This window comes from Phaenicophaeus curvirostris, chromosome 3 (genome assembly GCF_032191515.1).
Source record: "Phaenicophaeus curvirostris isolate KB17595 chromosome 3, BPBGC_Pcur_1.0, whole genome shotgun sequence".
NCBI lineage: Eukaryota > Metazoa > Chordata > Aves > Cuculiformes > Cuculidae > Phaenicophaeus > Phaenicophaeus curvirostris.
Window position 1 is genome coordinate 2,858,430 of NC_091394.1, and position 144,179 is coordinate 3,002,608.

The 144,179-nt window shown below is 36.7% G+C and overlaps 2 protein-coding genes across 5 annotated transcripts; one reads left to right on the top strand and one right to left on the bottom strand.

The window, feature by feature from the left end:
- Window positions 1-307: 307 nt before the first annotated feature.
- RTTN (rotatin) lies at window positions 308-74,776 on the bottom strand. 3 transcript variants are annotated; one of them, XM_069853265.1, is made up of 49 exons: window positions 74,660-74,776; window positions 73,222-73,409; window positions 72,456-72,654; window positions 70,595-70,684; window positions 69,371-69,449; window positions 68,266-68,380; window positions 67,104-67,254; window positions 66,014-66,179; window positions 63,104-63,285; window positions 59,572-59,687; window positions 57,584-57,754; window positions 56,118-56,330; window positions 54,898-55,010; window positions 53,987-54,113; window positions 52,249-52,374; window positions 50,102-50,218; window positions 48,777-48,916; window positions 48,362-48,533; window positions 47,390-47,489; window positions 46,524-46,612; window positions 45,037-45,154; window positions 44,655-44,751; window positions 43,932-44,000; window positions 43,419-43,607; window positions 42,162-42,401; window positions 39,114-39,258; window positions 37,738-37,892; window positions 36,352-36,571; window positions 35,670-35,798; window positions 35,425-35,532; window positions 34,643-34,801; window positions 33,373-33,444; window positions 29,902-30,085; window positions 27,715-27,797; window positions 21,309-21,420; window positions 20,379-20,577; window positions 19,230-19,320; window positions 18,082-18,235; window positions 17,780-17,917; window positions 16,629-16,840; window positions 13,971-14,076; window positions 12,080-12,174; window positions 9,488-9,565; window positions 8,022-8,148; window positions 6,435-6,634; window positions 4,842-5,109; window positions 3,479-3,582; window positions 3,055-3,124; window positions 308-1,631 (listed from the first exon to the last, which is right to left on the bottom strand). In XM_069853265.1, exons 1-49 carry the CDS (start codon window positions 74,688-74,690, stop codon window positions 1,549-1,551), a joined length of 6,690 nt encoding a protein of 2,229 aa, XP_069709366.1. In that variant the 5' UTR covers window positions 74,691-74,776; the 3' UTR covers window positions 308-1,548. The 3 variants fall into 3 exon arrangements, with proteins under 3 accessions (XP_069709366.1, XP_069709365.1, XP_069709364.1); XM_069853264.1 differs by lacking the exons at window positions 68,266-68,380; window positions 69,371-69,449; window positions 70,595-70,684; ... (1 more) ...; window positions 73,222-73,409; window positions 74,660-74,776 and having other exon boundaries at window positions 63,104-63,276; window positions 67,104-67,287; XM_069853263.1 differs by lacking the exons at window positions 68,266-68,380; window positions 69,371-69,449; window positions 70,595-70,684; ... (1 more) ...; window positions 73,222-73,409; window positions 74,660-74,776 and having other exon boundaries at window positions 29,905-30,085; window positions 67,104-67,287.
- A 33,107-nt stretch (window positions 74,777-107,883) lies between these two features.
- On the top strand, window positions 107,884-130,475 carry SOCS6 (suppressor of cytokine signaling 6). Of its 2 annotated transcripts, none has more exons than XM_069853266.1 (2): window positions 107,884-107,991; window positions 128,214-130,475. In XM_069853266.1, exon 2 carries the CDS (start codon window positions 128,339-128,341, stop codon window positions 129,941-129,943), a length of 1,605 nt encoding a protein of 534 aa, XP_069709367.1. In that variant the 5' UTR covers window positions 107,884-107,991; window positions 128,214-128,338; the 3' UTR covers window positions 129,944-130,475. The 2 variants fall into 2 exon arrangements, with proteins under 2 accessions (XP_069709367.1, XP_069709369.1); XM_069853268.1 differs by lacking the exon at window positions 107,884-107,991 and adding an exon at window positions 108,663-108,727.
- Window positions 130,476-144,179: the final 13,704 nt, after the last annotated feature.

Genomic DNA, 144,179 nt, shown 5'->3' on the forward strand with positions numbered 1-144,179 from the left:
TTTTTTGTGTCTCTGAAAAAGAAAGCAAACAAAAACAATCTGCGTTTTGACTCACAACCTGATTTATGAGAGAAATCATTAGGGTCCAGTATGCTGAAATATCTCTGAAGAGAATCAGTATTCACTAGCCTGAGGGTAAGAGACCCCCTTCACCAAGCCCAGACAGGTATGACTGACTTGCAGAGCTCTCTGCTGTTGAGTGTTCTGCTGCCCTGCAACTTACTCTTCTGCAACACTACAGGACGAGCATCACAGCATTTAACAACCATTTTGCAAGTTACAATAATTACACAGTATATCAAGTCTGAGGCTCCATCCTTACTTTTTGTTTGGTGGAGGAGCAGGTTAGCTGATAATTACATTTCTAGTAATGATTTAATTCAGCCTTTACAGGCATCATACTCATCTCAACTGAGAAATATCAAGTAACACATTATTTACAAGCATCGCTGAAGAAACAAAAAAAATGCCTGGTGTCACTGGAAAATGCTTTCAGCACCTCCTTATGAAGAAAAGGCTAATTACAGGTAAACATGACCTTGCTACAATTCTTTTAGAGGTGTTACCAAAGTTTTTGCATTTGCTTAATTTTATCTGTCCCTGCCATAACACAAACCCGTACATTTTCAGGGAAATTTAAATACACTTCTAGATATTTCAGAAGCACATTCAGCAGAATTGTCATGTGTTCAGGCATCAATGTTTAAACATTTTTCTCTCAAACTCATATTAGCACAGAATACTGAAAAACTTATGACAATAGTTACATGGTAGCAGTTCAAAGAAAACACAAGCGTGGATAACAGACCTTTTTCCATGAGAAAAAATTTGAAGTGTTTATAAATTGGAAACGAACAGATTGTGTCTCAAAAATTTTCTACGATGATGTAACTAAAACTGATTCATGTATCTCATATCCTGATTAAAATGCTAGGTTAACATAACTGTCACCTGTAATATAAGTGATTGAGAGATCCTTTTCAATTGTTAGCATTTAAAAAAAAGATGCAGCAGTTTGAACTGAAAACTCCCTCAAAATTAACACACATGCTGCTGTTATATACCTAAGAGGTATAACATACCCTGACTGCCAACATTTTCAGTTCTTCATGCTAAGTATGCACTGTGCAAATCTGCAACTTTACACATTGCAATACACTCAAAACAAACACTGATCTCAATTTAAACAAACCCTTTATTAAAACCAAAACAGCAATCCTAAGACTTTACAGTAGCAAATGCAACGCATAATTTAAGAAAATTTCTGATTTGTTACATCCTTTTCCTCTATACATTCATTCTGTGTACATACTTTACATAGTAGCATCATTATAGTTTCCCATTGGGATTATAGTACAAATAGTATAAATCACATTTAGAGTGATTTCTTTGGTTCAAAGTGATGAACTTCATCCTCAAACACTTCACAAATTTCTTCTCTAGCATGTAAGCAGCTTCTAATCCATGGACTATAAGTGTTTTCTTTAAATTTCAGGCTCCCATTGAATAAGTTCTCCAATTTCAACATGTGAAGTCATCTGATGATCGTTAACAATCAAGAAGCTGCACTATATTCTCTAAGCATTTTAAGTAGTAGGCATGTAGCTCATTTTCTTCTGGCTGTGGAGTAGCTAAAAGAGAACAAACAAGATTTGAAATTCTAGTTGATTCTTCATACAAAATTATTTTTTTCTAAGATTTGCTAGAATTCATGCTATTTTATGATCTTAACCTCCACACTACTAGTAGCAAATAAAGTACTAATACCTTCTATTGCAAAGTCTGGATTTTTTGTTTTGATTTTTGAAATGGCTAAAAGGCTAGATTTCAATAGCTTTCCAAACCTGTGCTTAGTTGCAACAAATAAAGTGAAAACTGCCTTTTGATCACACCGCGTTACAGTGAGGTCATGACCTGATCTTGCCAAAATTTCTGCTTGGGTAAGACAAAGGGGGAAATTAAAAATAGCAACAGGCATGTTGAAAAAATCCCCCACTTGTACTAAGAAGAACAATCTACCATTTTAGCCCAATTATCACTGTAAAGTGATCAGAGCTTTAAGTGGGCTACTCGAGAACCTTACTGTAGGAAAACAGAGATGACAACTCCACATAACTGTAAACTGTTACCAATTAGACTTGCATAAAATCTTGATATTTTTACATTTAAGTGTTTATTGAATTAAAAATCAGTATTTCAATCTAGAACATCTACGGTAGTACATAAATAAATGGATATCAATGCTACAAGGTGCTAGTCTGCAAAAGCTGCATACTTCTACCTTGTTCCTTCAGTTTATTTTGAGAAGTCTCTTATCAGTGGCAGCTATGCTATAAAGAACAGTGCAAACTATTTATTAACACACCATCAGTATATGTAATGTTGCATTATGTTACGTTTAATGGTTGACTTGGTAAAGGACGAGTTTGAAACAACCATATGTTGACAAAATCAATGGACAGAACAGGAAGAATTATCATGAGATGTTCTAGCAAAACCACATCTCTATTAGGATACTGACACACAGTATTCAACATAGGTAGAAACTTTATGCCTATTCTGTTGTGCAAAGTACTCTGCATTATAAGGCCCCCAGATGATAAACTACATCTACAAAAAATTTGACTACATCTACAGAGTAACTAAAATTGGTAGGAAAACTCATTGGCTTAAAATGGAACATTTGCATGTTTTTTGCAAGCTCAGTCTTGATGTGTCTAACAACCAGTAAATCCATCATTAGCTACTGAAGCTCCAGACTGGTGTGTTTGAACATCTTTCAGAATTGATGCTCTTGAGTGGAAGATAGAAACCTAAGATATAAAAGCTATTCAATTAACAATTATATTCAGTTACTTGAGAGAAAAACTCAAGCTTTCAGAAAGTATGATGCTTAAGCAGGAAGCATGTTACTACTCAAGATTTTAGAGACAAAAGTATTCTTCAAAAATTCATAGCATAACAAAAACTTATTGTAATGATATAAATTGAAATGTGTTAATGATCTATCTGATGGAAAAAACAGAGTGGGCATTAGTTGGAACTAAGACTTACTTTGCTTCGCTGATGAATAAGCCTCATCTATTCTTCTCCTTATTGATGGATTCTTCAAAGTCACTTTTGCCTATAGCACACACAAACACACAAAATACAATGACTCCACTTTCTTCCCTACTCATTCACACGAACAGAAAAGTTTAGAAAATGACAATAATTCAGGAGAACATGAGATGCAGGAATTGTAGAATTAGCATATGACTGTATGATCATACAGATTGCATTTACAGTCACAAATCACAGGTGTCAAGCTGCTTTCTTATGACATATGTTAAGCCTCCTAGCCTGAGCAACTATATGATTAAAACAACAAAACAGAACTGCTGCTGTAAGCTTTATTTTTGTTTACTTAAAGATTACTGTATTTTTTACAGCATAAAATTAACATTACAATTTTTTCAAGTATTTCTCAAATACTAACCTTCTGATAGTTGTGAAGTAAAGCCCAAAGTGAAGCTGCTCCTATTCTCTGAACAGCACAACTATCACTTTCCAAACAGGCAGACAGTACTGCAATGGCTTTATCTAATGAGAAAAATGTAAAAAAAACCTCATCTAGAAAATATAATCAAAAGCACACAAATGTATTTACACTTGATGCTTGAAGTACACTTATTCCTATGACAGGTATTGATATGACAGGGGGATTACAGAAACTTTATTATCAGATTAATTAAATATAAATATGCTCATAAAATTCAAAGACTACACTGAAGTAAGTGTTAAGAAGAATACAGCAAAACAAAACCAAACAATGCTAAAAAATTAAGCCATCGGCAATAAAATATGCATGTTATGTACAACCATCAGCTACGCATAGGAACTAAGTCATGAAACTGTTTTATAACTCCCAGTAGTCACAATTACAGCCACATCAGAACAGAAATTAAGATGTTTCTGCATTTCTTAGCACTTGCTACATAGGTGATTTGTAACCAGGGAGAAATATTTGCCATCCTATTGTAAGTGCCTTAATTTCCTAGTCTTGCTCTGAAGCTAGGCTCTTCAAATCTGCTTGTTCATTTCATAATAAAAAAAAATCAGAGATTATGTAACTGAATAATGTAAGCTTATTTTAGGCAGCAAATCAGCATCTAGGGAAAAAATGAAAAGCATGGAAAACCTGCTGAGAACTTATACTAAAGACAGGAGGCATTCTTTCTGCAAGGAAATGGGGGAAATTCTCTGCATGTTGATACATTAAATTTATATTGCATGATCAAAATTTTATGATTAGGATAAATGTCTTCTGCAAATGACAGAACACAAAGTAGTTTGTCTCAACATCCATGGCTTGCAGGAGCTAATAAGGTTTTGCCCAACTGAAAGACAGGAACTTCCATCATAGACATATTTTTTGATAATTAAACATATTACCAGGATTTTTTTTAAAACTGTTTCTGAAGTTAGGGAGTTCAACCTGACTGACATAAGGAATCCTACAGCTTTCCCTGGAAAAACTAGCTGTTTGGAAAAACTGCAAAAATCTTTTCATTGAGAAAAGATCTTTTCATTCCATTTCATTTCATCCTATATTCAAATGATCAGTCTCACACTAAAACTCAATTTTATAAAAAACTGTTTGCTTTTCCTTTTACTGTATGGTCTTATTTTGCTTTTCTGTTTTCTATAATTACTTCTATGAAAATATTTTTTTGAAAATGCTTTTCTAAATAACAATATAGAGCTGCCGGTCAGTAAAGCAAATTGTAATGAAAATGTGGTACTCTGGAAGACACAATATTCTCAAAGTAAAATAGCTTGTAAAACCTTTATATACTTACCATTAGCTAATATTTTGGGTTTATTAGTTGGACTAAAACATAAGTTATGTAGAATGAGAAGTGCTAGATGCTGGCTGCTCTTATGCTTGTATTTACAAATTTCCACAACCTGGTCTAAAAACCCATTAATCTTCATGATCGTCTGCTGTCCATCTTCTCCAAAAGATAAGTTCAGTAGCAGCTTTAGCCAAGGAGTAGACACATTGCCAGGACTTTTATGACTTCCTTTTGGTAACGAGAGACACAAAAAGTTCTGCAGGAAGTTACTCTGTCAGAAGGAAGAAAAAGGATGTTAGAATTTACAGTAAGCCATGGTTTGTTCACGGCTGTTTGACCTACCAGTCTGCATACTTCACCAAAAACTAGTGTACTAATGCAGCGTTAACATAATTCAGGGTCCTATTATTAATCGAGAATGAAAGGATTACATACAAAAAAGAATGCACATCTTGGTTAAAAGTTAATATGGTAAAAGACATTTTCTTCAGTAATAATTTATGCAGCGTAGATACATAAAAGTTGACCCAAAACACTATATTTCTTTAAAGGCAAATTCCTGCTATGACATGAACCTTTTGCTTTATACTTAGCATTTCTGCCTAAAAACAAGTTAGAAACAATTTAACTGAATCAGTGCACTACTTACCTAATATATTCTTGATTCCTTATTTATTATTTCTTGCATTATTAGCAAATGTTAATGGTATGGTAGAATCATCGACATTCTTGAGCTGGAAGGGACCCATAAGGATCTATAGTATCTCCTCTTTCACTAACAGCCATAGCGTTGTTTACTATTATTATGAGCTTTTAAGAAAAATATTTGTGTGCTTACATGGCATACACTACCACTTCCCAATCTCAGGGCTTGCCTCTACTTCAAGGAGATTCTGAGCAGGTGAAAATCTATTCCTTCAAGATCGGAGGCAGCTTGGGCTGCAGAGATCATGCATTGGTGGAGTTCAAGGTCCTGAGGGATATGGGGCAGGCAAGGACTACAGTCAGGACCCTAAATTTCAGGAGAGCAAACTTCCAGCTCTTCAAATAGTCAGTAAGACTCCCTGCAATATGGTCCTCAGGGACAAGGGAGAAGAACGGACCTGGGAAATATTTAAGGATGCTTTCCATAATGCACAAGAGTGCTCAGTCCCCAGATGTAGGAAATCAGGCAGGGAAGGGAAGAGGAACAGATCCTCCTAGAAGCACATGGAGGACAGGGAGGTGATTAGAGGTAGACACCACAGCTTCACTGGGTCAAGGCCTGCCTGACTAACCTGGTGGCTTTCTACGATGGGGTAACCAGATCAGTTGCCACTGGAAAACCAGCGGATGTGATCTATCTGGACTTCTGTAAAGCCTTTGACATGGTCCCCCACAACATCCTTGGATGGGGCCTTGGACAGCCTGATCTAGTGGGAGGGGTCCCTGCCTATGGCAGGAGGGGCTGGAACTATATGATCTTTAAGGTCCCTTCCAACCCAAACCATTCTATGATTCTTTGACCACAGGACAATTCGTATTGAAATATGAGGGTTTATTTAAAAGGAAAATGAATCAATCATATTGCAAATATCAAGAATATTATTTACTTACCTTCTGAATAAGGCCTTTACAGTCATGAGACAGAGCAAGGTTAGAAAGAAGACAAAAGACCACCTGCTGAATTGGGCTTCTATCATTCGACACTTGGGAAGCCAATTTCAAGATGTTGTGCATTAATGAATTGCCAGCTGCACTTCGTGCAGAGGGAAGTGACGATTGTCCACCACTGGCCCAACAAAGTGAAGAACAACCTTAGGAAACAAAATGTTTATCATGAGAAATGCACATATACATTACAGAAGAAGCAACCAAAGACAGAGCAGTCTTACAGCTCAAAGACTGAGATGGCATTTTTGCAAGGATTATTTTTAACTTTGACTCAAAGTGAAGTGAATGGGACATGCTTTGAATGGAAAGACCCCTGAATGTGGCAGTTTCCTGAAACAGGCATTTACTGTTCTGTTGTTCTAGAATCTAAGAGGCAATTCTGCCGTTAAAGAGAAGACATTGCTTCATCTTAGAAAGTCTCCTTAAAAACCAGGCATTGTATCTAAGGCATTAAACAATTATTTGGGACCAGAATCTGAAGGGATCCTCTGAAGCTGGTTCAGAAAAAGAAGTGTCTATACATCTGAAAGGTTTAACAACTTCCTTAATTTTTGTTTTATGAGAAATAAAAGTGCTGTCTGTATCTATCAGTACCTTGTACCATAGTAATATGCAACCATCATAATTTTAGCTTGATTTCTAATACCTCATGAGACTTTACACTTTAATTTTATATCTTGTGTTTCACTAATACATACCTGACCTTTCTTTAGTCCATATTAAAAAAATGCTTTCATGAAAAAAAACCCAAACCAAAAACATAAGCATCACAAGCTCTTTTATGGAGACATGAACTTAAGAAGAGGGTAAAAAAGCTTGGAGACTGTTCCATTAATACCTTTAACCATACCAACTCTTATGGTATCAACAGGGAGAAAACAACAGATACTTGTATAAAATAACTCGCATAAATCATTACGCGAGTCTAACCAGGAATGAGATAAATTCATAACAGAAAAAGGAACAGACTTCTAGTACTGGACACGATTACTCATCAGTGGAAATAAAGGGTTTCTTAAAACAGAGGGGAGAGTCCTTATGACAAATATATTTCAGTCAAATACAAGCTAAACAGCCCAATGTATAAATAAATGGAAGATATTGCATACAGAATTAAATTATATTATTGAATAATTTAAAAAATTGAATGTTCTCAATAATGGCTGAAACACAAACTGTATGAAGTATTGGTATACAATTCTCTGAGAGAATTCCTAGAGCAGGATTTCTACAATATATTATTCCATTTGGCAGGACTTTTAGAGTAACTCCAAGCACAATGGTTTGAATTAAATGCTATTTAATCCTTTAATACCATTGTACTCTTCCTAAATCCAACAGAGCATAACAGGATCTAAATGAAAGTCTTGAATGTATTAAAATCAAAAGTGATAGACTTTGATGGACCAGTGCTTTTATATTTTCCTCTTATGGTAGTAATAAACATTCTTTCCCCTTTATTATGCTGTTCTGTCTTAATTATTCTGGTTTAACATCTTGATGTATTACATCATAAAATGACTCTCATACCTGCCAGATAGTTTGCAGTGTAGACACAAAGCAAATGCAGAGCTATTTGCATTGAGTCATCATCTATTAAAAACCACGGCCATAGTGAATGCAGAACATGAACAAGATGAGCTTTGAGTGCTGCCATCTAAAAGAACAGGAGCAAGATTAACTACTGTATTATTAAACACTTTCTAAATGAAGTATAAATTAACTGAGAAAAGCATTTTCTTATCTTATTGTGTCCCCTTAGTTTTCTTTAAAAGGCTATATGGAGAAATCTGACATCAACATTAATGAAATTAACTTTACCTCAGTCAAAACCAGCACATTTTAATTACAGAGACATGGAAGCAAAAGCAAAGATTTGTCATTCCAACTGTGATTATTCAAGAACACATTATTCCGAAGTTTTAAGGTTACTCCAACTAAATATTGGAACTCAAAAAGCATGGAAATACAAGAGAGCAGCAAATCAAGAAAAATGTTTCACAACAATTTTATCTGATTATTGGCACAGCCAAGTTATGGCGACATTGGGGATAACCAGATGGCTTATTCAGGTCTATAATTTACATGTTGTTCTCTATACAGAAAGGACGCTATTATATGTCCTTAACAGTGGCACTTCTAGAAGGTCTGGAAATTTTGTGGTTCTGCTAATGCATTTGATAAAAGTAGCACAAGTTGCATTAGAAGGCCAACACAAATTAAACTGTGAAAGAGAAAATGGAAATAAATGTGTGAAAGGTATCAGCAATAACAAAGAGTAGTGATCAGAAAGAATACTGGAAAGAATGAAAAAAAGGAAAGCAGTATTTTCCCCATAGAAGAAACAGGTAGGCAGAAGAACTGAAGTAGGTAGGCAGAAGAACTGAAGTAAAAAAGAAGCTGAAAAGCACAAAGAAAGAATTTGAAATGCAAAGAAATTCAAGATAAGCTACTGCAGAAGAAAAATGATGAAATAAAAAAATCAATATGAAAACAAAATTATGCTTGCACAATTAGTGTAACTTAACTCAGAAAAAAAATGCTAAATTATTATTTAGTGTTTGGGCTTTTATTTTCTTTCAGAAAGGGAAAGGAAAAAAAGGAGAGGAGAATAAAGAGAGAAAAGTACTTTCCCAGATGTGGAGTGTATCTTATGCACTTTTCTTCTGGCCCCACACTTTCCTCCACACCCATTTATCAAGTTATATTCTTTCAAATTGGAATTACTGATTTAAGCAAAGCAGAAATGGGTATAAAGGATGATAGCGATCTGAAACCTTTGGCAGACGATGTTTCAATATGAACATTTAGCTGCTAATGCACGTATGAAATACTCTTAGTGGGTGAGAATAATATTGTACTTCTAACTATTTCTTGTTGTTAATATCAGGGTTAAATTTAGCCGGCCTGATAATAATTTCAAAACAGAAAGAAAAAATTATAACCATCATTCACAAACTGAATGTGCTCATGAATTTCAGTATACGAATACTTACTTTGCATTCTTCATTTTGAAAGAGGCAGTTTCTGAGGAGCTGCATAGAACACCTTAACTGCTTGATAAGGTTTTCCTCCTATCCAGAAAAAAATATTGGAAGATCATCAACATAAGACCAGAATGAATTTTGTACAAAGAAGAAAGAGATTTCAAAGTAGAGGTGTAAATCTAAGGCATCAATGTTTTGGTCACATCTCTTCAGCAGTTTCCTTCTGATCTCAGCTAGGATTCACCCTCAAGATGCCATTTCTATAAGGGCCCTGATATGGCTAAATGCAGAGAGCTCCATTTCTCTTAAAATATTACATCATATTCATTTATTAAAACGTACAGCTCCATTTCTCTTAAAATTAATGAAGAGCAGGTAGGAGCACTTTCTGGGTATTTGTACCATCCTAAAGCAGACATCTAAAGCAAGTCAAATGATTCACTCACTAGAAACTCCTATTTTTCTTCCTTGGGTAAAACCAAGGATAAACTAGCTCTATCTTGCCATTGTCTACAATAGGTCAGATCAATCCATCTTTATATTCTTAGTGTCTTAATCTCTATCCTGTTTTATCAAGTATAAAGGAAAAAAATATATGTAAAATACAATTAATGCTTAATTTCAAACAAGGTGATGTAACAATGCTTGCTTATAAATCATATCATGTACAATTGATGACATATAGAGATGAGGCAAAAATCTGTAACAAAAAAGCTAATGAAAGTCAGGTGTAGCAGATGAAAATGAAACATTTAAGTTGTCGTTACAAATGCGTTTTATAAGTGGTTTGTCTCATTTTTAGCTAAATAAAATGCTAACTCTAAGATGTTGCTTCAAGAACTTCCGTATGTCTTAAATTAATGTATACAAATAGCGCTAAATCCTATAAAATGCCACAAGCTACGAGTTGTACTTGTCAGGTAAACTTTTAGGAGGTTTAAGAAGTTATAGATTGTGTTGATGGCACAGTCTATATTTATTTATTCATATTTGGGTATCTTTATTTTGGCAAGACCCTGTTTTGAGAGGGTTTTTTGAAAGCATGGTTGTTTGTTAATACTTTTTGTGCCCTTCGTTAGCAAAATCATTGTTGTGAAAGAAGAGGAATATCAGGTAAAATACTTCAGTTGCCCTGAGAATGAAGGCTAAATCAAAACACATTGTGCCTAACAGTTAGAAGAAAAGAAAGACAAAAAGGAAATAACTCTGATAACTTCACCTTGAGAGCTGTGCCTCCAGTTGGGCTAAGGGGTAGTTTTTAGATGAGCTAAATCTGACTATGAAAGCACTGTTTTACCACATATGATGAAAAGCATGGTTACATATAACATAACAACGTAAAGCTCCAGCTCAGCAGGGAAATCTGACATGAAGTCTTTTGCAAATATTTTTCAACAAATTCAGAATTAAACAGAAAGAGTCTGTCTGATCTTTCTTAGAGGATGCTTTCCTTCAATTTCAAGATTTAAATTCCTTTTGTATTTAGCATAGGAGCAAACGTCCACAGCTTCTCCCTTCTCAACCCAAGAAATATAAAGAATCAGTTGACTTAAACCTTACTGGACAAACCTGGGGCAGGATACCTTTCAGCCTCCACCTCTCGTAAAAGAGACAAGTGTATTTAAGAGATCTCAAGAAAAAAAATATTGTATCCTTAAAATGTCAGGGTCAAACTCAAATTCTTTTAAGAGCTCGTTGTTATAAAACACAGTTCCACACTCTCACAACTAAAGGCTAAGGTCTGCTTGTGCCAGTGACTCAGAGAAAAGTACTACTGAGCTCAAACAATGCAGAAATATCCTGCAGAAAGATGTCTTCTGCAATTTCTGCTTTATGTGGGAGTGGACAAGATATGAAACTTGACAGCAGAAGTTATTGTCTGTATTTTAATAATTCTCTTAGATGAAAGTGGTAGAAAACAAGCAGATTGAAATAAAAACATTATGAAACTGCTGTACAATGTAAAGAAATTACGTATAGATGAGATGAGGAAGACCTGGGTTATGTGAGAGTCTGGAACAATTGGAATGGAGGTTAAAAAAAGGCTTACAAAAATGCTGAATGGAGGGAAGAAACTGGGAAGATAGACAGTGGAAGGAGCACAGGTATGAGGCAAAAAAACCTCTAAGAAGTAATTTCAGACAGGGACAACTAAGTCTGATGACAAAAGACAAATATTCAGACCAAATATGCAGGACAGGAAAATAATTAGAATTGGAAGCCAGATATAAAAAGAGAAAGTACAGAATAAAAAAAAAAAAAAAAAAAAAAGACTCGCATGTACAAGCCAACTGGGACTGGTTTTGGGGTGGGAGGGAGATTGACTTGTACAGGAACAGAAAAAAACAAAATGGCAAGCACTGGTTGAAAGGCACTGAGAAAGAAAATGTGAGAAACAGAAAAATTATTGTGGAAACAAGATGAGGAAAAAACAGTTTGTAAAAGCTCTAAAATAATTGAGTTTTAAAGAATTCCCAGTATCCAGATCCACTACAAGTTGTCACTTACTCTGTCTCACGTGCAGCACATACTAATAGCGTCTGCCTCAAAAAAGAGCTAGGAAAAGCCTTATCATATCAGCCTGTCAGTTTTTGTAGTTACCTTTTTTTTCTGTGCTTTCCCAGGCTTTAGGGAATCCAAATTCAGCTGCGTGTGAATGTGTTTCATGTCTTCTATACAGCTGTCTATCAGGCCAACTGGAAGTCAAAAAATATTAACTTTTAGAAGTTCATTCAAAATCAAAAATATTTTATGAAACACAAGATACCTTTCTTGCAATGTTCTTGATTACCATTACCCTCCTGAACTGATAGTTAAGGATATAGATGTCCAAATCCTTTGAGTTCATAACATATTGTTGTCTTCTTGATACCAGGAAGTAGCTTATTGTCCCCAAGATCGAGTACATCTAGTTGAATGATCTCAAGAAGCAAGAATACATTTGAGTCCTCTTGCAACAGTCTTGCAAGAGGAAGGGCTGACAAGATGGAAAGGGGAAGATTATTTGGAATAAAGAGAACAGCAATGCATAACTCTTTAGGGTATCTTCAATGATACCGTCTAGAAGACTGAAGCTTTCAGAAGATAGGGCACATAATTATCTTACCCATCTCTTCCCTAATAGCAGTAGATTTCCTGCATCTGAGATGAGGTAAAGGAAAGAAAACGTTCAGGTGACTCAAAGTGCAAAATGTTGAGTTAGGTGCTTTCTTAGGATCTAGAGCGTTTAAATTTATTACAAGATCATGGAGCAAGTACATCACTGGATAGAGAAAGACGTAGAGATGTCATCTATCTGGACTTCTTCAAGGCCTCTGACGCAGTCCCCCAACAACAACATTCTCTCTAAATTGGAGAGAGATGGATTTGATGGATGAACTGACTGGAAATCAGCGACAAGTAGCATCTCTCAAGAGTCTGTGGATGAAGAATTGGCTCGATGGTTACATCCATCTGATCTAGTGGAAGGTGTCCCTGCCCATGGCAGGGGGGCTAGAACTAGAGCATCTTTTAAGGCCCCTTCTGAACCAAATTATTCTATGATCCAGAGGATAGTGGTCAACAGTTCAATGTTCAGATGCTTGACTGCCTTGAAATAGGAAATGTTACTTTACGGCCAGTCTGACTCTCATGTTTCAATTTATGCCCTTTCTCTCACATCCTCCTACACAACGCACTGCTGTGAAAAAAAAGGCTTTTTCTTCACGATCTCATAGGTATGAGAAGGCTGCTATTAGATCCTCACAAAACCTCTCCAGGCTGAACATGGCCCGTTCCCTCTAAGGACAGGTGGACACAACCACCATGGTGGCCCTCTGCTGAAGTTGCTTCAGTTCGTTGGTGTCCGTCTTGTACTAGGCCAAAAATAGATGCATTATTCTAGATTTGGTCTAAAAATTTCTAAGTATAGGAAAGAGTCCCTTCCTCTCCATCTACTAGCTATGTTCCTGTTAATACAGCCCAGGATGCTTTTAGCCTTCTCACATGCAGCTTGCTGCCTACCAAGGCCTCAAGGTTCTTTTCAGCTCCCCAGTCATCCTGTCCTGCACTATGGTGTTGTTCCTTTCCAAGCATTTGACTTCACATTTGTACCTTAAAAAGTAGTCCTTAACTGAATAGGTGATGTAGAGCTACAGATACCTTCAGATATCTGAACCCCAGAAGTCCCCTTCCTCTTGTCTAAGACAAACGTTGCATCACAGCAAGGATGACTTGAAGCACTCTAGCACAGAATGTGATGCACTTCATGAACCGGTAGTGCCTTCAGAGGAAGTCAAGTCTTAGATGATCTAGTAGGTCATCAACAGAAGAACCAGCCTGACTGAAGCAAGGGCTAAGTGGACCAACAATACACCGGGAAAGAGCAGAAAGTAGGTATATAGCATGGGATTTGAAGTTCGGAGATATCTGCCACTATATTTCTTCCACTGGCACAGGTTGCCCAGGGAAGTTGTGGATCCCTCACATTTAACAAACATTTTGGAACACTCACCTTCCAAAGCACATTTCTGGGCACTTTCACTGACAGCTAATAGAGACAGCAATGCATTTGTAGCAACTTCTTTCAGCACATCCTTTGAAGATTTTCTTTCACAGACCTATAAATAATGCAATTTCATTACCAAAGTGAAAAACTGAACATATTAGAAGTAGTATTCATATCCATAAATAAGTTGTTATAGTCTATATCCAGCTATGGTAGTCTGCACACATTGTAAGCTAATTGAAGCGGAGATCACAGCTTTTCTAAAACACTATAAATTTTATATTTGGAAGAACAGGTAGGGTCTAAATTTGAGACTGTATGTATGGATTCTTGTTTCCTTATTTCTTTTACTTCTGATCTTGAAAACACATATTTAAGGGTTCAAATTTACATGAGCAAAAGCACCAAACCCCTTCAAAGTCAGCACGTGCATTTACTAAATTGGTTGTATGCAATACTGCATACTAATATAGGACCTAGTCTGTTAACATTCACACTTGCAGACTGGGACCTAAGTAACCATATGCCGTTGCATATCATCTATCTGTAGATTTTATGTAATTAGAATGATTAATGGAGATGACTGACTGTTTGAAAACTCTCTCGCACGGCCTTTTCTATGTTAGTCAATTATTTGCTTGAGTGCTTCTCCTGAAGAAAGATCATACTTAAATATTTTTGGTTGGTTTTGTTTTGTTTGTTTGTCTTTTTTTTTTTTTAATAGCTTACTTTATATCCTATGGCCTTCTGTTTCAATTGCCTCTCCATAACCACTGGCAGAGCAGGAAGTAAAAATAATACGTACTTTGCTCTAAAACATTGAAGCTGTTTCTTTCCCAACTCTGTTCTGTTCTTGGGTTCATAGCACCTATATTCTTTTCATGTATTATAAAACCCCAGAGAGCACAGGTTATATTTTGAACTCTTTTATGAACAAAATGCAATGTCCATCTATGGCTCTGAACAGTCAAAGAGAAAGTTAAAAGGAAGTTATCTCTTATGATACTCAAACTATGTCAGTGTCTGATGTTCTTTCACTGGCCTGGCTTCAATTAATTCTTCATTTTATAGACTTTTTCTGATGTCAGTATAAAAATCCTCACTCCTTCCTGGTGAAGACTGGTAATTAGCTATGTATACTTGTACAAAAATAGAGATTATTAACTTACAACACAACACATGTATGTCTCATACTTTCATGTAACTGTATTTTTGTGCCAGAGCTGAGGAGTTAAGTTTTGGGCACATGCGTTAGGACTAAAGACAAAAACCTAACAGGATATTTAGCAAATTATGGGATTTCAATTAAGTGGCCAAAGTCAGCTGCCAAAGTCATGGGGAATTCTAGTTTTAGCGTCCTCTACAGTGATGCCAAGAAAGATTATTTTAGGAAAATTCTCCTCCCTAAAACATACCAGGTTCTCAGTGGACAGAACACTACTGCCCCACAAAAATGCAACACAGTCCCAGTGGTACAGCACAGGTTGAGTGACAGATGTTTGCCAGACCAGGACGAGTCTTGGTAGGAATGAGGTTATTCTACAAGAATTCAGCAACCGTAGAAAGAGAGGAGATGAAGTGATACTAAAACAACATTATTTTGGTCACATCAACCAATATACACTAATACATGCTGAAAAAATAATGTTTTACATAGTAAAACAGTACTACATGATTCTGAAAAAAAATAATTACAAGACCCCGGCTCCAGCTACATTATGTTGTACGAAACATGTGTCTTTCAGACAAACCTAAAATCTTAATTATGAAGCACTATCACTGTTACAGTGATAAACTGCACATAATTCAAAGAAGGACAATGAGTATATAGATAGAAGTACTGGTTTATGAGGGAAAATAAAATTGGACAAAAAATTCATGTGTAAATTTTCTTATTACTAAACAACAGAAGATATTTTAACAGCTTGTAAATAAGTGAAGGATATAAATATAAAGGAAGTAAAAGAATTATTATTAGGTACAGTATACAAAAGGGTATATAAGAATAATGAGATTACATTAAGAAAGACAGAACATTCAGAAAGACAGAACATTCAGAATAAATATCTAGAAAAAAAAGGTCTTGTCATCAATATACGTTATATTGGGCAACAATTTCCTAAAAGAATTCATGAAAACATGCTATCCAGCCAATTAAAACTAGCTTGGAAAATACATTAATATATGCTCCTTAAGCACAACAACATCAACCTCAGACTATCAGTGAATGAACTGGAAGGCTTAATGATTCATTTCGCCTCACAATTTTTATGAGGACAACTGTTAAGAACAACAATGCTGTCCTTTACAAGGGGGATAACTACATATCAAACCTTAAAAATCTAACTACACATTTGGAAAAGCAGGGAAAAAAAGCATATCAGCATTTGGCAAACATTCTCCATTTATGTTTCATCTTCTGTCTGCAAGACTTCAAATCATGCTGTTGCAGCATAATTGCCTTGCAAGGCACTCCTAGAAGTTGCTTCTTTTCAGTTGTTCAGCTTGTTACATGAATTTCAACAATAAGTGTAATGGAGGTCTCAAATTAAAGATGTCCTGGTTCATAACTGGAAATGATTTTTTATGAGACTATAATGCTTTTTAACAAAATAGAAAAATGCAAATATATACTCTGAAATCACATCATCAGATTTTAAATACCTGAATGATTAATGTAGTAAGTTGAATTACTGATGCCTGGCATCCTTCAACCTGATCCAGAAGAAAGCTAATAGTTGGATTTTGACATACACTTTGTCTATCTTGGAGCTTCCGTCTTCCTTCCTCATTCAGAAGTACAGACAGGAACTGTAAACTAGCCGTATATAAAGCAGGATATGTAGCTGACAGATGAATACAATCACAAATGGTATCTAAAAGGTTAAACAGAACAAAATGTTTATATTTCATTGTAAATAAAGCTTAAGCTCTCTGGAACTCAGAAAGACTCATCAAAAATTATATGAGCCAAGAAGCAATTATACCTGTGCACTGCACAAAGAATTCTATATTTGATAAGTATTTTAAAATCTAAGAAAGAAATGTTTACATTTTACAGGTTTGTATGAATTAATCGCTCTGCATTAATTTTAGTATAAAGTTAAAAAAGCAATTTCCATTTTTTAAATCACTAATTAGTTCGACAATTTTCTGAACTCTCCTCACTTTATTCAACAGCTTAAATTATAACACCAACAGTACCCATTAGCTGCTTTATGTCCAACGGGATTTGGATTCACCAGATCACCTAACATGCATCTGGCTGAAATCACAAGCTTGGATGGACTATGCTTATACTTCAGTATCAAAACACATCACAGAATGTGGGTGACTGAGAGCCTTGCCTAGGCAATTAAATAACGAAGGGAAAAAAACACATAAACAAACAAAATCCTGCATAATAATCTTTAAATCCTGTATCTGTTGTTATCTCCCCTCAAAAGTTTCCTTTCTTTTTATGTAAGATTAAAAAAACCCAAACAATTAGGAAAAAAATGAAGTAGTAATGGATCATTTCAGGCTCTACTCAAAGGTGCCATATTTCGTTAAGGCTTATAACAAGAATCACTAACCCACGTACGCAAACAAAACTTGTGAATTTTTCTGGCAGCTCAAAAGTTAGTCAAGATATATGAAAGAGTTATAAAAATCCTATTAAAAGAAAAGGTCAGTCAAACTCTGGACACATTTAGTTTTCACTCTGGATATGCAATTGGTAATTACTTAACAGTATCTAAACAGGCCTGCCCCTCTTTTCTATTTGTCTTTTTTATTTACTAGTTGCTAGGTTAAAACCAATCAGAAATAATTACCAATTATTGCTGTACAATGATTTGCAAGGGCTGCTGTCACAGATGGAAAAGATACTTGGCCGCTCTTCCACAGTAATGTAGTTAGAAGGGTGAAGAAGTCTACCCATGTTTCATGAAGTACAGATGTTAACTCTGTATCTGCAAAGATAATATAGAAAAACCAAAAATAAAACAACAAACCACTTCCACACGTGCATGAACATGGATAGCTAAGCCTGAACACCTGTCAGTTTAAATCAAGGTGGTATGTAAATGAAGACCTGCCTCTGTCTGGGTATATTGGAAACAAAGCGACTCATTACCTAACCCATCTCTGGGGTGAATGCTGAGAATCGTGAAGGTATTTCTCAAGAGAGTTTTCAACAGTTCATCCTGGATTACAAGCTGAGAGTCCATCAATAAACATGATTTCAGAAGCCTGGACACAGATGACCAGTATTGAAGAAGTAATAATACCTGTTAAATATTTTTAGAAAGATATGAAACAAAGCCATCTATTTGCACCTTTCACATATTTATTTTAATTTAAATACTCGTATTACCTCAATTGATTCATAACATTTTGAATTCATATACATCACTTAAAAGAAATAATAGGATATAAATTAAAGATTATTCTCATTTTTACTATAGAGCATAAAACAGAATTCCTAGTCTGGAAATGCATGAAATTAATTTTCTAGTGACAAAGAATAAAGCTCCTTGTGAGAAAGCCATGACTGTTGTTATATGCATGGCAACATACTCCCTGGAAGCTCACGCAGAAAACCAAAAATGGTCATTAGCATAATGAATATATGTTTATTTCCTGAAAACAGAAGCTCCATTTGAAGCTTTAAGGAGAAAGAAAAAAAAATTATTTATTTATTCTCACAAGATTTCTACAGAAACACACTTCCTTAATAACCTGGGCATACTTCTCCAAAGCAAATCTGAATGCAGAGCAGCAGAGGCTTTAAAATGGTGCTTTGCCATGAACATAGTATGTCCTTTATGTTATAAATACGAAGTCAAATTTGATACAAAAATAGTTTCACTAGCAGTAACCCTACATACTTTGCATACATTAAAATTAGCTGAGAACTATATAAGCATCTGAATGACTGGAGACAAAGCAACGCAGGCAGGTTAGTTGGGGAAATTAAATATGAAATGTGTCAGTAAACGTATCTGGCTCATACCGTACAAGTAAATACTACTGCATGATTGCTGTAACTGCTAAACCGAATTTGTATTTTAAAAACACAATTAGTTTTCAGACTGATGGTTCTGGCTACAGGTCTAACACAGACATTATTATGTTAGACTATAACATGGTTTATTTTCTCTTAAACCTTATAAAAGGATAGAAATTCACATGAACATAGCCTATAGCAGTGTGTCTGGATGATGATAATAATATAGATTATATATTAAAACAAATTAGAAAGTAACAAAATGCTTCTCTAACCTGAGCTTTTACATGTTCCGTATGACATGGAAGACCCAGAGGAGCTTTCAGTTCCAAGATGCATCTCTCAACCAGATTAGCACTTACAAGACTAAAATAAAACCAAGTAAGTTGGTTAGAAACACACTTAAATAATTAAACGTTCTCTAACTTAATATTCCATGGAAGAGAACACTTTAAATAAACAGAGGAAAAATAAATTATGAAGAACTTAATGCTAAACCCCACTAATTTAAGAAAGTCTAGTGCAATGGCAACTATAATGGCAGTTAAGTTGTTTCAAAATAGTTAGAATAATACAAATTCCAATGGTGTTTCTGCATTGGTAAAAATTGTTTGTTTATATTTCCTTGATTATTTTCTTTCCTGTGGAAGAATTAAAAGCTCTGTAATAATATAAACTGTATTCAAGCAAGTTTGGTTGGGTTCTTTTTTTCACTAATTACAGTATGAAGAGCAACTACAAAAGCTCTTCAAAACACAAAAAAAAACCCCAACTGAATTAATTTTCAAGGTTCACTTCAGGACTTCCAAATACTTTCTACAGATGAAAGAATTTTTTATGATAGCAGAGGAAACATGGAATACAATCTGAAGACTATTTTGAAGTGGTTCCTTCTTTAGAAAAAAACCAAAATGCTAAGGTCTATCATCCAATACTTCCCTAAATCTGGCAAGCACTATTTACTCTCTTTTACTGTGACAACCCTTGGCGCATCCTAAAAATTCTGCATACAATTCAAAGCAGAAAATCATAAAATGAATGGAAATTATCTGCAATTCTGAATACCTGACTATAGCACATACTGTTCTACTAAAGAAAAAAAAATAGCTCCTCAGAAAGGATGACTAAATGGCCATCTAGTCAAAAACCTGAAACGTTAACAGATGAACATAGTAGTTCTGTAGAAGACAGACAACCATTGGAATAACAAATATGACTGTGGTTTCAGTGAAAAAAAGAAATGAATAAAATTATTTTCTTTTGTTGATTGCATTTTATAAAAAAGGTGGTTTTGAGCACTTCAGAAGCAAGAAGTGATCAATATATTTAACAGTTTCTGTAAGAAACGCTAGCAGATCTCCTTTCAAACTTTTCACCTCTATTGCTACACCCTGTTTGTAGTTCCGCAGTTATTGATCCCATACCTGCTGAGAGATGTTAGCAAATGTGCTTGTTGAAGAGCAATTCCAGTATCTTTTGGTGTGACAATCAGTAGATTGTGCAGCAGGTTGCAAATAGCCGACAAAAGGGCAGGAGTGACTACAGCATGTTGTTTACACATACTAGTAGACATGGGAAAATCATGCTGATATGGAGATTCTGTTGTGGTTGTATCACTTTGACCTAGAATAAATAAATGCAATATAAAAAAGAGGAAAAGAAAGCCACCAAAGACCGCTTAGAGCAGGTATATAAAACAGATAGCCTTTTCTTTTTCATAAAATATCCCAGTTCCACATTTAAAACTGTATATTCTGAAATGAGGGGAAAAAAAAAAGACTAACTAAAAAACTAGATGCAGGAAAAGGTTATTTAAAATATTTTTGAAATAAAATATTCCTTTTTCAAGGCAGTAATAATAGTTACAGACAGATAGTAAATTTGGAAAGATATAAATTTTCACTATACCTTGACAAAAAAGATTCTTTATATTTCTAGATATCTCTCTCCATAGATAATTTTTTCTTCATTTCACACACATTTTTATCTTTCTAGATATAAAGAGAATGATATATACATCACTCTGTGTGTGTGTGCGCACATGTGCATGTATGTATATGACTGCTTTACCAAAACTGAATGTTCTGAAATGGTGACTGGATGAGAGGAATAAACCTAAATCTTGAGTTACATTTCAAGCAGTACCAACCATTTTTGATTATTTCTCTCAAAAGCATTTCACCAAGTTCATTTTAAAGGAAGTATTTCATGTTTGTCTTCCAAAACAACCACCAGAAGCATCGATGGTATTTGTTTCATCAATACACAAGCTTTATTTCATGTAGAAATACTAGAGTATGAGTGGGCTAACATTTTCTTCATCATTATGTACGCAAACTCAAAGTTTTACTTACCTTGTGCCATAAGCCGATCAACTACAGTTTCAGGAATAAAACTGGTTGAATTCATTTGGACTGTTGCCTGAAGCTCAGTAACACTCCCCAGTGATGGTGATACAGATCGAATCTAGAAAGACACAAAAAGGAAACTAGTCGATTCCAGCTTCTAAGGAACAGACTACTACTTATATTTTGCCTGGACGAGGGAGGAACATTCCATCAAACCCAACAGACTCAGAACACCAAAACTACAAAAAAATTACTGTTCATGGGAAATCAGGTTAAATTTTACTTACTACATATATAAATACAAAATTTACAAATATCCAATAATTGAAACTATTGAAAGACATGCAGTCTGAACAGAACTGATCAATGCACACATTACTACAACAAATTCCTCCTCTTCATCCTTTTTCATCCGTATAATTGACTCCAGCTATGTTTGGACTAAGAGAGAAAGGCATTACTGGAGCATTCAAACTCAAATTTTTCATGGACTATTTGCTCTACTGAGAGCATCAGCACTTGTCCATTTGTACCAGGACATGCTCAGATAAAAATATCACAAGTGCATTAGTCATCAAGCCAAAGTTGAAGTTCCAGAGTCTTTCCAACACTGAGTAATTATCTTAAACCTAATCCTGTGACTTGTACATGTATTCATTTCATGGTGAAGACATGGGATATTACATGACAGTAGATAATCTTACTGTCACACTACCAGGCTGCTTCTACCAATTCTACCTTATCTACCATATTATTAATTTTGCATGCTTTCAGAAGTTCTTAATGGTCTTACTACTGTGTTTAAAACCACAAGCTTGAGAGCAGAGGATGTAGAGTCTCCAGCTTAATAATATGCTTTTGTGACAGAACAAGATGTGTGACCCTGTTTAAGAATATAGGACAAGCATTTCCCATGTCAGATCACTTCTATTTTTTGTTCTCTAACTGGAAAACTCACATCAGACAAGCTTTCTTCAACAGTGTCTCTATACAGGATAAAGAGCATAGAATGCTAGATAAAACAATGAAAACCTGAGACAGTCACACCTTGATGTTAATAAACTTTTCCTCACAGTGAGCTTTCTAAGGAAGCTTGAAATCTCAATGGATTTATTTTTAAAGTTTCATTAGAATACCAGTTGAAATATTTTATTTCAACTAAGGAAAAACAATCAGAAGTGACTTAAATTGACAAAAATGGTGGAGGGAAGGAAATCACAGATTTCTCCCTTCTTAACTATTTTATCCTTGCAGTTAGGCCACTGCTTTCCAGGTTTGGCTCTTATTTACTCAGCAGCATTTTGAACTACAGAAACTCCCTACTTAGTCTTTTCTCGTCCCTTAGCAGGTTTATCCCCACTCTCCATCACTTCCAAATACTATTAGGCTTCTATTGACATAATCTTGACTTGAGACTCGAGTCCTTGCGTGATTCAAAGGCTGACACCTCCATGCTGTAACTCCCTTCTCTCTCCCATTTTCTTCTGATCTCTTAATATTGTCCACTTTATTTCTCCACAAGCATGCTTAGTGGTTCCTCAAGAAAAAAACAAGTAAAAAGCCAGAAGACTGCTGCAGCACAGAAGACAAGCCACAGTAAGATCTGTGGTACATGTCTGAAACACAGAATTCACACGTGGCTTGGTCACATCAACACTAGGACGTGCTTGGCTAAGTAATTTGCTTGTTAACAAAATGCAGTTCCAAATTGGACCAACCAACTGAAATTCACATTCTGTCTAAATTATACAAATATAACCCAAATTTGTCAATTGAAATAAATGATTTAAAGTTTTATGCCTGCTGATGTCAATAACTATTGAAATCCATTATTATATTACAGTAAATTAATACATTTTGACATACAGTAATTTTCATAGCATACTAATAAGCTACAAAAAAAAGTAACACTCTCTTCAAAAATACAAACCCGAAATGCAATGTACAAGCAAAGCCCTAAAAGGGATTACTATTATGCTGAGAGTCATCTTAAAGACATTCTTATGAATTTATTATTTACTAATATGTGAAAGTTTGCATATTTTCTACACTTTACAACAATTCTTTCTCTGTCTTCTAAAACTATCTGAACACTCAGGGCAAAGAAAGAAAAATAAGGTCTTAGCTATGCTAAAAAAAGAAAAAAATCAATAAAAACTTTATCTGTTTAGAAAAATACCAGCTTCCTGCAATGAGGGAACATTTATTGGTAATTGCTTCACAGTGTGATGCGGGTTAAACCCAAAAATTTTCTGCTATTTTAATGGAAAATATACAGTAACGCAATGAAGTTGTCCCCACAATGTTCTGCCTTCCAGGAAAGAAAAGATATTACTGCTTCTAAAAATCATTTCTGATAAGGATGAACTGGGGGTCTTGGACAATGTGTCTAGTAATGGATATATACTACTGCTATCATATTCTTTCTAGGAGCAATGAAATATTCTGTTGCTTAACAATGAAACAGACTTTGGGAGGGGGTTTAATTGGGGGAAGGGAAGGGTCATGTGTGTCAGGAGATGACAACTGCGGATTAGAACTAATACAAAAGAATACAAATATAGTCTGAGCAGAAAACCAAAAGAAACATGAGGGTTTTGCTGTTTATCTACTAGATACGAATAAAAGGCCTTTTCTTAACCTCTAGTATAAAAATCCCTCTGGCATTATTTTAATAGGCTTGCAGTAATTAATTCTACTCAGTTCTCTTTTCAAAGGTTTAAATCAATTAACCATATAGCACTCTGGTAACCATGGTTCCAGAAAACAAAGCACACATTTTTATAAAGTATCGAGAAGATTTCATAGGAAAGAATGGCCATGACTTAAAGCTATCTAGGCAATGTCTGGAGATCTTCAACCTTCACCATTTTTAGTTCAAGTATTTAAATAGCTGGTCATTTTGTTATGCAGTCCTGGGTACAGGACAGCCCTAGTGTTCTTATGCAGTGTGAGACAAGTCAGTATCTCCATGCTGATTGGTGTTCTCAATCACACATACAAAACACAAAACAAGTATTTATTCTCTGTAATGACAAACTGAGTTAATGTTTAAACTATGACTTCTATAAAAGACAACGTACTTTCTTTCTTCAGAACTGGAATAAGTGCAGTATTCACATTCCAGTTTACAGAAAAACAAAGACAAATTTGACAAAAATCTGTAATCCCTGAAATCTTAAAGACGCTAGATACAGTGCATATGAGTTAAAACCATACAGTCCATATCTACTGCTGTCTTTTCTACGACCTTGAATCATTGATTTCTTCCCCAAATCACTATTCTCTACTCTATAAAATGGGTATAATTGTACTTAGAGTCTCTGCAAGAGATCTGAGAGACTTATTTTACACACTAAAGTGAAAAAAGAAAAAATTATGGTATTAATATACTTGCCATTTAATTTTCTGAGTTTTACCTTCTGCAACTTTGGGGAAAAATTTGTGGATGGGGAAAAAAAGATGAAGCCAAAAAGTAGTTTAGATACTGTTTTCACTTAAGGTTACATGAAATCTGTGTGAAATTAGCCTTAGAGAGCATATAGGTCAATTGAAGTATTGACTACAACTAATAAGAAACTAAAAGTAATAGTGTCCATTTCTTTTTGTCAGAACTGTTTTTAAATATTAAAAAATAGGAAAAAGATCAAGCAGAAATTCACATAATCCAGTAAAAACACATTACTTTTGCTTCTGTAAAGATCTTAAAGATGTGCCTTACTAAAGCAAAATGCACTTTCAGTTTCCCAGACTAACATTCATTAAGTGAATAATACGGGCATACCTAAAAGAAAGTATTTTTAAAAAAGCATTATTAAAATATCAGAGAAGAGCTTCCAATAGAAACAACTCCACTTGGTTCGTTATCTAGTAGCTGGTAACTATTTGTGGCTGTTGTCATAAAGTCCATGCCATACACACCCCCACATTTTTCCTTTCAGCAAGACTCGCAGACTCCCTTTCATCTGTGATGGGGAAAGCGTGCCATCTAGTGGACCAGACCTTCCTGGTACCAACAATAAACAAAATTTAGATACAAACTTCCACAAACTTTTGGTAATGACTTTGTAAAGGTATTTAATTTTTGTCATACATCAAAGTGGAAAGCTTTAGGCAAAACTTAGGAAGTGTGAAGTTACAGATGAATAAAATGAAAATGCCTGATTTCAGGACAAGTTTGAGTTTTTAAAAGTGTTTCCAAACATTACTAGATAGACAATAGCCATTAATTGCCCTCTGAAATACAGTTTTTATTTAGCTTTAGTTCCCTTCCTCTCTGTCTTCTCCTGTAGAACTGGTATGCAAACATCAGACCTCTGCATCCTGCCTTCTAGCTTGGAAGCTTATCAACTGTCACGTCAGGACTGGTACTTGTTTAAAGGAAAGAAACTTAGCTTACAGTTGCTAAAAAGGTCCATGAAGTACAAACGTAAATTGAATTAACATCTATAAATAATAACCAAAGATATTGTGAGAAATCTTCGTGTGTATTAGGGGAAGAAGGAAAACTAAACAAAACAAAACCCAAACTTCAATAAAACTCTTAAATCAAGCTGTAAAAACGTAATCTTAGCAAATATGAAGTCTGCATCATCTGGAAGACTCATACAAATGAGTGTATCTTAACAGTACACTGTGCTTTCTCCTTTAAATAATTAGTTGTCCATATGTTAAAAAGGAATTGTAAAGCCCTGCCTTTCATGTTAAACTATGATGCTACTTCATGCATATAAATAAGAACACATTAATTTGACCTAGTAGATTTGTTTTTTTTCCCCCTTTTAAAGCTACTGAAGCTGAAGCAATTTCATGTAATGAACTGTTCAACTCTTCCTGAGAACTCAAGCACAACTTTAGATGAGCGCTCAACTCTGATAAGAATTGCTGAAATCTATATTTTTCTCTCATGTAACAAACATAACAAGATGAAATTTGTTCAGCTTTTATTCCTCAATTTATTCAGAAAAAGCAATTTGGAAATAACTGCTATTACAAACCCTTAGATTCTTCTGTAAAATTGTTTTGGTTTTTTTTAAGGTATATTCAAGTTACCATCTACTTTGGGATTTACGGGCATTTTCATTTATTTCAGCTTCAAATATTCAAAGTTGAATATTTGTGTTTAAATAACTCTAAGGGTTTTCTTGAGACTGTGTTTTATTTTAGAAAAATGAAAATCAAATTCATTAATACAATTTCTGAAAAAGAGACATTTTAGTTTAAAACTAGAGTGTACTTTTTCCTCAATTATTAAAAACAAGCCAGGTAACAGTAATGGTACTAGACAGTAATGCATCTATAACAAAAATTCAAAACAGTAGGGAGAAATTACAGTTTTGTAATATTTTGAGACAAAATGTCAATACTGGCTTGTGTTTTTATTTTTATCATGATCCACAGCAAAACTGGACTTAACAATTTTATGCAACAAAATAAGGTAATGTCTTGTATTGCTTTACCACTCTGTCATATCAGCACATCTGTTTAACAGAAAAAAATTCTGAGCTATGATAATATCACTTCCATACTATGCTAGATGGTTATTCGTAAACCAGAAATTTTTGAAGAAAACAAAAATTATAAAAATGGATTCCAGTGCAACATGTCAGTTTTCTTGGAGTTATGCTACAGCTGTTGAAAACATATGATTTTTATCAGGTAACTAATGAATGTTATAGAAACTTCCTCCACAACCTGATCTGATATTGCAAATCTATTCTGCAACTGGAAAAAAAATATTTCAGTTTCTCTTCCCTTGCATTTGCCAACTTGAAATATAGTATACGTTTATAGCCTTTCACTGTAGTAATCATTGCAGACAGAAACAAACTTTTTAAGCAGCAACCTGCTTTCTTAAATTTTTCCATGTCTGTTCTGGGTCTTGCAAACACTTGTGCCGCTTTTATATTTTATAAAAGCACTTTCAGAATCCAGAGTTTAATTTACTGTAATTTTACCCCAATGCACTATGGTTTTGATTGATCCAGTTCTGTGCCTGCACAGGGTAAATATAGGTTCACTCTGAAAGGACAGTTTGGATAAAAGCAGCAGAAGTGGCAACTATAGATTGAAATGACTGCATTTTTCGTCAATAGAGCCAATTACAATTACAGTCTCTAGAAAATATGTCTTGTTGTAAGAAGCTACAGAATTCAGCCTTGTCTTATGCATTTGAGTAGTCAAGGCAAGCTATATTATTTATTTTTGCTTTGGTAAATAACTGTAAAAGTTTCCCTTAGCATACTAAAGCTAATTCAGAGTAAATTTCAATGTAGTTTCAGATTTTTAATTTTCAGTTTTGTTTTATGTTTTCTTGGTGGTTTTCTAAAGTATTCATAAGAGCACTCATTTTCTTCATAGCATTTCATGAACAAATTTACATTCAGAATAAATAGATCACTCTGCAAGTTACCATCGTTTCAGAGGTTGACTGAGAATATGAAGATCGGCTTTGACTAGATGGAGCTTTCCAAAGATTAAGAGAATCATCAAAATCTATAAGAAAAGAATAAAAATTAAAAATCAAACAAGAGTTTTCTTTTTCATTACCAGAAGACCAGCAGAGAGCATAACAAGCTTTTCAAAGCCAATCACAATTAACCTTCTGAAAATCTCTGAATATAAGTTTTTACACATTGTACCTATGAATTCTTATCCTGCAAGCCCCTTGAATAAGCAGAAATTAAATAAAACACAACTTTTGTTTGAAACATAAAATACTCCGGATAAAGCTATGCTGGCTCAAACTGCAGTTGCACAGCCTTTAGTCATTTGAAATAGTTCCGTTTTAGTTTTATTTAAAATGTCATAGTACAAAAGTGTCAATGATTCCATGGTCTCACAGAAAAAACGTAATGAACAACTGTCCTTGTCTTTGAAAATTTGCATTTTAAGAGAAGCAGTTTCAAGAGAACCCATATCCATAAATATAATGAAGGTAGAATTACTTTGCAATTCTGTAATTTTTCAGAATATAAAGTGCCAGAAATTCTATAGCACAAACCTGTCAATAACAGTTTTTAAGGCTTCCATATATTTAGAAAACAAGAAAGAAGAAAGAACTAAATTACACAGTTTGAGTGCAAAACCCATAAAAGTAGACATCCTATACACACCTCAGCTAATTGCTAAACCGAGATAACTTACGACATTTTTAACGTAACTTCACAGATTAGTTTTTTTTAATTAAAAAGCAGAAACAGGTTGTTATAGATAAGCAAGCAACACAATCCTAAACGTGTAAATGAAGGACTTAAAATCCTTTCAAGCACTATAGTTTTAGAGATGGAGCAAATATTGTCCTGTCCTCTCTTTTTTAAATAAACAATTATCTTTCTTGCTCCTGAAATGGCATAGAAGATTCTTCTTCCTTATTTCAAAGCTCCTGGTAAAACATTTTGTTTCTACTTCATTTTTCAATGACCTGATAAAACCTCAGCTGCTCACTGAAAAGTTCTACAATCCTGGACTTTCAGTTGCTCTTAGATACGATTGCATCAGCTAACAACTACCAAAAGGCACAAATAAGAGGATCATGGGAGGAGTGTTGGATTGAAAAAGTTACACAGAAGAAACTGAGAGTTTTCATGGCTGGAATTTTGTATACTGTTGAGGTACTTACCTGGTAACTCAGTGAGTTAACCAAGGACATGACAGACCCAAGGAAAAGCAACAGAGTCATAACTTAGTAGGGCAAATAACATTCCTCTTCTGTTCATGCTTCTGTAACATAAGTTTAACAGAAGCAGACCTACAAGAACTGCTTAAGAATGTAGCCTTGGGAGATGGAAATACAAAAACTTAAACAGATGATGAACTTAGGAATTTTCCCTCCCTTAGACAGTTTTTATTAACTGAGCAAGAATTTCCTAGCATTCTAAATTCAAGCTAATACGTATTTGGACTAAAATGTGGGTTTCCACAATGCATCATAGTAAGACTTAAGAACATTGTTCAGGAAACAATTAGTTGATAAAAAAGCTAGATCTGAAATACTCCAAGGGTATACAGGTTAGGAAAACAACAACAATCCAATCTTAGTATTAAATTTGATCAGCCTATGAATTAAATTATCTCTAAATGTCTTAGAATGCTGCTAACTTCAACATACTAGAGTTCACTCCTACTCATGTATCTTTAAAGCTGAACACATCAAGAAACAGAAATAGGAGTCCTAGAAACAGTCCATACATGAAACAAAGCTAAAACTGAACTGAACTTTCATAAACAGTCCATTTCATAAAACCAAAGTTTTCATCGCACTGGTCTGTCATCAACCCACGGCTGTAAAATGTATTTTAAACCAAATATTTTACAAGAAAATGTATTGCAGAACCAATAACATCTTATCCCTCTGTAACTTTGTGAAGATGTGAATAACAGCTCAGAGCTATTTCTGAGATACATTAAATTAGTGACTTATCATCTACTTAAATCCTCAGAGTAATATTTTGACATAACATATTTAAGTTCATGATTCATATTCTCATTTTCAGTCCCATTTTTAGTAGGAATTGAGATAAGTCCTTTAAATCTAGAAGTTATTTAAGTACATTTAAAATACAACAAGATTACATTACATTATGTTAACATCACTTACCACCTTTTTCTACGATGAGGTTGTCTTCCTTAGAAGAATTCAAATCAAACATATAACATCCCAGGTAACAGCGTTTCACCATTTGATTCACGTGTTCATAGAATTGGCAGTGATGTAAAAGGGCCTTAAGTGCAGGTTTTCCTGTCTGAGAGAAGCCAGATTCTTCATCATGTACGCAGGGACCCTGAAGACATGAAATTCACAAACACAATTTCTTTAAATCATAGAATCATAGAATAGTTAGGGTTGGAAGGGACCTTAAAGATCGTCTAGCTCCAACCTCCCTGCCATGGGCAAGAACATCCCACTAGATCAGCCTGACCAAGGCCCCAACCAAAGGAAACTTTCATATAAGATAAACTTAAAAAAACCCCCCAAGTTAAGCATAATACTGTGTATACACATAGCTGGTTCACAGGCTGTAACTAACAGATTCCAAAAACCAAACGCAGATTTAATGACAGTTGAGCTAAATCATATCATATTACAAAAACTGTAATGATGTAGAAAAAAGGAAGTAGTTACTTAGCTCATGGAAAAGCCCAGCTAAGTAGAAAGCCATGGAAAGCTATAACTGGATAGTTTTAATATAGTGCATGTATCAGGAGACTTCACAATTTTAATTTCTCATTCAATACTACTCACAGATATCAACTAATGCAGAAGTTTTCTTTAGACAAAGAGCCCACTCATAATAAGAGTAAATACCCTGAAAAGATCACACAGTTCTAAAATATTCTGCCGTTATTCTACATCTGTTTATGTCAATCTACTATGCTAAAAGATTTATTTAGAAAACAAGACATAAAAAGAAAGACATTGTCTTTGAATAATGCTTTTTAGCAATTTCTTTTTAAATACTAACTTGAAGTAAAACCTTGTAGTGAAGTGGATTTACACCTGAAAAGATAGACTTTATAGTCTTATTTCAAATAAACAGTTTGATTTGTCTGCCTTTGTTACAGTATTTCTCCAGTGTTTTCTACAGCATCAGAAGAAAACAAGAATTTTTTTAAGCTACAACATAACCTGTTGTGAAGTGACTATAAAAATTAGATGCATTAATTGGCAAAAGAATGCAGATAGAAAAAAATTCAAACCAACTACACGCTGCAATGGAGTTTTATGAGTCATCTTGCGGTACTTCAAAAAGAAACTAGTTAAAATTATGGAAAGGAAATTCATCAGTGCTAATTAGGAACTTAATTTGGCAGTCAGGAGTGAGCAGAAAGAGATCAACTGCAAATAAGCTATTTGAAAAACACTACTTGTCCCCAAGCAGCTCTAGATCTTCCCCAAGCCCCTCATTTACACTGACTACAAGCTTATGTTCCAGTAAAACAAAACAAAAACCAAATAAGTAGAAGCAGTAAATCTATTTTGTGTAATAAGTAGGTAATAACCAGAGTTTTAGATGGCTACTGCTCATTCTTTTCAGTTTCTGTAATATATAAACATAATATTTTCATTATTTGCCTTTTCTGCCAATTAATGGAGAATCAGGCACGATAATTTGAAGAAGAATGTAGTTTTTCATGTAAATTCCTTATGATGAATTATAAAAATGCACTTTTACTAGCAGCAACACACTTAGGCCTATAGCAACTATGCCAAATGCATAATTTGGAAATTCTACTGAATTTAGTCAAAATACCCAGAATTGTCTTTGCTGGGTTAAAAACGATGCCTGATGCTTTACTGTAAAAAAGTGCCCCTGAAAGTTACTCATCAATTACGTTCATAAAGTGCTGTGACTTCAGCAATCTTCACACAATACAGTGTGTTGCAGTCTTACAACACTTTAGACAGGTTGACTTTACTCACGACAAAAAAATTTCCCATGTAGATATTGACATAGAAATTCAATTAATAGCTTTTCCTTTTCCAGCCCTATTTGTCTAATGGAAAAAATTATAATCTTCTACTTTGGCTACGGTACATTATTCCTGCTATTCACCCAGATCCACTTATAGCTCTCCTTTTAACTTCCTTGCTTTAAAGTCAACAGATAAACCATCTTATCCAGTGAAAGAGAAAAACTGTAACTCTGAAACACATAATTTGATCCTGGTGGTATATTACCAATTTTAATTGCTGTTTGTATTTTCAACACTTAATTTACTAGTTACCATGAAGTGTTGTTTTGTAATATCTTTCAGCATGAAGACTTATTAAGTGATGAGTAATTTCCATTAAATTACACTACTTAATAAGATTCACATTGACTCAAAGTTTCTATTAATTGCACTGGAACTCATCCAGAACTCTGCAATTGGATTTAATTTTTGTCACCTCACCATAATTGCTGAAATGTTTAAAAAGACTGAAAAGCAATATTTAATAGATACAAGTTACAATGGCTGCCCCTGGTAAACCCCCTGCTATTAAGAATTACTATTTATATGATAAGATTATAAGTTATAACTAAGAAAACTGAAACAGGCCAGATTTGTAAGATGACTTAAACATCTTCCTTTATATCAGATATAAAGGAAGGATAAAACATACTGTAAAAGGAAGCTCTGCAAGAAATAGCATAATTGATTTTGGGTGCAACTGAATGATAGGTAACATCCTACTAATATAGCAGCACTATTTTCATAGAATCATAGAACCATGAAAACCGGGGAACTAAGATCCAAAGATCTTTATGTAAAATGAACCAGACTTGCTGAAGCTGACATGAGATGACTGATTCAAGATCAGAACTGGAAAAGCCTCCAGAGGAACTTATCAGTTTATATAAATATCTGATAACAGAAAGTAAAGGGAAACAGATTCTTCTCATTGGTATCCAGGGACAGGACAGGACAAAAGGCAACAAGCAAAAACTGAAATATGGGAAATCCTATTAAAACTTAAGGAAAAACTGTTTCCCTGTGAGGATAGCCCAACAGAGTAAGTTGTCCAGATAGGTTATAGAGTCTCCATCCATGGAGATACTAAAAATCCAACTGGATGCAGTCCTGAGCAACCTGCTCTAGTTCACACTGCTTTAAGTGAAAGGATATGTTTAAATTGACTTGAGCACCAAGCTGATTTGGCCTTCTTTGGAAAGATTTGTTTCTCATTATTTGCATCTTTCAAAACATCTTTTAAACATCACATTCACAGAATTTCTTCTTCCTCATATACCTCAAATCATGTTGCATTCCAATAGTGAATAAAATAAATGACTAATTTCTATCTTAAAATATTAATGATACTGCATAAGTAAAAGCAATTTCCTAGTAGCCCAAAGAAACTATTAATGAAATTTAACATATATACAAACTAACTTCTGGGGTTTTTTTGAGCTTGCTGGAAGTCTGAAAGAAGCTTGTCCATGCATATATTTCTCTTTCCAAAATGTGGCTTTAGATATATTTTTTTAAGTTCATATTTTATAGGTGTACTGAAATAAGTTTTTATATCATATTACTTCTCTCTGTAACACTATGACCTTTCTCAACAAATGTAATAGTCACTCACTTGCCAAACACTATCTTTCACATCTTCTGCAGGCATTGGAATCACAAGTAGATTTTGTAGAATAAAAGCAGCCTGAAAGAAATGAAATCATTGCCATAACAATTCAAAAAACCACATCAGAATGAATGGCACAGTCTACACATTATTCCATTGCTTTAGACTTATGTCAAAACACAAACAATTTTCATGTTCACATTGCAAAAAAAAATAAAAAAATTTGAAGGATATAACCTAAACCTCTTCAAACATCACCAAGAACAGGTGTCATTAGCACAAGAGAAGTTTGATAAGAACAAATGACAGGGAAAAGATTAAATACAAGTTACTAGGAAACAAGTTTATTATTTTATAAAATACTTGCATCACTGTTCCTGTAAAGTTAATTCTGCTGTATGAGCACTACATAACAAGTAGTTATGAATGAGCACTACATAACAAAGATCTTCCTTTCTAAGTACATGGCATATGTGCTTTTCTAATTTATATTACAAATATTTCACATATGTATGTAGGTGGTTTGGAACTGCTTATTTCCTATTTTGTCAATCTTTTGTCATTAATTTGACTTTTATGAGACTATTAAAATTATTTGGAAGTTAAATAACACAATGAAGCATGCATTTTAAAAAGCATTTTGCACAAATAAATTTAAAATATTACTTTAGAATACGTCATTAGTTGAGCAACAAAGCTGGGAATAAACTTACTCACCATTTATCATAGTTTTTCAGTTTTAGTCATTGGAAAACAAAAAACCTTACAACTAGAGTTAATAGAAAGTTGCAAAAAACATATACACAAACAGTATTACACGGCTCTGTGTGCTGTTCTACCACAGTACAAACTTTCAGTTCTCACAAATAAACCTTAATTTGCCTAAGCAAATTAGATTATCTCATGCAATATTTACTACAGATCAGGTGATGAGTTTGTGCCAAAGTGTTCATAAATGGAGAAAACAGCCATTAAAATGTGGACTAATTAGTTATGCTTTTGCAACCTATTTGTATGCATGAGTAAGCACTTTATGCATTCATTTGTATTGTTTAGATAATTTCTGCTTTCACACTAGTCATCTGTAATTGTTGCTTCTTGAGTAATTCTAAATAAGAAACTAAACATTTATTTTAGTTAAAAGGATTTAACTTATGAAACAGGAGGTCTTGTGGAGCACCAGAAAACAGATATACAGAATTAAAAAAAAATAAATTTCTCCTTAGTGAAAAGAAACTTGACAATACAAGACAGCAGAAAAACACAAGAAACATACCTCCCTGCGTACCATGCTACATTCAGACTGGTCCAGAAGGATGTTTATCACTGTTCCCCACAGACCTCCAGAAATGTTCCGGCAACTTTCTGCTAAAGCAATGCATCCTGTGTCAAGAGATGTAAGAGCTGATCCTATTCCAAGAGCTGTAAATCTGACCTAGTACAGATAAGCACAACAGAGAGATATTTCTTACAGTAATTAGCAACACATTTTTTAAATCACTAAATTCTGGCAACTGAGTCTAGAAATTAAGGGAATAATTTAAAAAGTAACAATGTCTTTTCCTATATTTCTCTGTCCTTAAAATCACAACTATGTATACGTAACAATGACAGAATTAATAAAATTTTTGAATACTTAAAAATATTAAGATAGCCTTCACTAGTTTGCACATTTCACCACTTAAAAATAGTTCCATTTAACAAACACATAATTCAACAGATCTGCCTCAAATACTTTTGCTCTAAATTTGTAGTTCTTGTAAAGTTTCTTCCTGCTTTACAGCTAACAGCAATGGCAATGAAAAATGCCTTTGAATCATGATCATGAGTGACTAACGAATACATGGAAAACAGAAGATGTAGGGAAGCATTTCTCAGAAGATGCCTATATGGAAACATCCTCAATACTTGATTGTTACTGTTATTTAGGATATACACAGTAATATTTTAAGTAACACTAACACAGTAGTTTCAATGTTAAATAAATTCACGAAACAAAAATTCTGCAAATACTCAACAGTCAGAATAAGGTATCAACTTAATGTTGAATTAACTAACCTCAGGGTCTCTATCTACCCATAAAGGAACCAGCCATGCCAGACGCAGATGAGAAAGAACTCGTTCTTCGCTGTTATCAAAAGGCAAAGACCAAAGAGATATCCAGTCCTAATTAGAAAAAAAAACCATATAAAACATCTTACCTGACCACATATGAAAACCCCATCACTTAGCTTTAGCAGTTACAATATAATAATGCATAGTGTTCACAAATGACAAGATAACGACAACGGTAATGCACTCACTATATCCTTGGCTTGAGCCATCATTTCATGAGATAAGTGAAGCAAGCAAAGAACTGTGCTTTTTGTAACTCCTTTTCCCATGAAGGACATTGCGTTTCCTCCCCATTCAACATAAAATGATGAGATGACCTAGGAGTCGAGTACAAGTTCATGGTAGCTTTACTGTAAGCAGTATACAGTTTATACAAACTTGCACACTAACAAATAATAATTTAAATAATTTAAAGTGATGAAAAGATAGCAGAAGTTTAGCTGAATTTTAAGTATTTATTTATTTACAAGTCATTTGGTCATGCCTAACAAGGTGCTACTGCCCTCAACCACCTTTCACATATGGATTTTGCCTGTGGAAGAATATCTTGGAGTTTTCCTCTAGTGTTTCAGTTATTGAAAAACAACATACATCTACTTTCACTTTGCTTAAACTACAGTCACTTCACATTATCACTTAAATGGGGCATGAAGGCAGGCACAATACAACCAATCTGCATAAGTACATATATATATCACTTAACCTAGCTTCCATATTTTTGCTACTTATTTTGCAGAAAAAAAAGCATCTTTCCCACCACACCTGCTCACTATTCACTAAAAGTACATTCTATGAATTATAACAACATTAGATACACAGTTCTTTACAAACATTCAACCCAAAATCTAAGTCATAACATGAAGTACTTACCTCAAGAAGACCTGTTAAATATTTCTTACAAATTGTGAGAGGCTCAACTGCAGCAGAATAGGTACTCCAGCCTGGAAGTGCAGTAACATGAACCATTCCTCTTAATGTTCTCTCGAGTGAAGGAAGTCCATAAAAGTGTGGTGCATCTGTTAGCCTTAAACACTGTAGCAGTTTCAGAGCCAGCTCAGTTCTGAAAGAGCCAGCAAGTTCCAAGCCCTCTCTGGTTTAAATGCAAAAAAACAACAACAAAAAAAATCAACAGTCAATATGAAGCTATTATAACGATTCATTTTACAGGAGGTCAATGCCTTATTTTTCTTACTGTTAATGTATGAGACTTAGCATCTCAATTAGTTACTATTGCCTCATGTACAGAATAACGTAGAATTAAATTTGACATTTCTAGTGTCACCCAGTTTCTGAAAGCCTAACACTGCAACTGATTATAACAGGGCAACTTAATCAAAAATAGACAAATGACATATTTTTAAACTTTCTCGAACCAGAACAAACTAAGTGTAGATACTAAGCTCTGCAACTCTTTTAGTGTTATCCATCGTTGTGAATCTCATGCTCTTTTTTTAATATGCTCTTTAATAATTAAAATTATTTCCTGCACCACCAATCTAGAATTCAGGTAGACCAATTAATCTTGTGAGAGAGATGTAACCAGCAGGATTTCTGTAACCCTGCCTTTTCTGGCAGTTAAATATTTTAGGAAATGAATAACTACATGGGAAGAACTGAGAAAGTAACATTTTGAAAGTATCTTTACAAATAGTTATGTGGTGGCACTTAAATAAACAAATATTTTCTTAAGCTGAAATGTTAGGGTATCTTGGAATATACATGGACAGAGAATTACAGAGGGGAAAAAAAACAGTAGAAATTAATTTCTGTGTTTGCTTGATTGCCAGAAAAAGATTGGAACTTTACGGTGGAAGTAGCTGCCCTAAACAATCACTAATGTGCAATGATACACTGTATTAGGCCAAAAATGAGTTCAAAGAAAATAAACATTTATTGGTATTTCAAATATTTTCATGTTTTACCTAGCTATAAATCAATGATACAAAATCAACCAAGCTGACATTTACTTGTGCAAATTTCCAGCAGTGAAAAAGAAACAGCCCTATATTCACCTTGCAATCAATTTAATTATCATTTGCTGAAAAATGACCTTCCGAGTTTCCTAGTTTATTTCGTAATTTCACTGTGAAAAGTCCTATCAAACGTTGATCTTCAAGACCAGTATATTCCCTTTTTACAGTTCAAAATAACTGAATTAAGATATAATTATATTCAAATTCTGACCAAGATACAACACAGCAATAGGTATTATGATCCCCAGGTGGAATTACAGAGGCAGGTCCATTTACAACGTACCTGTCAGTCAGCGACACTGAACAAAATAACAATGTGTTAAAAAGATGAATGAGTTCTTTATCCAGTCGCTGTCTGACAGCAGTCTGTATTTCATCTATTTCATCCCGCACTTGTGATTCTGGTTGCACCAGGAGGCCCAAAAGAGATTTTGGCTTCTGAAAGAAAAGAACAAAAATAGTCACAAAATAGGTTTTAAACAACGCTTTATAATACTCACACTAAAGCCATTTTTCTGTTGAAAGCTTGAAAAATCACATATATTATAAATCAAAAATTCCACTATGATTTTACTAAAAAGTACTTCTGTAAAGAACAGAGTAAAAAAATTGCTATAATTACCATTATCTAAATCTTGAACCTACTAAATGCCATAAAAGAATCTACCCTTAAGGCTTGTAAAAATTTCTGACATTAATACAGTGTGTATTTTGAACCACGAAAGAAAAGTCAGTTATGACAACAACCTGCAATAAAAAATAGATCACAAAAAACCAGAAAAAACATAGTAGAAATATTAGTTCAAGATGTATCTTGTATGTCTCAATTGCTTGAAAAACATAAAATCATTTGATATAATGATTTTAGATTAATATATCAAATGGGCCATACTTATAAAATTTTACAGATTTCCCATTAGCCATAGAGAATTCAGGTACTTTAATTTAATAAGTAATTGAAATGAAGTCTACTAGATTTTTTTTTTCCTAAATATGTAGATTGTATTTTAAAATGGGAAAATACAAGTGCATACAGATTTAACATATCCCCTTCATAAAACCATGAATGTTTTTAAAACAAGACAGACAACGTTAATTTATGTCTCTTTGCCAAACAGAAGGTTCCAACACCTGTATGGAACCTCATCCTTTAAGTTACATGGATCATACATAGGTACTTGAGTATACGTGACACAGCTGTATATGTATGCAAACACATATGTATGTATAGCTACAGAGTTAACTAGATCATATAAGTATATGTAGATATACATACCTATAGAGCTGTGCACAGAGATATGCATAGCTAGCTGTAACTATATGGCTTTTTACAAGCAGATTACCACAGTTTACACCAGAACAAGACACGCACAGGTAGATGTTGTTTGCATCCAGCAAATACAACATATCATTTTAGAGAAACAATTTGTACAAGAAAAGGACAGAAGCAAATGTACTCTTGTTCAAAATTAACTTCCCCAAACACTGAAACTGTAGCACTGACCAAAGTGGCAGAGGCTAATGCCACAAGCTATTTCTTGTTTACATTGAGAGAATTCATCTTCCTTGAGAAACTCACCACAAACACACCAGCCAACCCATCCACAGTTATATCATTTCTTATAGTCTACAGTTAACTTCTTAAGTATATTTTCTTACATTTTTATGCAATGATTTCAGGATCCACTTTAGATGGTCTGACTCCAAACTTGATCTCTGTTCTCTAAGCAATTTATTTAAAAATCTTAAGACATCTACTAAAAGCTTCTCATCCTCCACAGAAGCTGGAAGCACTTGCAGAAACCTGCAATGCAAATGAAAGTATCTACTTCCATACTTGTAGTATGTTAAAAGAAAACTTTATATCTCAGCTTAACAGGACTGACAATCACCTGAAAATGTGGAATTTATAGAGTAAATAAATGTTACCTATATTTACATACAGTAAAAAGGAATCCCATTAATTATAGTAAACATATATATATTAAATTACCTATTTGAATACTTCTAAACAAAATATTTACTATATTAAATTATTATAATAAATGTCTTGTGTAGTATTATAATATAAATCTGTCATGTATATTAAAAGGTCTATTTATGTACAGTCAACATGGAATTGCATATAGTAGAAGGCAGAATTATCTGAACAGGGCCATAGGCAGGAAAGATAAAACCTAATTAGCTATTAAATACTAGCAATTAATAAAAGTCTACATATGCATTTTAAATAGTCCTTATTTTAAATACAGCATTCATATTTTTTGCTGGTTTATATGAATTACAGAACCACATAATCATTGAGGCTGGAATGGACCTCTGGAGGCCACATGGTCCAAACACCCTACACACACAGGGACACATGGAACCAGTTGCCCAGGACCACATCCAGACAGCTTTTGAGCATCTCCAAGGATGGAGACTCCACAGCCTCTCTGGCCAACTCGTGCCTGGTTACCCTCACAGTGAAAAAAGTGTTTCCTGATATTTAGAGGGAGCCTCCTGTTTCAGTGGTTGCTTTTTGCCGCTGGTCCTGTCACTGGGCATAAACGAAAAAAGCCTAGCTCTGGCTTCATTATACTATCCCTTCAGGAACCTGTACACATTGGTGAGATCCCTTCTCCAAGTCTTCTCCAGACTAACCAGTCCCAGTTCTCTCAGTTTCTCCTCAGGCAGAAGATGCTCCAGTCCCTTAATTGCCTTTACTGTGCTTTGTTGGACTCTCTCCAATATGTCCGTGGCTATTTTGTAGTGGGGAGTCCAGAACCGGACCCTGCACTTGATGTGCAGCTTCACTAGTACCGAGTGAAAGGGAAGGAATCACCTGCCTCGACCTGCTGGCAACACATCTCCTAATGTAGCCCACTGGCCTTCTTTGCAGCAAAGGTACACCATTGGCTCATGTTCAGCTTTGGGTCCATGAGGATGTCCAGGTTCTTTCCTGGAAAGCTGCTTCTCAGCTTAGTGAACCCCAGCATGTTCTGATGCACGAGTTTTTTCCTACCCAGGTGCAGGACTTTGCACTTTCACTTGTTAAGCTTCTTTAAGTCCCTGTCAGCCCACTTCTTCAGCCTGTTAAGGTCCTTCTTGATGGCAGTACCTCCCTCTGGCATATCATCCACTCCTTCCAGTTTTGTAACATAAGCAAAATTGCTGAGGATGCATTCTGCCTCATCAGTAATGAAAACATTGAACAAGATTGGACCCAAAATTGATCACCGTGGTACACTGCTTGTTACTACCTTCCAAATAGACTTCACATCACTCATCACCAACCTCTGGGCTCAGTCAATGCCAGCTTACTATCCATCTTATCGTCTACTCATCCAGCCCATCCCTCAACAGCTTCTCCACTTATGGAAGATTGCATTAAAAAGCCCCCCTGAAGTCAAAGTATGCAACATCCACTGCTCTAGCCTTGCTTGCCAAGCCAGTCACTTCATTGTAGAAGGATATAAGCAGGCTGGTTAAGTATGACTTCCCCTTGGTGAATCCATACAAACTACTCCTGATGACTTTCTTGTGCATTCGTGTGCATGGAAATGGTTTTCAGGACTCAGTGCTCCATCACATTCCAAGGAATTAAGGTGAGGCTGACAACTGCAGTTCCCTGGGTCCTTCTTCCTGCCCTTCTTGAAGATAAGCATGACATTTGCCTCCCTCATTTTCAGGCATCTCTCCCCATCACCTTGATTGATCAAAGTGGACAAGAAGTTACATCAGGCAGGATATACTCATGGGTGCATCTAATCAGGGCCCATGGATTTACCTAAGTCCAGTTTGCCTACATATTCCCTAGACTTATCCTCTTCTACCAACAATACATCTTCCTTGCTCTAGACTTTCCCCGGGTCTCTGGGGCATAGGATTCCTGAAGGCTGGTCTTGTTAGTAAAGAATGAGGTGACGAAGGCATTAAGGACCTCAGCCTTCTCCATGTCCTGTGCACTGGGGTCCATGCCCCATTCAGCAGCAAGCTCACTTTTCATCTAATCTTCCTTTTGTCACCTACATACTTACAGAAGCTCATCCTGTTGCCTTTGATGTCCCTTATCAAATTCAGTTGCAGGCATGCTTTTGACTTTCCTAACTGCACCTCCGCATGGTCAGGCAATGGCTCTATATTTCACACAAGTTACCTGTCCCTACTTCCACCCTCTGTAGACCTCCATTTTATCTTTGAGTTTTGCCAGGATCTCCTTGTTCAGTCATGCAGACCTCTTCAAATTTTTTTCCTGACTTCCTGCTCAAGGGCATGGACCACTTTTGAGCTCAGGGATGGCAATCATTGAACATTAATCAGCTTCCTTGGGTTCTCTTTCCTCCAGGACCTGGTCCCATCAGACACTAATGATGAGATCTTTGATCAAGTCAAAGTCTGCTCTCCTGAAATTCAGCACTGTAATTTTACTTTTTGTCCTCCTCCCTTTTCTCACAAGTCCTTGCTTATCTGTGAGCATGAGGTCCAGCTTCTCTGTCACGTGGCTCAGGCAGTTGCCACTTATGCTCTCCAGAAACCTCTTGAATTGCTTCTGTCCTGCCGTGTTGTCCCTCCAGCAGACAGAGGGAACAACACACACATATATACATACATACACATGTCACAACCAGAGGTAGACAATCAATTCCACAAATTTGAAAACATGAAAAGTAGGAAATTTACAACTTGAGAATCAATCTATTAGATTTCTGTAGTCAATATGCTTACCTGTTTATTGCTTTTTGCCAAACAAAGTTCTTCAAAGTGGTTCCACAAGATCCAGAAGTGCATTTTAATGCAAGTCTCTCATTCAGAACATAAAAGCTAAGCCTAGTAAGAGCAGACCTAACATCCCTGTGGGATACTGCCTGAATGATTGAATTAAGGCAATCCTGCAGTCCGTAGTTTGTACAAGTTAATTTGAATATAAGAAAGTCTTCTGAGGATAGTTTTAGCAAATCTAAAAATCTGAAAAGGCATAAGAGAAAACTCATTAACAACTAGTATCGCTATAAACTATTTCAGTGACCGCTGACTCCTTCACTTCCCAGTTCAAATGAGAAAATAAAACAAAGTGCATTAAGGATTTATTTTTCTTAACTAATTCTTTCCCCTCTTACCCCACCACAAAAAAATTAAACAAAACCCAACAACAAACAACCCCACCATATTTAAATGCTTTGGAAAAATGGCACCTCTCAAAAATTATTTGAAAGGTGCTATTCACATTGTTTGTAATGAAGTTCGACTCCATGCTATTGTAAATGTCGACCACTTGAACTATACTATTTTCCTATTGTATTTTTAAGAGATTGCTTTGGTTTTGCCTGAGGGAACTTAAAATGAAAATGTTTCATCAAATCAATGACTGCAAAGTTTCCAATGGCTCAAAACCACACCATTTACTAATAAAATTTGTAGTATTCCTTAAAGGACACAAGCAAAAACTGAAAAATTGTCAAGATGGCTAGAGATATAGATACAAGCACCTAAGTCCTATTAAATCAAGAATCTGTATACAAAACAATCTCAAAGAATAATTACGCTTATCAAGAACTAACCAAATGATGTAATAGGAATTTTCTTCATTATGTACCATAATTCTTTGTATTACCATTAAAACGAATAATTATTTTAAATTTAAATCCCCAAGGGAAGAAAAAGTCATGCAACTATAAAAGGAAAAAAGGTGTCTCCCTAAAAAGTTACAAGAACTACAAAGAAAACCAGCGTTAGAGCCCATTAAAAAATGTTTGAAATGAGTCTGACAAAAAAAATAAAAGTAGGATTTAGCTCCAGACTCCATGTATAAATGCAATTTAGGTAAAACTTTAGCTACAACAACATATTACAACCTCTCTGGGATGCAATACTTTACATTTTAAATGACAGCACTCCCAAACCAGTAACAACTTGAACTGTTGTTTGAAGTTGAAAACCTATTTGAAATATACAAAGATTTAAAATCAAGATAAAATGGCTCACATTTCTGCTTCCTCCTCATAATTTATCACTTGCAGTAGGTTTTCAATCCCATTGTACCACGACAGATTCCAAGCCATCTTAAGCATATCTGACACAGGTTTCATAGCCAAACACTCAGAAGACAGTGGTACCACAACAGTATTAGGGCTAACCACATGATGAGCAGTAATCCTGACTGGGAGATGATACCTAAAATAAATAAATAAATAAAAAAAATTAAAAAAAAGAAGCTGTGTCTTTAAAAAAAAAAACCAAACCACAATGCTCTATTAGAACAAGCTTTTAAATTTATGATAAATTTTCTGAAATTCTTTTTCAGGGAACAAAGACTTGAAGAAAAACTGCATTTTTAAAAATACAGAGAAATTTGGCTTTCACATCAAATGTTTCCCTTGATTCTCCTACCTCCATACTTCAGGAAGGACAGCAAATGGAAAAAAGTAAAGTTAAATGTAAAAAAAAAAAAGAAAAAGAAAAAGAAACACCCCCGCCCCCACAACCTCTCACATATACCTTCTAACAACAGCAACAGGTAAAGTGAAGTCAGGTAGGCCAGTACCATTATGGGTTGTGCCATCAGCCCTGGGAAAGAACAAATTATAGTTATTAAGAGCTATTTTAAGATCTGATTTTCTACTAATGCTACACTTACTTCTTTATTATTCAGACATAGCTGTGTTTTTAAATCTAGCTAGCTCTTTTCTAACGCATTATAATTTGTATTAATAAACAAATTTTCTTCATGATTATGCAATATTAAAATAATTTTTAGGTCACATACACACAGATTACTTTTATATGCAGTACATTTGCATATCTTTTTCTGAAGTAGATGCAGAGTTCAAATAATAAAATGCCATAAGCTGAGGCCTGTTGTTTTGACGACAACTGCTACATTTAAAAGCTAAAGTAAACTGGAGAATGCCTACAGCTAGTTATTTGATATGTGTATTTTATAGTTATGGAAAACAAGGACTGAAGACCGATCAGGGCTTTTTTGAAAATTAATGCAAACTTAAAATAAACAGAGGTACAAAGTATTTGTACTGCAAAAAATGTCAAATAAACCTACACAGCACGTGACCCAAATATTGAAACAATTTATTAGGCCTATAAGTATGTAATTTTGAATATAAAAGTTTGAAGTATAATTTGTTTGAGTATATATAAAAAATTTTCATTAAAACCTTAAATTCTGACTAGAGAATATGCCATTAAATAGCTGCTTTTTCATACCATGTTTCTGTTCTTGCTGCTTCATCAAACAACAGAAGACAAAGCAATACCGTAGTTTCTGTTAAAACAGCATGATCATTTTGGAATAGCAGGGAAACTGAATGAAATAAAGATATTTAAAAATGTGTTAGGAAAACGTTTAATAATACATAGAAGGTCGCTAATTAAAAACAACTGATTGCCACAATCATTTTGCCAATGTCTTCAACATATGCTACAACATGGGTAACACGAGCACCACTAGCATACAATGATTTATCTTTTAAATATTAGAGACTCTGAAGTGATCTAAGGTTCTTAAGAAGGCTTCTGATTCAACACCTATCCATATTTCACACATTTTCTTTCCACATATGAATTAAAGTCAAAATAGCATCTTTACCTCTGAACAGCAAAAGCAACAAAGAAGATTGCTGTGCTAGGGACAGACGAACATCTGGATCAGCGTATACAAGTTTGCGTAAGAGTATTAGACATGGTAACACTATGGGTTCCATAAGCTGCAAGAAGAGAGAAAAAACTTAAATACAGATAACAATTGGGATAATCAGTTATGAGATGTTTACTACATTGCTATGAAGCAATGCGTTCCATCATTTATAGTAGAGAAACCCAGAACTTCTAGACCAGCAGATTTCATCCAGATGATAATGGCATTTTCATTAGAAAATATTTATTCATTTCTGGGTTTAATGAATTAGCAATTGATCACCATTTTATTTGTCTCTAGCATCATAATTATAATATTTGCTTCCAAAATATCTATTTTTAAGAAGCATATACGTGAACTAAAGGATTTGAAAAAAAGCCAAACCTGAATATTTACAACCATATAAGAATATTTTTTTTTTTAAATGCAAATAGCTTATTGTATCCCATTAATTTTCTGTATCTCAATCTTGCAGAGCAGAAAATCTAAAAAGAGAAAGCAGCTTGCTAAAAGTTACTGAATAGCCAAAAATGACCAAAGTCACTGCTCCTAAGAATGATAAGACAATATATGTTTCATGGTAGCATTATTTTGTTTGCCTGAGCTTCCGCCTTTAAATTTTATTTTGCAGACTGCATCACCAAATACATTTTAGTTTAATATTGAATAAACTAAAGTCCTGCTTATTTATTATGGTAAGAATGCTATGCACAGCTATACATAAAATCATATTTCAATGATGCTTTTTCCATGTACTACATCCTTCATCCTTTTCTCAGTAATCAAATTTCTAAGAACATGCAAGGTCTTTTGGTTGGTTTGTTTGTTTTTCTATTAATCTCCTTACGAAACAGTCATTTAAGGGGAGAAGCGAAATCTGGGCTACTTTCTCTCAGGATAGTGTCCGATTGACTTAATGAATCAAGCACATGTGGTCTTTCTTTGACCTAATGAAACCAGCACTGCTTTGTGTTTAGATGAAACTAGAGCAAACAAGATGTAAGCAGTGCTCCTACTTTATTTTCTAGTAATACATATAGCTCATTTTCCTGGAAGGTACTGCGAACAGTCAGAGCTTCAGGGAGCTAAGGATGAGACCTCTGCTGGAAGTGTTCAAGAGACAGGAGTAAGACTGCTTAGACATTTTGCAAAGGAAACATTTACAGTTACTCTACAGAGCAGGACATTTGGAATAGAAAACTTCTCTCAACACAGAGAACCCAAAATGTAGGCAAACAAATCTTCTTTCATTAAAAGAATCTTTGTATTATCAAAAATATAGAAAAAAAATACATATGGCAATGACGGTTGTTCCTAAACATTCGTGTTCTGTGCAGAATTAATGCACAAAGCTTAGCATTACAAATGCAAAAAAGGGTAAATTCGACTACTTCCCTGCTGTGCAATGCTTGCAGAAGAACTTTTAACAATACTTTTACCTTGCCATCCACGTGTATACATTCATTAAGATAAGCCAAAATCTCTTCTATCACACCTAACTTTTTCACAATGCCATGCACTTTGGTATCTGTAGATAGAACAAAAGATAGTAAGAATTACTGATTCGGCACCAATTTCATATTAAACTTCTTTCTGCCAGATCACAAATGCTTGCTGTTGAGAACAGGTTTCCAAAATTGCTCATCAACAGAACAAGTACAGCTCTAGCTCTACCAGGGCAAGCCTCTTCTAAGTCTTGTTATAAGAAGCCTCTTGAACAGCCTAACTATAGAAGCCTCTTGAACAGTAGGCTCTTAGCTATATTAAATAACTTCCTATAAGAATTTTATGCTCCATAACTGGAGTAATCCTCTGTGCAACTCAATTTCAGTCAAAAGAGGAGTTCACTTGTAATATTTAAAGAGTCTTCAACACTTTATTATGGAACTAAAAATGTTATTTACAAAAACTCAATCACCATGAAAGTATTTTCCACTGAATTCATCTTTCAGAGCATCTGGTTTAAGAATATTGAAATATAACAGAAAGGCAACATCACTTGTGTTGGTTGGGCTTGTTGGTTTATTAAAATAAGCATAAAGTGATCCTTTATATGAAATTTGTCCTGATAAAGCTCCATTTTTCCCTTTGCATTTTCATCCTATGCTGTTTCATATTATGTTTTGACATCTGAAAAATTTGGCAGACATAACTAAATATATTTTTGATATAAAGTAGACACTTCCTCTTTTTTGAGATCATTTTTCTGTTTATTCTAATGTTATTTAAGAACTCAGAAATATACAGAAACTGCAATCTCATGCAATGATCCGCACATGAATAATAATTTTCTGAAAAATTTTACCTTCCAAAATGATAGCTAGCTGTTCAGCTGCAGACTTCCGTAAAGCTAGGTCAACAGCAGCAGAAGTCAAGATGTCATACAGCTTTTCAATAGTTTCTGCCTAAAAGTAAAACTATGAGGTTACATCCAGTATGCTATTATGAAGCAAAGAAACCAGCCACATTTCCTATCAGAAAGTACAAAATAAAAACATTTAAATTCCTTATTAGAATGTATTTGATTAGATTTTTAATAGCAACTGGGCTACAGAAATTTAAGTAAACCTATATTTCCATACAAATTTCAGGTCCTAACTTTAAGAATGTAGAGGGAAGAGTATAAATCAAGTATACAACAAGTGGTCAGGATACTTTGTTTCAGAGGGGAAGCATTTCAGCATTTGTTTAACATATTGTTAATCGTTAAACAAATTGTTAACATATCTGAAAGCCTGGAGAGTAAAGAAGGAAGAAGAATACATGTGAGGTGATAGAAGAATTAAAACAAAAAAGACCTAAGTTTTCTCACAGGTCAAATATTTGTGATTTGTTTTTCACTTTGCAAAAGTAGCAATGCTAAGAATACACAGACATAAATTTGTGATCTGTTCTAGAACATTTCATATTAAAAAAATTGTGCTTCTTTCAGTACAAATTGATTTGTGGGGAAAAAAAGCTCTTTGTGGGAAAAATCAGACTCTACCCATGCACAATGAAATTGTTGTAAACAGAGCACGTCTGTGATCTCTGTACTGAAGTCTTGCTGTTAATCTATTTGCAGATAGGACAAAAAAAAAGGAATTATTTTCTTATTGTTGCATATGGTAGCATAAAACCAACTGGTTTAAGTTCACATGGAAAGACTATATAAACAGATTTAATTTTATAAAGCAGGTCAATTTGTATGAAATATCGCATCCTTCAGAAAGGGTTAAATTCAGTGACTGGGTAGGTAGAATAGATTAATGACAATATTTAGACAGACTTTACTCACCTTAATTATTGACTCAATTTTATCATCCAATTTTAGCTCAATAGTTCTTTCTACAACAAATAAGTTTGAGAGGCTGGAAAGCACGCTATCACGCAGATGCGGGCGTTTCAGGTTTGCCCCTTCTTCATTCGAAAGATAGAATGTTAAATGCTTAAGTGCTACAGAACGAACCCTATAGGAGTAAAAAATTGAAATAAACACATAAAGTCCTCATAATGGAAAACTTTATCTGTATATATAAAAATTAACTAGTTTATTAAATTATTACAGTCTTGGGAAGTACTTACTCAACTCATTATTGATTAATCTACCTTTCAAATCAACCCACTGCCTAATAATTGATTGGCTTTTTAGAGTAGGCTTTTGTGAAATCAACAGTAGAAGACATGCTGAAATGCTACAGAGCAATACTTACAACTGTTTTTTTGAGAAGAGAAGACGGAGAGCGGCCCGTAGTCTAGTAGTTCTAGGGAGAATACCCTCGCCTTTGTCAGAGGTTGTTTCACTCAAAGTAAGGACACATTTTCCTAGCTTATCTTTTGTGTCAGCGTAACCCTAAAACACAAACCAAACAAAACTTTCCAAAATTAAAAAAATTCTGCTTATTAACTGAGCAAATTAGACAAGGTAATTCCCCTTTTAGGGGCTAAGGGAGGGTGAGGAAGATGCTCCACCTCCCAGAAAAGCAATAACAAATTTTAAGAAAACATTCAATTTCTGCAGACCAATCCTTCTCCATAAAAATGATTTCAGACATGAATAAATGTTCCTGTATACAAATCCAACTAAGGATTTTTATGTTGCCCAGAGGCTCTTTGGCCTGAAACTTTACCCTTCAACCTGTTAACTTAATGCTGCTCAGCAAGTTCAGTTTCCATTTCAATAAATAAAATTCATTCTCTACTAGAAAGTTTCGGCAAAACATTAAATCCTATCTATTTTCAGATACTTGATCAAACGATTTTCACAACCAAGACAAACCTGAATCAGTTACATCAACTAATGATACTGCAAAGATTTAAATAGTAAACAAGAAGGCCTTTTACATTATTTGGATAAATATAGTCACCTGGCATGCTTTGCTCAAGTGTCTATTGAATATAGCCAATAATAATAATTTGGATGGAGTAGTTAGGCTGACTTCCCACTAGGTCAAGCCAAGAGTAAACATAATGAAAAGAAAATCTGCACATTGTTTAGATAGGAAGACAAAGGTCTAAGGATAATACTGACCATTGATACTTCAAACAACGTTGGAAACAAATCAAAAAACAAAGATCAAAATATACCTAGAATACAGCTTATACCTCTTGCTATTTATGAAGTGCATACTTGATCAGAAAATTAGGCAACCACTACAAACGAGTTAAAATTTTCAAATTTAAGATACGAGAGACATTCCAATAACAACTAACTTTCAAAAGCATGAATGTTTTAATCTATACTTAGATTATCCACACACATGTTAAAACCATTTAAATCCCAGTTAATACCTGCTGATTTCTACTACAAAATTTCGAAATTTCACATTCTAGTAATACCAAGCTAAAATTTGTCTACAAATCCAAAGTTATAACTTTGACTGGCATTAGGAACCCCTATAAAACATTTCTCCATTTGATATCTGACAAAACAAGTCTGTAGGTATATTACTGTTAATCTGTTTCCCACCTACTACCTAGGTGTATATACTCTTTGTTATTAAGCATGACAGTGTTCAGATTAAAGCACTTAAAGTACCTGTAAAACAGGAATGACGGGACAGAGGGCCTCAATAAACTTGTTCCAAGTCAATGCTGCCATCACTAGTCGTCCTTGGAATAGATGCATCAGAATGGCCTTGGCTGTAGAGTTCACCTGCTCAGTAACAAAAAAACCAAAACTAATGAAATCACCGATGTGTCTGTCAGTCTGCCAATGCTCTAATTCAGAATGTTATGCAAAATCATCTCACAGAGGATATACAGAAAAAATATTGCCTCTGCAGAATGCTACTTTTAAATGTCAGTCACACTAAACATTAAATTGTTAGAAAAACCTCTCAGAGGAAACACAAATAGTTCTGCCTCAAGAGCACCCAACAATTTTCCCCTTAAAACTCTGGTCTGTCTTTTCTGAAATAAAATAAATCGTTACTTTAATGTAAACACCTACTTGTCCCTCTATCCTGCAGGTAAAACAAATTGTTTCTTTTCTTTCCTGACCCTACTTTTCTGGGGCATTTCATTCCCAGTCTTCTGAAGATACATGAAGAAAAGAGACTTAAAAGCCCGTTACATGGCCATTTAACTTTCTTGAGGCAAACATTAAAACTAAGAATTTTACCAAATATTCCAAACTGTATGAATTAGTCTGAAGCCCTTTAACAAAAGGGAAAACAGATAAACAATATAGCACTTACAATGCATTAATGTATTTTATATACAGTATGTAATGTAAACTGTATGCAATATTAAAGTATTACTAGTTGATACTATTACTACAATGGGAACAAAGAAAGTTAAAAAAAAAAGAAGCTGGGAAGAAAACCCAGCTTCTCAGAATTCACTTTTCCTTGTGTAAAACCACCTAGCTTTAGCTGCTAAAACACTACATTCTATGTCAGAGCTAAAAATCCTCTACCCAGGCAACAAGAACAGCCTTTAATAATATCACCCTAGCCAATCTTTCAGGGTGTAGTTTTGTAAAAATCACATTGCAAATCTTAAGTCCAACCTTGGAATACAAGGTCGCTCTCAATTGCTTCTCATTGTCACATGCCTAAAAGAGTAAACTGATGCTTTATGCAAACTTAAGTAGCAGATATAAGTTCAAGAAGTAAAAAAAAACAAAACAAATTTGCTTGGATGTGATCTTCATTATATATTTTGTTGGAATATTAAGAATGCATTATAAGGTCAAGAGAACAAAATGAGATAATTTTGCAAACATGCATTCTCTATCCCAACAACCTTTTCAAATTCAATACCATTTGAAGCTTATTTGTTATGCTTGACCAACAACTAAATGAATAACTGGCAGGCTTTTTAATAAGGCATCCAAGGGAGTAATCAAACAAAATAAATGCTTTCCTTGGAAAAGATAAATTACATACAAATACAAAAACATAGCACATTATCAAAGATATTTTACTTCTCTCTTTAAGATGCCAACACCTAAAACTAATGGAATTGTGCATAGCATATGTTAAAAAAGAAAAAATCTCATTTCAGGAGACAAGATGACAAAACTCAAATAAAAACATTGTTAGTCAGTGTCCTTTCACCTCTGACTATTCCTTATAGATCACCTAGAAAGTAGTTACGAATAACCTATTTTTTTTCACCCTCTCAAAACTCCCTACTTAGCTTTATACATAAGCTAGGAAATAGTGGATACATGTTAAGCATTCATTCATATAAACGAACCCAATCAAAATTTGACCCCACTCTATAATACTATAAAACAACTCTATAATACTCAGGGCATTAAATTAAGACACAGATATGTTTATAGTGATGAAACACATTTTTATAACAAAGACATTGCAGATTTAAAATGCCTTTTTGCTCCTCAATCAATGCACACATTTCAGAGGTCATCCCACCTTTACAGAGAAGAGAGACTTAATGTTTTCCATTATACATACTATTTCCTCATATGCACATTTTATCAGGCCTGAATATATTCCGGTAAAAGGTTAAAAACCAGTTTTTTCATTTTCCATTGGTCTTTGTTAAATCTAATAGGCAATCTATGCTTAGAAAAATATTTTGTCTCTGAATTAAATCATAAAAAAAAATAAAAATCTTTCCAATACTTCAAGGAAGCCTCAGACCACCATGGAGAATATCAACACCTACTGCCCATGCATATCGACTTATAAATACAGATACTAAACACAGTACCTCATTCTTATCTTCCTGAAGGCCAAATGTGCAGATTTCATATAAAACTTTTGGATGAAGAAGAAAGTGTACTCCATGGCAACTTGAAGACACAGGCTTAGTCATATTATGAATACCTAAACAGTCCTTCAGTAAAAATACAGATTGTTAGTTTTAAAATTCAAGATAGTCTCCACTACTACATCATGTTTTATAGACTTGTCTGAAGTTGTCATCCAGTGAAAAAGATGCTCTCCATGCAGTTTGGAAGACTACAATTCTGAAAATTAAACATTACAGCCCTAAAAGAAACACTATCATTCTGGATCACTGACTGAAAATTCCTGTTGCTACACAGAACTAAGAAATACAAAATAATTTTGGTTTTATTAACAGAGAAATAAATTAGACAAGCTTTATACATTATTTGATACTATAATAAAACAAGCAAAACATAAAACTGGAGGTAAGATCTCACAAATAGATGCAAGTGTCATTCACTGGAGATATGGGGCTATTTTGCAAAAGACAAGTACTAGTATTTTTGTACATTAATGACTTGTGCTATAAGCACAATATGTTTAGCTGATATCTATTACAGAAAATAAGAATTATGAGGAAGTATTGTACCAAAATAGAAAATTTACTTTTATTTTGTCAGCAAATATTACTGAATACCTAGAATGACCTGAATATGAAATATTCAATGACCTGTGTTATTGCTATTCTTTAGTACAGTCATACTTTTAGGAAGTTCACACTCTTTATCTCTTGGACTATCTTTATACAGAACTAAAGCAGTGACAATACACCCCGATAAAACAAAATAAAAACCAAAACAATGGTTTTAAAATAATGACTACATAAGAGGACTTACATGTTTGTAAACACAACTCAAGCTTTTGTACATAAGAGAAAAGAAGTATTTTTCTTTCACTTTTTTATAAGGTGTAAGCAAATAAAGTGTAACCTAGGTAAAAATATCTATTCTGAAAGCATCACTAATTTGTTGATATGTTATTTTACTTTTCTTTCAGTAAACATCATTGCCAAAAGCAGAAGAGCAGTCAACTCAGAATTATTTTTATTCAGGTACAAAAAAACCCCCAAAAACCTGAAAACAAAGCAAAGGGAAGTAAAAATTTCTCTATAAAGGGAACAGAATGTGGGTAGTGGGGTAGGTGTTGGTCTTTTCTCACAAGCAACTAGTGATAGGATGAGAGGTATCTCCCTTGGCACAACTGAGGTCATTCCCCATCCCTGGAAATATCCAAGGTCACACTGGACAGGGCTCTGAGCAACCTGATCTGAGGAAAAGGACTGCTAGACTAGTTGATCTTTAATGTTTCCAACCCAAATGAGCCTGTGATTCTATGAACCTCATTTCAAGAGACAAGCAAAACTGAACGCTTGAACTCTATTAAAAGCAAAATTAAAAAGAAATATTTCTGCATAACAGTAGCAAAAACCCCAAAGGAACCAGCATCATTAAGAATCCTCTTAAAAAAAAAAAAAAAAAAGAAATTGTCAGTCACTGTTTTTCCCACACTAGAGATCCTGTCATTCTAAAGTGCAATACCTGAAGGAACCTAAGCAAATAGATTTCATACCAAAAATATAACAGCAAACTGCAAGCCCAGGCCTATAAAGCTTTCACAGCATATAACACAGTAAACAGAATTTGCACTAAAAATGCTTTTAATAAGGAAATCATGTGAGGCTTATTATTCAGAGCAACATCAAGAGCATTAGTTCTAACCTTAACTGCTTCTAAACAGCAGTGATAGGCTTCAGTTTTTATATTCAATAAAGGATGAGATAATAGACGGAGAAGCACCTTCTGACCCTCAGCCTGGAGCGACGGGTTAGCCTCGGCAGACTTCCAACTAAATATGAAAAATAATTTAACCATTATTTATCTTAAAGTATCCAAAGATATCGACAAAAAATTTTCCTGTTAAACTTCAGGATAGTTTCTCAAAAATACTTCCTGAAATTGTATACATCCTGAAAAATGACTTGACAAACAGAAGATCAGATATAACAAAATATTTGCCAAAATCATAATATCAATCTTCACGTTTGTACATTTATTTTCATACATGCAGGTAATCAAGGACCATAGTTTTTCAAAATTCTCTCATCAAAATTCTGAATCAGTATAAGATGAAGATTTTGTATTTCAAATTAAGTGTTCAATACAGAAGTTTTTCAGGTACCACAAGGTAACTTAAATTCTCTAAGTAGAAACATGGAACATCTAAAAACCAATAAAAACATGTTATTTAATAAATTAAGTAAGTCCTTTAAGATTTCTCAAAGTAAAATAAAAGTTACACAAATACACTTGGAACAAAGGAATTTTAAAAAAAAATTTGAAAACCAAAGTGGCTTAAGACTGTTTCTTTGTAAAGCACAGGGACTTCATATACAAAAATCATAAAATCTAACTCACAGAAATGATTAAAACATTAGGTTTTAGCACCTAGAATTCATTTTTCAAGGAATCCTCTATGGAATTACATTATTTAGAACAGAACTTTTAAAAGCTAAAAGAAAACAACTGTTCATACCCTGTACTGGAATAAGTTTAGTTCCTACTTGAGAAGTTTATCTGTAAAAAAAGATTCTATTTTCTCAAGTAAGACTTTTAAATAGTAATGTACTCACATATTTGAGCATATGTGAATGAATTCCTGCAGCAAGGGAAAGTGTTGATGGTAGGGCAGACTACTCAAGGCCTTATCTGCCAATTCTACTAATTCAGAAAGATTCTTGTCCCCCTGAGAAGTAAATGAAGACAATGAAACTATCAGAATCACTAATATTCAAAATATACATTTTTATTTCATGATCTTTCAGAATTTATCATTATTTAATATATCTACAAACTAGACGTATTCTAACTATGTATGATGATGCAGCCTTTCACAGAGTTTATACTTAACCTGATGTTCTGTTTTGAGCTAAGGTAAAATCAGCTTTCTAACTTCAGCTAAGTCTTGTCTAAGTAACTTCATTTTCTGAGTGTTAACTGCATGCTTTTCAGACAGTGTCTGTCTCTAGAAGTGATTAACATGGGGCACTGTTATGCTGGAAGGCCACTGCTTATACTTATTCCTTATTTTTAAAATTTAAGTATGTCTTCATACTGTTGGTTACTAAGTACACTAAACCTGAACCATTTAAATTTGGAGTTAATTTTATTGTAAACAGTATTTTATGAGCAAAGTATTGCTTCTATTCAATTTGGAACTTGCCTATACGAAGGATTGATTAACGCAGATTTAAGACAGCACTACATTTACGTCGCTGTATTTTATTCATTTATTCTAGTACCAATGGAACAAGCATTATGCACAATTACTTGCCTATTTGGATAATGGAGAATATTTCAGTAGCATGCTAGAATCTCCTGCATAATACAGCAAAATATATATTAGCTGTCTTCATATCAAAGTGAAACAAATCTCACAGAGCCTAGAAGCAGTTGTTTATTAGAGCTACACTTGCCAAGTAGATGGGAATTAAAATTTTCCGAACTATTTAAATACCGGACAACTTGCACAGATACACAGAAACACACACATATATTTGAATAGAGTATTTGGTTTTTTTCTTACTTCTTCGCACATAAAGGGTCTATGTCCATAAAAGGGCTACTAACAATCACCAAGTGTTTATTTCTTTGTAAAATCTTATTCCAACTAAAACCAAACATCATGAGTAGTAGTAGTAAAAACAGAGTAATTATATCTTGCATGGAACGGAATACTGATACTTTTGGATTTTCCTCAGCTGTGCTAGACTATAGTATTTACCACTGAGAAAGAGAAGTGGAGGGAAGAAATTTGCCTATAAGAGCTATATTATATAATAAAATTCCTCACCTTCTTACGAACTTCAGTCATAAAGCTACAAGTGCATTCAATCGAATACGCAGCTTCTGAAGCTTGTTTATAAATACTGTAGTTCTCAGTACTCATCTGTTCCAGATAAGCTGCAACAGATTCATGAATGCTTGGGTGTTCCAAGGAGAAGGATGTGTCCAGAGAGAGAAGAAATAAAGCATTCAGCAAACTCTTTTGTAAAACTTTACTCGCCTTTGAAAACAAACAAACAAACAATTGTCAGAATGACATCTTGAAAATACAGTAAAACCAATAATGGCATTTTCAGTCATTAAACACGTACAATCACTCTTGTTGCTACTTAAAAATTAGAGATAGAAACACATATCAAGCGTGTCCTGTAAGAATTTTTTTTTTTTTAATTAAAAAGTGAGAGTTCATTAGCTATCAGTCCTAATATTACACTTGCAAGCAGTCACAAAAGTTGTGCATGACCCAGTCATAGCACCAGCAACCACCTACACCACTGGTCAGGGTCAATTTATGGTCTAACCACCAGATGGCAGAGAATACATAGACCACAATTACTTTTGTATTTAATAAAAAGCTGTCTACAGTTCCATATAGGAATGCCAAGTACTAAAATCTGGGATTTCTGTTGTTGTTTTGGTTTTTTTCTTTTATAGCAAGTGTTCAGTATTCCTTCAACTAAAATGCTGACCTCAAATAAGTAAGAATATAAGAACATAAAGACAAGAATTCTAAGAACTCATTAGATTACTTTCTACGTTTATTTGCAGGTACAAGAAACTATCTACATTAATAGTGAAAGACTTATATTTTGTGGAAAAAAGGCTGTAACTGAAAATTTATCTGCTGTGCAGATTGAAGTATGCCTAAAAAAGCTATACTGCAATAAAAAAAAGAAATTAAGGTTTTAACATCTTCTAACACTAACTCTCAAAATTCTGAAATGTCAGAACTCCCTATTTGAAATAAGCAGGGAGAAAAAACCAAAACAAAGTAGGACTGAAAAGCTACAACAGAACTTCTGAAAGCACACAGGAAGCAAAGAAAAATTAAAATCACTATGATTTCTGAAAGATAATTGCTTGCTATGCAAGAGTGCAGTTTTTCAGCATTAGTTCTAGACTTACTTGCACACATACTATAAACCAGCAGGGGGCGGTATAGCTTTGCAAACCATGCATTATACCAGGAAAAACATCATAGTCGAAAGAACATTGAATTTTAAAAACTCATTAAAAGCTGTATTTAAAATGATTTTTTAAGATTTGAAATCTGTAGAAGATTCTGCACAATGTACTGATAACTTAAAAATGGAGTAATTTGCTTTCTGTGATCATACATTCACCGATGTAAACCAGATTAATTTCTTTGTCCAGTGGCTATTCTCCTAGTATTAATCACTAAAGAAGGCACCAATTTTGCCCCTTTAAAATGCAAAACCGAAAGACAATCGCTTAAGATTAGTGATGGAATACCTTTTCGACAGGTAGAAGTATCTGCAGCAATCTAACAGTGAAAAGTGAAATGCTAATAAAGGCCATTCTGTGATGCACCAACATCACCTCAGGCTGCTCTGCGCTTACATTGGTTTTGTGATACAATATAGTGTCTCCAAGCAAACCAAAGACCAGAAGCAACTTGTCTTTCTGAAAGCAAAATCAGAAACACAATTATCAGAAATAATTGTAACATTACTGTATCTTTACAGAGTTTATACAACACCCATAACATCTTAACACAACTATAGCAAATTATTTAAAAATGCAGATACGGTATAAAATACACAGTATTTTGTTAATCACCTTAACAGAACTGTGAATCAGTTCTAAACCTCACTCTACCTTCACCTGCAGTTTTGAATACTTTGGTTAGTAATTACCCATTACTGGTTACTCTAATCCCCTTTCCCCCGATCCAATTCCTTCACAGTACACTTTTGAACTTCTGAAATTTTAACTATTTTGAATTTCCTTAAAATTTAAAAACAGCTGTTAATCTTGTCCTTATCTCCTGCCCTGTAATTGCCTTATCAAAATTAGCTTTATTGTATCGTACTGCACAGTCCAGCTCTGCATCACAAATTGATGCAAATTCATAACTTTCAATGGGTGGTGAATTTTATATCTGAAAAGTATTTTACTAATAAATCTTAAGGATCTGCCAAGCCAATAAAGTTATATTAGCGAAGTCTTTTTTTTCCTTTTAAAAAAATTAATATAATGGCATAAAATCGCCCATCTTCATTGAAGACTTTTGCTTGTTTATTTCCAGGCTACTAACAACGTTCAGTACGATATAAGTGAAGTGTGATGATGCTCACAGTTTCTACTGTAGTTTGACAGATTTAAATGCAATAGAATATACTGATCCAGGTTATACAACAACTACACAAAAGATTAGATTAAGCTTCTTCGATTAAATGTTCAGCAAAGAATCTTCAACATTGACTCTGTGTGATCTATTAGAGTAGATTTTGACAGAGCAGTACACTAAATTCAAAGAGCAAAGTTCCCATTCACTGCTAGGTCCTATAAATAAAATAAATATTATATTTTGTAAAACAGAGAATAAGGAAGCTTACAAGAATATTTCAATTAATGCTTGTTGCAATACCATCGTTTCATTTCAGTGGTATTTTCATGAATTTTAACTTCAGTCACGTGCATTTAAGACTAACGACCCTTAACTCAAGTTTTTAGACAAGCTTCAGTCTGCAACTCCAATATGTTTGTTACATGCCTAAGGCACCCTGGCTTACAGATCAGCTTTGTTGTCTACAAAAAAGCAAGTCACCCACTGTTATTTAATCTGTTATTCAATAATTTGATATTTCATGCACACAAAAACTCTTGGCTGTGCTTAGGTACATATTTCTAGGCATTTTAATTTTAATTGTTCAGGCAACAGCACGCTAACGCTTCAAATCTCTCCTGGGCCAAGAAGGCTTCCCCCTTCTTTCCCAACTAAGCAACAGAGTTAGGATGGCTGAAATATGTGCAGCAATCTATAGGTCCTGTGTAGGAAATGGATATCATGCTTCTTGCAATTCCAGTCTTGGATCTAAACAGTTACCTCCCCAATTTTAAACAGATGGCTTATAAGGAGTAAAGAAAGTCAAAGTTGTCATTTACATCAAATTAGTCTCCAACATTTATAGTCAGTACTTTTCCTTCAAATCCCCTTTCCTACACGTTTCTCCCAATGGCTGCTTAACAGCCTTTTACAACAAGACAAATTCATTACTTATTTTCTTGAGGTGAAATTTCAAGTGTCATCTGGTAAAAGAACCTACATTTAAAGTAAAATAATGTGCCAGTGATAAAACTAGTAATAAACTATTTCAGATTTTCAAAAGAGTAGCTCTGCAGAAGACTAGATATGGATATGAATCACCGCAGAAAATGTCAGAAGCTTATAAAAGCAAACTGTTAAATAAGGTTGATCAAAGCCCGAAGAATCTTACCAATTCCAATGCAAAAAGGCTATCATCTTCCCAAACATTTTCAGAAATAGTATCACCAATAAGGAACATGTCTTCAACAAGCAATTCGAGAACTTCCATCGTCATTCTCCTACTGCCTAGGAATACAAATGAGAGGACAAATTCAAATACAGACAAAATATTATATTACAATATTCAGAAAGCACCATTATGAACAAAAGATTATTCCAAGTCTAAAATTCTGATTTTCCTATACACTTTTACTAAACTAATGCTAACTGCCCTCAACCACCAATAGCTCTGAATCACGGAAGGCAACAACTAGCCAAAATCACAACAGAAGAGATAAAAGCAATCATACACTTGATAAATAGACTGCTTTTTCTTAAATCCTACAGTACTAAGTACACTTTGTTATAAGTGTAAATCTGATTATGGACTTCTTTGAAGTACAGAATAAAGTAATTTATTTCCCCCACTCAGCCAGCTAGGTTACAGATCTTCCATGTATATTACTTATTCCTGTTAATCTGCATTTTTGGTATAGCAGGAGGGCCATTCTTCCTGGATTCTTTTGTTTAAGAACTTTTTTCAGAAGATAAGGAGATAAATATCCACTTTATCTGCTTGTACTTTTCTCCATAATAATTTTCCTCCTTTGTTTTTAAGCTAGCATTTATTGACTTTCATAATTCCTTCTGACTCAGTATCTCTTAATAACAAAGCTAATGTGGTCTGTTAGTGACTTTTATATTTTGTACAGTTTTTATGCTTGAACACAGGGCTGCAGTGAAACCAGCTTAAACATTTACTGCCTACATTTACTACTAATATAAAGCTCCCCTAGAGGCCCCCAGATAATGAGACAACAGAGGAGAAGCTCTCAAAGGCTAGAAGGTTTCATGAAAAGCAAGGCAGAATATCTGGAGCCAGACCAAATATTCTCAACCTCATACAACGGACGATGTCAAAACTGTCTGGCACTCTAGGAAACCATACAGTGACAGTTTCCCCCAAATACTAGATTTAGTGCAACTGTTAGCTTAGTTACTTGTTGATGATACACTTCTATTTAAAACCATGGATGGATTTCACGCACCACCACTGAAATTCTGATTTATTAAACTACCATAAAAATTTTGCATCCTTCAAAGTCCGTTTTAAAAAAAGAAGCAAGCTCTACTGCTTGTTAGGACTTTAACATTAAGTTCTTTGTCATTTTTTCTATCTTTTATAGATTTTATACACTGTAGAAGCCTTGCTGATGCGTGTCAGGAAAAAATATATGTGTGACTATATATGCAGTGACAATGACCACAATTCATGCAATTTGCAATGTAAATGATCCGCTCTGAGTGATCATATGACAGAGAAAGGTAAAGAGCTTGTTTCAAAGCATGCATTTTTTTCTCATAGAAGAGTTATTTTCCATTTATTTTAGGCAAAATGTCGATTTGAACAGTAAGTGCCTGAAAACTCAGAAGTACACTTTTCCTCTCTCTGCAATTAGTTTACAAATTCTTAATGAAATTTGAAAAGTGACTTGATAAATTTCTTCATTATAAGGCAAACATTAAGAAATGGCAGTTTTGAGTTATAGTTTCAGAAATATTTTTAATTTAAAAACTAAAAATAACATCTACAACAACATTTTGCTGTAGTTCTTATGATCTTTAAACATGCAAGTTCATTCCATCATACTCTTAAATGAATATATATCAGCAAAATACTCATTTCCAACATCTGTGGCAACAGTATATGCTAAGAGTTCAATATCACTGAAGGCACAGTAAACAAATCTTTTGCACTGAACTTCCATCAAGTATGGTAGCTTTAAACTGATCACACAAAAAAACCCAAAAAAACCACAAGCCCCCAACCACAACCTACATCACTACTGATTTCTGAAATTACTTCACTCACAAGACAGGTCAGCACAAAGGAAGAAAAATTCCAATGAATATCTCCACAGGGAACAGAATTTGAGCTTAACTGAAATACATCGTAAAATACAAGGAAGCAAATTTTATAGTGAAGCTTGCTGGTTTTCCTTTACCCAGTAATTTAAACTGTTAGGAAAAATTCTATACTATACCATATCTAAAATAAAAAAATGATAATAACATTAGTAAAAGTGCCTGTTTATCTTATGAAGAGAACAGTTCAGAAAATATAACTACACAAGAAACTGTGTTACTGTGTGCCACTGACTTACAGTATCACAGTGTGCCTTCAGATCACAGGAATTCAGATCAATGGGAATAGGATAAAAATATTAGTTTGCTTACAATCTGTGGCTCATTACAGCACAGCTGAAGAATGAAGAAATATGATCTAGTAGAGTTTAAAAAGTGTAAAAAAACCTGAAAGCAGCAGAAATAAAGATCAACTTCATCAGAAAATTAAACTATTTAGTACTATGTTAAGATGTAAATGAAGAATCTTGAAAGATGGCAAAAGTCACTACATTTTAATTGCAGATTTCGAGTGACATGCGTTAGAAATGGGAAAATACATTTGCTTAGTTTTACATGATAAATAAAAGAAAAGATGCCAGTAGTCATAAATGTGCTTGTGAAGAATTAATATTTAAATATCACTGTTCTGAAAGGGGGAAAAGGAGCTTAATCATCTTAGTTTGGTTTATTGCCAAAAAGAAAAAGAGGATTCAATAATTTTCCTTTGGGCATAGATTAATGCTGATGTTACTATGAAATACACAAGTAAATTAATATATTCTGACAGAACAGAATGTCATAAGAAGTTGTATCCAATCATGAAAACAATCGTAAATGGAAGTTTCATACATATTTCATAGAATTTTTGTAAGTTAAAACCTCTACCCAGCTCAGGAAATGTTGACAGATACATTAAAAAAACAACTTCTAGTGTTCTAGGCATAGATAGATACACATTTCAAGCTCCTGTATTTGAAAATCTTACCATGTTTAGCAATACCTGTTCTGAATATCATTGTTTTACAAACTAAATATTATTTTAGACAGACTAAAGGCAAAAAGGCTGTTGTTCAAAAAAAGCTTTACAATTTAAAACCTCTGTAAGTTACACAAAAATCATTAGTTGCAACCAGACTATCATTACTACTGTTTCTGAAAACATATTATAATTATGTTACTGCATTCATAAGAATAAAAACAAACTTTTCCCCAGAATTTTTGTTATTTCTTAAACAGGAAGAAAACTCCATGCTCAAATAAATCAGGACATGTTCTTTTAAGTGTAGTTTTTTTTCATCTCCTTGAATAACATTTTATTCAGCCACACCATTTTTCCACCACACAACTACTTCCTACCACTACTTGCCACCACCAGTAAAACGGACTTGAAAATTCTGCAGTAATTCAACCAGCTTTATGACCTGAACAAAGTCCCTAGAAAACAACTGTTATAAATAGGTACAGTGCATAAGTAATCATCTATACATTATTTTCTTAAGGTACTTGCCTCATAATATTATACCAACTTCTTAAGAGGTTTGTGCTAACATTGGCAAGGATACTTAAGTGAAATACTTCATTCAAAACTTTCCTACCTGTTCTTAAAAGAGGTATTGCATTTTCCAAAACAGAAACACAGAACTGAGGAAGGCTAAGCTGCTTCATCTGTAATTCCAAAGTGTCCTCATTTTCAATATCTGGTAGATCAATATGTCCTACTTCAAGTGGGGAATGCAGAGAGATTCTGGAGTTTGCATTTGCTTGAGTACTGTTTCCACTTAAAACAACAAATAAACAAAAATGAACAAAAACATAAACAGTTAACTCTTGCGAAGAAAACAAGCATGTATGTGTATAGATGTTAAAACCAGCATCTAGTATTTTAATGTCCTCCTTGCTTAATGCATATCCTTCATTCCATCTCAGTTTCTCTCTCCTTTACACCAGTGTTGCAAGAAGAGGGAGATTCTGTTCGATTGGTTTTTTAGATGTCAGAACCAGTAGCTCCACAACTGAATGACTGCTGTTTCAGCAGTCATGTTCAAATGCACCCAGAGATCCATACTGGAAGAAATACAGTTGCATATGGTATTGCAAGAGAAAAAACAGTTTATTTGAAAAGCTATTTTTGATGAACAAAATCTATCAGTTGCTTGAAGCAAGCCCACTTATAAAATCAAATTTCAACCTGAACTATATATCTACTACATTAAAACCATTCTATGTGGCTAGGCCCCAGAATCCTTAGAAGGAAAATTAAGTAAGTGTGCCCCATGTTTAAGCCTGTAGGACTTCTTTGTCCACTGTTAAACAGAAAATACTCCCTTGTCCAAGAAAGCCTTAAGTACAAAGTATATCACAGAATTGTTTAGGTTGGAAAAGACCTTTAAGATCACGAAGTCCAACCATAAACCTAACACTGTGAAGTGCACCACTAGACCACGTCCCTAAGCACCACATCTACACATCTTTTAAATACCTACAGGGATGGTGACTGAATCGCTTCTCTGGGCAGCCTGCTCTAATGCTTGACAATCCTTTTGCTAAAGAAACTTTTCCTAATATCCAGTCTAAACCTCCCCAGCACAACTTGAGGCCATTTCCTCTTGTCCTATCACTGTATTACAAAATACACATATAGTTATTATCTTATATATATACATACCATATTTAAAATTATGAGCTCCATATATATAGGACATAATTTTATTATTTTCCAACTGCTTTCAAAATGATCTAATTTTATTGGTAGCATTCTAATTAATACAACTCAGAACAAAAGTTTTTTCTTATCCTAAACAATGCTGAGCAATCTTTAATCACTTTAAAAACCTGTATGACATTTATACTCATTTTTTTGGTTTGTTGCTTTTATTATTAAACAAGCTGAAGAAACTGGACTGTGGCATGACTGTGTTATTTTATATTGCCTAAGTAAATGTAAAAGATGTCTAAAGAATAGCAATCAAAAATTTAAAAGCCAACTGATTTTAAGAGGTCAATAGAAGACTATAATCAAAACAGAAGAATTCACCAACATTTAGTGGTTCTGCTTGCACTTACCAGAGGGTAAGGAAGGAGAGGTATCAATCATAAAAACAACTCAGAAGAGGAAAGGTTAAGTTTCCAGGTAGAATTTGAAACAGACAAACAGACAGATTGAAGAGTCTCAAGATTGAAGAACAAGGAAAAAGAAGAGTTACATATAGAACAGCAATAAACAAACAATTTAGATTACAAACGTTGAAAAAGACAAGATGCACTAAAAGCAGTTCTTCGATATCAAAAACGGCAGTGTCAGAGAAACGCTACAGTTGTTTCCCTCTATCATATTTTCTATTCAATATCATGATTACTTTATGTTGTCTCTAGGCTAAGTTGTATCTTTGTAAGAAATGGGATTCCTGGGCAGTGAGCAGTGCTACTGCAGCACACAGGATACAAGAAGATGAAAGTCACAAACAGCTCATAATACGGCCTTACACTTTTAATAAACTACCACTCCCCAGCTTGTAGATGTCACCTCATTGCCTAAACTGGTAGTTACTCTTATGCAGATTTCATTCCTACACTGACAACCAGGCCATTCCCATCTCTTGCACAATATACAGCAGCTGCTATTAAACTGTGAACTGTTCAACTAGGCAAAATGGTCAGGTCCTAGAACACAAAGTCTGGAGCTCATTCACAGTGCCACATTACTCACATGATGTAAAATTAATATATTAAACTTAAGATGAGTAAAAATAACCTTTTAATATCTACAACTCTCAAGATGCATTTATAATTAAATACATGAGCTATTCTTCGCTGTAATACTCGTCTATTTGAATACCTAGGAATTAATTGCTAAGCCAAAATAGCACTCAAAAAAACTACCTACAAGCACATAGTTAGTATTCACAAGAACTTTTAAATTCCCACATACTAAAAAACATTGGTTCTTGAATACTGGCTTTAGGTCTGTTGTGTCAAGATGAGTAACAAAACCACACAAACAACCTTAACATTCTGAAGCCATACAAACAATTCATAATTTCACATTGGAGTTGAATTTTTAGATGACATACAACTGAAATTTGTTGTCAGATTTGACAACAAAGTTAAGACTTTAATGGAAATCTTTATATAGCATAGCATTTTTGACAATACTGTGCCCCGTTAGCTATGGGATGGCCGTTCAGCTGGGGACATCTGCTGAAGAAAAATCCCTGACTCCACAGCAATAGTCTGAATAAATTGTTTTCTGTATCTTACAACTACATGGACATGCAAAAACAACTTGACACTAAACAGATTTTCTTAAAAATGTTGGGTGGGTACAGAATGTGTCAGGTAAAACTTATCTTATGTATTCCGAACATCATTTAGAGAACTAACAGTTTAATTTTTGAATTTTCACAAGTTAACAAAACCTTCGCATCACCCACAGAATGACAATTATTAATATAATCCTATATTAATAATTTCTAACTGAAGTGTGAGCTTATTCTTATTTTAGTCACCTGGAAGATGCTGCATCCCAATCTTGACCATCTCCTCTAGGACGCTGAACTGTCCGTCCAATCACGGATGGCCGAGGGCTACTGCTGCCAGGTGATGGATCCTGAGAACGAGGAGGAACTCGTGCTTCATGACAGTAAGATATAGATGAATTCTGGGAAGCTGTACCTTTATATAACACAAATCATATGTTATCCATTACTAGAATCCATCATTTTGAAAGATAACTACATAGCGAAGTAATGGCAAAAGTAACTAAGGTAGGATATGGAAAACACTAGCTAAACATTGGAAAGCTAAGACAACATATAAGCAGCAGGTAGCAGACTTTGGAAAATCAGCTCCAAGGCAAAAATCACTGAACAGTTCTGTTAAATCATAAATCTTGGGTTTTAAAATACTAACATAGTGTCTGACTAGGACTATTGGATTTGTTGAAGTTGTGAGTTAATTAGCAAAGAAATAGCCAATGTAATTTATTAAGACATCAAATATAGTGGCAATCTTATGAAAAGAACCAGACTACCAACTTACAGAAACAAAATTGATTAAATTCACCTGACAAAATGGAAACAGGAAAAGCATTTGCATTATTAAATACACAAAATTTAAGCATTAAGAACACTGTGAAATACCCCTAACGACTGTAAAATCCAAAGCAATGATTAAACTACTCTCAGCCCTCAGAATAAAAAAAAACTAATATAGCTCACAAAATTAGTAACTAAACTTTTAAGCACTAATAGCTTGAAAACTCTTCTGAAAGTTCACCTACTTTTACTTTACAGATTACATTTAACTTTAGTTAGAAATACCCCTCCTGCTGACATCAAACAGTTGGATACTGAGAAAAGCTCTTTAATGGAAAATCACAAGAAATTTTAAAAATGAGTAAGTGTTTTAAAATAAAGCAAGTACTCAAATATTTACTAAAATAAATACTACTGAATATCATCATTTAGCAAAACAGTTTCACAATATTGTATTTGCTATAAAGTTGTGGGTTGGCTTTTTTTATTTTTCCTAATTGTTTTAGATGACCTTACCTGGAGTAAAAACACAGCTGTATTTCAAATGTTTAAAAATACCTACCTTGCTCCGTGGAAGAAAAATTTGGATCTCTATGAAAGTTAAGTCTGCTTCTCAAGAAGACACATAACTGTTGCAGGCACAAGACAGCCTGCAAAGCCAACCGATGCCTTTCATCTCCTCCAAAAGGAAGCTTTAGCAGGGACAAAAGACTCTGCAGATGCAAAACCATAAACACTGGTAAGCTGAACATTAATGAACTTTGATGAACAACTATGCCAACAAGAGTCTCGCACTAAATATAGTTCACAAATCACAGAAACACAGAATAACCAGGTTGGAAGAGACCCACCGGATCATCGAGTCCAACCGTTCCTATCAAACACTAAACCATATCCCTCAGCACCTCATCCACCCGTGCCTTAAACACCTCCAGGCAAGGTGACTCAACCCCCTCCCTGGGCAGCCTCTGCCAGGGACCAATGACCCTTTCTGTGAAGAATTTTTTCCTAATGTCCAGCCTGAACCTCCCCTGGCAGAGCTTGAGGCCATTCCCTCTCGTCCTGTCCCCTGTCACTTGGGAGAAGAGGCCAGCACCCTCCTCTCTACAACGTCCTTTCAGGTAGTTGTAGAGAGCAATGAGGTCTCCCCTCAGCCTCCTCTTCTCCAGGCTAAACACCCCCAGCTCTCTCAGCCGCTCCTCATAAGGCCTGTTCTCCAGCCCCTTCACCAGCTTGGTTGCTCTTCTCTGGACTCGCTCCAGAGCCTCAACATCCTTCTTGTGTTTCTAATCCTTTAAAAAAAAACAGCAAATAATAGAAAGGCTTACCTACTCCTTTCTTACCGAACACAAGACCTAAGTCAGTCCTAAAGAAACAGCAAGAGTCCCAGATTTTACTTCCAATAAAGTCATTACTTCTATTATGGGACCCCATAGTACATACGAATGTACATATAACAGTGACACAATTTTACCTTACCCAGAGAACCAAAGTACTACTTCACAACAAACTATTACTAATTAGCAATGTATGTTATTACAACAAAACAACTTTCTCAATACAATACACATCTAGTGTCCCCTTTTCTATACACCTAGAGTGGAATAAAGCAACTTCTGTTTAGCCATTTTATTTAGAAACAAATTGTATCATTTATATCAATTCTTACTTGGCACAACTTATAACATCACAAAAAACTTAAAATTTACAGGAATTCTTCTTGCCTGTACAATCTTTGGCCTTTGAAGGAAGATCTCAGCAGGAAAATCTTGCATAATCACATCCTGAAGAAGTTCACATGTATTCCAAATTAAGCTTTGTTTGTTACTTCTCAAAGAGCTAAAAATGCAATTAATATTTAAATATATATTCAAACAAAAAAAAATCCAACCAGTACTCATTAGCTTGAACAAATCTTTACAATAAAGTAATAATCACAACATGGAAGAATCTAAAGAAAAAATGCTGTAATTCTAGTCATGCCTTTTTTCAAGCTTGAATTATTCCTTAGCTATGATAAACCCGCATAAAAGGAAAAACAAACTGAATTCCAGTTGTTATCAAATCACACGTAAAATTAAGTTCCCCACAGAGAAATAACTGTATTGATTCTGAACTTGAAATTAAGATAAGAAAGTCTAGGAATTCCTTATGAAGTTAGTTATTATCTTAATGGGATACAGCAAGTAATCTAACTCTTACTAATAAAGTCTGTTCATCACCAAGGTTCTATATAACTTAGAAGCACTTGAATTACATATATGGGAAGTTACATAAAGGAAGTAATGCATTAGCTATTGTCTAACATGTATACCAATAAATAATAAGAACTTTCGGACATTCTACTTCACTTTTCTTTTTTCAAGTTTTTTATCGTTTCAGAAACTACTGTCACAAAGAAAAAAAAATACCATGTCCAGGATTTTATGGATCTGTGTTCTTTTTGGAGACTCAGGCATAGTGTCTCTGCTAAGCAGCTATAGGTGTGAAGTAAATAGTGACTCTATTCCAGCTTGTTCTAAAATTAACTGAACTAAATCTTTGATTGACTTGAGAAATTTAGAAGACAGACTAAAGTGTCATAAACAAAAAAAAAAAAATAGTACTCTGAATTAAGCACAAATTATGAAGAGCAACATTAACAGAAAGCCTGGTCCTATTACAACCCTGCCCACCTTCAGCGCAGCTTTTACAATCATTTATCAAAAAGCATCTCAGGAGGTTATTTACCTAAACAGTGCAATGATGCAGCAAGACAGAAACTTAGAACTACTCTTACACATGAAAAATAAAAACTACCAGCAAACTGTAATGCTTCCATTACTGTACCTTTCATTTGATGAAAGAACATGCCTATCTGTTGAAGTCAGAGTTAACCAAGGAAATGTGGAAAATTTCAAGCATTTCACTGAGAAAAAAAAAGTGGATATTTTGCAGTAAATTTTATGGAAGTATTACTTTGTATTTCCATGGCAAAGTCACAAACTTATGAACTACATACAAGCTGAAATAAAAATACCTTCTACTAAATATAGACTCGCGCAAACTAAAGTGTTTCCAGTGAGAGTTTTTAGCATTACCAAAAAATATTAAGGTAATTGCAAATAAAAATTAAATATGTTTACTGAAGAAAGTTTTAGCAAGTAGAAAACAGCATTTAGTGGGAAAGCACTCAATCCCCTAGATCACGCTTTGGTCAAATTATAATTTTGTTCTGCTACTAAAGAAGATTTATTAGCGTGATCACTAAAAAATGGAAAATTGACCTTATGCTTTTACTCTTAAATCTGTAGAAATTATAGTTGTTACTAAATTATGACACATTACTTTTTTTTTAGCAGTGTATTGGCTGTCTTTAGAATTTCATGTTAATTATTATAAACTTGAAGTTAAAAGTAGCTTTAACATTGCATTAGTTAAAAAGTTATCTGGTGATTTACATACAGTAACTACAAAGTCGTATCTCAAAATCTAATTCTAAGCACCATACAATACGTTAAATATAACACTCACCTGTGAAATGCTAGTAGTCTATTGGTACAGGCAAAAACTTGACAAAATAATATTTGTCTGTATTTGTCAGTGAAACATATAATATCGTTTTTATTGGCAAAAAATAAAAGCATAAGATTTTAACTTAGACACATGGTAAAGATTTCTGAGGCACTTAATCTAGCTTTCTGAAAAGTAGAAAGGTACTTCAAACTAAGTTTTGTTGAAATAAAAAGATAGTTAAACAGTCACTTTTGACTATGGGACACAGATCTTCCGAAAAGCATTAGCAATTTAAATAATATTATAAATTACAGTATATTTTAATATACTTTACATATTCAAAAGATTTACTCTAGCTATTTGCCAGAAAAGAGGAAGATGTTTTAAAATAAATGTAATTTTCATAAGCACTATAACTGTGGTTTCTATGATACTAGATTTCACAGAACAACAACAGGAAGAATAGCCAATAATAATATTTGTATTGGAATTCAGTCTAAATTACAACTCAAAGCACTTTTGGTAATTAACATATTCTTATTTTATAACTACACATACCACATGTTCTTTTGGGAGGTATTTCTAACTGTGGCGGATGACTTCTACCTTGAGAAAAATATCCAGGGAATAATTCCTCTTGAGGTGTAACTAAAACAAATAAAGAGTAAGTTTCAAAAAAAGGGTACACAATAAAAAAGAAATCAAATCAAAAGCAAAATTCAATTTATCTTCACGCTTTTTCCTAACAGCTTCCCTTTTGCCCTTGAGTTTTATTAACCTATTAAGGAAATCAGTTTAAAATAGTCTCAAATTATCAAGAAAGTGGACTGAAAACAGTGAATCAATGTTTATTTTTTACAATAATGTTCTGCAACAGTCAAGATTTTTTCCATTTTCTTACACTGCCTTGCATACCATACAAGCAATAAGAAAAACAATTACAAAAAACATATTCCCTGATGGAGAACTGTCAGCTAAAACAATGTTTTCCTCTAATCGACCTATATAGTAATAAAATCATCCTTTTAAATTAACTCTTTAAAACCTTTTTTTACCAAAACTGCTATCCTTTCACATCAGCTGAAAAGTTGTCCCCCCTGTATAAAATATATACATTACTAAATACATGTTATTAATACACACACTGTATAACAAGACATACATAAGGAACATAACATTAAAGGCAATCTCTCCAGAACATAGTATTTTGTTCAGAGGATCAAACTAGATAACATCCATATTATTAGTTCACAATTTTTCCCAGCAACTGAAATAGGAGGAAAAATGCAACACTCCTGTTACTAAGGATTAAGATGATTTAATCCACACATACATATAATTCATAGCATAAGTAGGAATTATATACAATACTTCAACTGCGCAGTTTCAAAGAGATGCAGTTTAAAACCACATATTTAAAAGATTATTATAATATTCCCTATACAGTGGTAATCTTAGGTAAAAATCTAGTTAAACCCTTAGGTGGGCACAGGGAGGAAAATAAGAGTATTAGGAAAAAACAACCACATAGTTCTCACAAATTAAGACTCCCAAGTATTAGACAGGCTGCAGAAAGCACAGGAGAACTGGTTTTATGTCCAAGATCGCACAGTACGAGTGACACACGTGTGGTCATTAATACACTATGCAGTATATTAGCAATGTCTTTCCCACAGGAACCAGGACCATGAATGTACGTAAGTTGCTCCTCTACATTTTCTGTTAAAATTTTTAACACAGAGAAGAACCACATGGGTTGACTTCTCGACTACCTCTAAGAGGTACTGTAGTTCATTGTAACAGATGGATAATAGGTTGGATAACAGAAGCAAGTAATAGCACTTCACACATATGCAAGACACTTCACTCATAATAAGAAATTCTAAAGTTTACATATTTTTCTGTGACAAATACTTATCCAAAACTACACAGATGGTACATACAATAGTAACGTAGTTTTAAAAAAGATTCTACCACTTCCTTTTTTTTTTTAATATCTTAATTGCTAAAAGTTAAAGTTAACTACACAAAGAAAAGTAGCAAAGCCTACTGGCTTAAAAACAGCTTTGTTAGAAGTTGCTACACTTGCTCCCATAAAGCAGCCTGGAAGCTTATGTCCTGTGTCCTGCCCTTTTTACATTACAGCAAGCAGATATTACAGAATGAAGAAACGGACAGAAAAAGTCTGGTTACAAATAAAGGATTGGTTCTGCACAGAGAATTCCATTACGGGAATGGCATTACCCAATTTAGCTAAGATCATATTTTCTCTGGCAGAATCTGCTTACCATACAATTCACTGCTCTCAGGAATAACTTGCCTACTATGCCTGAAAAACCTCAGCTTTTCATAGTCTAGGAGCTTTTAATTTACTTTATTTTCATTTCTAAAAACTCACACTTCAAAGTATGTAACTTACCTGGCTGGTCAGCTGAGAGCTGAGGCTGTTTTTGATAACGTACTGATAAAGAACTGGAAGGAGGTCCAGAAGGAAGGAAGAACAGTCTATCCACAATCCCATCAATTATAGCCTGCAAGTTTGGATCCACATTGGGACGAAGCTGAGAGAAGAATTCCACTGCACCAATTCCAATCAGTTTCTGAGCAGCAGGTGGATGCTACATTAAGACAAATAATTAACCAAATTAGCCTGAAGAGTCTCAAAGATCCCTCGACACTGAGGGAGCAGGAGGAAAGGAAAGAATCATAATCAAAACTTCAGTTAGATTTTGCCTTTGTTTAGATCATCCATTTCTAGGATGAGGGCTTTTTTTTTCCTCAGTATAGCTACCACTTAATGATTAAAACATTAAAATGTTTTATGATGCTTCCAAAATTTCTACAACACTTTCTCAACCTTTCTAAAATAAGTTGCACCATTGTTCAAATCTTCACTTTTCAGGAACAGTGCAAGGGCTTAGCTGCAAATCATGCCCCAAAGAAGAAATTGCATGCTAAATGAGAACTGAAGAGGCAGTAGAAACACAGAAAATTATTTATTCCTGCTATCCCCATGACCAATTACACTCAAATTGTTTTCATTTCTGTCTTTACTATTCACGTCTTTGTAAAACACTAAAATCACATTATGTGGAGCTAGAAAACCAAATAACATCCAGTTTTCTTTAGCTTTAGCATTCCAAAGACATATAGTTTATACACAAATAAATGTTAGCATGTCATACCTTGATCAAATTGTTCACAAAATTTAGTATTTCTTCTTTCATTGGTACAACTGGAAAATTGAACCACTCCAAAACATTAAGGAAAAGCACTTTTTCATAGACCAGATCAGCATAGGAAATCAAGTTGTGGTCTAATTTAAACAGGATAGCCTTTAGAGATCGTTCTCGTATCTCTGCCAGTTCATGACCTGCTCAAAAAAAAAAGGGGGGGGATTAAAAAACACACGAAATCAGCTGATATAACTTAATTCTTATTTGAACAACCTGAATGCTGTCAAAGGTCAGTTACCAAAGGCCAGGGTTTATGCTGTCGGTATTATACTTACCAGGAAGATAAATACGACTGCATTCACCAGCAGGGAGCTAATCAAGTACGTTTGCACAGTGTAAGGGTGGGAAGCGTTAAAACCCACACTGACATAACCTGGTGCCAAACGTAAAACAGGAGGACAGCCTTTTTCTTGACACACACAACTAAACCCTGAAAGCCTCCACCAGAATACGCTGTGGCTACCGAAGGCTGCCTCAGACTCACAAACTGGTCAAAATCCTATCCAAGCACAGAGGATCAAAGGGGAAAACCTCTGGCATTCCCTAAGGAAGCGTCACCCTGTGCCACCGCTCCCTTCGCGTCTGCGGAGGGGAAAGCGGGAGCGAGAAACGCCGCCGAAGGGGTCTGGGGAAAAGGAGGGGCCGAGGGGGCGGATCCCGAGGTGGGGTTCGGCCGTGTAGAGGCGGGGGGCCGGGCAGGGGCCAAGGAATCATAGAATCATAGAATAACCAGGTTGGAAGAGACCCACCGGATCATCGAGTCCAACCATTCCTAACACGCTAAACCATGTCCCTCAGCACCTCGTCCACCCGTGCCTTAAACACCTCCAGGGAAGGGGACTCAACCACCTCCCTGGGCAGCCTCGGACAGGGACCAATGACCCTTTCTGTGAAGAATTTTTTCCTAATGTTCAGCCTAAACCTCCCCTGGCGGAGCTTGAGGCCATTCCCTCTCGTCCTGTCCCCCGTCACTTAGGAGAAGAGCCCAGCTCCCTCCTCTCCACAACCTCCTTTCAGGTAGTAACAGAGAGCAATGAGGTCTCCCCTCAGCCTCCTCTTCTCCAGGCTGAACACCCCCAGCTCTCTCAGCCGCTCCTCATAAGGCCTGTTCTCCAGCCCCTTCACCAGCTTTGTTGCTCTTCTCTGGACTCGCTCCAGAGCCTCAACATCCTTCTTGTGGTGAGGGGCCCAGAACTGAACACAGGAAGGAGCCACCGCTGCCCCCTCTCTCCCTGGCAGCCCCGGGCGCCCCTCGCACCGAGACCCCGGCGGGAGGCGGGGCCCTCGCCGCCACCCCCTCGCCCCCCAGCCCTGCGGAGCGGCCGGGGCAGCCGCGACCCCCCCGCCATCCCGCCCGGTGCCTCAGGAGGCAGAGGGGAGCCCTCACCCAGCTTCCTGACGAGCGACGACAACTCCATCGCGTCCTTCTCCCCGCCCGCGTTCAACCGCCGCGCCGCGCCGCTCCCGCCGCCAGCCCGCCCCAGGGGCAGCCGCGGGGCACCCTGGGAAATGTAGTCCGAGCCCCGCCCCCCGCTTGGGCCTCCGCCCGGCCGCGCGCAAAGCACGCTGGGGACTTCAGGAACTACAGGAACTACAACTCCCATGGGGTCCCCAGCAGAGCCCTCTCACCCCGCTACGGAAGCCGAAGGGGCGGGGCGGGGCGGGTGCGAGCCGGGCGGGGTGCGGGACTGAGCCGGTGCTCTCGTGTCGGGAACATGATGAGAGGGGGGAGGATCTGCTGTGCGAGGACAGGCTGAGGGCGCTGGGGTGGTTCAGCCTGGGGAAGAGAAGGCTCCGGGGAGACCGCTTTCTTACAGCATTTTGCTTCAGAAACTGTCACCTCTGGTCTGGCCAGGCGCACACTCTGCTCTGTGGAAACTGGTTGGCTGGAGGGCCCAGAGAGTGGTGGGAAATGGAGTTAACTCCAGCTGGAGGCCAGTGACAAGTGGGGTTCCCCAGGGCTCGGTGCTGGGTCCAGCCCTGTTCAATGTCTTCATCAATGATCTGGATGAAGGCATCGAGTGCACCCTTAGCAAGTTTGCGGATGACACTGAGCTGGGTGGAAGTGTCGATCTGCTGGAGGGTCGGGAGGCTCTGCAAAGGGATCTGAACAGGCTGGATCCATGGGCTGAGACCAATGGGATGAGGTTTAACAAGACCAAATGCCGGGTCCTGCACTTGGGGCACAACAACCCTGAGCAGCTCCAGACTAGGAGAAGTCTGGCTGGAAACTGCCTGGAGGAGACGGACCTGGGGGTGTTGGTTGACAGCGACTGAACATGAGCCAGCAGTGGCCCAGGTGGCCAAGAAGGCCAATGGCATCTTGGCTTGGATCAGAAACGGCGTGACCAGCAGGTCCAGGGAGGTTCTTCTCCCTCTGGACTCGGCACTGGTGAGACCGCTCCTCGGATCCTGTGTTCAGTTCTGGGCCCCTCACCACAAGAAGGATGTTGAGGCTCTGGAGTGAGTCCAGAGAAGAGCAACAAAGCTGGTGAGGGGGCTGGAGAACAGGCCTTATGAGGAGCGGCTGAGAGAGCTGGGGGTGTTTAGCCTGGAGAAGAGGAGGCTGAGGGGAGACCTCATTGCTCTCTACAACTACCTGAAAGGAGGTTGTGGAGAGGAGGGAGCTGGGCTCTTCTCCCAAGTGACAGGGGACAGGACAAGAGGGAATGGCCTCAAGCTCCACCAGGGGAGGTTTAGGCTGGACATTAGGAAAAGGATTTTCACAGAAAGGGTCACTGGGCACTGGCAGAGGCTGCCCAGGGAGGGGGTTGAGTCACTTTCACTGGAGGGGTTTAAAAGATGGGTGGACGAGGTACTCGGGGACATGGTTTAGTGTTTGATAGAAATGATTGGACTCGATGATCCTGGAGGTCTTTTCCAGCCTTGTGATTCTGTGACTTTATAGCGACCTTCCAATACCTGAAGGGGCTACAGGAAAGCTGGGCAGGGGCTGTTTGCAAAAGCTTGTAGGGATAAGACTAGAGGGAGTAGGTATAAATTGGAGAGGGGCAAATTTAGATTAAACATTAGAAATTTCTTCACGATGAGGGTGGTGTGACCCAGGCACAGGTTGCCCAGGGAAGCTGTGGCTGCCCCATCCCTGGAGGTGTTCAAGGCCAGGTAGGATGGGCCTTGGGCAGCCTGATCTAGTGGGAGGTGTCCCTGCCCATGGCAGGGGAGTTGGAACTGGAGGATCTTTAAGGTCCGTTCCAACCCAAACCATTCTATGATTTCTTTTGGGGAACTGCAGACTGAAGCTGTTCCCGGTGCAGGCACTGAGGGTGTCACAAGGTGTGGTGCCACTTGGGGACCCTCTCCTCAGCCTCCCCCAAAGAAGAACCCAGCACCATGCCCCCAGGAAGGACTTTGTAGGATACTCACTTAAAGAAACACTGTTGGGTTTAATCAGGTTTTCTTGGCAGAAATAAGTATCTCTCTATCTTTTTTGTCTGTTTCTTTGTTTTTTTATCCTCGGGCTTTTCCAAACGGTTTCAGGACAGGGGATGAGGGTGTCGGGGGAGTGGTTGGATCCCAATGAACCTTAGGAGTAACATTGAAGCCATTGTAAAGTTTTAAATATTTACAGCAATGCTTCTACAGAAAAAAAGCCGTTACACATGGGTTTGCTGTTAAGTAATTGCACCTGAGAATTAAAAAAATTCAGTGGAAACAGACATGTGGTTTCATTCTTCAAAGTAATCAGAGAAGGTTCAGGTGGATGCATGCAATTACTGACATGCTTTTCCAGTGTGATGTTAATTACCCATGCCCTAGAAGTGCAAGCCCTTTCCATAAGTATTCTGTGCAATGGAAAAAAACAGCCATGCAGTTTAAAAGTATGCATGTTCCCAGCCTTACTGGTCAGAATGCCACCCCCATGTAATGCAGTGGTGGTGGCCCTAGGATAAGTCTACCAAAACCAAAAGGGCTACCTATCTAGCAGCATTCCAAATAGTAAGCACTTCAACAGCACTTGTTGTTCTCTGACCAAGTAGGAGCTGCCATGTTTCTGTTCTGCTTGTAACTTGAATAGGAGCTCTGCATGTACCTGTAGGACAATGGCTTTACATATCTTAAGTTCTACCATTCTTTGATGCGTGTTTGCAACATTGCCTTCTATAAAAATGGGATTTTTTTTTCATTGTCTGAGTTCAGACATGAAAATAAAAAAAGAAAGGGTGTGTTTCTTCATCCTCTAGTACCATGGCTCCAATTTGGAAGCCAGAGAATTATTTATGTTTATAGTAATAACTGAGTTATTTTCTAATGTTTCTTTGATGTGTTTTACAGCACTCTGGAAATTGCTTTTGCTGACTTGTGAAAGGCAGATGCATGAAGGAGTGAAGTGGGAGGTGTATCCTAAAGGGTTTGGGATTTTCTGTTTTATGTAACCTGGACTCCAGAACTACCTTGCTTTGTTTGTAATGCAAGGCAATTTCACAAAATAGAATTTCTTAAACGTGTAGATGCATAGGTCATGGGTTATCTGACCAGCAGGCTGACCTTGTTTTTGGAAGATTTTGTGTGCCATCAGAATTGGAAAAAATAAACTGATGACAGTTGGGCAGCTGATGGACGTTGTTGTGCGCGTGTGCTCATGGAGTTTTTCCATGTAACTGTAAATTCACAAAAGAACATGGCTTTGTAATAGTCATGGGTGTTTTTTTTTAAATAATGTATGGCATAAAAAAATACATTTTTATCAGCACTCAACAAAAATGTGAAAAGTGCAGTATGCTTTATGCAAATGATTTCCAAAAGGTTGTATGTCACTGCTTTCTTAGTTCATGTCTAATGTTTCTTCCTTTCATAGTAAACTTACATTTGTGACCTCCATCTAGTGTATCAAGGTTGTACTAAATTCTTAATTGCAACTCTGAACTGTCCATCATTTTGCAAGATAATATTTCTACCTGTGGAGCAATAAAACAAAGGGGCTTTATTAAGCTAATTATGAATGTACTATGATTGCTGCAATGAGGTTATTTTTTCCACAAGAGGCTGAACTCACATGAATCTATCAGTGCTTTTCAAGAGCAATTACAAAAGAAGCATCACTAAGTAAAAATTCCTTTTAGCTGTGCACAGTATGTTCATGTAATAAAATGTGAAGAGCTCTAATTAGATGCGCACAAGGCTCCTCACATTTCCCCAAACAGGACTGGTGAGAACTTTATGAGGCCCTTTATGAGACTCACAATAACAGTGGAATGGATTTGTATCTCATTTGTCCAGCAAGGAGAAGGAATTGCTGAAATGGTCATTTCCCAAGATAGGCTAAATAATAACATTTCTTCAGGAGAAAGAGATGCATCATTTACATCTATATGACTTTTTGATCCAGGTCCTTCTCATCTCTTTAAATATGGTCAATTTATATTGCATCAGAGTAACAAATGTTTTCTTGCACTGTCTTCAGTGTCTGAATCAGTAGCTACACAAACAATTCTTAGAGTTGTTGCTAATGCACAGATGACACGTGCACTCTCCATTGCTGATGTAGTCCTCTACACTGTAAACAGGGGTATTTCATTCAGGTTTTCTTAACCAAAGGCCTAATTAAGTTTAACTTTAAAAAGTGTTTCTAACCTTAAAGACCAGGTTTTATTTTGCTGCTGCTGTTTTAGACCAGAAAAGGGGTGGTTGTGTACCCAAAATAGTGGTCTGGGAGCAGGCTCTATCAGCTGGTGCAAAATACAAGGTCTGACACAGAAGAAAAACCCCACAAGACTGTGCCTGTAACTCTTTGTTTAACAGATTAAGAAAACCAACTATGATCACCTTCAAAATAGTTCCCTTCTGAGTTGACACACAGCTGTGTGTGCTGCTGCCAAAGCGATTCTTCAGGTCATTTTCTGAAAGGCTGTTGAGGATCTTATGTTCGTTTTTCCCCTTCCACTCTTGGTTGCTGAGCTATAGGGATTGGTTTTTCGTGTCAGACCTTGCATTTTATGCTGTCATGGCTCAAGAATGGCATGCAAGATGATCAACAGTAATCAAATTTTCATTGTTACTAATTTTCATTGTTAGGATTGATTTGTTAAGGGCAAAGAGTATGTCTCAAGAAAAAATGGAAAAAGACAAACCCTAAAACAAAAAACCAAACCTTTTCCTGGATGTTAAAAATGAAAAAAAAAAAAAGAAAAGGTGCATGGGTTATGGGTTCAATAATTATGATTGGTATTGTGAGACTACCTAAATAGGAGAAGACGAGTCTCATTACTAGGAGTGCTGATTCCCTGTGTGTCTGTGTCGTTTTGGACTCCCACTAATGCCTCCGCTTTCCCTCCTATCTGCTTGTTCCCATTAGCCTGCAGATTCCCGTAACTGCTTCAGCAATCAGTTTGACTTTTTCTTCTCCATTGGCATTATTTAACATGGATATCTCTTCTACTGTGTATATTCTTACTGATCTGCAGTCAAAGTGCGTAGGAGTTCCACCACTGGGGAAATTAGTCACTGAATCTCATTTACATTGTCCCTTGTTGCTTTCTTACTGCACTCTACGTAAGATGAACTTTAAAGAGCTGTCTACCCCTGTCTCCTTCCAAGCTTGCTTTCTATAATTCCAATAACTTCTTATCAGTTGGGTTCTATCACAACACACTGATGACAGGTGGACAAGTAGTGGATGTTGTTGTGTGTATATGCTCATGGAATTTTTGCGTGGGCATGCAGTTGCAAAAATGAAGATGGCTTTGTGAAGATTTTTTGACAAAAGCCACGTTTTAGAACTTTTAATATGGGATGCTCTGTAACTTTGAAATTTCCCTTCGTTTAAATGTAGACAGATGAGCTTGAAGAGAACTTTTTCTGAGTTATTTTTAAAGAGTTTTCGGTTTCTTTTTATTTATCATTTCTGTGATTCATTCAATGCACAATGAAGTCTTATTATCTCTGCATTCTTTTTTCAAAGCTGTCAATTCAAAACATTTTTTTCCTTTCCTTACTGCTTTTGAGTTCTGTCCTCTTATGTTCCTAAAGTTCTCTGAAGTTCACCATATCAAAGATTCTATCTGACAGGGTCTTGGTTCCGTATTTTATAATATCCTTACTGCACTTCTTAGCTGAACTGTTGCAACTTCTGATGTTCCCTGAATTTCCTTCTGTCTGGCTCTTCACATACATCAAAGAGCAGCAATAAAAGAGCAGAATTTCTTCACCATGAGAGTGGTGAGGGACTGGCACAGGTTGCCCAGGGAAATTGTGGCTGCCCCATCCCTGGAGGTGTTCAAGGCCACATTCGATGGGGCCTTGGGAAGCCTGATCTAGTGAGACGTGCCCCTGCCCATGGCAGGGGGGTTGGAACTGGATGATCTTTAAGGTCCCCTCCAACCCAAACTATTCTATGGTTCTACAGTCCTATCAAGAAAAAGCAGGGCATGTGGGATGCAAAACACATGAATTCCAAGTGCTTTTCTGAAGAGAACCCCAAAAAGGGAATGAGATGCCCAAACTTCACTGACTTCTGTACTTAAAATAAACCTTATGATTTACCAGCTGAAAGAAGGTTGCAAAATTGGGAATAGAAGAGGGAGAAATGACCAAGAGAGTTTAGATGAGGATTTCCCCAGATGAAATATTATCTCTTATATATCTGCCTCTATTAATTTCAGAGTCCATCTTAAAAATAGCCTTTCCTGTCCTGAATACCTTCCTTTCTCTGTCACCCCCAGCTTTCTCATCATTCTCCATTCACTAGCTGCTATGTGTAACAAGGGCATGCTGGTACCTAAAATAAAAAAAAACAACCACTTGTTGGTTACTTATATATGCAGTCCATACTGGACTTAGTGCATATGCACTGTAAAAACAATGTGAGCATATGCAGTAGCTCTGTGTTTATTGCTTTAAGTAACTACCAGATTCCTGAAATTAGTATTCAAAGTAAGTAGGATGATAGCAGACTTGTAAAGGTTTTCAATAAACAACAGTGGAGCATGTAAAAAAAAACCCCGACCCTTTCTTTTGAGCTTTCTGTGGCCAGGAGCAGCATTTTATTATTGTATTATCTTAAAGCATGTGATGGGGTCTCAACAGGTGCTTTAATGTAAATTCCTGAATTTTACTGCTTCCCAGCTGGGTATATAATACCCAACCTAAGTACATGTTTCAAATGTTTGTGTTTATGGTAGTGCAGATGTAAATCTGGAAGCTCATTTATAACATTAATTTATTGTATATATTTTCTTCCCTAGTGAAACTTTATAATTTATCTTTTTCCTTTACCTCCCCCCCCATTTAATTGGATCTACATTCTGTGTTAAATTACATGGGCAAATGTACAACTGACTATAGGGTAGTGCAGAAAAAGCACATACATTTTCCCTTTTATGAACAAATGTTGTATCATCGAAAATTAATAAACTACTCGGATAGAACCCTTGATGTTATTAAAACATATAGCATTTTGGTTTGCCTCAATGCACTTCTTCACTGCTTGTAGGTAATTCAGCACATTGTTTAGTGCCTTACTTCATAAAGACAGTTTATTCTAAGAGGACATATTGCATTTATTGCTTTGTTAATATTAAACATCTCAAGATGGTCTACGATACTGGAAAACAATATATTCTTGAGAACTGTTAAATTGCCATGGGGGTTACCATTTTCTGCTAATACTAATGCTGTACATCATTGCAATGAATAAAAACATTTAAGTAATCAGTTCTTGGATTTGGAAGATATTCCCGTTTTAGCCAATGTTATGACGTTTTTGGTTTTGTTCTTATGTAACTGTAATTAAATTACCAAGTCTAGGTCAAAACAGGAAATAATAATTCTTAAAATACTGGTGGAGTAATCATTTTGTATCACTGTAATTTATGGACTCATAAAATCTTTGGGTGACATTAATAGAGCTCAATATAAACTTGAATATTATTACTGTTATTTAGTAATAACAGTATCTACAGGCTATGTAATACTCGTTATTTGCCTCAGAAAGTGAGTTTTCCAAACTCATGTAATTACCCCTATGCATCTCAGCCACACAGTCATATTCACAAGTCTGGCCGTTAATTAACCGATGCACTTACTTCAGACTCTCTGAGCTACAGAAGAAAAGAGAAGCCAATGTTGAGTGCCTCCTATTTAATACTTTTCTCCAGTGTTATCCTTCCTTAGAATTAGTGAATAGCAAAGAACAGTGCCAAAGAAAGAGGACATGAGATTCTGTTTCCATTCTGTCTTTTCAACAATCTACCAAGTTTCTCAAAATGATGGTTCTCATCACACATATAAGAGGTGGCCTGATGTTCCTGCATAGGGCTGGCATCCTCCAAACACTGTAGATTCACATTGGGCAGAAAAGACAAGAGTGGGAAAATCAGTGAGGCAAGTATTGTAGTGTAAATTGTGCCCTGGCTTGAGTGGGACACAATTTCTGATAAGAAAGATAGAGATACAACAGTTATCTGGCTTCAGGTGCAATTGAAACTGTGTGTTTCATGATTCTCAGCGTTTGGAGAAATGTTGAAAATAAAATAAACGTGTACCAAAATATTTGCCAATAGAGTCAGATGCTCTCTCTTGCCGTCAAGTGAAAGAAATATACTGGGAAAAAATTCTGTTATCAAAATCCTAAAAATTATAAAAATATTTTGTTTCTATCTTGAACACAATTTCAAAGAGGTATATTTGTGAATTCCAGATTTAGACTTCCCTTACACAGAACCAATTTCTTGATTTTTCACATAACTTTCCTAGACTTTGAAACTGAATCTTGGACTCCAGGTATCTTGCAGCACCATTCCCTGTCCTCTAAACATTGCTGTTGCTGTTTCGTTCGGTACTGCATGGCTTTATATAGGCATTGTAACTCTTAGACTCTTATAGTGCATATTCTCAGTTGCTGTTTGTGAAGGCAGCAGAAAATCACATGGTTTGTCATTGCCCACAGCTCTGACATCATGACATCTGCAAGAGCTGCAATTGCCTGAATGCTCTTGGACAGTAACATGAACAATGTGAGGCTCTCCATTTTTGGCAAGCTTTCAGAGCTTGTTAAGACAATTAAACAGCCACAGAATAATACATATACTTTTATGACTACAGATCTTAAAGATAAGGTATTCATTTATGATAAGCTGATCTGTAAATTGATCATAACTATTTTATACAATACTCATTCACTAGTATTTGTTACTGTGTTTTCTTACTTAACCTCCTATCTCCCTCTGAATTGCTGAAAATTGAGGACTGGCATTGAAAAGTCAATTTCCTCTGAAATTTGAGGAGCTGGCATGTTTTGAGTGGCAACTCTTAACACATTATTTTGATTTGATAAGCACTTTTCTGAAAGCATCATATTCGAATTCACCTGTAGCGCTTGTAAAAGATACAGTTGTATCCAGGAAACCTATTTTCTGTACAAAACTTCAGTTCTGTCTTTAAAGAAACAGGCATTTTTCCAAATATCCTGAGAACCTTTTTCGGAAGTCAGTTTGAAAATGACACCATATGTATGCCTTCACCTTGTCGTGTTTTCTTAGTGAACTGACAAAAATAAGTTTTCACTGATGTCACCCTGCTATACCAGAGTAGCTGCCAAGCAGCGAGCCTGATGGACTACATTGTGCCTCCAGAATTAACCACAGAGCTGATTATTAGCAAGACTGAGTCTCTCCAGTTTTTGCAGGCAGTAGGCAATGAATGAGAGGCAGAGGAGAGGCCCATGGTTCATTTGCAGGTGGCTGAATGCACTGTGTTCTTGTACTGCCACGTGTAGCCCAAGGGAATAAATGAGACGCTGACAGACACCCAGCAGAGCTGCCAACTTGTCATTTTTAACATTTTTTCTGATGATAATTTCGTTTAGTTAACATCCTAAATATAAAACACAGAAGCTTCAGTCGCATGCAGTGAAGATAAGGTCTTATTTTAAAACACTGAAGCTTAGATGTCAGTGCTACTTAAAAAGGCAAAACAAACCAAACACCTATGTTTCACCAGCACTACAGGATTTTATATATACATATTTACATTTTTATCTATGTATATATACATGTGTAAGTTACACAAGGAGAAGATTTTCACTAAGTCTCTCTCCACGTGTCTCAGATTTCCACCTTCTTTTGCGTATGATTTTTACCAGGGATGCCTAAAGGAGTGAATGATCTGATAGTATGCATTATCTGAGGATTTATTTTCAAATGTAGGCACTTTTAAGGGATGTTAATAATCTGAAGTATTCATAAGCATCAAAATATGGGAAGCTTCCTGCTATTACCAAGGAGTCAGTTTTAATTGATTTTCAAAGTGTAAATGACAAAAATGTATATTTGTGCAGTCCTTGGCTAGGCCTTTTTCCTTATCACACAGGAAAATTTTATTAATAGCACCCTAAAGATACAAGATATATGACACATGCTGGGCTAAAAATACTTTTTATTCGGTGCTGGATTCTTTACCATCTTGGTTTGCATATTCGTCTTAATCGAGCTAGTAGCACATTTCATACAAAATATGCATATTTGGATGTAACAGTGATAAAATTATAAAATGTCATAATTTTCATTTCTTTGTGGAAAAGCTGTGTTTACAGGCAGTATCTAAATTTTCCAAACCCCTATATTTAGTAAAGAAAAATGCAGGTTTTTTTAATCAATAATATAATGGTGGCCATTAGGAGAGCTACCACTGTTTTGTTGGACAGCATTTCTGTTCTTCAGATAACAGGGCAGAAATCTGTGTTTCCTAACAGAATGATGTTTTTGAAGGGTTTTTTTTACTTTTTTTTTTAAGTTATTTAAATTCTATATATTGGGCGTGGGTCATAGCAAAAGGGCCACCTAGCCATACGTACCTCCCAACTGCTAATGTCAGGGGTAGAGGGAAGAGTAACCCAGTATCAATTTATTGCTTTGTTCACTGCCTGAAGGAAGCAGATGTGTACTTAATCTCCAAGAAAAACATTTATTATAAAAACATTCCTAGCAATTATCTCTCAGTTTGCAAGAAGGAAATATTCTCAACAGATAGACACCGAAAGAAACTTGGATTAGAAAGTGATAGCAGGGGTCCAGCTCGCCTAAAGTAGTTCAAAAGCTCTTTTAATAAGAAGGTTGTAGCTGAGGAATGTGAAGAGACTGTTTCCAGTGCCAGCAGGTCTCCTTACAACTCAATTAGCTCTACAATTCTAAAACAGCTAATTTAATTGAGAATCCATTTAAGCTGTGTGACCCTTTTAGAAAGCAGCGTGTAGATTCTAATAATTTGTCCAACATGAAGCACAAATTACTGTGTTAGATCTCAGTCTTGTCTTTCTCTCAAGTCAGGGGCTCATAAGATGACTGTGGGTTCATGTCACCTCACCGTCTATGGATTAAACAGCATTTAGCTGGTGATGTTTCAAAATGAAAGGTTTGGTCCCGGATTTTGCCTTCCCAGGTTTGTCTTTTAGCCCCAAGCCACCCATTTAACCACCTGAAAGCTGTAACACTTCGTAGGTATCTGTCAGTGAAATTACAAGCTGTTGGGTAGCATTTCTCCACAGGTATCATAGAATAATAGAATCACCAGGTTGGAAAAGACCCACTGGGTCATCGGGTCCAACCATTCCTATCAAACACTAACCCATGTCCCTCAGCACCTCATCCACCCGTGCCTTAAACCCCTCCAGGGAAGGGGACTCAACCACCTCCCTGGGCAGCCTCTGCCAGGGACCAATGACCCTTTCTGTGAAAATCCTTTTCCTAATGTCCAGCCTAAACCTCTCCTGGCAGAGCTTGAGGCCATTCCCTCTCGTCCTGTCCCCTGTCACTTGGGAGAAGAGCCCAGCTCCCTCCTCTCCACAACCTCCTTTCAGGTAGTTGCAGAGAGCAATGAGGTCTCCCCTCAGCCTCCTCTTCTCCAGGCTAAACACCCCCAGCTCTCTCAGCTGTTCCTCATAAGGCCTGTTCTCCAGCCCCTTCACCAGCTTCGTTGCTCTTCTCTGGACTCGCTCCAGAGCCTCAACGTCCTTCTTGTGGTGAGGGGCCCAGAACTGAACACAGGCTTTAAGGTGTGGTAGGAATGAAGACAAAGAATATCATATTCTTCTTTTTCCTTATTTTGTTCTTTTCAGAACTTCATATATTTCATCAGGACCTGTCAAAAGTGATAACAGAAACACTGTTAAAGCGGTGATGCTGTTTGCACGCAGGTGTCAGCAGAGCTGGACGGTGGTAGGAGAGGGTGTGCATGGTTCTCCACACAGGCAGCAGCATCTGCTGTGTGTGCCCTCCCGGCACAACAGGGAGCATCCCTGGGAACTGTTATTAGTGTACAGCTCATCTTCATCACTGCTAGCGTGGGGTCAGAACTGCAATCTAGCCCCAAATTACTGCCCAATAGGTAGTACGCTCTCAAATGGGTGGAAAACTGGTTGGATGGCCGGGCCCAGAGAGTGGTGGGAAATGGAGTTAACTCCAGCTGGAGGCCAGTGACAAGTGGGGTTCCCCAGGGCTCAGTGCTGGGTCCAGCCCTGTTCAATGTCTTCATCAATGATCTGGATGAAGGCATCGAGTGCACCCTTAGCAAGTTTGCGGACGACACTAAGCTGGGTGGAAGTGTGGATCTGCTGGAGGGCAGGGAGGCTCCAAAGGGATCTGAACAGGCTGGACCGCTGGGCAGAGTCCAACGGCATGAGGTTTAACAAGGCCAAATGCCGGGTCCTGCACTTGGGGCACAACAACCCTGAGCAGCTACAGACTAGGAGAAGTCTGTCTAGAAAGCTGCCTGGAGGAGAGGGACCTGGGGGTGTTGGTTGACAGCGACTGAATATGAGCCAGCAGTGGCCCAGGTGGCCAAGAAGGCCAATGGCATCTTGGCTTGTGTCAGAAACGGCGTGACCAGCAGGTCCAGGGAGGTTCTTCTCCCTCTGGACTCGGCCCTGGTGAGACCGCTCCTCGAATCCTGTGTTCAGTTCTGGGCCCCTCACCACAAGAAGGATGTTGAGGCTCTGGAGCGAGTCCAGAGAAGAGCAACAAAGCTGGTGAGGGGGCGGAGAACAGGCCTTATGAGGAGCGGCTGAGAGAGCTGGGGGTGTTTAGCCTGGAGAAGAGGAGGCTGAGGGGAGACCTCATTGCTCTCTACAACTACCTGAAAGGAGGTTGTGGAGAGGAGGGAGCTGGGCTCTTCTCCCAAGTGACAGGGGACAGGATGAGAGGGAATGGCCTCAAGCTCTGCCAGGGGAGGGTCAGGCTGGACATCAGAAAAAGGATTTTCACAGAAAGGGTCATTGGTCCCTGGCAGAGGCTGCCCAGGGAGGGGGTTGAGTCCCCTTCCCTGGAGGTGTTTAAGGGACGGGTGGACGAGGTGCTAAGGGACATGGGTTAGTGTTTGATAGGAATGGTTGGACTCGATGATCCGGTGGGTCTCTTCCAACCTGGTGATTCTATGATTCTACGATTCTATGAAATGACACGATCCTCCTTGCTTCAGCTGCAGCGTGTTCCTGTCTGAACACCAGCGGCAGCCTCGCTGTTGTGTGTTCACAGACAATCACTGCTTGACATGCTGTTTACAGTGCATGACAACTAATGAAAAAGTGTTTAAGTAAGTCTTTTTAATTTTTTTGTCAGTTCTGTTTTTCAAGGAAATGTTCTAAAAGTAGATAGATGTAAGGCACCCCTCTGGGCAACTTAAGCCACTATACAAGGGACTGATTATGCAGACAAAACTGGGGTTTTTTGCCCTAAGAACTGAAATGCAGCAGAAGCACAGCCTGGGAAAATGGGAATCTCTGTGAGATATGCTATAGATAGAAGCATGTGACACCAGAAGGCATTCAGAAGCAAAGGAACCTTCATCAGCTTCTATTTGGCTCGGGGGTATATTATCACAACTGAATGTCTTCAGAGGGGAAGAGAAAAACAAAAAAAGAAGCTGGTCATTAGCCTTAAAGAGATTTTTTTTTTTTTCAAATCTCATATTAAGCCAGCAATTATCATGAATTCATCCTGCAACCCTTCAAAATAGTGTTTCAAAATACCTGATGAATACTCTGGATCTTGCTGGATTCCTCCTTTTCTTTCTGCAAGCAGCAGAGCCTGGGGCATCTGGTAAAGAGCACAGTAGGCAGTCAGAAGTGAAACTGATTTCCTGCCCATGTCCTTGAGGGATATTAAAGGAAAATTTAATGAAGTAAATTATTTTACTGGTATAGTAACTGTCTTAAGACAAAGTACTAAAGAAAGCAAAGCACAACCCTAACAAAAGAGAGGACTGAACCATCCATTAGCTCATCAAAGGCTGTAGGTTTTTTGTAAAAATTTCTTAAACTGCAAAATGATGGATTAGGGCTCAGAGTTTTCATAAGCAGCAAAGAGAGCTAGATATCCCATTCCTAGAAACTATAAGGAAAATGAGCACTCAGTGTTGCTAGGTAGTTTTGCAACATCCACATCTAGAAATTACAAATGGAAATCTAGAATGACTTCCATCTCATTTTTGCATTGAAGGGAAGAATGTCCTGTCTGGTACTTATGGAAGTTCTCTTTTTTTTTTTTTTTAACTTTATGGTTTTTTGAATACAAGTTAACCTTGGGTTCCTGCTTTCCATTTTGCATGCTTATGTTTTTATTCCTGACAGAGAATGGAGTATTTGTACCCCTGTGTTTCTAACACCCTCTATATATCTATCAATGGATAGCATGTTGTTTGTCTCAAACCTTCTTTCCCCACTCAGTTCCTACTTATTAATTTTTATTATTTTTTTTCTTACTATATCAGTTTCTATAAGCCTTTCCTTCTCGAAAGAAATTTAGGATTAATTGATGTGATCTACAAAATGTAGTACATAGAAATTCAAGCCCACTCACCGTTACAAATTGCACACAATAGTTGAAACATGAGTGATTATCAGTGAATTAGAATGTCATCAAGTCAAAGGGCTATTTTAAATTATTGGCAAATTACCAGCCTAAGGGGTATATATATAAATTATTTTTCAAAAAGAACATAGTTCTTTACTATTAAGAATTTACATTTCCTCTTAAACATTTTGCTGGCCTTCTGGGAAAAAAAAGGACAGTCAAATCCTAGTATCAAAATACTAGAACTCAGAAGAGAGAGAGAAAAATGTTCCTTAACAAGCCTCAACACTACTCAGTCCCAAATTATTTCTGGTTTATTCAGACTGAGTCAGAGATTATTTAAGCAATAAAATGTTTTCCAGATCTGAGGCTTTACATGATAAACGTTTGTGCTGAAGTTGTGTGACAATTACCAGCTTCAAAAAATGGAGCTTAATAGAGTGACACAGAGATGACCTTCTGCTTCTTCTAAGATAAAATGATATACTACAGTAAAATATACAGTTATATTTAAAATTCTTTTGGAGAAAATAAGCAGTAATTCGCTACTAAAGATATTCCACTAACTTCATAATCTGTGAAGGCACGAGTGCTCTGTGAAAGAATGCCACTAGAAATCCAAGAAGATCCTCTTACTTAAATACTTAATCACAAGTTATTTGGTTTTGTTGTGACAGTTTTCATAGTTAGCACAGCAAACTATCTCATCTAGCAACACTACAATGATCTTTCCTAGAAAAGACCCCGTCCCTCGGCGTGAAAGGTATTTCGGTAAAACCTGCAGGTGTGAGCGTGCACGCACACACACAGGCACAAGCACATTTTAGTAGCAACCCTTTGCTTACCCTCCAATCTCAAGTCTGGCTCTTTACTGAGCCACCTGTCCATGGTTTCACTTTTTCACTTGGGGCACAACAACCCTGTGCAGTGCTACAGACTAGGAGAAGTCTGTCTAGAAAGCTGCCTGGAGGAGAGGGACCTGGGGGTGTTGGTTGACAGCGACTGAACATGAGCCAGCAGTGGCCCAGGTGGCCAAGAAGGCCAATGGCATCTTGGCTTGGATCAGAAACGGTGTGACCAGCAGGGCCAGGGAGGTTCTTCTCCCTCTGGACTCGGCACTGTTGAGACCGCTCCTCAAATCCTGTGTTCAGTTCTGGGCCCCTCACCACAAGAAGGATGTTGAGGCTCTGGAGCGAGTCCAGAGAAGAGCAACAAAGCTGGTGAGGGGGCTGGAGAACAGGCCTTATGAGGAGCAGCTGAGAGAGCTGGGGGTGTTTAGCCTGGAGAAGAGGAGGCTGAGGGGAGACCTCATTGCTCTCTACAACTGCCTGAAAGGACGTTGTAGAGAGGAGGGTGCTGGCCTCTTCTCCCAAGTGACAGGGGACAGGACAAGAGGGAATGGCCTCAAGCTCCACCAGGGGAGGTTCAGGCTGGACATTAGGAAAAAATTTTTCACAGAAAGGGTCATTGGTCCCTGGCAGAGGCTGCCCAGGGAGGGGGTTGAGTCCCCTTCCCTGGAGGGGTTTAAGGCACGGGTGGATGAGGTGCTAAGGGACATGGTTTAGTGTTTGATAGGAATGGTTGGACTCGATGATCCGGTGGGTCTCTTCCAACCTGGTTATTCTACGATTCTATGATTCTAAGGAATTGTTTTCATAGTTCCCTTTCCTTTAAATTGGCTGAGAGGGGTCAAATACAGCTATCAACTGATTTGGCAGGGAGAAAGTATAGGAAGGGATGCCAAGGAGCTGGTCACCACATGCTGATTATGGTCTCAGGCATCGTCCTGCGCATTAGGGAGGCCTAGGGGCTCAGTTTATTATTTGAACAATTTGGGAAGTGGTTGCATGTCCTAAGCTCTCAGCAGCATTACACAATTATCTTGGTATTTGAGGGAGCAGCGAGACTTCCTCTTCAGATGAAGCATCCCACACCAGGCAAAGCTTCACATAGATTACCGGGTTTAGATAGGATGTTAACTCAGATGTTGATCAGGTATGATAAATCCCGTCTTTGTATCTTTCCATGACACAAATATAACTAGTACTTTTCTCTCCCTGATACTCTTTGTTTAATCTGAGAGGTTAACATTGCAAATTTTTTACTTTGAAGGATTCTAAACAGTTTTGAAGTTTAAAGTTGCAGTTGCAAAACAGTGTTTTCTAAAGATGAGATTTTCGATAACAGATGAGTCAGAGAACACAGACATGGGCTTCTTGCCTGTAAAGTTATATTAATAGAACTTCCTTGTTTGAGAAGATGGTTCATAGCTTCAAAAAGGGATGCTGGCCCATTGAAGTAAACACTCTTAACTGCCCGGATATGACTAGTTTTGGAAAGAAAAGGTATCAATATTAGAAAATTTTCAGCTCAGCAGTGTATCAGAACAGCTGCAATAAACTGTGCAGTTTTTTGAGATCCTGAAGTGCCCTTCACTACTTCTTCCAGGCAAATAGCATGGAAACAATTCTTGCACAACGTGGAAAGAGAGAAAAAAAGTACTCTGGATTGCCAGATATATGATCTTTATGGACTATCACTTTTAGCTTGGGTAAAACATTTTGTGAAAAAAAAATAAAATACCCTCTTATGGAATTATTAACTACCTAATCCTAACTAAAACAGACAGGAAATATCTATGCTTAAATTACTACTTTATTTGCATACAGAGGAGCAGGTCAGATTTTTAAAGAAGGTCTGATTCTTGGCTGAGATAGAGAGCTTTAATGAAGGCAAAAAACACAGCACTTTTTATAAATTTATATTTTATCAAAGCACTGAGAGAGGTTTATTATTACATGGAGGGAGTTATCCCCATGCACAATGGAAATCAATGGGACTGTGGCTGGAAACACTGGAAGGGCTGGCCTGGCCTGGCCATTAAACTTAAGAAACAGGAAAATGAGATAAATATGTGGTCATTTATACTCAGAATTATACACTTCTTTGTATTATTGGGTGTATATTATTAAAAAAAAACCCCATCCTTGTATTTGTGCTTCCTTTTCCTATTTTTTAATAGAAATTAATACTCTATATGATTCCATGTGATATCATGGCTTGTAAAATCTGTTGGAAATCCTAAACATATGGGAACATCCTAAATAGAAAGTCCTAATGACTATATTTAAATACATATTAAATATATTTAAGTATAATCGACAGAGGAAAATGTTCCAAATGATTTTCAAATTAAACTTTCAAGCCAAAGAAAAGGGTACATGGAAACAGTGTGAAACAGTGGTAGTAAGGAAACTAGTTCTATGCCCTTCAGCGGAGACCTATTGCCTGTCTTACAACTACATATTACACAGTGCAGTGAAAAGATGATCAAGCATGGGAACAGTAAGAGCCAGGAATATAGAGTTGTCTGCATTTGTTACAGATTTGGCACCTCATTTGCTATGGCAAAGTGCTGAACGTCCCACATAAACACGTCAAAGTACTATAAAATCTGGGAATATTTTCCTTAATGATTAACAACATAAAACACATTATTTTTTCTTTTGCATGGAGAAATCCATAACTGAAAGTCAAACTACAGGGAACAAATGCTCAGATTTAATATACCTTAAAGGATGACCTTCAGGGGATAACACATACCCTCTCTGAGCATCCTGACACTTGGAAGCAACTGTCTGCACCAAAAATACTCTGTGGAATATGCTACACCGAAATCAACCAATGCTGTTAATTTAGTCATATTTAATGGCCTTTAAACACACCTTGTGAGTGAATAAAACATGAATAAACACGTAAGAACACTCATGGATTGAAATAATCTTGCTTCTCAATGTAAAATTTCTTTTTTTTTCTCTCCCCTCACTCCCCCCTCCTCCCCTGAAGGGCTTTAACAGCTCTGAGCCACCTCATAAACTGGATTCACACCTTTTCTTCCTTTTTCTCCTAAGGCTTCTCTCTGTTGTTTCTTGGGTACAAGACCCTCATTCTTCCACCGAGGACTGCATCACTTATTTTTAGATATTCCTGCTATTAATGCCAACAGATGTGGCCAACTGGAGAAAATTGATGCTAACTTCTTGTTTCTTTCTTTGTATCTCAGTCTAGTGGTTGTTTGCATGGATTGTCGTGTAGCTGAGCTACGACAGTGACTGTCCTAAAAGGCACATTGCAGCAGATTTGCTGAATAACAACAAGCAGTGAAGGCTCACAAATGCCTTTGTTTGCTAATTTGTAATGTGGAGGTCAGTTATAATGGAATCTGACCTTTGAGGGTAAGAGGAATTGCCCATATGCTGTTCCCAGATCGAGAAACAAAAGCGCTACACATGGAGTGAAACTATTGTTAAACCACTGTTACATGGAGAACAATCGATTCTTTATTTCTTTGTTTATTCTGTAAACCATTTTCTCAAAACTTGGTTACGTTGGTGCAAATTATAACCAAGATCTGCTCTAACTTGGAAGCTCTGTCTCAGCTGAGATTAAAAAAAAAGTTACCAAATTTTTATGGGAGATTCCAATTATTTTTTCAGTACCTAAAAGTAGCCAAGAATGTGAAATGTCATTTATCCAAGATAAAATTAAAATTAAAGCATTGCAAAAGGTTTGTTTTGTTTGTTTGTTTGTTTGTTTTCTTCAAGGAACATTATTAAATTTTTTAACTGAATTAGCATATTTTATTGGTGTGATTTCATTATAAAAGTAAGGTTGCCCTTTGAAAAAAGTAACAAATGCATTAACAGTACAGCTGCATCGGATTTTCCAGTTTCTCTAGGCAGGCTTTGTGAAAATACTTTTTAGTTTGTATTGATATTAACTGGGATCCTGAAACTCAACTCCTAACCAAGTATTTGCAGTTTATAGAATTATGGATTTGGATATCAGAGGACATTATGGTCAGGGAAATAACTGTAATTGTCAAACTATATCAATACTAAGGAAGAGACCAATTTGAAAAGTTTTACAAAGGTAGCTATAAGCTAGTTAACACCCAAATTGACTGAGAGTTACTTAAAATTCAGAAAAAATCTAATAAAGATTTAGATTTCCAAACTTGTGAACTTGCTGGCAAAGTACACTGAAGTTATAGTTCTGGATTTTGTGACGTAAGAAGTTGCTTAATTTTCTTACACTGCCTTCAATTTATCTTGAAATAGGTGATTTTTTTAAAATAACTTTTTAAGCAACTACAATTGCAGACTCTTAAATATTGTACCAGCTATTCTGATTGTTATTGTAGGAATCCCTGGTCATAAAAAAAAAGGAGTTTGAATATCAAGGCTTGTAAAATTGCATGTGTAAATTTTAACATTGTTGATTTAGGTGGGTTTTTTTCTGTATAATTGAAATAGAATGCCATTTATCTTATCATGTGTATTATTATATAGATTAGATTTGCATTATATAATAAATTCAGATGTTTCTGTTTCATACGGATAGTACTGGAGTTTATTTTGTGCATTTGTAATACAGAGATTTTCCCATGGCCTTTGACTTCACTTTTCCTATTATGTATGTTAGGGTATGAGGACATTCCTTTCCTTGGTCAATTTTCTATAGGGAATATTGATTGGACAAACAGAGAGAGAGAACACTTGTCAAGTGTGTCCAGTATTTGTCCTTGATATGAAAGTTTCTTTTTCCAAGAAGCTTTTAAATTTACTTTGAATTTATTGGAGATAACTATAGGGAAGTCCTACCTCAGTCTAATGTGTTAAATATGACGGCAAAAATTTTGGCTGTTAGCAGCCTATTTGATACTGACATTAAATAAAGCAGAAAACCAAAGCTGGATTGCACTGAAAACATCAACTTGTGTCAGCAATTTTCAATAACCTGGGTGATGATGTGAGTATGAACACTGAACATGTAGATAGTATTTTTGATGAAGGACAAACAGATAAATAAGGTCACAACTTATACCAATTTTCAGAAGAAAAAAACATGGTGTTGCAGTCTTAATACTGAAGGACTGCAGGTCCAGAGGTGCAGGATGGCACCTTTCCTGGTATTCTTCCAAAGATCTATATTACATTAGGTGACATGGCAACCAGAAAAACTCTACAATTCATGCTTTTAAAATTTATTTATTTTTTAAATATGGAAGAGTAACAAACATTTCTGCCATTTCGTAAGTCTAGCAAAAACTTCTAGATAGTCAAAAAAATTTCGTAAGTTCTTTGATACTAGATGGCCCGACAATATTTCTCTTCAGTGGAAAAAAAATTTTCTCTGGCAATTTGAAGAAGCCTTGAGAAATTTTGGTAGGAAAAAAAAAGCTATGAAATGGCCTCTGATGACAAGAGAACGCAGGTGGTCTCTAGGTATCTGGAGATTACCAACTCGGACCATATGAGAAAATACTTTGACAAACTCCCTGGAGACTGGACAAAGCGACTCACTCTGTACCACTGTCATCTAACAGAAAGTGACCTCTGCCAGAAAGCAGGTTGAGGACATTTAATTCTCATCTTTTTGTAACCATCTTGACAGCAGGTGGAAGAGAGGATATTTGTGATTGGAACTACAAATTTGATCTTGAACCTGGTTTGATAATAACAAACTTAATTCTTTACTAGCACTTCGCAATGAGATCAGCATCCTTTTTAAGCTCTAAATAGTAAAAATGCACAATTTTGCAACAAGCTTCCTAGCTACAATTTTTTGCAACAATATACTTTACAGTTTTGCAGAATCAACTTTTTTTTGCTATACATTTCTTTAAGATGGGTAATATAAACTCATTTGGAACATAATGCAAACTTCCTGTAAGCTTTAAAAACCACCAAAAGCCCCCAACCACTTAGTTTCCTTGCTTGCAAAAAAAAACCTGACTGCAACCCTTGAAATAATGTTGTGAGGAAAACAGATTGAGCTACTTAGAGACAAAAAAGCTGAGTAGCTTGTATCTATATTTGATTTTGTGTTTCTAGACAGTTAAAAAAAAATCCAGACCTGATGCTTACACTGTTAAATTTTTCCCACAGTTTTACAGGAGCTGACAAGGTCACAGCCTGAGGTAGTGTGGCTGCCAGATGTCACACCGGTACTTACAATCTTAGACAGAAAAGGTGTAAGGAGGGAGAAGCAGAACTTAAAATAACTCTTCATGTAATGTTTTTCCTGCCAATGTTTTTCTAACTCTATAAGCTCTATTTCTTATTTCATAGTATTAGGTCGATCTCAATACTTCTATTTAACTGAAGATAAATATTAACTCAAGTTATAATTAAGTGGAAACAACTGTAGCTATTTATCCTGTGTAAACTGTGTTTTTAATTATTTAATTTTCATAGGAAAAAAGCTCTTTAACACGTCAGATCCTACAGGTGGCTCATAATTTCTTTCAGCTGAACATTTGCACAATCACTTTCAGATATGTTTGTTTATCTGTTTCACTTTAATACATTGTGTTCAATAGAAAGCAGAGGTCTTTTTCAAGTAAAGGCAATATTTTTTTTCAAAACACCTCTCCTACCTTTGAAAGTCTCTTTGTCCTACAGGGATGCACATAAATAAATCATTGCATCATTTAATTGGCTTTTGATGTAAATTTTCTTCACTGAATGAAAGTTATGTATCTTTAATAGCAAGCTTGGTAATGTTAAGCTGATGGTGGTTAGTTGTTCTGAAACTTCCAGAGAGAAACTGGAAAATTGCAAGTAATTTCCTCCACTTCTTCTTTTGTTTAAAGTGAGCAAGACTGGCTTCGTAACATTCAAAATATTAATTATTATTGTTCTTCTATGTGTTTAAGTCTGGTAAACTATACATAACAGTATCATTCACCCTTAAATAGAGGACTATCATAAAAAATTCAGGTCAAAATAATATAGAAATTCTTTCACTGCAAAAAAAAAAAAAGTAGAAAGAAGAAAAGTCTTGTAAATAGACTGACCAATGTCATATCATGTTCAGTATCATAGCAAAGGAAATAGGCCATGTATGAGACCCTTGTTGACCACTGCATGTCAGTAAATAGTTGTTCTATGCCTGTTTTCATATGGTGTTCATTAGAAAAATGAAAGAAGTGCCTCCAGCAGTTTTTCTTTAGAAGCAGACAAGGCAGCTTTTGTCTTTCGAATCTGCACAAGGAGTCACAGACTGGAGAAACGTCAAAGTTTCCCCTGTGAATTGATAGCTAAATATAAGAATTAAATAATTTTTGATTATTAGATGAATGCTAAAGTGTAAGTCATGCCTTACTAAATTTCATTCCTAGAGAAAAATGACCCCTTTCAGATGCATTGCTATTTGCTTAGGGCAATCTGACTAAGAGACAGAACAGTACATTATCATCTACAAATTAAACTTTGATATGAACGGGGTCCTTAGAGAGCTGGTGAGAACTACCTGCATATAAATAGTCACAATATGGTAGAATCCACTGACTTACAGGGTAATGATAGGTAAAGCAGTATAAATTACTACAGAGAAATAATTGACTGTGGTGATTATCTTATGCGCCAGTAGCCTGAAAGTTTTCATGGCAAGGCTTACATTCCCTTCCTATTGCACCAGTGGCTGATAGGTAAATGATTGGCTATGAACAGACTCCATGCTAGTATCAATTAGTGTAATTTCACTGGAATGAATCGATTTTAATCAAAGATTAGTCTCTTAGCATACCTCCACAAGCAGACTGGAAAACCTGAAATCACTGAGCATTCCCAGAAGAGTCTTCCCATACATAAAGTATGTAGTTAAAGTTAAGTATCTGAATAAGGTTCCTTCTAGAATACCTTATAGGATTTTTCCTATAAACGCTTTAGAGCTCTTACCTGATAGGGAAGACAAATTCAGGAACCAGAACAGCACTAGTAGGAGGATCTGTTCCATGATCTTCCCAGGAGCAGAGGTGAGGCTAACACATCAGTGGTTCCCAGGGTCTTCTTTTCTACCCGTTCCATAAATGGGCTCAATGTTATCCTTCTTCCAGTCACCAGGGGCTTCTCCTCACTGCCGTGACTTTTCAGATATCATGGAAAGCGTCTTGGCAACCACATCTGCCATTTCCCTCAGGACTCTGGGATGCATGTCATCAGGTCCCATAGACTTGTACACGTTCACGTTCCTCAGATGGTCACAAACCTGATCCTCCTCTACTGTGGGAGGTGGTTTAACCCCCCTGGCCACCATCTTGCTGTCCCATGACCCGGGAGGGGGGAGGGGGTGTGTGAGGAGAATGATTATCAGTGAAGACCGAGGCAAAAAAGTTGTCAAATATGCCTTCTCCTCATCTGTTGATACGAGGTCACCATTCCCAACCATCAGTGGGGGTACGTTCTCTTTAACGTCCCTTTTCTGAATGACGTACCAACAAGATCAGAAACAAGACCATCTAAGGAACCTGAAGGTTCACAAATCCATGGGACCTGATGAGATGTGACCTAGAGGATGGAGCTGCTAAGCCACTGTCCAGAGTATTTGAGAAGTTGTGGCAGTCCAGGGAAGTTCTCACTGACTGGAAAGGGGGAAATACAACCCCTATTTTCATCCAGACATGTTGTGGATGCCCCATCCCTGGACATGTTCAAGGCGAGGTTGTAGGCGCTCTGAGCAACCTGGTCTAGTGCAAGGTGTCCCTGCTGCTGGCAGAGTGGTTGGAAGTAGGGGATCTTCAAGGTCCCCCCCAACTTAAACCATTCTACAATTCTATGATTCTTTCACGTACGTCCCGTGTCAACTCCGAAAGTGGAAGCAGTACCGCATAAACCATTGCCCTCACAGAGCCACGAGGTTGTGCAGATCTGTGAAGGAGCAGCCCCAGGAGAAAGTGCAGGGCTACGCAGCAGGGCAGCAGCAGATATGCCAACTGAGAAACCTCAGCCTGAGGATGCAGTTTCAGCTTACACCTTATCTGGTGTGACTGTGGGCTCCTTTATCAGGGCGACCCAGCTCTTCCCCTTCTATCAGATCCAGCAATTGCACAGCAATGTGAGTTGGCTCAGTTTGTTGACCTGTCAGTAAACTAACACACCTCCTTCCCTATAAGACCCCGCATATGGTTAAGATATTGTGTCTATTCTTCCCTGCAACAGCACAATCTCTAGGCTTGGTTTGAGGGAAACGTCAGGGACACTTGGCTGGGAGTGGGGAATCAAGAGAAGTTCATAGATCAGACCAGTTTAAACGTAACATGACGCATCAAGTCATATACAGTATTGTAACTGGTTTCAAAATTATAGTCCTGCTCATGGGTGTTGGTTTTACATGACACGGAATAGAGATGGGGCAGGAAGTTCAATTAACCACATCTCCCTCCTCCCAGTCTGACATGCACAGGCTCAAGGAAGAGCTGCAGACCTTGCATCACAGAGACCATCCACACACAATAACAGCAGTATCTCTGCCAAATATATAAAATTATGGTTGTTTTTTTCTTAAACACATAAGCCTAAAATGTTGCCTTCATCACTAACTAAAGCCTGAAAAGATTCCTCCCACCACACAACCCCCCAACCTCTCCCACATATGTGTTAAGTATAATCAGCCAGAGTTTCTCTTGGTATTCAGTAAGATTGGAAAAAAATTAGAAAATGACTAGCCTAGGTTTTGATAATGGAAATTTAGAAGACAGAAATATCATTAATTGCCAGACATCATAAGTTTATGAGAGATAGGTATTGTCAAACTAACCAGACTTCTTACGAGACTAAAGTTTGTCTGCTGAGTGAAATAGTACTAATATAACAGGCTGGCAAGTATCTATCTATTAAGTCTTTCATTAAGAGTATAGTACACCTAGAAGAAAAAGTCGTGATAATGAGTAGATTAAATCTCATTGAAATCATGTATGTAAGGACAGTTTTTCACTTACAATGCTGAACTGGAATGCTCCAGACAAAGGAGCTGAATGGTACAACAATCAGTATTTACTGATACCAATTCAACTAAGAATGAACAGCAACCAATACTAGTAAGAAATTCCGCAAAAAAAATTCTGAGCATTTGATAAAATAGATCATTTCTACAAGAGCAATTGCCTCTACTATCACAACAAAAAATAGCCACTTCTGTTTACATTAATTTGCTTTTGGTGTTCCATTTAATTAATTCTGCTGTTTCTAATAAAAAAAGTAATTTGACTTCCCCTGCATCTGAATCAGGAGGATTTTTAAATAAAGACTCTTTAATTTTGTCTTTGAATTATTACAGGAAGGGTTTACTGTTCAGTAGTATACATAATACCACCCATTCCAGTTAATATTTAAGTAAGAGTGAGGAACTTCTTCCTGAAGTGAATGGCAATTTTGCTAAGGATTTAAATGGAATAAACTTTGTTTCCTGCTGTACCTGATTGATACTTAAGCATCTACCTTTAGTTACCCACAAATAAAAATTGTTCCCAGTATATAGACTTACATGTTACCTTCTTTTACCAAACACAGCTATCATTACAAAAAAAAGTAGTATTCTGTATTTGTCAATGTGTTCTATAACTACTAAATATCAGGGTTATACAATATGTTTTTGAATTACTTTGTTTCACTATCATTTTGTTTCAGATTAGACAAATACTGATTGTATTATTTTTCATGTATGATAAAACAGCTTTTGTGGTGTAATTACACAGTGATTGTACAGCATGTTTTGTAGCTGTTGAAAATTATTTAAATCAACATTCTCCAATTTGCTTTTCATTTTTGCTAAGTATCCTTCAGCTTTACAGTGATTAATGCTTTCCATGCTGCCTATCAACACATTTATAAAACCAAGAGAATGTTTTATTTACAGCAAAGACATGATAGAGATGAGTCATAAAAGAAAAGAAAATCTGTGTTAAGGAGACCCTAACAGAGCAAGGGAGGATATTTTTTTCAGAGGCCCTTCATGTCTTTAAAAATCTGACCTGGATATGTGGTACGTAGTAAAATGACAGTGCTGCCATGAAAGGAAGCATTTTCTTTTCTGAAGCAAAGTTTGAAATCCAGCTAAAGACTGATTTTTACATACAGAAGGCTGTGGTTGTGTATTCACTATGTGAGGATGTTTTTCAAACTTATCAACCGCCTTTTTCCAAAATAATAGCCTTATTTATCAGTTCCAGCTGAAAGCCCTCAGTCCTGGAGTTTATATCATTCTTAGTATTGCCTTTGTTGTTTTAGTGGTGTACTGAGGAGCGCATTCAAATCCACTTCATTTGCAGTGGGAAGAAGGTGCTGCAGTGGCGTTTCACATTGGTAATTATGTCCAGCTTTGGAACAACACATTTCATGTTCAGCGCTGCTCTTTTCTGTGCTAAAGTTCCTAGATGAAATGAATGAGAGCCGTGATACAACCTTCAGCGTGTCCAGGTTGTAGGCACTGAGTACTTTTATTTTTCTTCCAAAAGATGCATTCAGCAACTTCTATCCGGAGCAAAGTAGAACCATTAAAAAGAGTTTTGCTGTGCTATAATCACAGTGACAAAATGTACTGCTTCATAAATGGAAGGCAGAGAAATACTTAAGGTATCTGCAAAGCCTTTGTGGAAGGAGAAGGCTTGTACAGAAGATCATTGACTTACTACGGCAACTTTGTCTTTGGTCATCAAGTAACATCCAGAGAACTTCGCAGGATATTTCCTGAATGTTTTGCATCCAAACCAACCATAACCTCAAGATGACGTTTCTGAATCTGTGAAACTTACCTTTACCTCTTAAATTTTTTTAAATATTTGACATACTTATTGTGATAGTTTTGACAAAATTATTTTTGAAGCACAACTCAAATTTCATGGAACTGATCATAAAGCCTCCTCACAGTTCAGTGTAGGCTGTATTCATTGTGGCTTTGTATGTGCATAGACGTCTTCGTAAATATTACTGCAATATTTTTGAAAATTAAATGCAGAGGAACAACAGACTACTTCCTGATGAACATAATCCTATTTCAGGACCAGACTTGAGACCGAGACCTGTTGAAAAAAGTGTGCTGTGAACTCCAGGGGCCTTTCCACCCTCACTTGCCAGTCAACTCTACTGAGAGGGCAGCGCACACAAGGAACTGTAGTTGAAAGCTCCAACTTTAATGAGAAATTAGGTTTCAGGTACAACAGAGATTTTAATGTCGATATAGTATTACTTGTTGGGACAACAGTAGTAAAAAAGCGTTTAGGAAAACTGTAGAAGTTCATACTGTCACTTTTTTTTGAGAGACAAAACTTCTCATTTTTGAGAAGAAACATATTTAAACACACGTTTAAAGTACATTCAGAAAAAAGTGCAGCAGTTGTGTCTTCTGTACAATCCGCTTCAGAAAGCAGCTCCTTTTATCTCAGCTATGTAACAGATGTTAGTTATTGATCATTTTAATTTCCAGGTAATGAAGACCATATTTGAACTTGTGACCTATAGGTGTAAAGTTCCATATGTACCTCTGTCAGCCATCTAGATTTAAATATTGTTGCTTCAACAACAACTGGAATTTTTATTCCGGAGGGCTGTGAACTGTATTGCTTAACTGATGTCGTTTGAAGTATTCTGTTTAAGTTGGGTTTTATTTGGTTTTGGTTTTATTTATTTATTTATTTTTAAATTTGAGCTCTAGAAGTATAATAAATATGGGTTAAAGTTATTTACAAACTATGTTCAATTCAAACTAGCAGCTGCAGATACACTCTCTAATGATACACTCTTAAAAACCAAGATTATTGGGGAAACTCTTGATCTAGCTGAAAGTACGTTGCATAATGATAAGCCCATGAGAAATGGGAATACTGAAGCAGCCCTAGGTGTAGCTGAAGTCAGTGGGAGTTCAGAAACGGAGAGAAATTGCTTGTGGCATTACAGGCACAGCCTTATAGTGTTGAAGCAAATGTGGATCTTTTCTGTGAACTGGAAGGAAAAGACAATCGAGGCCAGACCAGAACTGCTCAGCTGGCACTGTGAAATCTGCTGTCTTCCCGCAACCTTTTTAGGGGACAGGGTTAATTATTATTATTACCTTTTTTATTTTTTTAAACATGCTTCTGCCCATGAAGTAAGGGGGTTTTATGCTTTTATGCATGTTTTAAAAGGCATATTCTTAAGAAGACTCAAAAGAACCCATTTGACCTTGTTTTTTAAAACTAAGGAAATGGCTGCAACAAGCCAGGAGAAAAAGTTACTCATTACACAAAAAGTAGAACAATGTTAACTTCTAGGCACACTTGCTACTACTCAGTTTTATACATTTTTTTTTTAATTTAATGTAATCCTTTGTATGAACATTCTGACTTGATATCTACACTTTGTTGTTTTATTTGGTCTAATGAACTAGATATGATTCTTGATGTATGATTCTTGATGTCTAACCAACTTTTAGTTAGTTTAACAAAACCTAGCTACAGCTGTGTGCTTAGTCCTCATATAACTCTGACAGGAGCTGGCTGAAGAAAAAATGCCAACGTTATATTACCTCTTGAGTTTTCAAAAATATTTTTTCCTGGGAGTAATCTTCTAACCCCTTTCCACATTTTTATTCCATCCTCTACTCCCTCTTAAAGAAGACAAACTAAACTGCTGCTTCTTTTCCTTTTAAGCAGTCCTGCTTAAGAACAATAAACTTCTGATACACAGAATTTATGGGTTTTTGTTAACACTACTGTTAAACCGGATTGAGGGAAGTCCTTCCCCCCAAAAAAGAAAAAACCTTCAGCTTTGGAAATATTTCCATAAATTAATTGCCGTAATGGAAGTTGAATTTACTAACAGAAAGCATGCAAGAATCTGTGAGAAAACAAAGTGGAATAGTCAACCTACAGTGTGCAAAAACTGTATGTGATGATGTGATATATAAACATCTCTAATACATATTATAATATAGGAATACAAATATACATTATTATCTAAAAATACGGGAATAAATAAAATACATATAATAAAAATGGACTACCAGAATTAAAAAATCTAGAAAATTAAGCCACAGTTACCAAAAAAGACCAGTAATCTGCAATGATTTTGTGAACATTGCTTTCCTTAAAAATCTATGGTTTTTCATGGCCATTTGAACATTTACCATCTAAAAGACCAAGTTCCTGTAAAGCATTACAATATTTTGAAAATGTTAATAAAATGCCCCCCTGAATTATGTTTAACAGAAATGGAAAAGAAAGCATTTGTGTCCTTAAAATACAGTTACATGGTTTCAAAGAGCAATAAGAAGCATTAACCTCCCCCTGCAATTCAGGCCAAAGAGCCAGGAGGAGAGTAGTTGGTACAAGATGATGGTAACATCTGCCAGGCTGATAAGCAGTAATAAGGTAAGAAGTGGATATGGTGGGTATAACATTGGCTTTGTTATTGATGAACACTCCTACTTTAGGTTTCTGACATCTGCCTCTGAGCTACAGGTTGTAAACACACGGATCAGAGTCAGAAGTTATAAAATAATTTGTAATCACACTTTTGAGTCTAAAAAAAAGAGGAAAAAAAAAGACAGAAGCACATCAAAACAGGGAACTCCTCAAGATGCTGGCCTAAGTCAAAGCAATCAGAAATGGACCTGGAGCTCTGGACTTTAGAAGGTCACACATGAGGACATTGGATATGAAAGATCTGGATTTTGTATTGCTGAAACCAAATTTCTTGCCCACATCATTTTGAACAACTAGCACCTGTGTGGCAACTCTAATTGGTAATATGGGGAAAGAACAGAAAAACAATAAGTCTGAAAATATAAACTGCCCAATTTAGCTCGATACATAGTTTTAAGCCAAACCCAGGTTTGTATAAGCGATCCTGCTTACATCCTCCTTGCCTGCCATCCACACTGCAACGTCAGCAGCACACAAGTGGGTTCAGTTGTGGTGATAAACTGTAGCTCTTACTGGGACACGGCTGTTTGCTGACACGTTTGCACAGAAAAAGGCCTGTCTCAAACATCAAGCTGTGTGCTGAGGCTGAGACAAGCCAACAGCACGCTGGTAGCCTATAAAGAAGGTCCCAATCTCTGATCCTCCTTCCTTCTCCTTACAACCACTCAAAATGTGCAAATTACCTCTCTTATTTGTGTAGGTTGTGATACTTGCCTGATAACAGGCTAAACTACGTCAGCTACTAACCAAGCTGGAAAGTATTATTTGTTTTTACTTGTTCAGTTTGCATGTCTGCCTTGAAAGACCACGACGTCTCATAAACTGCTTAATACTAATAATCAGAAAATGCTGTTCTTGCGAACAGTTGCAGCAGCAGATGACAGTCTCTAAATGATGGGAGTGAAAAATAAGGCTCTTAGTCTACTTTATGTCATGATTTATTGTTATATAAATGAACTTCAAGAGATTTAGATACTGAGCTGGCTTACAGAATGCGGACTGGAGCCACTATAAAGAAAAGAGAAAGGAGCATATGGGCAGGAGGAGGGAGGGAGACAGAGAAAAAGAGGAAGGTACTTTTAGTAGCTACTTTAGTAGCTACTTTTAGTAGCACTACCAATTTAAGCCATATTTAGAATCATCCTTAGTGTGAAGAAAGTTAGAGTGTGGAAGACAAACTAGGGGGAAAAGCTACTAAGTTTTTTTTTTATATTACTTCCCTTCAACTCTGTAAGGTTTTCTGTAAGTGCCATTTCTGAAAATAACCCACAAAACAAAGTCTTTTGATTTATAACAGAGTGACAAAAGGGCAGTTTCAGACACATGAAAACCTTTGGGCAACACACAGGCTGGAAAACATCACTGAGAACCATCTTTTTAAATAGCATGGGAGGCTGCAGAATAAGACTCTTAAGACCACTTTTTTGTCTCACACACAATATATTCTGCTGCAGAAGTTGCCTATGTTAAAACTGGCTGAAGACAGAAAAACATTTTTGGCCCTGCTGGCTTCTTCATATATGACTTCTCCTGTTCTGCAGCTGCTGCTGAAGACACCGCAAATTCTATGTACATGGATCAAGAAAGGATACCAGCTAGACCCTGAAAATAATTACTTATTCAAATGCTTGTATCCAAAGGAAAAGGAGGCCTGAGAAGAAGGTAAGAACACACACAAAAACTTGTTTGAGAAACTCACAGAACCGCATGAGAATTAAGATGAAACTTTTCTAGTCAAGGCTGTCCTACCTTACCTAGATCTCTTTTGGCACCTTCTTGAATCAGACTGCTAAACGCCTAATGGTTTATCTTGGAAAGGAGGAACCTACTGTGTTAAAAAATGTTAGCCCTTTTTTATTTATTGCATTTTCTTTCTTTCTTTCTTTCTTTGAACAGCACTGCCAAACTAGAATTTTGAATTTTTCATACTGACAGTTCTGGTTTTACAAAGAAGAGTTACGCTCCATAAGGTTTCCAAACTGATCCACTTGGAACTACTCTTAGCTATTTGTTATACCGCTGATAACCTATAATAATAATTGTAAAACAAACAATTTAAAAAAAAAACACTTAACAAAACCATGAGATGCTCTAGGTATGTTATATTGGAAAATTTGAACTTTTGTATTTGAAAAAACTTTTTGGAACTCTTATATCTTTTTGCAAATCTTATATCTTTGATAGGAATGGTTGGACTCGATGATCCGGTGGGTCTCTTCCAACCTGGTTATACTACGATTCTATGATTATTAGAGTTGCAAAACTCTAATTAAAACTCTGTTAGAGTCTCCTGGAATAGTCCTGGTCTGCCAGCTACTGATGTTGATCAGACACATAAAGAATCATAAGACTCTTGGATGAGACTCAAGAAAAGCCTTTAACTCTCAATAAATGCCTAAGGTATAAAAACACATATGCCATCACAACACATTCTGACCTCAAATAGCTTTGGCAATTAAACAATTCACTGACCTTAACCCACAAATACCTTTGATCTCAGTAGAAGAATTCAGGCAATAGGTACACGAATATTCTCACGACCTGATGAATTTCATCAAATTCATTTTAATCTTAAAATCGGTTCAGTAGTTGCATAACAAATCATACCAATAATCTCACTGGCTTTCATGTGATTATAGCGGTAAGCAAATTATGCATATCTTTGCAAATCAGGTTCTTGATTTGCATCAGCAGCAAATGCAGGGAGTATTTTACCAGCTCCACAACCCCCAGCGAATACGACTTGTGGGAACGTTTAGGACCCAAATTGTCCACGGATTTTAATTCTTGGACTCTTGCTAGCTGCTTAGATCCGTCTCACACATCCTAAATGCAGCGTTGTTTTGTTGTTCTTGATTTAACATTTTATTTTTTTTAAAAAAAAGGAGGGGTCCGGCGAGTAAGGAAGCAGCGAGCTGTGCTGAAGTTGCTGCGGTGCAGCTGGTGGGGATGGAGTTTAGCGGCGCTGTCCTGGGGGAGGTCTGGGAAGCAAAGTTAAACACCTTTTCTCGCCCCCCGAGATCCTGCCGGGGGAGGGGAGCATTGACACCCCGGCTCCTGCAGCCCAGGCAGCCCGAGCGGGGTGGGAAGGGGGAGAGGGGGTTCAAGCAAAGCCCGAAAAAAGCCTTTTCCCCAAGCGCAGAGGTGGGACGAGCCCGGGGAAGCTGGGGACGAAGCGCAGGGGCAGAGGGACACGAGCCCTGAGGCAGCGAGGAGCTCGGGGACACGAGCCCGGGGAGCTGGGAACGACCCCGAGGGGCAGAGGGGGACACGGTCCCGGGGGGAGGTGGGGGACACGGTCCCGGGGGAGCCGGGGGACGCGGCCCCGGGGGGCAGAGGGGGACACCCCCGCGGGAAGGGCAGGGGTCCAGCCGCCCGGCCCCAGCGCTGCGGGGCGGCGAGGGCCGGCCCTGCTCCGGCCGGGCCCGCGGGGGGGCAGAGGAGGCGGAGGAAGCGGCGGCGCCAGGAACAGGGAGGCGGCGGCTCGGCGAGGGAGGGAGCGGGAGCCGGAGCCGGGCCGGGGCCCCGCCAGAGCCACAGCAGCAGCAGCTCCTCCTCCTCCTCCTTCTCCTCCTCCTCCTCCTCGGTGAGTCCCGGGAGGCCGCTCTCGCCTGGATGCCGGCGAAGGCCGCGCCGCGAGGTGCCCGGGAGGGAGCGGGAGGCGGCGGCCTCCGCTGGGTGAGCGACCCCGGGCCCCGCGCTCCCCGGCGGCCGCGGCGGGAGAGCCGGGGAGGGGGAGGGGAGCGGGGGGGATTCGCGGCTCGCCCGCCGCCCTCCTCCTCCTGCTCCTGAGCCGCGGCCCCGGCCTCCTCTCCCTTTGTCTGCTCGGCTCTCCGAGCCCGCGGCGCCGCCAGGCCCTGCGGAGGCTCCGGGGCCGCGGCGCGGCCTGCGAGGCGGCGGGGGCAGCGCCGGGCCGGGCCGGGGTCTCCCTCAAGCCTCTCCCCGCCCCGGGCCTCCCTGCCCACACGCACCCTGCTTCTCCCGGTGCCCTTCCCGGGGGCGCTGAATTAAGCTGATTCCCTCACCCCGTCCCGAATCCCACCTTCGGCTTGGGGCCGCGGGGGTGTCCCCGTCTCCGGGAGGGGCGGTTTGGGCTCGCGGGGCAGGGGGAGCCGGGTGGGGGCCCTGCGGCTGCGGGCTGAGGGGGCGCCGGGGGCTCCCGGAGGGCGAGCCAGAGCCAGGCTGCTCCCTGTCACAGGCGGCACTGGGAAACTCGACTTTAACCACGCCGAACCCCCAAACTTTACCGGCCTTCATTGTTCTTCAGGGTGCTTTTTACGTTCTTGTTCCCTAACGGTGCCACTTCTCTCAGAAAACAACTGGTCCTGGCCCATGGCTGCCCGTTGGCTTAAGAGAGAAAGCCTTTCCCGAACACCGAGGCTTTAAGGTGCAGAGGATGTTTCTGTGATGTGAGGTACTTTGGCTGTGTCTGTCTCCTTTCCTGTTCTTGTATTTTCAAAATCATCTCGGTTTGGAGCACGGGGTGGAGCAGGTTACTCTTCTGAGGAGGCTGGTTACAGAAGACACTTCATCCAGGGAAAGCTTTTCTTCCAGTTGTTTAAAGTCTTGTGCCCTTTCACCACTAGGTCCCAAACCCCTCTTTCCTACCTGCCAGGAGTGGTTATGCCTTGCCCAGCCTCTTAATACACCTGTAGTTAGAAAGTGCCTGCTCCAGGCCTCCTGTCTTAGAGCCCTGCTGTTTGTGCAAGTGCTGGAGGAATAGTGCATCTGCATTTCTGCTCTGAGTGGAAAAAAATCACTATTTTTTTATTAATAAACACGTCCTTAGATTGTAGAAAATGCAGAAGCTTCAGTATAGTTATGAAATAAATTGCTTAGCTTGGCTGGAAGACTTTAAGCCGCTGGAGAACGTGTAGTTATTTTTTTATTCTTCTGCAGTGAGACAGTAATCATAGCTCACAGTTCTCTGTAACTTGTTAAAAGCAAATTTCAGCTTTTTCAAAGTGCTAGTTTTCATCAGGTGTTAAGCAGTACTTGAATTATGTGTTTCTTCCATTTGTGTCATTATGCTGTGTTTGGAACTGAGCTTTTACACTTGTTGTATGCTTAATTGAGCACATATTCCCTATATCCTGGGGTTTGAGATTTAAGTAGATTTTTTTTTTTAAAAAAAAAAGTGGACAGTCAATGAAATTAAGCCTTAATACTTAAAAGTATGAGTGGTCACAGTGGAGTGTTGTACAGAGATACTTGCGTTCGCTAACTGTCTGTGAAGCTGCAAGGCTATGGACTAGTAAGAAAGAAGAACTGTGTTTTCAGAGCTTTTGTGAGCAACATGCACTGTGTATGTGCAGCATCAATGTGTTTGTATGGATTCAGGAGACGTGATGGATAATCCTAAACTTCCTGAGAACTTGAATACTGAAATCTAAAAAAAGATGTATATTAATTTATACTATGCTGCTAATTTCTTTGACCCTAGATTGTGAAGGTCAGTCAGACACCCTTGGGTTACTCTTAGAGAGGGACAGTTTGAAGAAATGATAACTTCGTCTGCATTGATCTGCAAGTAAATTATACATCCTAACTGTCCTCAGTGCAGTGAAGTTCTGGAGTGAGAGAGTGAACTCTTACATAGGAGTTCGTTTTAGGAAGCAAATAAATTCTTTCTGCTCTTTCCTGTGAAGTCTTCTGTAGTCATACAGAAACTTCAATGTAGATATTTGAAGGACTTTATCTAGTAAGCATTCCTTTGAGTTCACTACCTATTTGCTACACTATTGCTGGCAAAACTAAAGCCACCGTCCAGAGTGATCTCTACTTGAGTGCCTTATTTACTTTTGCTTTACTGCCCTCTTGGGCCTACACAGCACTATTTTGGTAGCGTTTGGGTAGTAAAATATGTTATAGGGAGATAAGTGATAACACAAAATAGATAGAAAAGAGACGCACATTGTTGATTGTGCTTTAACATGTGTTAACAACAAATTAGGGGGGATAGCTCAAGTGATTGTGATGCTCTCAGGAAGAAAATAAGATACAAGTAGTATAAAAGTAAATGTAATTAACTTAGGAAAGCAAATAAAATCTATTGAGTAAAAGTTTGATAAGCTTGGGATTGAAAAGCAGAATAGAGTTTGTTTATGCAATTTAGCTGTATATTTTGTAGTGTAAAGTATTAACCTGAAAATAAATACAGAACTTTGAGTTTTCACGTTTTTATTTTTCTTTTTTTTTTAAAGAGATATAACAATATCTGGTAATGTTATTTTTCCTTATGTTTGTGCCACAATCTGATTTCATTTCATTTTAATGTATACTTATTTTTCTGAAAATACATATCAGTCTTCAGAAGACAGTAGGTATACTTGATGAAAAGTTCCCAAGTGCAGCCTCTGTCCCAGTGCTTCCCAATAAATTTGTAGTAGTAACAGACAGGGAGGTACCCTTTAAAAATCAGAAAAAAAAAAACTGTCCTGAAAATTTTCCTTCACAATTTCAGATGGCAAGTTGTATACAGCGGTACAGGTTTTTTAGAAAACAAGAAGATTGGGCTTGTAATGGAATACTTATTGTCCATATTTAAAAGCAGCTTCATACCACTCAATTATGCCTCTGATACAGCAGAGGATAAAAATTCATAACACGAGTAGTTTCCTTCTTTTATTATTATTATTATTATTGCTTTTTTGCTCTAGAGATAATTGATTTATGAATTCAAACTCTCTACTATGGATAAATCTTTTCGTTAATATTAGTTTTGAAACAAACATTAAAAAACTTGTTACTTTGTGCCTTTTGTTGCAGTTGGTTTTTTTCCCGCTGCAGCTTAATGATCTTAAGCTGTTGAAACAAAACCATGTCACCTGCTTGAGTCTCTCCAGGTGATTAAAACCAAAACAAGCTGGCCTTGAATAGTTGCCCTGGATGAAAATGGAAAGCTTGACTGCTTGTAAAGTATTGTCTAGTGCATCGAATATGTAAAGAAGGTTACACAGACTTTGCTAGAGTTTACACAAACTGAAATTGAAAAGGCAAGGTGATGCAGAATCTGACTAAGTCCAGTTATTGTGAGAATTAAAACTTTTAAAGTGTTAGAAATTCAGCTTTCTGATTTCTAAGCTTGCTTAAATAAAAGGTGTTCCAATTTTTTTCTTCTACTCCTTTTTCATGGCCTTCTATTCTGATTCCTGCTTCTGTCATGTACAGGCATGCAAACAATAAGCATCTGCAACTGCAGACAATTTCAGCAAGTTTTCAGGTGTATGGCTTTGCAGTTCTGACTGTTCATTGGTGTCTGTACTGTGGATTTAAGGATCTTTCATTTTTTAAAAAAGTAATTATTAACTGTCATGACATTTTCTTCTGGAATGTATTGAGATAAAATACTCTGGAAGTTATTGGCCCTTTTCTGTGTCCTTAACCGTTCACATTATACTTTGGACTCTGAGGAACTCTGTTAGCTTCATTTTTGATGAGGTTATAAGCCACATTACCTAAAAAAACCGTTCCTTGGTTGTTACATCACCAAGAAAACTATACAAGTTAAATATAAGTCTTTATTTGTTTAGCATGGATGCAGATACATTGACTGATTTGTTCTACCTCTGACTTTAAAATCCCTTTGAGGAATATGAAAAAAAGTCTTCTTCCTTGCAGGTAACCCCAACCTAAGGATGCTGCATGCAGGCCTTTCTGTCCAGGTGCTCCTCTCTAAACATTCTTTCTATCGTGTGTGTGTGTGTATATATATATAGAGCAAGAGAGGCTTCCTGTCTCCTGTGAAACACATTTTTCTTTTGTAATCTGCCAAGTTCAATCGGTTGGCAGTTTTAAAAAATAGCTAGGGTTTGTAAAGTCGATAGGTTTTTTCTTATAGACACAAAGTGATTTTGCTGTTAACTGCTGTAAAATGGTTTTGGGTGAAAGATGTTTTCTCTGGCAGTGAAGGTATAAATGATAGATGTTAGTATTTCTATTTCCAGAACTCCTTAAGTGGTCTCAAATTAAAAAAAAATAATTAAGCAATGAAATGGAACCTGTGTGTGTTGCTAGGCAAATCATAAATATGTGTGGTATTATTCTTTGCCTTGTAGTGCAGTGTATAGTCAGCAACTGTCTTTGTATTATTTAATATGAATGGTATATGATAGTGATCTTAAGAGGACTTGTGCAAGGTTTTGACTGTCTGGGGTTAAGATGGTGAGTGTTGCTAGCAGATATGTTGATTAATTTTAGGCTTTGAGATTGCAGACTTAATGCCTTTGGTGATGTTCCTCAATGATATTCCATATTACTTAAAACAACACGGAGAGTGCTACTCTTGATGACAAAATTGTTAGAAATAAGATTCTAGTCAGGCTTGGTTTTTAGAGCATGTGATCTCTGTTTTTCTTGAGTAGTTTTATTCTTAATTAATCTTGTTCTCTGGTAAATGTGCTAAAACAGCAGTTTGTAGGAGTCTTGAGTAGGTGATTGTTTTTCCTTCTCTAAAGCAGTCTGCATTCCTCAAATAGGTTGAGAAGAAATTAGTAGGCTTCTCCAAACGTTTCCGAAGCATGTTTGTTTGATCCCAAGATGTCTCTGATACAGTAGTCGAGCTTGCTTCTGATTTAGGGAATCATGTCTCCTCTGACTTTGCTTTGATAAGTGCTATAAGACTGGGCAGTTACAAGCTATAATGTTGACTGTGTTTTTGGTGTCAGTAGTAGGTATTAATACCCTTGCAATCCCTTTTGGTTGGTAATTGGGTATCAGATTAGGAAGTTTAATAATTGAAATAGAGAAATGATGGTGAGTGGCATCAGGACAGAGGTTTCTGATTACAGAAAGTATGCCTTCAGTGACGAGATTTGTGAAAGCTGCACGCCAAAACCAGAGTAGGCAGCTTTTCAGGTTGACTCTCTTCATTCAGGAGCTGATGGGAGCTGGGCGAGTGAGGAATTCTCGCTGGATTTGCTGAACAGAAGCTGTTTGTGCAGGCATACTGGTTTAGGTGAAACCTGTGCTGGGGAAGTTTTCCAGGCAGGAATTTTGGTCAGCCTGAGGATCAAAGACCGACTATTCTGACTTGAGAATAGATGGCTTGTGCGTTCAGAGGTACAAATTGCTAGGTTATGTGAAAGATCCTAAGTCTATGTGTGGGCAAGGTAGGTGCCTGGTGGCTTTTATTTTTTTTCTTTTTCTCCCTTCAGTAGAAAACAGAAGTAAATTCAATGCTGATCCAGTGCTATCTGAAATGTTGGTTTTTCTCATCTTCTTGGCTTTTGAAAGGAAGAGAGCTGTTGGTTCATTGTAATCATAGAATCATAGAATCACCAGGTTGGAAAAGACCCACCGGATCATCGAGTCCAACCATCCCCATCAATCACTAACCCATGTCCCTCAGCACCTCGTCCACCCGTCCCTTAAACCCCTCCAGGGAAGGGGACTCAACCCCCTCCCTGGGCAGCCTCGGACAGGGACCAATCACCCTTTCTGGGAAAGATTTCATCCTGATGTCCAGCCTGACCCTCCCCTGGTGGAGCTTGAGGCCATTCCCTCTCGTCCTGTCCCCTGTCCCTTGGGAGAAGAGCCCAGCTCCCTCCTCTCCACAACCTCCTCTCAGGGAGTTGGAGAGAGCAATGGGGTCTCCCCTCAGCCTCCTCTTCTCCAGGCAAGTAAGTAAGTAAGTATAATGTTGAGAAACAATAAAGGATTAGCTGTGGGCCTTTGGCATGATTTTGTGCAAAAAGACTAGTTGCTTTGGAAAATATGTACATGTATGTGTAAATATTCTGCATTCTCTTGCTGAAGGGATAAAAGAGGGTCTGTACTGACCAATGCACTAGTCTTATTTGCAGTCTAGACCAGTGATGGTCAAAAGAAGATGGTGAAGGGAAGTTGTTACATCAGTACTGACTCAGATGTCCTGTATATTAAAAAAAGATGTGGTTTTTCTTTTAATCTGCAGTATTTTAAATGTTATTTGATGTAGAAAATGGGAACAGAAATTCTGTGTGCATTGAAAAGTATGTTTCTCTCATCTTTTTTTTAAACTGGGCTAATACATTTTTTTATTTTACTTAATAGTGTGTGTTTGCGTGTTTAAATGTGTGTCAAGAGAACAGGAATAAGAACAGCTGCGTGCATGTACATGACTCTATTTTTCTCATGCTTGAACTTTCAAGCTTAGCTACCTTTTGTAGTCAGGCTTCTATACTCCTTGCTCTGCAGAAATTTGACCTTGCTCTGGAGATAGCTATCTTAAGGGTTTTGAGTTTGTGTAAATCTCATACAGCATGTTACTTCGTATAGGCAGTAAAAACTTTATCTTTGATCCTGCGTGCGAGAATTTATACACTGATATGAAGTTGCTCAGTATTAGATCCCACTTCTCTTCATGTGCGAGCTAAACATAACGTACAATGAGCTGTCCCGTTGATTTACATGTCTGCTCACAGTTAATTAATCTTTGATGGGTTGGGACTGAATATTAGCAAAATCAGATTGTTTATAGCTATGTGGAAAGTTGTCTTCTGCTTCTGTGGAATGCTATTTTACCCACCCATCCCCCAAAAACCCCCAAACCAAAACCCTGAACCAAGCCTGAAAGTTTTCCGGTGTGCATCAGGACAAAACAGTGTCTGTCTGAAAACCTTCAGTAAACTATTTTCTGTCACATTCTCTGGTTGGGGTAGGGAGACGTTTCTGGCTGCAGGTGATTAGAGTGTAGGTGTAAAAAAAGAACTTCCTGATCTTAATCATGAGTAGTTAAGAGTCTCTCCAGTTTTCATACAAAGGTAGAAAATTTGCATGTAGAGTAAGTTTTGTCAGAAATGGTACAGTCCTGTAGAAAGGTTTTATTCTGACAGATCAGGACTTCATAAGAGAGATGGCTAAGCAGGTTTGCCCATACAGTGAAACTCCTGTTGCTGTTGTGGTCAGTGCAGTAGCTGATCAGTGTTAATAGACATGCCTTCTTAAAACTACCCCCTGCCTCAAAAGGACTGTCAGTTTAGAAAGCCTATTTAATGTTTCACCTTTAGTTTTAACAGAAACAAAATGTTAAAGTAATTCTGTGAGATTAGATGGGGATAATACTCTCTGTACAGGTGTGTTTACCCTGTGTATTTGATGCTACTTTGAGCACAGTCATGTCTCCTGTTTCCCATATATGGGTAGGCTCTAAATCATAAAGGAGATAATTAACTTACTCTTTGTTCTTATTGGGCCTCCTGCCAGTGAAAATAGGAAGGGAAATATTTTAAATAAGATGTGTTTTACCTTCACTCTTCCCAGATGCAGAGCTTGGATTACTCTGCAGTGGCTCTGAGGAACTTGGAGCAGGCAGGCTGCATGTTGGGGGCCAGCAGACATGCACCCCATGTGACTTCTGCTCAACTGATCCAAGTTCTGCTGCCAGAGCATGTTCCAGGGGCAGCCACTTAATTACAAGAGATACTCTGTGAGGAAGATTTCCCCTTGGGCACCCACCTGACTGAAGATCCCATAGTCTTTAAACAGAAAGAAGGAAGTAGTCAGTCTTTTTTTTTTTTCTTCTGGTTTGTTGTGTTGTGCTGGCTTGCCTGTAAAATAAACCCTGCTTTCTGTTTTGCTGGTAGGATCTGTTTTACTGACCATGAAAGATGACTTTTTAGTAGCCAATGTTGTTTGACGTACATGGTATAAAATCGGTTGGATTTGAGGCCGACGCTGATCCTAACCCAATCTTCCTATATGTGTTTTGATCTGAACTTTCTTTTAGTGAGGAATATTCACTTAAAAGAATCACAGCAGTTTCGAAGGTTTGTTTTCAAATGTCTCATTCATAAGGATTTATTCCCCTAGAAAGCTTTAAAACTGTCTTGACTTCGTTTAGCAATTGATAGGCTAGCTTATGAATCATGTGGAGTCCAGGGAAGGAAATAAAATGCTGGAGATACTGGAAACAGAATATGTTGAAATAAGGATTGCATTAAAAATAATTTGGAGTGATAAGAATGGAAAAGTGAACAGAATTGACCCTTCTTCAATCTTGTTTTATCATGCTGTGCTCCTAAGAAACCTGATAGTACAGGACCCTTCTGTAGCTGTCTTATATGAAACACATTTTCTGGTGATGAAGATTCTGAAACTGATTTCATAATTGGTAGTGAAGCTTTAAATATTGTATTATTGTTTTACTTAGGTATCTGTTAATCAAGGTGAACGTGTGAGTAGCTCTGTTAAAATAATCTGTCTTTTAGTGCTTAGAGTTTTGCAAGAGTGAATGAGATTTCTACCCATGCGTGCCTCCCCATGATGGCGAGGACCGCTATTCAAGTTGCTAGAATTTCTGGTTTGATTTCTTTCAGTTCAAGCTCCTTATGTGATGCAGAGGGGTGTTATGATTGTTCATTAAATCCTCAGCGTGTCCAGAAAAAGAAGTGGTTGCCACAGTATTTTGTTCAGCATGATTTTGAGAGTTGATGATGGACAGTTTTAGAACATGCCCAAGGAGGTAGGTAAAAGTGTAGCTGTGAGGCAGGCATTGATACAGTTCTGCTAACACTGAGTACTTTTCTTATGCAAAAACAAGGCTAAGGGCTGCTGAGGAGTTTATAATTTAAAACAAACACACACAATAACAACTCTGAAATTTTGGTACTCCCTAAGCAGCTCTGTGAATGTGAAGGGGAGAAGGGTTTTGATGAGCAACATCTTGAGTGTAAGATCCTTGTGTCTGTGACATCTTGAGGAACCTGGCTCTCCTAGTGTGCTCCGAGTACTTGTAACTCCTGTTGATTTTTGGTGGAATTGCTTATGCTCAGGTACTGAAAATAAAATCTGACCTCACACAAAAATCAGATGTTTTATATCTATTTTAGTTAAGCCTGGTTGTAGTTCTGACCTTTGCAGTTTGTCCAAATGTACTTTGCTATAAATTGTATTTTTGGAAAACAGGCCATCAAACTTAGATCTGTTTTGTCACAAGCAGAATGCAGTAGGGGTTGTGAGAATACTCTGTGCCTTGCTGGAGACACCAGTTTAGCAGACTCGGAGATTGTGTCATGTAAAGCTTAAAATCTGGACAGAAATGTTGTTGGCCTATTTGTTAGTCTGAATTTATTTTCTTTGCAGGTTAATGGTTTAGAACTAACCTTAGAGGGGGAATTGATTTTATTTTTCTTTTTTATTCCCCTCCTCTGTATATTTAATATCTTCTTGGTCTTTGGATTTGTCGTTTGTTTGGTTTGTTTTTTGTTTTTTTTTTCCCCCTGCATCTTTTTAATGCCTATAGATACTTGACAGTGATGGAGCTTCTGCTCATCATCTGGGTACTTGATACTTTGTACTGGGAGATGGATGATTCATTCTCTTACTACTTTGATAAACAAAGCAGTTGGGCTGAAAAGACTTCATAAAATATCTGCTGAACTGTGAAGTTTAAGGAAACTCAGGAAGTTGAATGATGACTAAATAGGGGACAGTGATAGAAGGTATCCTGAAAGGTTGAAAATGTCTCCACCAGATGGTGAAACCCACAGGCTTTAACTGGTCTCCTTCAGTGGGTGAGTTTGATGTTGCAGTCAACTTCTGGAGTCACACTCATTATGTTACGTTATGTTGCTGTCTTTTACTTACACGGAAAGATGGGTGAGATTTTCAAATTTAAGTAGGTATTTACTGAAAACCCTTACAAGTGAAACCCACTGCCACTCCCCCCGGTAATCCACATTATGAAAATTCAGAATTCAGGTTTCAGAACTTAATTTGGCCTGATGGTGCATATTATTCAGCTTATGAAGCCATCTAAAAATGGAAATTGAGCTCTTGGTGTTCTGGCTTGTGAAGTGTTGAATAGAGCATTGAATGCCTGTGCATTAATATTTAAGTGTCAGATATAGAGACAGCAAAAAATTCCTTAATGAAGCCAGTAATTCTGTCTGTGAACTCTGGAATTTGGAGTTTAATTAGTATACTGTAAGTAAGTGATGGGACCATACATTTTAAAGGGTGGTAAAGACTAGAATTAATGTAAACATTTTTATGCTGTATGTGAGGCAAGAAAAAGAAGAAAATTGCTCTGGCAACTTTTCTGGCTTTTCTCAACTTTGGAGTTCTTGATCTTTGAACCTTAATGAAATTATCTACTCTGTTTCCTGTAGAAGTAGTTCAGATAAAGGTTATAAAATGTTTTTTCTCAGTATGCTGCAAGAGGGAAAACACAAAGGGTTTTAGTCACTGATGGAAGTTGTCCATGATCATTTTATTGAATATATTTTAAATTTTCCGGAAACTAAAATTGCTAGTGGAACTTACTGATCACTTTGTGAATAAGGACTCTCAATTTTGAATTAATATGCTACGTAGAAAATGTTTTGAATATTTTTTGCTAGTGATTTCTTAGGATGGTGATACAAAAAGTGCTGTCCAGGCCTTTTTCTTTTTAACTGCTAGTAAGAAATGAAAAACAAATCACAGTAACAATCCACTTCTAATGAACATCGGTGAGATCTTTTTTTAATGTTAAAATGAAACGGTATTGTTAAATGTGTGTTCCTGAGGGATGGAGTTGTTCCATGCCACTTTCCTCCTTGCTTTTTGGAGATATTTTGAGCTTCAGATAAAGCTTTTCCTGTATTTAGAAATCTCCATGCCCTGGATTTCTTTTCTATATATAAAAATGTATGAATTTTTGCTATGGCTGCTTCCTTAGTTGAGACACTACCTGTCTGCTTATTTGTTAAACCTTTGTTGGGCAGTCCTGACAGGGCTGCAGGGCACACAGACAGGAGGAGCCTTGCTTGGTCGAGCTTTGTTTCTATAGGAATTAATGCTAAAACAAACTACAGTCTTTGAATGCTGAACTCTGAACTTTTCAGAAGTGACTAGAGAACTCTGTTTATTGAATAGTAGCGTGTACTTCATCTGAGATACTATATTACAGTATTTTGTCTACTTATTATTGTTTCAGGGATTGTAAAGACCTTGAATTATTATTAAGTAATTATTATTTAATAATGCCTTTGCATCACGGGTACTTAATATTTCACTGAACATCTATTTCTCTTGTTATGTGTTGAACTGAATGGGTACATATGCTTACATATTATGCATATGTTATATTTGGGTTAATGGTGTGTGTATGTAGTAAAACAGTTGGTTATTACTTTGGAAAAATATCACTGTCCAGTAGAAAAAAAGAATGAACAAAATCTATGTGAACCTCACAAAAATGAGATATTTTTCATGTTGCATACCTGGGGAATGAGTATAACATCAGTTGTTGCTCTTTGTAGTCTGTCAGAATTTTCCAGTATTAGAAATTAGAGGTACCAGCTGATTTAATGAGCATAAAGGCATGGAAATGAGAGTCTCTGTGTTTGAAACTTTAGCTTTTTGAATTGTGTGGCAACTGAATGCCCTGACATAAGGCAAGTATTATGCTGTATTGACGTTAAACTGTTTTGTATGGCTTGGAGGAGAATGGTGAGATCTTTGTGGTGTCCACGTAGCCCAATACACTGTATTTCTCTCTCAGATAATGTTGTGAAGAAAGTCTCAAGGCCAGTCCCTTCCTCTCTATGATTATGAGGAATGTCCTTATTAACTGCTTCTTCCTCCTTGGCATGCTTGGAGATTTTTCTCCGTGTGTGAATGCTGTACAGATGCTGTGGGAAAGATATTTCTGCTTTTATTTCTTTTTAGTCAGGGCACTGTGCTCTCTTTACCCTCAGACAGTACATGGGTCCACTTAATCCTTCAATTTATGTAGAGTTAACTTTATTATAAAGGATTGCTGCATCTTAGCTTAAATTGAGAGGATAGAGTGGTATCCTCTAATGAAAGAAAGCTTTTAGTGTTATTGAAAACGGTATGATAGAGGTGATGGGGGTGATAGTTGCAGAGAACTCTGAGATCCTACCTGGTCATGAATTTAAAGGGTAATTCAGCCCCAGTCAGAAACTAACCTGAATTAGTTTGAAGCTACAGGTGTAGCTATTATCAAGGCAGAATGGTAGGTACAAGAGCAGTCTAAGACCACGGAATGTTACCATTAGTACAGACCTTCTAGAGAAGCTGAAAAATAGGAAAATTAGTCTTACTTCAAGCATGGGTCCTCCAGCTGCAGAATGTGAACATGCTTGATATGGTAGAAAGGTGAAATCCTTTTTTTTTTCCTTGTTTCAACTGCTTTAGTTTCAGCTTCTATAGGTGTTAGACAAATTTGCATGGAATAAATTTGTCTTTGAGTTTAACTAGTTCTTTTATTACTAATGGAATAGATTAGGTAACTAAATTTGGATTATTGATTGAAAACAGCATGTGTTGATTTATAATAATAGGTTTTAGGGGTGTTTTTATAAAGGTGATATTTTTTATTTCTCTGAACATCTTTAAAGTAATTGTATTGCCTGGTATTAATTTCTGCAGATTATTATTTTTTTTTCCTCCCCTGCTTTTGCATGTCTTTGATGCCAAATGAATGTCATTTGTAGGAACAAAGGCGAATTGCAGGTGTTTTTGGTTGTCAGATAAGCATAGGTGGGAAGGTGATCAGTTTGCAGCTTGCTGGTCAAGATACCATTTCTACAAATATGTTCTATGAAGGCACCTGCTAACTAGTTAGTACGGTTAGTGAGGTGTTAAAATAAAAGTTAGAGTTAACTTTGATTTTTCTGTGAATGGGACTTTATAGCTCTCCTGGTGCGTTGCTTAGGTTTTTAATTTTTGCTCCTCAAGAAAAAGGTATCCCATGTTGCACCTTAAGGAAAGCGTAATTATCACGATCAGTCCTATTTCTTGCTTGGTGCTACAGTGTGTAAGTGCTGCTTCCTCTGTTTTCATTTCCACATCAGACAAATCGGACAGGCAGAAGCAAATATGATTATAACAAATTAACAGTTTGTAATTTAGGGAGAATGGCAACATTAAAAAGAAGTGTTCATACAAGCAAATAAGACAGTGAAGTATGTGGTGATCCTATGTAATTCATTGTAAGTTTCAGTAGAAATATGGTTACAAGGCTTCTATTTCTGTTACTTCTCCTGTGTTTTTCTCCTTTCCCTCCCAATGTCTTCCTTTTGTTTCTAGTGTTATATTCCTGGATGCAGACAAGCGGGCAGATGCGTTAGCTGAGTGGTGTGTTTCTGTATTGCCTGCTCAGTATGTGCCTTGTGTAACGCGGGCCTGTGCCCTGTTGATCAGTGGCAGAGGTTTGGCCTCAGAACCTGAACCTCTGTTCTGATAACACTGTAGGAAAGATCGTTTGTGGTACCTGCTTTATGTCTCCTCATGAAAACATCTGTCGGCAGCAGGCCCTTTTCAGTTGGCTTCCTTCGTGTTTTGGAAGTTGCACACAGTGACAGTTTCTCTGCTTGCTGTATAAATATTAGCCTGAAGGAGCTCATCATAAACTTTGAAAGCGAAACCAACATCAATACAAGTCAGTACGAAGCAGTAACATTCAGCTGTTGCATGCCTGTTAAGTGTTTTCTTTCCTTTTTTGGGAAGGACTGGAAAACTGTTTCTCACAATTATGTTATTTCGTCATTAATATTAAAAGAGTGGTCAGATTATTGCTGACCACAAAATCACTTTTAAGAGAATGATCTGGTTCATTATTTCTGTCTTTCTAGATATGCTTTAAATGGATGGACATAATTTCTAAAATTAGGTTTTGAAATGTATCGGCATTCAGAAATGAGCTGCATTTAGAATTGAGTTTTGGTGCCTGTATCTGTAAGATTAGATAGGTTATGTTCTTTTCAACACACATTCCAGGATTTAGGCATTTGTGTGTACTTCTCCATGAAAAGAAGCACTGAAATGCTGTTTTTTTGGGGTTTACTGATTGTCTTTCCCATTCTTCCTTTTTTTTCTCACTATATTAATTTCAAATATTGTTTTGCTGTTCTCAGTTAAGTAGGTACCAAATCTTCCTTGTCGGGGCCAGTTTATTGTTGTAAATTATATACTGGTTTCTTCAGGTAACTTTGCAAAAATCTTAGAGCAAAATTGTTTCTAAATTGATTCCTTTTTACAAAGCATGTTGTTGATCCTTATTGCTAAACGACAAGCTGTTTTGTAGAGCGTTGTGGTCTTCCAGCTTTTCTCAGACTAACATAACTGTATTAAGGTTTAAGAGGATTGCATAAATATCTTAGATAAGCGTAAAGTCATGCTGAAGGTACCAGCAGGTTACCAGCATACCTTAGAACTGAGGAGAAACATTTTGGTGTATCCATCTCCTGTCAGAATAGAGAAGTGGGATGGACCCTTACGTGGAATTCTCATACATCATCTTCCAGGAAATGTAACCTTTACTTGTTTAGCTAAACTTTAGTTTTTGTTGACAGACAGCCTGCTGCAAGGCTGCCTGCTTCAGTCTTGTAAAACAGCAAGAAATGAAAGATGAGCCTGTCTAAGCGTTATTCTCATTTCTTTTCTGCCTCTACAGCTGAAAAAGGAAAGCAAAGGTTTATTTGCACTTAATGGATGTGATTTCCTGCAATGAAACACATGCACATAGACTGCACACATGAGTATTCTTTAGTGATTTCTCTCATTTGATTCAGCATAAATCTCTCATGTTTTTTCTTTTTTTAGTGACTTGGCATATATTGATTTTCTGGATTATGTTTGTTTGCTTGTTTTCTCCTTGCCATTAAGTTCATCAAGGTCTTAGAGCCAAGTTGTGGCTTTCCTTTTCCCTCTAGTTTTTCAACATACTTAAAGTACTTTGTTAGCAATATATGTTGTTATTAGATGTCTGCTTAAAAGAAAGTGATGAAGGGTGCTACTTGTGGCAGTCTTTTAGTAAATGTGTGAAAAGTACAGTCTGCTTTGTTCTCCCTTTGGGAGTTGATTCCCAGTCAGTGAGAAATGTAGCAGGAGTGGCTGGTTACTTTTCTGGCTGCCATCCACTTCGCTCCCACAGAGCTTCCTGCTCCAGCAGCAGTACTGGTGTCATGATGCCCTGTGTGTGTGTGTTTGAGCTGTGTCAGTGCTGCTGATTTCAGTTCAATATACCAGGCTAATGTGTTTGTGGTAGCTCAGGAACAGACTTACATCCCAATCAACCATCCTTGTATATGGGGGATTGGGAGATGTAATGATGTGTGAGGACTGTTAGTGTTAGTAACTGGTTTCAGCTATTGTAGTGATGAGATTATTGTAGTTACAAGACTGTATATACTCAGATGAGCTGTAATACAGAGATGCCATTTAACACTCTTCAGCTCCCCAGAGGAAAACTACCAATCGGATGGAAATATTCTGTCCTGCAACCAAATATGGGAAAGAAGAACAGGACTAACTGAAAGCAGCCATGGATCAAGTAGTGTTTAAAGAAAGAAAAAAAAAGTCAGGGAAGTCCAGATGTTAAGGGACATCCTTTTTCAACGGCAGGCCAAAGGCAAGCAGTCAAGGTATTCGAACTTCTTCAATGGCTCTGTTTCTGATTTTGCACACAGTTAATTCCACTAATGCTGATGAAGAAAAATCCCTGTGTCAATTTTTCATTATTACTTTACCCCACTTTTCTACTTATTATCAAAGGCATACTTTGCTTATTCTCTGCTAAAAGTTGCTAATAGTGATTAGGGTTACTCTACATGTTGTTAGAATGTTAGTGCCCATGGGCTGTTTTCACTTTAAGCTTTGTAAAAAAAGGGGGAAAAAAGAGACATGACATGACTTACTGTTGGAGTTTTGGGTTTTTGTTTTTTTGTTTGTTTGTTTTAAATTGTAGTCTGTGTAATACCAGTACTTTCCTCAGCTCTTCAGATCTTTGAGGGCATACATTTAAATTTGTAGTGAATAACGTCTACTCAGTGTGCAGGTGTTTGATTAGTTAGCTTAAAAATACTTACTCTTGAATTGTTATGAATATTAAGATCTGTCAGATGAGCTTCTCATCTGCTTTTTTACTTTTGTCCCAATTTTATGTGAAGATGTGCATCTGAGCCTCTCCATACTCACTAGAGGATGGGGGTTTATAAAATTTGCAGTCCTATATTAAAATAGTGTTCATCTATTAGCAAGCAAGCCACTGCTAAAACTGTCTACTGTTTTTTGTTGTTGTGTTCAAGGTATGAGAGTATGCAATGACATTTAGATTACTTCGTTTAAGGGCTCCTCATACTGAAGAGTAATACAATGTAGGAATTTACTTGGAAGCTAAAGGAAGGGGAAAACCTTACCATCTTCAGCATGCTAATGGCATGTATAGTGACAAAGCTGAAAGCTGCCATATGGTGTATATGGAACTGATAGTTTTTAAAATAGATATTTAATCTCTCTTTACTGAGTATTTTATGTGTGGTTTCTGTATTCCTATAGACTGAAACTACAAGTACATGGCAGGAAATATTTTGAGTCAATATTTTCTGTTACTGGTTTGAAGAAGTAACTTCGAGTGATACAGACTTCATTATTGAAGTTAAGTTGGTGGGAAGAAGTATGGAGAACAATTGCTTAGTAATGTACATAAATAGATTTAGGAACTCTGAAATTAATTTAGACACTTAGGAATTTACAAAATATAGCACTTGAAGTCAGTGTTACCTTAAGAAGCCGTTTTTGTATTATATATTGAGGGCTGTTTATACAAGGCTTTTCTATGCACTGATATGCAATGCAGAATTAATGATATTGCAAAGACAGAAGAGCATCTGGATCAGTTAGTGTATTTGCCTTCAGGTTATATTTGATTTCTTTTGTCTTTGGTAAAGTATGTGTAAGAGATATCATAACGCAGAGTGGTTCTCGCATGGAAGACTTGTTTAGAGGCTTGCTCTTATCTTGCTCTTATCTTATGTTCAGTTTACTGCTGAGAGCTTTGACCTAGCCTGTCACTCACTAGAATGGTTGAATAAGCTGATCTTCTGGATATACGAGGTCCAACACAAAACCCCCCAGCTAACACTGTAGTTCAGGAACGAAGAGTGGAAGAGGAGAGGCAAGGGGAAGGTTATAGAACATGTCCTAACCTGTCACAGTGAGACAAGGCTCAACTCAGTCGCTTCACTCAGTTCAAGCTGACACGTGTTCAAATACAGACATTTTCTTACCCTCAGTGGGAAAGTATTGGTGTGTACCAGCCCACAATGCATTGTCTGTAAAGCAGTTTTTAGCTAACAACAACATCACTGTGCTTGAGCACCCATTCTATTTGCCAGATCTGCTTCCCTCTTCCCAAAGATCAAGTTGGTGCTCAAAGGAATCCAAAACCAACAAGACATCCTCAGCAGCCTTTCTGAAAAGTGATCTGTGGAATTGCTTTGAAAGTTGGCAGCATCGTCTGCAACTCTGTGTCAGCTCAGACGGGAACAAAATGCTTGGAAGGTGATGGTAGTGGATTTTCTTAATTTGTTAAAAAGCTACAGGCATAGTCACTTATTTTTAATGTTGGACCTCATATACATGCTGTTTGTGGTTTATGCTTGAACCTCACACCTTTTTTATCTCTTTATATGAAATATTATAATGATACAAGAAATAAGTTGTGCATTTGGACAGCCATACATTTTGTTTGATGAAGATGTTGACTGCTAAGGTAAGCTGACAGATGTGAAACTTTTTTGCTCAAGTGGGCTCAGGAGTCACTCTCAGTGTAAAAAAAAATTAAGTTCTCTGTAAGCTGCTGTAGAGATTTATCTGTTGAGACTATTTTTAGATATTGAATTTTTATTTGTAAAAAAATCCGAGCCCCAAAACTTTTTGATACAGAAAGGCTACTATTTGATGAAAACCTGTTCTTTCAAGTGACTTGTTTAGTCTTTTAGTTATGGAGAAGCTGAAGAAATGTTCCTTCAGCCAAATTTTAGGTAACTAATTCTTTTGAAACACACCAATTAAAAAAATGATGAAGCAGACAGTTTAGGGCTCTATACATCTTTTTTTTCCCCCGATCAGCAATGTGATAATGTTATTGTATTTTCTTCCTAGCTTAGAAAGCAGATTTTACTTTCATGCTTGCTTTTTTAGGTTTAGGAACTGCAAATAGTATGATGTGCCTCCCTCAAGGATGGAGGAACATATCTAGTAGAGGGGAAGTAGTATCAGCTTGCAGATGTCAGTGAGAAGCAGCTGGAGAACGTTGTGGATTTCACAAGTGGGCTCATGTGAGGGTTCCCAGGCTTCTGATACTGCGTACACAAAGGCACAGTTCAATTTATCAAATGGACAAACACTCTGACTTTGTCAGTTTAGGAGCAGCATAGAATCCCGAAGATATATTTTTCACTAATTTATAGGTTCATTTAGTTAAATCTACTGAAGAGACTACTGTAAATTGTTAAGATTGCAAAATACAAGTGGTTTAGGAATAGGAGGTCAAGAAGGCATTTTGAGTCTGCTTTTAATTGACATGCAACTTTCCCTTTATCTGTATCTGTAGCTTTTTCTTCATGACTGTACTTTGTCAGTTATTCTTATATGCCAGATTCCAGGTATATGAAACCTACTAAATGTATTCTACTCATTTTTGGTTTCTAGTACTTCCATATTTCCCAATTATTCCCAACATACAGAGCTCATATTAAACATCAGCGTTTTAAAACGTGAAATTTTATGGTTCTTCATTTATCTGCCATAAGAAAAGGAAAATAAAAGTTGTGTCTTAATCTTTGAAAATACAAATGCATACCTTGGTATCATCTTCAAATTGTAAGTGGTTAATGTTTTGGGGTTTTTTTAGGGTATCAGGACTCCTGGTACCACAGAAGTCATGTTAGAAGTGGAAAATACACAGTGAATTTCTAATAAAATACTGGTCCTATTTTCCAAGATCTTAATTTACAGCAAAACTCTGTGTTTATGAAATTTTTTTGGACATGTTTATTTTTTTACTGATTTCAAGTAAAATCAGTTTACAGGCAGAAGAGAAACCTTTTGGTTTCTCCCCATTGAGAGCATGGAAAAGAAAGTGCTATTTAGTTTAGTAATTAAGAAGAGGACACGGGAATAGCTGAAGATAATCTACAGATGGACTGGGGAAATGTTGGAGGTTATGGCAAAGACAGAGCAAATCTTTGAGGTAGGGTGATGCAGATAGTGTAGGGAATTTGAAGATAGGACTAATGTACAAATCTATGACATTTTTGAATGATCATTTAGGGAAAATCATGATAGTAGTTACTTCTGTGGTAGCAGCAACTTCTTTCTCTTCCTTTTCCTTTCTTATTCTTCCCCCCACTGCAGAGCTGCTTAATTTAGAAGGTGTCACTGACTTAAACAAAACCAACCAAACAGAAAAAAACAAAACAGAAAACTGACCAAAAAAACCAAGCTGAAGGAGGGGTTGGTTACATGACTCTGGAAGATGCCAGGTGGGACCAGTTGTTTCAGGCTTGAGCTGATTTGTCCACTTAGTCTTGGCAGAAGTACTGGAGGAAGAGAGACTATTAGGGCTTTCCCTAAACAGGTGATACTTTGTTAATTTCTTTCTAGTTTTTGACTGGAGTTAGTTTTCATATAATTATGTAACTAAATATTTCTCACTTTTCCTGTCTAAAGGAAGTATGACCTTGTAAGTATTTTTAGGATTAACCACGGTTTAACTTGTGTGTAGAATCCTGTTGGAGTATCTTCTATAGCTTTGTCTATGTCCTGTAGCTGTTTCTGTGCAGACTTTTTAGGAGGCTTCTGAAAGAGAGGAGTGTTTCTGTGCTTGAAAATTTTCTATACATGCATTAAATATATATGCCTATGAGTGTGATGTAATGTGTATGTGTATTTGAAACATACCATGCTAAAAGCAGAAAAAAGTTGTGGAAATCTCCAAGGCAGATGCGGCAGATTGTTTTTTTGAACCTGATTGGTTTCCAAGTCAGCTCTCCATATTTACTTTTATTTAATGCCCATTATTCAAGTACTGCAATTTCTGTTTTGTTTGGAGAGGGGGGAAACCCTTATAGATAATTTTTTTAATATTTCTTTTGTAAAGTTAATTGTTTTTTGTTTGTTTCCAGGAAATGGCTCTTGAAGTTAAATGAGGCTGGATAAAACATATAAATGAAGCAGAAGCTGCTCTGCATGTGTTAGGGCTATATCATCACAAGCACTGCTGATCAGCCAGACTTGGTAACTTGTCATAATGAAGAAAATTAGTCTCAAAACAATTCGCAAGTCCTTTAACTTAAATAAAAGTAAAGATGAAAGTGACTTTGTAGTGGTTCAGCAGCCATCATTAAGTGAATTTGGAAAAGATGACTCCTTGTTTGGCAGCTGCTATGGTAAAGATCTGGCTAGCTGTGAAGTCAATAGTGAAGATGAAAAAGGAGGCAAAAATAGATCAAAAAGTGAAAGCTTAATGGGTACATTAAAAAGGAGGCTTTCAGCAAAACAAAAACAGAAAGGCAAAGGCAGCACACCATCTGTGAGCTCTGCAGATGATGACACCTTTTCTTCCTCATCTGCTCCAATAACCTTCAAAGACGTGCGAGCTCAAAGACCTCTGAGATCCACTTCCCTCCGCAATCATCATTACAGTCCAACTCCATGGCCTCTTCGACCTACAAATTCAGAAGAGACTTGCATCAAAATGGAAGTGAAAGTTAAGGCCTTGGTCCATTCCTCTAATCCAAGCCCAGCACTGAATGGCGTTCGAAAGGACTTCCATGACTTGCAGTCAGACAGTGTGTTCCAGGAACAAAACAATGGATATAAAAGTACTGAATCTCAGAACGGGGACTTGCATCTTCATATCGATGAACATGTGCCTGTAGTAATTGGATTAATGCCTCAGGACTACATTCAGTATACTGTGCCTTTAGATGAGGGAATGTATCCTTTGGAAGGACCACGTAGTTACTGTCTGGATAGTTCCTCACCCATGGAAGTTTCAACTATTTCTTCACAAGTGGGGGGAAATGCATTCCATGAAGAAGAGAGCCAGGTGGATCAGGATGTAGTTGTTGCACCGGATATCTTTGTGGACCAGACAGTGAATGGTTTGTTGATTGGTACCACAGGAGTCATGTTGCAAACCCCAAGAGTTAATCACAGTGATGTCCCTCCACTCTCACCTTTGCTACCTCCAATGCAGAATAATCAAATCCAAAGGAACTTCAATGGATTGAATGGCACAGATGCCCACGTGGCTGAAAGTATGCGCTGCCATTTGAATTTTGATCCTAACACTGCCCCTGGAGTTGGAAGAGTTTATGATTCTGTACAGAACAGTGGTCCTATGGTAGTGACAAGTCTCACAGAAGAGCTGAAAAAACTTGCAAAACAAGGATGGTACTGGGGCCCCATTACACGTTGGGAGGCAGAGGGAAAGTTAGCTAATGTGCCTGATGGCTCGTTTCTCGTTCGAGATAGTTCTGACGATCGTTATCTTTTAAGTTTGAGTTTTCGTTCCCATGGAAAAACTCTTCACACTAGAATTGAACACTCAAATGGTAGGTTTAGCTTTTATGAACAACCAGATGTGGAGGGACACACATCTATAGTTGACTTAATTGAACATTCAATCAGGGACTCTGAAAATGGAGCTTTCTGCTATTCTAGATCCCGACTGCCTGGATCTGCAACTTACCCAGTGAGACTGACAAATCCAGTATCTCGGTTTATGCAGGTGCGTTCTTTGCAGTACCTGTGTCGTTTTGTAATACGTCAGTACACCAGAATAGACCTGATTCAGAAACTGCCTTTGCCAAACAAAATGAAGGATTATTTACAGGAAAAGCACTACTGAAAGCTTATGGGAACCTTGCATCTTGCACTTTGGGAACAACAACAACAAAAAGAGATTGAAATACAGTTTACAGACTTTCATTATTTTCAAAATCTTTTGCTGCCATAAAAATATTTCATTTTTGTGTGTAAAAGAAAAGTAATGCATTTGGATTTATGTTTGTTTTGGGTGTTTTTGTGTATTTTGGGGGGCTTTTTTTTTTTTGAAAGAATGATCTCAAGTTTTTTTTTTAGTGTGAAATAGCTGTCTTTCATCAATGTGCAGATTAATCACAATGTGAACGATCAAATTTTCCTTAATTTCCCCCAAGTCCTTTGCTGCTATCCACTGTGATTTTTATGCATCAAAAGCACATTTCATGTGTATTCTACCGTGAGTAAAAATCAAATGAAACTTGTTGAATGGATTTTTTTTTTCATTTAAAATAGCCTGTTTGTTTTTTTTAAAAAAATGATCATGGATAAAAGACATATTGGTGTACTAAATTACAGAATTTACGTCTATGTTAAAAAACATTTCCTAGTATTTCTAGAGAGATATGCCCTAATGTAGAGCTTATATAGACAGAGCTGTGTGATAAGAACATGGTTATGCAGCATATCTTTGGGAAAAAAAAAAATTCTCCTAAGTCTTGTTTTGTCTGTGCTCTTATTTTGCGTTTGAGGAGGCTGGTTCAGCTTTCTTCTTGTCTCAGTATTTTGTCCTTCTAAAAATGGCCTTTAAAAAAATGAATTCTGTGAAAATCATGTGTAGTACCCTTAAGGAAATTGCGATACTGGGGCCTTGTCAAGTATTACCTTTTAAAATCTTGCCATCTGTTAAGTAACCTACCAGGTCCCCTCTTTCTGTCCTTTTCCCTCTTTCCGAGGGCGGTGGCTGATTTCCTGGATTTGCAGGAAGACTAGGAATTGTTATTATGGGAACGTAAATTGGTAAAACTTTTTAAGGATGGGGTAAGACTTCATATAGAATGATTTCAACAATACGTATTTGAACTATTTGAAATTTTATCATATTCTGCATTCTTTTCAGAAATGCAGTAATATATTAATGCCCTTTGGATTGTTTATCCTTTTTTTGGATATCTTGAGGATGAGGGAACAGGACTGATAACATTTTGAATGGAAGGTGGTTAAAATGTATCTTTAAAGCTCTGCTCTCATAGCCTTTGAAATTATGGGGAAAAGAGTTTTGAGTATATACTGACCACAGAAAATGTTTCACTTTACTATCATGAAATACATTGTGACATGTGAAATATTGAATCAATTACGTAAATATTTACAGTATCTGTCAAAGATTCTGGCATTTGAAAAGCTTACAGTTATTCTAACCTTCTGTAGGGAAAAAAAGACTTTCAGTGGGGAGTACAGGTTCTACACTGTAATATTTTTGTCATCTAAGATTAATCCATGGCATTTTCCTGTTTTATTTCAGTTTTTTGCCCCATGATCCTATCACTTTTATGAGTTATTTGTTGGAAGAGTCATGACTGGCTTGGGAGGGAGGCTTGTCTTGCCTGCCTCTAGCTGTTTTGTGTTTTTGAATGTCATCTTCCCCATCTCCAATTGGAGTTGCTAGTCAGTAAACATAGATGAACAATCTTTTCTAAGCTTTGATACAGCTTTCTTGTTTATGTCATTTTCTTCTCCTTGTTCTATCTAGCCCTTCATCCCCTGAAATGAGTCTTTAGTAATGAATACAGTATTGCTGCAAGGTGGTGCAATGGCACTACATCTTGGGTTGCCTGAATTGATAGACTAAATTTATATTTTTTTAATTTATTTTTTTGACCATAATGTTTAACTGAAAAATAAAAAAAAGAAAATCAAAGGTAGATAAAGGCTGCCTTTACTTTTAACGGAGGGAGAATAAGGATTTCTTCTTTAGTCTGGTAAAGTTTTAAACTTTAAAAAAAAAAAAAACTAGAGCAGTCTATATGAGTAATTTGTTGGCTCTGCCATTGAAATATATGTATGCAAGTGTGAATTCTGTTTTCTTTTTTTCCTCTGCTGACTTCACCCCGCAGCCCCCTCCTCCCCTTGAATCAGGATCACTAACTTTATTCAAAAAGGCACAATAACCTGTTTTATGGTACAGTGTTCTGATTTTGTCTGTGGGGAGGAAAAAGAAAATAATTTTTATGGATTTCAGATGCATACTTTTGGAAGAAAACCTCTGGCATTTCTTCACTTCAAAAATTCTTTCCCCGTACGAGCTAGAGGGCCTATGCATTCTGCAGAATCTTTGAAAGATTATAGTATATTAAATATTTTCTTTGCCATTTAATACCACTATTGAATGCATTAAACATACGTTTGTACTACACCACATGCATTAATTTAGCAGTCATTGCATTGAACCTTAAATAGTTGGAGCTATAATATCCTGGTCTTATTGCTGAATTGAAAAACGTGCAAGAACACACATGCTAAATTTCTTGCCCATGCCTTTATAAATGTCAGTTTGTTAACTTATACACGTTGATACTTTTTTTTTAAAGCTTTGGTTCAGCTCTCCCATTTCTGAATTGCCTTCCTTGCTGTGTTCTTCACCTGCAAACTCAATCAGGTCAAGTTAACTTTGTCATTCCCCCACCCCCTGCCTAAAGCTTCCACAAAGGGAACACTGTAAAGTGGTTGAGGTCTAGGATAAGAGAACCATATAGCACTTTGTTTCTAAATAAAAAATGATGGTGATGTTTCTACTAAGCGCGAAATACTTTAAATCAGTAGTAAGTAGACACAAATACTTATTCTTACAGGTTTCATTAATCAGAGCCTTGCAGCATGTTTTCATGCTGAGGTAACTGGCCAGCCAGCAGAAGGAACCCAGAAAAAATTACTTTGAAAACATTAAAGATACTTATGATTTCTTATAATAAAGATTAATATTAAAGAAACACAGTAACATTTAGTTATGAAACAATTTAGAAGTACTCGGAGTAACCACAAATGTGTTGACTTCTGCTTCATGAAAATTGGAAGAGTGAAGTGTCCTTGGCAAATAAGAGGAAAAAGATTGAGGATATTTTTGGGACCTTTGGAAGTAGATACACTAGGAATAAAAGCTAACTCACTATGATCCTTATACAGTAGAAATATGGCTATTTATTCAGCACAACAGTTTAAGGGATCAAAAGGTATGTTCTTTTTGCAATTGAATTGTGGAAAAATGCTTTTGAAAACGAAGCTTTGAAATAAAATTCCTTTTCTGAGCATCTGAAATGATTGATGTTATTGTTAATGTTTTATGAATTAGAACAGTAAAACAACACCTTGTATTTGGAAATAGAAAAATGAATTTGCACAATTTCCTCTTTTTGTTTTTGTAAGCCAGTGTTATAAAAATGGAGTGATTTGTATTCTTTGATTTATTTGAAGGATATAGCACTTATCCTGCTGTTGACATAATGAATGCCATCTTTTTATCAAAATGTTTTTCTGTCAGAAGGATCTGAAATGCAATTATTAATTAACCTCTTTGTTCTCAGATGAGCTGACTTTACATTTTGTTAAGCTGATTTCTTTCTGTGAATATTGACTGCTGGGCTAAGTGAAATCTGTGCAGTTTTATGTTGATGCATTTCATCTATGTGAATACTGGAATTATAAATTTAAAACACCATACCAGCAATATATGGGCTATGATTCTGATGAGAAGTATTTCTCTTGTTACTGAACTTTCAATTTCTGAGCTAAGCTATGGATAAATTAATGATTGACAATTTAATTTCTTAAAATCTTTTTACGACTGCAAAGTATAAAAGTTGCAAGCATTCTTTATTAATAAAAATGGGCTAGACGGTAGTTCATAATATGGGAAATATCACATTGTTGTAACTGGAGAGTATGCTAAATTCTACACAGATAATGAAAAATTCTTAAAGAATTTTGTATGATTACATGTTGGGTTAAAGAATTTTTATAGTGATGATGGAGTGCCATGAAGTTAATACTTGCAATCCAGATTGCTGTAGTTTACATTTTTCTCTGTTTCAGACCTGGTGTGCACTATTTGTACTGAGCACACCACAGAGTGAATTATCCAAAGTCCATTGATTTTAATGTGTTTTGGTTTGTAAACAAAATTATAGTAATTTCTTGCACATTTTTGAAAAATAATTGTATAAGGATTTATGTATCTGCTTCTGGATACAGTGTGTAAATAAAAATTTCATTCACAAAAAGATTTGTGGAGTGTTGTATAGCTTAATGGTGTTCTAAACAAAAAATAATTGAATGACATTGTAAAATTTGTGCATCTGACTGAAACATTGCCATTTCAATGGTTACAATTTAAAATGTTCTATTTATTTTTTTTTTACACCATTTCAATGGTTACAATTTAAAATGTTCTATTTATTTTTTTTTTACACCTGCTGGTTGACATTTCAAAATATTTCTATACCCCAGATATACTAATTCTTGCTTTTCAAAGCAAGAATAAAAATTGCCATAATGTAACTAGAATATGATTTCTAAAAGGTCTGTTTGCGTACTGTAAGTTAACATTTTGATAGTTTTTGTTGGTCTCTTCCTTAAAAATTATAGAATTCATACCAAAATTCTCTATTTCAAAGGTAATATACTATCTTTTGGCTTCCAAGCAAGCAAATAGTTATTATTTAGTTTCAAAATTAATAGTTTTTGTCGATTAAGAGGAAACTCCCTTCTGCTTCCTGCTGCTGGAGCCAGTATTGCATGCTCAATATGGTGTGTGATTTCTAGGGTATATTACTGGGGTTTTGTTGTTAAGTCTGCAAGATGCTTTTCTCTGCATTTACTCTATTCGCTCCAGCAAGTCTGGCAGGAAATAGACTTATCCTCAAATCTTTTGTTGGTAAGTGGCGATAGATGAGTAATAGTTACTTTTACTACTGCCTTGCATGATCCAGGCAGGGCTGAAATATTTAATAGTCAAGATGTCTGAAATTCTCATTATTACTATGTCGCATTCAGTCTGCTTCATAGCTGTGAGAGTGGAAGAGATTTGCTAAGGCACTGCCAGATACAGAAATCTTGCTGTACATCTCATAAAGTAACCGTTGTAGTATGATGTGAAGGCAGAACTTGGGAATGGGGAGGTCAATTAAATCACAGAATCCTAAAATGTGAGGTTTGAAAGGGCATCAGGGATTATCTGGACGAGTCTTTCTTGGCAAAAGCATGGTCTAGACAAGATGGTCCAGCACCCTCTTCGGCTGAATCTTAAGTGTCCAGTGTTGGGGAATTCGCGGATTCCCTGGGGAGATTATTCTGATGGCTTATTTATCTCATCGTGGTAATTTTCCCTCTTGTTGTCCAATTGGAATCCCTCCAGGAGTAACTTGTACCCATTACCTTTTGTCTTTTCCATGTGACTCCTTGTAAAACCGGAGTCTCCATCATCTTTGTACCCACCCTTCGTATACTGGACTAGTTCTAAGGTCTCTAAGCCTTCTTTTCTCAAGACTGAACAATTCTCTCAGCTTTTCCTTATTTGTCAGGCTTCCCAGTCCTTTGATCATCTTTGTGGCCCTTCTCTGTACCCTCCCTAGAATGTCCATATCTTTGATAGCAGGAGCAAAGCTGAATGCAGTATACCTGACCAGCACTGTGTGGAATAATGACTTTTCTGTCTCTGCTGGTGATGTCCTTGTTGGTGCAACCTACCATCCTCTTGGCTTTCTTTGCCACAGCGGCACATTGTTCTCTCATATTGATATTGCTTTCCACCAGAACCCCCAGGTCCCTTTCCAAGGAGTTTCTCCACAGTCAGTTAGATCCCAGCCTGTGCTGCACTCCTGGATTATGTTTTCCCAGGTGAAGACCCTGTTCATGTCCTTGTTGAACTGAAAGTCATCCTCTGCAATGAAAGGGAGACCGACCTCAAAGATTATACACCTATAAGATCTAGTAGAAATCCTTAATATTTAGGAAACAATGTTTGATCGCTTCCCTCTACCACACGCAATTTGTTGGCAGACTCTTTCAACTAAGAAAAGGAAAAAAGCTTCTTGAAGTTCTCAGACTGTCACTGGATGCTTCTGTGTTTGACCATATCACATCAGGCAAGGGAGGGTCTGGGCTGAAGAGGTTTTTGACTGTTGATTTTCCACAGCCCACGTTCAACAAGCCAGCTCTGCCCCAACCCTCAGCTGTCTTGTTCATTTTCTGGTTGGAGCTCGTTTGGATTGTCAAAACATTTTCTATGTCCACCACTAGAAACCTGGTTTTCCACTGAAAAACAGAGTTTATATTTTCTTTCAGAACACCTTTCCTTCCTGGTTGTCTGCCCTGTATTGCTCTGAGAAGAAAATAAGCAAACTTGTGAATGTTCTAACCTTCCTCAAACCTCCTCTTGTCTGAAGCAAAACTGTTTCTAGTATAAACAGTCCCATTCAAGCTAATGGGAAAGTTTCCTCAACTGTTTTGTGAGAGAAGTGTTTTCAATCAGTCTTATGATGCTGAAATCTCCAAAAGTTTCAGCTTTGAGACTTTGCTATACAACTTCTAAGATGGTCTGTAGTTCTTGTAAGTGCAGAGTAAAGTTTGGAAAATGTTTAGTTTGGAAAAATCGCAAGTCTGTGAAATTCATCCCACTCCTACTGAGGTGGTGTACCCTGTCATGATGAAAAATTTCTGTGGGAAATGTTTTTGGTGTGATGATAGGCTTCTACATGAAATTTAATATTGACATTGTTAACATCTTCGCATCAGTTAGATGTTAGGATGTTAGGAAGCATTCATCAAAGAATCATTTTAGTTGGGAGTTAATTAACTAATTCCATGGGTCAATATAATGCTGAAAGTGAAGATAGCCTCACCATCATTATTTGGTACTTATATACAGGATATACAGAAAATCTGTGTATTCAAGTTTCTTATGGATATAATTGAATACTTAGAATGAAAGTTGTATCATCTCATAATTAGATAATTTTCTCCAATAACAGTGGAATTTGGGAAAAAATATTTAAATTCTATTTTTCTTCAACCTTTTAATTTTGGAAAGCATTTACTTACATGTAAAAAATTTTTTTTGGCAATGTCACATCTTCAAGTGAACGTTGACCTCAATAAAATTGAAAGTATAATTAATTTTAAATGGAATACTAGAAGAGACATGTAGAGTCAAGAAGCAGACTGTTAGACTGAAAACTTTTGTTTCAGAAACCATAATTGCCATCATAATTATTAAAGGCTATTTTGTGTCTTTAAGATACTAACAATATACTAATTTAGTATACTGCTTTATTCTAATATAATAAAAATATGACATTACAATTTCCAACTGTAATGTCATAGGAGAAATAAATGTTACTTTCATGGGTTGTGCTACTACAATGTTGAGACATCAGGTGGAAACTTCCTAATATCATGGCTAATGTCAGAGTTTATTGACAAAAAAAGCCCGTCTTAAGAAAATCCCTGTCTCTAACTCCTCCCAAATCCTTCCTTTGATACATGAACACCAGGCACAACTGTGAATATAAAATGTTTAGGAAAAAGCTGCACCAAAATAATCAGCCCTTAAGATTTATTCAAGTATGGCTAATCTACTTAGAGTTCAATGTCATATATAATGCACTAACAAATCAGTGCTAAAGAAAAAATATTCTAGGGCATTGTTGTTTAGTACACAAACAAGTGATGCTGTTATCTAAAAGAGATACTACGATGATATAAAAATAATTTTAAATTATTCAGAGCTACAAGTAACTTTTCTGTGGTTTATTTATTTTCCCAAGTACCAATGGCAATCTTATTAAAAAACTAGTGGGCTTTAGAGAAGTTATAGCTCCTAGTGACTACCCAAAGTCTTTGATTACTTTATATAAATTTAGTTGTATCAGGATTAAACTTGTGTTGGGGTTTCAGAAATTTTTTTTTGTGGGAGTGGGGTTTGAGGTTTTTTTCTGATGTTCTCAGCTCTGCTGCTTCAGAAATGTGGAAGTTGCATTTTGCACAGACTGAGCTTGGAAACTGAAGTTTGTTTGGTAGAGATTTGGGTTTTTTAAAATTTTAAATAGTGTGTTTGGTCATTGGGACAGTATTTTGCTTGTAAAACTGTCAGTATTTTGTAGTATAGGATATGTGATGCACAGAGTTATGTGAGAGAATGAAATAGTTACAAAAATATAATTATAACCCTGAGTTCCTAGAAGAAAAACTTGAAGAAACAGCTTTATAATTTGTCTTCAAGAAAGAGATTATATTGTGAAATATTTTTGGTTTCTGACATAAAATAGCTTTTAAATGTAGGGAAATCTACTTAAAGAGAAACAATGAATAAAAAATTATTGTTTTCCTTTAAAAACCCCCATAATTGTGCCTTATGGTGTTGACACTTCCTCAGATGCATACACCTACCTCAGAATATGTGTGTGTATTGGTGGCAGTTCTCTTCATCACTGTAATTCTTAGTTCTGACACTTCTCCCCCAACCACTTTACCCAGGCTGATCATTCACGGCTTGATATCTCCTGAAGCTTCAATCACTTGTTTTGGTGTCATTTTCCCCCGCTGCCCTTGAAGCATCACTGACAGGTTTGCTGTATGAGATATTTGTATTAAAACCTGCAGCGTGGCTTGAAGATCCACTCTATCCCTTCCTATTGGAGAGAAGGAGGCAATAACAACACAAACATCACTTGGCTGGCTGGTGGGTTCCGTGCCATCAGCTGCATCAGGATTCATACAGACCTGGGAAGGGGCTCCGTGCAGGGCATCCGGGTTGAAACTCTGTCTTGTTTCAACAATGTTAGTAATAATTGTTGCTTGACAACTCGAAGGAAGCTATCCTAAAGTTAGCTTAGATAAAGTATTTGTTTCTAGCAGTCTCTGTAGAAAGTGACAGGGGACAGGACGAGAGGGAATGGCCTCAAGCTCCGCCAGGGGAGCTTCAGGCTGGACATTAGGAAAAAATTTTTCAGAGAAAGGGTCATTGAGCACTGGAACAGGCTACCCAGGAGGTGGTTGATTCACCTTCCCTGGAGGGGCTTAAGGGACGGGTGGACGAGGTGCTGAGGGACATGGGTTAGTGTTTGATGGGAATGGTTGGACTCGATGATGAGTCTCTTCCAACCTGGTGATTCTATGAAATCTTCCACGTATGCCTTAGTGCCTGAGGCTTTTCATGATTTAAGACAGTAGCTCCCAAAAGTTGTCATAACAAAAATACTCTGGCAGACAAATGAGCTTCCGTTTATAGCTGATGCTGCTAATAATGTTCTGCCAGCCCCGAGTATGACCTGCAGCTACTGAGGGTCACCGTAACCAACCCTCTGTTTGAGTAACATGCAGGTTGCTGGCCAGGGGCAATGGAATAATTTTACTGAGTGTGAATTGAGATCAATGACTCATCGTCTTTCCCGAAACAAGATCTAGGAGGAAAACAGTGAAAGTAGAAAGGACAGGTTGAAAAGAAAGAAGGTTCTTAAGGTGTGAAGCTCCTTTTCATAAAATATTTTCAGTACTAAGCATATGTGTGGGTATGAACATGGTAAGTTCTTGTGTTAGAAATACTTGTAGTTCTGCTAAATGCAAAGACAGCACAGGATGGTGAGGAGGGCATCTGAGAGACAGATTGTTTATGGTTTTCCTCTTCTGGTCTTCTTTGCCATAACTGCATTCCAATCGGACAACAATTATATTGAGTTACAAGGACCTTTAGTCTGACTCTATATCTGTGCTTACATTTTTACATCGGGTGAGAAACTGTATAATAAATCTTGAAATCTGGTCTAACAGCTCTTCTTTCTATATTTTGGGGTCAGTAAGAATTTTAAGGACTAATACGTTCTTGATCACCATGGAAAATGTTAGTGTGTTTTTTTAAGTGAACATTAAACATAGCAGTAAAAAATTTGGCATTTGCAAGGCAAAGGATTGCTCCAGCTGGAGCATCTAACAGATTTTTCACGAAGCTCTCCTGTACTTTTTTTAGTGCAAAGTCAGTGTTAAAATTAATTGAAGATCTGCTTCAGATTCATTCCAGCACTGAGAGCTTTGGAAAACATCATATCTGAGAGAGAGAGATTCATATTTGAACGAATATAAAATCTGTATAGTATAAATATTTCAGCACATAAGAAGAACATGAGCAAATATGAAATTATGTTCTTTCTCTTGTGCTTGCCAAAGCAGAGCTTCCATGAGTGTATTTAGCTCCATAGAAAATGACTGAAATCTTTGTGTACCAGTTTATATCTGAAGAAAATCTGACCTGCTTATCTTTTTGATTGATTGGAGACATACTGACATTAATTTTCCTGCATATTGTACTTGTTAAATTGTAGGTTGGTTGTTTTGCTTTAAGTTGCAGAAGAGATGAAATAGCTAGAGGGGAACGAAGAAAAAAAACTGAGAAATGAGGAAAAAAAACATTAATCCTTCTGGATTTGTATGCATGTGAAAAAGAGAGGAAATATCACTAGAGAGATTGGACGTATTTTGGATAAAGATGACTATCAACTCTGTATTGTGGGGATTTTGTGTTATTTTTTTCCTTACGTGTGGCTGAGTTTGTTTGGTGATCATACTACCCATGTAAATAACGTCTAAGCTTCATAATTTGATGCCTCTATATCTGTTTCTGCAGTTGGAGGCATTTTGTACCTTGCTACTGGAGATTTTTCTGAGATTACATTTTCAAAGACTTAGCAGAAAATGGCTCATTGTTATTGTTTTTTCTTACTTTTCTCTTCAAGATTACCTCCCTGTAGGAATAAAATAGTGAAGTCTAATTTTTCTGTCTTGAGTAGTCTTGGAAAAGATCAGATACTCAGCTAATGAACAGATTCGTGCTTTTTCTTATTGCTTTATGAGTCTCAGATATTTCCCAATGGAAATATATAAATAGATTTTGATAACGAACAAAGGGAACATATATTTTAGTCCAAAAGTACTAAAGCTGAAGGGCATGTCAAATACTGTAAGTTTTTTTCTACAGAAAAGAAACTGAAAACCACAAAGGATTTTGACCAAAGACTTTTTTTTTTTAAATGGTGGCAAGTAATTAAAAGAAGTAATGTATAATAAGTCTTTTCTTAACTCTAAAAGGATTTTAGAAGAATCTGCAACACTGGGAGGTTTGGAAAATTTGGGGCTTCACGCATGTAGAACCATAAATGCTTGTGCATAACTTGCAACTGAAATCGAAAATATTCCTTGCTTGGAATTGAGCCTACCAATAGTTGTACAGGAAGAAAAATAATGTATCTTTTATATAGTAAAAGAAAGATCTTTTTAAAAAAAATCTCAAACTCTAATTTGAGAGGGAGTATATTGTGAAAATGTGGCAATCAGCTGAAATTCCTGCCTTTCTCTAGGGATCTGTTGGAAACATGATTATTCTTTTGATAGGAGGTGATAGTCAATGTTTCATTTTAAACATAAATTATTTGGAGGGGCTGGGGAAATACAGAAGAAAAAGGATGAACTCAAAGTTTTTCTTCTTCTGTAGACCCTTTACAAGTTTCAAATCTTAGACTTAAAAACAGACATACTTTAAATAATCATGATGCCATTGGCATGCAGCTGAGAGAATGACAACTACTAAAACCCTTCATATAATATATAGACCTTATATATTATTAAAATCTCATCTATCCTTAGTAGTAAAATGGGATATGATTATATCTTAATATATTCTTAAACGTAATACATGTTTTATTTTAGAACTTTATCTTAACAACTTTTAAGCCAACCTGAAGCTTTTCTATGCTTCACACACTGTTCCTTCTTGCATTTTTTTCAGTTCAATTACTTCTTTTCTTAGATATACAGTAAATTTAACACCCATAGTATTTCATTATGTCATAAAATCCATTGTTTTGTTATTATATATCACACAATTTTCTTAAATGCAGTTATTTTCAGGTATAAACCATGACGTTTTAAAAACCTGGACAGGAAAAGGGGCGAATCTTCATTTAGTGAAAATGTGAGGATTAGTGCCCTGTTTTTCTCTCAGGTTCCAAGAAAGAATATGACAGACACTGGGTCTCTGTTGTCTAGCAGAGGGTTTAATGCAGCTATCAGCAGCTACATGATGCTGCTTATGCCTTTCCCTTTTTCAAAACTGGATACAGCATTGCCCATGTCTGTGCTCTGTCCCTCGGGGATGGTACAACAGAAGAAAGAAGAAGAACCCTCTGTAGCGATATTTCCTCCCTTTTTCACGTGCATACAAAAGCAGAAGGATGAATGAATTTTTCCTCAAGAAAAATCCTTCAAGAAGAGGTGATGGATATTGCTCTTTCTGTGTGAAAAGACAGTTGTATGGGACAATCAAAGATCTGATAGAAGAGAGGAGAGAACCTTCACAGAAAGGGTCATTGGGTTCTGGCAGAGGCTGCCCAGGGAGGGGGTTGAGTCACCTTCCCTGGAGGGGTTTAAGGCACGGGTGGACGAGGTGCTGAGGGACATGGGTTAGTGTTTGATAGGAATGGTTGGACTCAATGATCCGGTGGGTCTCTTCCAACCTGGTTATTCTATGATTCTATGATTTTTTTCTCTTTATTTTGTATGTACTCTTATACCTGTTTCTAATCCTTGATGCTAATTTTGGCTGAACTGGGACCTATGTTATCTTGCAACACTCGTTCCGTTTCTCTGAGCCTCAGTAAACTTGGCAGAACAACTGGACAAGAGCAGGAGATCGCTGGATAGAACAGATGGCAAAGGAAAACTCATTTTACACATAGCATTATACTTTGAGGTGAGTAATCTGAAGGGAGGAGGTAGAGCAAGCAATGGACTGTAAGCAGACTCTGAAGGTATCACACTGTCTGCTCAGGTGGTTAACCTACTCAAAGGAACAATCGCAGAGAGTTGCTTGTCTGAATCATAGAATCATAGAATAACCAGTTTGGAAGAGACCCACTGGATCATCGAGTCCAATCATACAATGTGTCTGTCCTTTAAGGTCCTGTGGTGACGTTATGAATTATTCTCATGCCATCACAGGCAACATGATAACATGTAGGCAAATACTTGCCTTGCATGGAAATTTCTATAATGATGTTATGTATATGAATAAATACCATGAAAGCATGATACGTAGCAGTAAAAAAAAGAGTGTATGCAGCAATAGCTACATCGTGCATGTTAATGAAGATGTGGAAATAAATGAAGGCGTTGTCTCATTTTTGGTTTGTTCTAAGCTCCAAATGACCTTTCTCACATTAAGTAGACTTTAAGGCAGGAAACTGGAGTTTGACATACCTTCTACTGGCAGCTCCAGTTGGATATGTAAGTTGAGTAGCCTAACAAAATTAAAGTTTTAGCCAAATGATATGAAATGTCAAGTGTTTAAAAGAAATTCTGGGCCTGCATTCCATATTCTAACTTCAGGAAAGAAAACGTTTTTATGGATTCGTGATCTGTGACCAAAGCATTCTCTTATTCTTTTGCATTATATATATACAGCATTAAAATTAATTTGAACCATAAATACACGCAAGTAGTTCCACTTGACCTTTCTGGCTAGAAAATGAGGAGCAATTCATATAATGATAAATGTTCTTACTAAAAACCACAACATAGCTTTAGCAAAACAATGCAAGCTCTCAAATATTAATGAAGCTCCGCAGATTTTAGAGACTCTTAGTTAGGATTTTGGAGGCACTCGTGCTTCTGTGGGTGTTGATAGTAGCTCATCTGTATGTCCTGCTCAATGGAGAAATTTGTTCAGCCATGGCAAACTGTGATGGACACATATCTAGGAAATTAATCAAGCCAAATTGTTTTGCCAACAAAACAAGCACTAATTCATTCAAAGGATATAAGAAACTACTTGTGTGTGTTGTAAGAGTATATTCTTTTTAAAAAAAATAGATACTGACTTCTTTTGGGAACCTGGATTTAGCAAGAACTTTAAATATCAAATAACTCTTTTTTTTTTGTCATGTTAGTAGGCTTACTTGTCTCTTAGGTTCTGCCAGCACTGATTACTTTAGGTAGCTTGATAATTATTTTAGCAGTGATTTGGAGATGAAAAGAAAAGCGATGAACAAGTCACTCGAATATTTTAAAATATGAAAATTACTTTTATTGTTTTAGCTTTTTGTGGTTGTTGAACAGAAAGAAATAAGAAACAGCCTAAACCCAGAATAAGTCTGAGGGAGCCTTTTCCCTTACTGAGGTTGCATTTTGTACGTGCATTGATTACTTCACTATGTTGTAGGTTTTGTGTGTTCTTAGGAAGCGATACGGAGAAAATCCATCTTCCGCTTTCATTGAAATCAGAA

Excerpts from the sequence above, each read along its gene's own strand:
- RTTN (XM_069853265.1), bottom strand. The coding sequence starts at position 74,690 with ATGGAGTTGTCGTCGCTCGTCAGGAAGCTGG. Across the intron at positions 21,421-27,714 it reads AGTCAACCTCTGAAACGATG|ATTCGATCTGTATCACCATC; the intron begins GTAACTTGCAGA and ends GTGTCTTTCTAG. Across the intron at positions 18,236-19,229 it reads CGGAACATGTAAAAGCTCAG|GTATTATTACTTCTTCAATA; the intron begins GTTAGAGAAGCA and ends AATATTTAACAG.
- SOCS6 (XM_069853266.1), top strand. The coding sequence starts at position 128,339 with ATGAAGAAAATTAGTCTCAAAACAATTCGCAAGTCCTTTAACTTAAAT.